The sequence below is a fragment of the Puntigrus tetrazona genome, chromosome 15, assembly GCF_018831695.1.
Source record: "Puntigrus tetrazona isolate hp1 chromosome 15, ASM1883169v1, whole genome shotgun sequence".
In the NCBI taxonomy this organism is placed as follows: domain Eukaryota; kingdom Metazoa; phylum Chordata; class Actinopteri; order Cypriniformes; family Cyprinidae; genus Puntigrus; species Puntigrus tetrazona.
The window spans coordinates 17,107,683-17,225,899 of NC_056713.1; the positions used below are offsets into that span (position 1 = coordinate 17,107,683).

The 118,217-nt window shown below is 37.0% G+C and overlaps 11 protein-coding genes and 13 pseudogenes across 11 annotated transcripts; 9 read left to right on the plus strand and 15 right to left on the minus strand.

The window, feature by feature from the left end:
* Positions 1-2,839: 2,839 nt before the first annotated feature.
* On the minus strand, positions 2,840-4,441 carry LOC122359176 (annotated as a pseudogene).
* Positions 4,442-7,552: 3,111 nt separating this feature from the next.
* Positions 7,553-9,407, plus strand: LOC122358655 (annotated as a pseudogene).
* Positions 9,408-14,731: 5,324 nt separating this feature from the next.
* Positions 14,732-15,635, plus strand: LOC122358656 (annotated as a pseudogene).
* Positions 15,636-17,139: 1,504 nt separating this feature from the next.
* LOC122358375 (olfactory receptor 24-like) lies at positions 17,140-18,120 on the plus strand. Its single transcript, XM_043258168.1, has one exon. The coding sequence runs from the start codon at positions 17,140-17,142 to the stop codon at positions 18,118-18,120; it is 981 nt and encodes a 326-aa protein (XP_043114103.1).
* Positions 18,121-21,756: 3,636 nt separating this feature from the next.
* Positions 21,757-22,458, minus strand: LOC122358657 (annotated as a pseudogene).
* Positions 22,459-24,922: 2,464 nt separating this feature from the next.
* Positions 24,923-25,850, plus strand: LOC122358416 (annotated as a pseudogene).
* A 2,255-nt stretch (positions 25,851-28,105) lies between these two features.
* On the minus strand, positions 28,106-29,048 carry LOC122358658 (annotated as a pseudogene).
* A 1,930-nt stretch (positions 29,049-30,978) lies between these two features.
* LOC122358659 (olfactory receptor 51B5-like) lies at positions 30,979-31,920 on the minus strand. The gene has a single exon (XM_043258525.1). It carries the CDS (start codon positions 31,918-31,920, stop codon positions 30,979-30,981), a length of 942 nt encoding a protein of 313 aa, XP_043114460.1.
* Positions 31,921-35,559: 3,639 nt separating this feature from the next.
* LOC122358426 lies at positions 35,560-36,496 on the minus strand (annotated as a pseudogene).
* Positions 36,497-37,956: 1,460 nt separating this feature from the next.
* On the minus strand, positions 37,957-38,894 carry LOC122358660 (annotated as a pseudogene).
* Positions 38,895-40,077: 1,183 nt separating this feature from the next.
* LOC122358661 lies at positions 40,078-41,015 on the minus strand (annotated as a pseudogene).
* Positions 41,016-44,167: 3,152 nt separating this feature from the next.
* LOC122359345 lies at positions 44,168-45,111 on the plus strand (annotated as a pseudogene).
* A 7,236-nt stretch (positions 45,112-52,347) lies between these two features.
* Positions 52,348-53,334, plus strand: or40a1 (odorant receptor, family 40, subfamily A, member 1). Its single transcript, XM_043259509.1, has one exon. It carries the CDS (start codon positions 52,348-52,350, stop codon positions 53,332-53,334), a length of 987 nt encoding a protein of 328 aa, XP_043115444.1.
* Positions 53,335-56,019: 2,685 nt separating this feature from the next.
* Positions 56,020-57,006, minus strand: LOC122359235 (olfactory receptor 1M1-like). The gene has a single exon (XM_043259543.1). It carries the CDS (start codon positions 57,001-57,003, stop codon positions 56,020-56,022), a length of 984 nt encoding a protein of 327 aa, XP_043115478.1. The 5' UTR covers positions 57,004-57,006.
* A 3,076-nt stretch (positions 57,007-60,082) lies between these two features.
* Positions 60,083-61,033, plus strand: LOC122359375 (olfactory receptor 6F1-like). Its single transcript, XM_043259662.1, has one exon. The coding sequence runs from the start codon at positions 60,083-60,085 to the stop codon at positions 61,031-61,033; it is 951 nt and encodes a 316-aa protein (XP_043115597.1).
* A 1,122-nt stretch (positions 61,034-62,155) lies between these two features.
* On the minus strand, positions 62,156-63,248 carry LOC122358662 (olfactory receptor 1M1-like). Its single transcript, XM_043258527.1, has 2 exons — positions 63,216-63,248; positions 62,156-63,139 (listed from the first exon to the last, which is right to left on the minus strand). The coding sequence occupies exons 1-2, from the start codon at positions 63,246-63,248 to the stop codon at positions 62,156-62,158; spliced, it is 1,017 nt and encodes a 338-aa protein (XP_043114462.1).
* A 3,238-nt stretch (positions 63,249-66,486) lies between these two features.
* LOC122359225 (olfactory receptor 1M1-like) lies at positions 66,487-67,488 on the minus strand. Its single transcript, XM_043259530.1, has one exon. It carries the CDS (start codon positions 67,465-67,467, stop codon positions 66,487-66,489), a length of 981 nt encoding a protein of 326 aa, XP_043115465.1. The 5' UTR covers positions 67,468-67,488.
* A 1,473-nt stretch (positions 67,489-68,961) lies between these two features.
* Positions 68,962-69,945, minus strand: LOC122359228 (olfactory receptor 1M1-like). Its single transcript, XM_043259537.1, has one exon. The coding sequence runs from the start codon at positions 69,940-69,942 to the stop codon at positions 68,962-68,964; it is 981 nt and encodes a 326-aa protein (XP_043115472.1). The 5' UTR covers positions 69,943-69,945.
* A 4,898-nt stretch (positions 69,946-74,843) lies between these two features.
* LOC122359237 lies at positions 74,844-75,831 on the minus strand (annotated as a pseudogene).
* A 1,813-nt stretch (positions 75,832-77,644) lies between these two features.
* LOC122359223 lies at positions 77,645-78,621 on the minus strand (annotated as a pseudogene).
* A 2,803-nt stretch (positions 78,622-81,424) lies between these two features.
* On the minus strand, positions 81,425-82,444 carry LOC122359243 (olfactory receptor 1M1-like). Its single transcript, XM_043259548.1, has one exon. The coding sequence runs from the start codon at positions 82,403-82,405 to the stop codon at positions 81,425-81,427; it is 981 nt and encodes a 326-aa protein (XP_043115483.1). The 5' UTR covers positions 82,406-82,444.
* Positions 82,445-84,481: 2,037 nt separating this feature from the next.
* LOC122359179 (olfactory receptor 52E8-like) lies at positions 84,482-87,907 on the minus strand. Its single transcript, XM_043259437.1, has 2 exons — positions 87,641-87,907; positions 84,482-85,458 (listed from the first exon to the last, which is right to left on the minus strand). Exons 1-2 carry the CDS (start codon positions 87,852-87,854, stop codon positions 84,482-84,484), a joined length of 1,191 nt encoding a protein of 396 aa, XP_043115372.1. The 5' UTR covers positions 87,855-87,907.
* A 5,654-nt stretch (positions 87,908-93,561) lies between these two features.
* LOC122358663 lies at positions 93,562-99,805 on the plus strand (annotated as a pseudogene).
* Positions 99,806-102,857: 3,052 nt separating this feature from the next.
* LOC122358664 (olfactory receptor 52E4-like) lies at positions 102,858-103,847 on the plus strand. Its single transcript, XM_043258528.1, has one exon. It carries the CDS (start codon positions 102,861-102,863, stop codon positions 103,845-103,847), a length of 987 nt encoding a protein of 328 aa, XP_043114463.1. The 5' UTR covers positions 102,858-102,860.
* Positions 103,848-118,217: the final 14,370 nt, after the last annotated feature.

Consider the following 118,217-nt stretch of genomic DNA (forward strand, 5'->3'; position numbering starts at 1 on the left):
TTTCTTTGTTTTCCTGGTGACTAAAACATTGGGGGACTCAACAATTCTGGGCAGCTTTCTTTGAGAGGTTCAGAATCATTCGAAGCAGTCATCCCCGGTAAAAAGATCCTGGCTGAAGCAGTGCTTCTGATCTCGTGCATCCTGCTGGTGACCCCCTTGTTGAGACGCTAGTGTACAGCGACGAGGCAGTCCAAGTTCACCTGCAACCACGCTACAGCCAGGCTGCAACAATGTCTGCTACGACACTTTCGCCCGTCTCACATTTGCGCTTCTGGGTCTTCCAGATTGTGCTGGTCTCAGACTCCTTCCATCTTCTACATCATCTACGTGCTGCACAAAATCACCAAAGACTTATAAGCTGCGGGGGCCAGACAGAGAGGAATCCAGGCAGAGGCCAAGCACCCTGCGGGGAGACTATTCTGGGCAGCTGGAAGGGCGACGAGCGTCAGACTGGGATATGGACACCAGGAGAAGAATGGGTAGTCAGGATGAGGAAAGCGTGGAGCAAGTCTCCTCCAGGATGATTTCGGGGAGGTCAGCAAGGATCAGGCCACTCTCCAGTCAGGTTCTCCTCATCTATATTGTTCTCACGCCCCAGTCCAAGGCCATCCTAGAATCCACGCTTCTTGTCGGGTCAGTACTACCCGTTTGGATTTGAGGTGCCTCTATCGGCTTAGATGCGGCACGCACTTGTCGACCACGGACTGGATTGTTTTGTGTCAGCGAGCCACATGAAAAAGACCATTTTCCTTACCTTTATGTTTAGCATTAGCCTTGGTTGTTTTCTCCGGAATACTTGTGAAGCCTCACCACCTCGGATGGATTCTCATTTTTTCACGCATGTTGTATGCTGCCTGCTTCCCTGCAAGATCAAGCCAGATAGGAGCTTTATTCTCAGCGCAACCCTTTGCTGCGCCTCGAACACTCCAATGCGAAGCAGGCTTGTCCTGCAGTCCTCACGTAACTACCTTGTGTGAAGAAAAGGCAGCCCCAATGACTTTGCTTTCACACGCTCAAGCCATCTGCTTTTCGAGACGAGACTCACCTCTTGAATGCACTCTCAAAGAGGAGCCCAGAAGAGAGGGAACGATAAAGGCTTTCAAGTCAGCCCAACATGGCAGCTAGATTTACGAGCAAAAGTCCTTGGTTGTAATGTGTTTTGAAGGTTTTTATTTTCTCACATAAGCTCTGTTTTGTTACATGGCTTCATTATGAGATTTCCAGTTTGAGGCCTGTTTTCATACATCCTGAAATATATTAACAACATGCTTTCCACAATGCATGCGGCTGCTCTTTCAAGCGCCCAAGAAGGAGCACTGAAGATCAACATTTAGATCACTACTGCGCTGGAAATCATTGGCACGTAATCTTTTAGCTCGAAGCTTCAGGAATCTTCATAGCAATGCAATACTATATAAGTTGCATAAAAACAATATGTTTGTCTAAAATAAGACATTAGATTTTAAAGGAAATACTTAATATAAGCTTACTTAATGTAAGAAATCCTGTAAAATTCTGGGCCCAGTGTGCACCTTGTTAATTTGAGGAATTTTAGGTGTTTCACTTGTATTTTAAATTACGCATTGCATTGTGTTTAAATTTGCTTGCAAACATACTGCACAGTAAAAAGAGCGAAAGTAGTTTCAGCTTCTGTTTCACTCTTTTGTTGAGAACTAACTAAAATATTTTAGTAGTTTTAGATTTGCATTAACATATCGCAGTAACATTTGTTTTTGCAGTGTGGAAACTTCCTCGCTTTTTATTAAAGTCTTTCTCTTACATTCTAGTCACTCACTAAATGTAAGCTCGCTATCAGAATGTGAAACAGGCCTTTCTTGATCTTGCTGGGGCTAAGCTTGTTTTGGAGTTAGATTGTTGTCGTGGTTGTAATGTAATTCCCGTGTTGGATTCGAAGATAGCACAAAGCTTGACCTTAAATGTTTTGTAGCTTTTGAAACTTTTTAGAACCTTTTAGAACTTTATTGCCATAAATCAGACACACCTTTCAAAAAATTTTGAATACAAGTCATAAAAATAGATAATATACATTCATCTAAATGTCCGAATATGATAATTACATTATGTATATTACATCTCCTTAATTGTATTATTACTTGATCGTTTGTGTAATGACATCCATGATATAATGATACTGAGCATATAATACTGCACGTTAGGTTGATCTGGAGTGTTTATTTAGGTTCGGATCACGGTGCACAGTGAGGGTGGCTTGATACTCAGAATCTGAATTTCTCTTAGATTTCATTGTATTGTTTCTTTTGAAAATGGTACATATATATATATAAGAAAATTATACAATATATTGATAATAAACTATTTTTCAGCTTTAGCAGGGAAAATGGTTTAGTAAAATGGATTTCGAGGATCATGTAAAGATGAATACTGGAGCAATGGATGCTGAGAAAATTCACTTTTTCCTATCACAGAAATAAATGACATTTTAAATGTATTGGGAATAGAAAATATATTTTTTAAATTGTAATAATATTTCACAGTATTACAGTTTTACTGCATTTTATGATGATCAAACAATTGCAGAAGAGACTTCTTTTCAAAAACACATAAAAAAAAAAAAAAAAAGTCAGAGCAACCCCTAACTTTTAAAACTGTTGTGTAAAAGTAATAGGTTTGTCCATCACCAAAAAGAGAAAAAAAGCACTTAACATAGAACAATGCAATACTTGATCAGAAAATGATTTATGAAAAGGTAACACCTTCGGCATTAGCTCATTAGAACGTGGAAACATAAATAAAATGAAAAAATAAAAAAGGAAAAAAGCTAAACACAAAATATTAATTTATCTTACCCTTTCTATTATTAACAACAAGAGCTGACCTCCTCAGCCACTGACTTCTCTCCACCAGGCCACAAGGGGCACTGTTTATTTTGATCCCATTTTAACAGCTTCATTCTGAACGCTGTCCGTCCCAATCCTCTTCTGGATTTCAGAGGCCATTGTTAAAAATGCCTTCTCTCTACGTTGTTTGCGTTCTTGGCACTTGTCTCAAGGAATGGGATTTTGAGTGACTCAGCAAATTCCTGCAAACGGTGCAAATTAAAGTGAAAATATTTGCTTATATCTGCCATTTCTGAACAGACTTAGGTTTGGTAGGCTTACCTTTGCTGTGGTAAAATCTACGACCTTTTTTGAGGCAAGGTCACTCTTATTACCCACTAGCAACTTGGAGACGTTTTCAGGCGTAGCGATCAATTTCTTCTAACCATTGCTTCACATTGTTGAAAGACTCTGAAAGACGGCAAAGCACTTCATTAAACATTCTCTATAACCAGAACGTTATAACATTTTTTGTAATGATTAAAAAGCATTACCTGCTCTGTGACATCATAGACAATTATAATCCCATGTGCCCTCGGCCAATAGCTAGATGTTATTTATTAAATCATCACTTGTCCTACTGTATCACACTTGAGACAGAGAAACGTAAAAATGTCACAAAAAGCAAAATGATATATGTTGTATGCAAAAAGACTAAAAAAAGTTGAGTATGTCATTCTTCCTCCCAAGTATTTAGGTGTTTTTGGCAACAATTATTTGAGTGGTAGTCAGTTAACCAGCAAATTATCAGTTTCAGTCACTTTACAAAAAAAAAAAAAGAAAACAAAGATTTTAAATGTCTTTGTTTAAATCAGATCCTATAATGATATGAAATGCCAAAACCTGACACAAACCAGCTAGTCAGAATATGAAATGTATATATAATATCTGTAATATATACGTATATATATATATACTCACAATCTGCAGTTTAACAGTCTGTCCTCTCCATTTCGATAGTTCTGATTTTAAAATCTACTCCAATAGTGCTGATGTAGCTCTCTGTGTAGGTAACTAGCCCTGTTAGAATAATTGTGTGCCATCAACAGAATTAATAACTCGCTTTCTTCCATAACATTCTTTAAAAAATCTATTTTGTTTTACATTGATAAAAACAACTGGCACGCAGATTTGAGACATCATGATAGTGATGTCAATAATAGAAAGAATTGACACTTTTGGGTCAATCACTAAACAGAAAAGTATGGGTAAAATATTCAGCTTACAGCGAACCGAAGAAGTAAACATGACTTTCCTACACCAGAGTCCCCTGCAATCAGCAGCAGCTTGAACAGGTAGTCACTAAGAAAAGAAAACATTAATAATTTTACTAGCGTGCTTTGTACTGACATTTATGCCCAATTCAAGTAGAATTTTTATTTACCTATTATTTTGGTGCAAACTGATAATACACTAATATTAATTGCACAAATTAGAGGCCCTCCTCCATTCATTGCAACTTATTCATTGAAAGTCAGTCAACTGTTAGCAACGCAATGATACTGTAACCTAAAAGCTAGCATCACAATAACATAGACAAGCAATCTTTCGAGAGCCAAAACTACTTACTACTCAGGATTCATCCTTAGGGTTATTAATAGCAGGATGCTGTTTAACGTGTGCCAGCTCGATGATTATCTGTTCAGCTGGTCTCTGTCCTGGAAATGCAAACAGCAACAACTGTGTAATAGTGAACCCAGATACTGCTCCATCATTTATTCAAGAGTCGATCAGGTTACAAAGTGGCCATTACCTGTTTCTTAAAGTTGCAGGCCTGAGGTAGCGACAACACGGCGATAGGCATTGAACTGGCATATAGATATACCGATTGCTGGTAATTTCTGTAGAGACGCAAGCTCTTCATGAATTGTATGACCAACAAGTAACCACCAAACATGATGTTACTGTAGTGTCAGTACAAGCTAATCACTAAAAAAAGCATAACCAAAACAATCAAACAAACAAGCAAAAAATATAAACCTCATGAAATTTATATTAAGAGGCACAAAAAGAGTTAATCCAAACAATCACCAGTAGCTGGGCCAAAAACCAACTTGTAATAGCAAAACTACTGCCGCTAGAGAGGACGTGCTGAAGAATGAGATAATTAACTTACCTCGTTATTGTTGAATATTAGTCAGTGCAAGATATTACATTCCATAATAATATTACATTTCAAAAGGTTTTGGTATATATATATATATTTAATAATATATATATATATATATATATATTTACTAAGAATATTTTTGTCAAAATAATAATCTGAGAATAAATAGGCCTATGTTTTTGTTGAAAAAGGTGGCTGAAAATTAGACATATGGCTACAAATCATCTACAAATGATGAACTGAAGTACAATCCAAAAGTACCTTTTTATATTTTATGATTTACCCTCGAGTATGACTGTCGTGGATTGAACATTTGAAATGATTTTTAAATTTCACACATTTTGTACTGTTGCTTTTACACAGTATTATTGCTATTATGTAACATTATATTTTAATACTTTGTTTTTTACATTACTTATTGTTTATTTCCATTATTAGAAATGCCACTTACAGTCATACAGAGCAGTTATATATATAATCTTGCTGCAAACAGATACAGTGACAACAAAACAGTGCAGGCCAAGAAATCCAAGAGGCCAATTATTGTGTTCCTGAACTCTAATATACTCAAGAGGCCTACTGGAAATACAGCAATAGAAAATCACAGCATGAACTCATACTAAACGAAAATCCTACAATCCATTATTTTTTTCTTTTCTTTAGAAAATTCATAGCAAGACATGCCTACATGCAGCACTCATTGCATAAACGCATATGGTTTTATACTGAGAAACAGTTCAACTCATAGATGTCTAATGTGCTTCGACAGGCAATTTGTTTGCGTTCCTGTTCAACTCTCAAGTTGCAGATGTGGCCTGGTAAAAGCTCTGAATGGCTTTAGCCCCATAATCACTAACATCTTTTGAGTCAGTCGTGTGACTCTGTATGTGTCCCTGCAGCAGAAAGGAAAAAGAGTTTGTTGTACACTGTAACTAAGAGCCACTCCAAAAGCATTTTCATATTAAAGTACATGACTCTTTTTAATCGTTATCAAAGTAAAAAGATGCTTTTTTTGGGCCCTCGGATGTGTACAAGTGTAATTACTGACTCTACCAGCAACTCTACAACATTAAAGTGACCTGAGACTTAATTCACTTACTCAATTCAGGCCTTTGGTCTCAACAGTCTTAATCAACTCTCTGCAGCTTCCATTGACCAATGTTTCAAAGACTTAATTAATACGTTTCTCTCTGGTCTTTAGTCCCAGTAGGGTCAGTGTTTTTCATGGTACATTGACATAATTCTGTATTTTCTAGACCTGTGTTTGACACATTTTATGTATCTAACTAATTTGATACTCCCAAATCAAGATCAGAGAGCTCTATGCTAATGTGCTAAGAAATATATTAATAGATTGTGACCGCTATATATAGGAGATGGCCAGCAAATGTGTAGTCACGACGAGATTATGTGGCATGGAATTAATTGATATAATGTGAGTTCATGCTCTGCATTCTCATTAAAATAAATTATTAACTAAGAGTCAGAGAGTCAGGCAATTGATATATCTTATGTTCATTAGTAAAATTAATTGATGCATTAATAAAGCAAAACTATTTAAAAACTCTCTTATACCAAGTAAGAATGTCTCAGTTTAAAATGTTTTTAGTTGTAGATTATAAAAATGTATAGGCTGTGAGGCATAAACCCCCAAGGTTTAAGTTAGCAACAGTGTTTGTAGTTAAAGCGCTGGATAACTGGTAAATTTTTCGTGAAGCACAAGAGGTTTATTATCAAAGGGTTTATTATACGTGACAAACAAAAACTAGAGGCCATTAATAGACTCTCCCACTGGTTGTATCAACTGTAGACATCACAAGGTGATGAAATGGTCTGAGCGCTTGTAAAAATAACTAAACAAACAAAAAATATTTAATGGCCTAGCAAATATATTTGAAATAGTGTTTTTAAAATTATTTATATTTACAGTACTTCTAAAATTAAATACTGAATCTGACTGTGTTAAAGTAGATAGCATACACTGTGTGCAGAATTATTAGGTTGAAAGTTGAAATTCTGTTTTTTTTCCAAGAATTAATCATATATAAGTGATATATAATTGTCAATGAAGGCTGAAATACTGCTCATAATACTGCTTATATTCAGGTGTGCCAAATTATTAGCAAGTTTTCTTTTTCCAGATAAAATTAGCCAAAATTGACTTATATATGTTTGAATACAAAATCAATAGCAGCCAATAGTAGAGATTGGTAATCTCAACACTTGTGGTATTGTTATGCAAAAATGGACTTTGCTGTGAGTGTGCTATGTGATGGGTAGGATTAAGGTGTGGGGTAGATACGTATCATATTCATGCAAAAACTGTGTATTATATGCACGCTAAACAGGTGCGTAGCATTTGGTGTTCTATTTATTTTCACGAGACTGGGCTCAAACTATTTCTTTCTTAATAACACACCAAAAATCGAGATAACTGTAGGCAGTTTTGGGGATGAGGCGGATTAGATTAGATTTGAAGCGATGACCTCTAAAACAAGCAAAACATCTTATTTGAAGTTTGGCTAGAATCACATATATTTTCGATGCCATATTAAATTTCCATAACTATCCAAAGATGAAGTAAATGCACACTCAGGACATTAAGACTGACTTGGAGTTGGACTGGAGTCCAACCTGCACTCTTAAAAAGGACAACTGCTTCCCCAAAGAACCTTCCAGTGAACAGTTCCTTTACGTGCAGTGTAAAAGAATATTTAAATAATCCAAAGAACCAACTTTTTCATGGATGTTAATGGTTCTTCATGGAAAAAAGCAGATGGCATAAAAATAAACAATATTCTGCTAATAGAACTGTTTTCCTCGCGTCTGTTATATAGGCCTAATTCAAATCTAATCAACATAAGCTTCATAAGTATCAATAAAGTATCACTAGTTTAATATAATAATGTTCTTTTTGACATGCCTAAAAAACACGAGCATCAAACCATGTTTGAGATTCTTCGAAAATTGATAATTAAAAACTGATCCGATCTGGGCTGTATTTTCCAGTTGATAGAGACAATGGTTGGTGACAATGGTTTCTATGATCTACTTTCATGCCTATGATTCTTCTTGAAAATGCTGCCCTGATCAGCATAAATCATTTCAGAAAACTTGTACAAACATGGCTAATATCCACAAAGATTTAGTTTAATTTCTCAGATTGTTGTGGCGCTTATGTCTCCTACTACTCTTCACCTGTAAGTTTCATGATTGATTTCCCACAGATATTCTTGTCTTGAGGGCTTTCTGGCGTGGGTGATGTCAGAAATATGGTTGTCTATATAAGAGTAATGTATTTCACTGTCCTTCATGTCTGACTTCTACTGCATGTAGGTAAGAGACATCAACTGTGTTGTCTGTCAAATTATATTATAAAAAGACATTTTTGGGTGTTTGGAATTAACGTTTCGCTTCCATAGGTTTCACAGGGTCATAATGAGAACTTATCCATTGTAGTCAGTTTTGAGCTGACTCCTGGATCCATTTTCCGTCCCTCCAGGAGCAAAATATCCCATATTTGTCTTTGGCATCTTCATTTACGTGTTTGGTGCTGTTTGTAATCTGATCCTGATGCTCCTCATTATTCTGACACAGAGTCTCCACAAGCCAGTTTACTTCATTTTGTTCAGCCTTCCTTTGAATGATTTTGTGGAATCACTTCCATGCTTCCTGGTTCTCTATGACATTGTGACGGAAACCAGTGTACATACTATCCTCTCTGCGTGCTCCAGGGTTTTCTGCTGCACATGTACGAGGTGGTGTGATGTTCATCCTGTCTGCCATGGCTTTTGATCGCTATGTTGCCATTTGTATGCCTCTGCGATATAATGCTCTAATGACACCCAGAGTTGTAATGATGATTGTGGCTCTTGTGTGGGGGGTTGACTTTTTATTCATTGGTACTCAGTTTTCCATGCAGGAATGCATTCAAGGTGTAGATCCCATATTGTGAGTTTGTTTTGTGATAATCCTTCTCTTGTTAAGCTGGCCTCATGTGTAATACTATAGTTAATAACGTTTTCGGCTTATTTACAACGGCCGTAATGCAGATTATTAGTATTTCCTTTCAGGTATTTTCCTATGTGAAGATTTTGATTACCTGCTTGGTCACAAGTAGGTCTGATGCAAAGAGCAAGGCCATCAACACCTGCGTCGCCCAGCTGGTCATTTTCATCATATTTGAAATTGTTGTGATTTTCTACGTCCTGTCCTACAGGTTCTCAAAATGTTAATGCAAATCTGCAGAAAATTATGGGGATGCTCATTTTATGGTGTCTCCTGTTTTGAATCCAATTGTTTATGGACTGAACAGCCACGAAATCCGGAAGCATTTCCTAAAAGTCTTTAACAGAAAATCACTGCTTAAATGTGTTTATTGCCTCAGTTTGTGCAAGATGTCTTATAAAGCCTTCTGTTTATGTTCAAGGCAATTTTAATTAATTATTTTTAATATGAAGTCAGTAGAGGGCAATTGCACAACAATTTCACATTAGTTTCACATTAATGGCAATAATAATAATATGCAGTGCAGACCGATCTTTCAAATGTTTGAGAAAATTACTAGACGATTAAAAGGACAAAAGGTAATTTTTTATTTCTTTATGTAGTAATATTGTACTCATAATAGAGAATGCAGAAGTGCATGAATTCATTTTCAGTGTTAACTGATATCTAATTGTTTCATTTGGCAAAAGTCAGGCCCTGTCATTTTTTGGTACTTTCTGAATGTACAGTTTTCAGTTGCAATAGGTTTCAAGATATTTCTAACACAGACATATGTAGAGAAGCATGTAAGAAATAAATAAAATAGGTTTATATAATGTAACAATACTGTACATTTTGGTGCCTGTGTATTCATAAAGACAATAAAACATTGTGATTTATTTTTCATTTACAAAGTTCTGTCACTTCAGTGCAAAACAACCAGGGTTTATTGTTCTGGGTTAAAACAAAAAGAATAAACAGTGCAGATAATGGTTGTTCTGCCTGTCTCTGTCCATTGACATTCAAACAAAAAGGTCAGACATCATTTCTAAAGTAAAGTGGCTGTCTCAGGCTCTGCTCTGTTTCATTATCTGGTTCAGACTGGATATCTAAAATGATATTATACTGGAAATATAGCTTAAAAGGGAAGAGACCTCAAGTATAACTTAAAAAAACAAAAATGCACGATACTCTTCTGATAATTAAATGCAAAATAATAAAATGTAATGTTTTCAGTGTTGCTTGGTATGTGTAGTAGTTTGAAAAGGCATTAACTTTTGAAACTCTAAATATTTGTGCAATGTATTGTTAAGTACAATAAATTACCGCTACTACCAGGGCTGACCTGTGGCATAGGCGGAATAAGCAAATGCTAGAGACATTTATTGCTTGCTAATAAATTATAACTTTGTCAAAAGGCTGAAGCCCTCTGGTGCCCATAGAAGAAAAAGAGAAAATCGCAAACAAAAACAATCATTGTGTATCAAACAGTGCCACCTCGAGGGTTGAAGATGCACTGCACTTTATTGAGCAATTAGATACATATAATTCATAGCAAAAATACACTTATACATACATCTCTAGCTGCCTTGTAAATTTTTTACAAAAAAAGAGAAAAGATAACAGTCATTTTTAATATATAGATTTTTTTCTTTCTTGTTATGTTGTTTAAATGAATATATGGAGTTATAGGCGTATTACAAGAAAGTTGAAGGAGGAGAAGAATGATTTACCAGTTCATATATCTTTAAAGGGTTCTAGATGAGGTAAAAAGTCTATAACAAATTGTATGTTGGTCTAGTCTAGAAAGCCTAAAAGTTATAACAATGTCTATGGATCAAAACTTTGTAACATAAGCTATTATATCTATAGTCATTTTTATTTGGGATTTTATGGCATTTTTAATTTGAATTGGCTAACTTATGTTTGTATATAGCTGTGCATCTTAAGCTAGTAAATTTAATATAAATGTTTCTCAGTTGGTGATAACTTTAGAATGCTAGTAAAACATTGCTACCATCTACTGGAAATCAAACACTTTTTTCACGTTTATTTTGAAGATTAAACAGTAGCATACTGTATTCTAGAGAAGTGTTCAAATTAATACAGTTTTGCGCTGAATACCAAAAACAAAGGATAATAAGGTCGTAAAGCCTAAACATAATGCAAAAACAAAACAACACAAATGTGATTATATGAAGCATATACATGCATTATGGACTTATAGTATTATTTCAAAACAAACATCATTTTTAAACAGTGCATAAGCAACTACTTTTCTTGTTAAAGTTATTGTGTGATTCAAACGCTGTGTCTTTTTTTTGATTAAAATAATAGAAAACAATCTTACAATTAAGCTCGGCATCTCAAAGGTATTATTAGTGGCATTGTTCATATTGACCCGATATCAAATCAACACAATTAATGGCTTCAGACACAAGACATGCTAATTATCGAGTTGTTTATTATATGAAAAACCAAGTGGATGCTATTAATGAAATCCTCCAGATCTCATCAATCAGACTGACATAGGCCTACTGAAAGTCCTAACAGACCAATAAACATAACCACGTTCAAGTGTTATTATTAAGGTAATGAACATAAAGTACCGTGAACATTAAAAGTGTTGAATTACAATGTAGACATTTAGTAGCCCAACAACCTCAAAATGTTAAAATGTTGCCCATCAAAATGTGCTCTTTAAAACTACATGCTTACAGACCAGAAGTATGTAGACATATTTTATACTAAAGACTTTCACACACTTTAAAATGCAGTGAGTGATTTTTCTGTGTTCTGCAAATGACAACACGTCTCATTCAAAACAATATTAATATGCTGGGAGATTTGAAAACTGGTGCTTTTGAACTTTAGCATCACACATAATCCAGCTTTATATCTATGGGTTTTTCATAGACCGTATGTTTACTCAGTAGCTGATTACTGAGTAAACTGCATAAAATCTGCATAAAAGGCGCTTGAAATGGCAATGGTTGTATCACTAAATGCCTCTTGATATCAGTTTTATGGTTGTTAACACTATCGGGAAAGTTTAGGGTTGGATTTGGTGTAGGGCATATTTAGATGCATATTGCATTAGGTTTTAGCGGCAACATGTTGAATATTTACGATGTGAAATTATGATGTGGGGAGCCCCTGAGAACAGACGTGTGTATGATCTGGAGATTATCACAAAAAGGATTAGGACAGCAGAGATTCAGGATATGTTTGTCGATTTGTGGCAACGGGGTGTTTAGTGTAACGTGTCCTGGAAAACGATTTATTCTCAAGTCTCGAGAGTTTTTGCGACATTCCCAGTGTTCACAGTCGGGACTGAAAATCTGTTAGTGTGTGGTGTGATGTCTTCATTGCATTGCGGCACACCACACAGTATAGGAGCATAACTGGGAAATCTAGGATGTTTGTGGTCTCTCACATATAAATAAATATCTTATAAGTTTAAAAAAATCTTTTTTATCAGAAAATTCTGAGGATATGTTATCTCTCCTCTGTAAACTACAAAAATGGAATTTGTGAAAATGATGTCATGCATTGTGCATGTCGCATGTTCTGTCTATAGGTATTTGTGAATACTTGAAGAATAGGTATATACTGTATATCAGGTATATCTTTAGAAAATGGCATCTATTGACTTGGCATCCATAATACAGCATTTTTCTAAATGTATTTATTATTTTTAGTTTACATAGATCCGTGTGAATGAGGATCTTTGACATCTGCATGTGAAACTTTTTTAAAAATGTAAAGAAAAACTTTCTGATTTCATTACATCACTGCCATCTAATGTGTAGGCATATATGCCCTGTTCAACCTAGTCTAATAAAAAACATGTATCTCTTTAGACAGTATGTTTGATTAATAGCTTTAAAACTTGACAGTAAAGCCTAATATCATGTTTTGCTCTACAAAATAACTGTATAACATTAGTCATGTTTGAAACAGTTAGCTTCTGTGGTTCAGTGTTGCTACTGTGATACAAGCTATGTTGTAATTGCATCTCTATCTCCATGTTATTCATCTATTGTGATATTGATGCATGTGTCCATGTAATGAATGTCTCACTTGTGAAAACAGACATTCCTGTACATGGGTGTTAGGGTTGAACCTGCTCCCATCACGTCTCATTTTTTGGGTAAAATAGAAAAAATAATACTAAAGTACTTTGTAAGGCAATAACTTGAGTAGTTTTCAAACTACCTTTTTACTCTTACTTGAGTCATATTGTCCACTGTGTTTTGCTGTTTTATTACCTAGCTTCAGGTACGTATTGCTGTTGTTAATGCCCTATAATGCTGGAAATATGCCCTACACCAAATACAACCCAAACCCACCTAACAGTGCAACAAATTCAAATTAAAAGTGCCATTTCCTTTCACACAGATTTGACCTGTTTTGTTTAATACACAGCTACTGATTCTAATTAGTATATGTTGTATGTATGTGTACGTCAAGGCTGTTTGAAAATCTTGTGACAAGTATTATGCATTTTCACATTTCAGGGTTATAATGTGAATAATGTCAGTATGATGACTACCTATATACAGTGTTGGAAATGACCAAAATTCACTGGGGGGGATTTGTTATCTGTGAACATTATTTGTGAATTTGCAATGTTATAATGTAAGCATCATTAATTACCCTGTGTTTAATAAATAAATAAAGATTGATTAAGTGAAATTAAATAATAATTTGATAAGGCACAGAAGAGCACAAATGCAAAAGGCAAAGGCATTATTAAGGAATATTGACGGAATGTTTGACAAGACTCAGGGGCGGCATTAATGCATCTAATAATAATAAGTTTAAGAGACATTTGAATATAATTTTTAAATTATTATACTTTAAAAATGAAACTACAACCACCAGAAAGTAACTGTCTTTGTCACTGAATCATCCATTCAGTTGATTCATTTAAAACGGCTGATTAATTTAGTAATGAAGCAAATTAGTGTCTTTATGAATGGGTCATTGAATCATTGACTCACTAAATTCATTTATAAACGAATCAGCACTGTGTGAAAAACAAGATGTGCAGTGATCAGCTGTGACTTAACATTAGCTTTTTTATAAAATAAAAATGTATAAAACATCATAAAGAAATTCACATTTGTTCATAGTAAATCACTTAGTTCATAGAGATCTCACAAAGTTCCATTTTAATGAATAATGCTTCTCTACACTGTACATTGAATCTATTAGATACATGTCTATGCACTTTATTTATGTTTGTTTGTTACCATGAATGACAAAAACTGCAATCTGCTTTCACAATCTGTCCTGTGAGGTGCAGCAAAACACGCAGCGATAGAAAAGCATTTCCATCGTCTGTAGTCTGCAGGTTTTCTGGCGCAAGTCGGCGCTGTGCAGCAAAACATGTGCAGAAATGTGCATGTTAATGTGCAGTGCTGGCATTGCTTTCATATTTGTTTTGAATGGATAAAATATACAAATCACTTTAATTTCCAAATAAGCCTAACTAGTTGGAAATGAAATTTCCCCTCGAAATTATTCCCAGGACTCCGCCCTGCCTCCCTCCATTTCCAGCCCTGCCTATATAAGAAAGTTTTAATTTGAACTTGTAGATGACATCAACATACTGTAGTCTCTTTTAACTGATGTGCTGTTAGAGGTTTTAAGTGTGATGAAGTAAGTAACATGTTTTATTTTTCAATTCATTACAGGAAATTGGTGTTTTATTGATATGAATGTAAACGCCTGATAATTTTTCCTATTTTCCACAGATTCCAGAATCATAATGGAGAACTTATCCATCGTAGTCAGTTTTGAGCTGACCCTGGATCCATTTTCTGTCCCTCCAGGAGCAAAATATCCCATATTTGTCTTTGCATCTTTATCTATATGTTTGGTGCTGTTTGTAATCTGACCCTGTTGCTCCTTATAATTCTGACAGAAAGTCTCCACAAGCCAGTTTACTTCATTTTGTTCAGCCTTCCTTTGAATGATTTTGTGGGAATCACTTCCATGCTTCCCAAGGTTCTCTCTCTGACATTGTGACGGAAACCAATTACACATACTATCCTCTCTCTGTGTGCTCCAGGTTTTCTGCTCCACATGTATGGGGGTGGTGTTTTGTTCATCCTGGCTGCCATGGCTTTTGATCGCTATGTTGCCATTTGTATGCCTCTGCGATATAATGCTCCTCTCATGACACCAAAGTTTGTGATGGGAATTGTTGCTTCTTGTATGGGGCCTTGACTTTTTTTAATTGTTTTGCTGTTTTCTTTGCAGGAAGAAATTATAGATGCAGATCTGACATTTTGAATGTGTTTGTGATAATCCTTCTCTTGTTAAGCTGGCCTGGGCGGTAATACTATAGTTAACAACATTTTTGGCTTATTTACAACAGCCATAATGCAGATTATTAGTGTTTCTGTTCAAGTGTTTTGTATGTGAAGATTTTGATTACCTTGCTTGGTCACGAGTAGGTCTGATGCAAAGAGCAAGGCCATCAACACTCATGTCGCCCAGCTGGTCATTTTCATCACGTATGAGGTTGTTGGAAGTTTCACCATCCTGTCACACAGGTTCTCAAATGTAAACGCCAATCTGCAGAAGATTATGGGAATGCTCATTTTCTAGTGCCTCCACTTATGAATCCAATAGTTTATGGATTGAACAGTCATGAAATACTTAAATAATATGCTAAGAATTATGCGCAGGAAAATCAATAAGATGTAAAATATTTGTAAGATATATTTTTATATCTTTTATACGGATTATGCCAAGATATTCTACAAAACCATTTACATATTAGTGTTATGATTAATTATAAAGTGTAGCAGGACAAAAATCACATTTACTTCAATTAGCTTACAGTTAATTTTCACACTTATACATCCATGAGCAATGTATTATTTTTTTTTGACAGTCTCAGAGACCTCATCTATGAAACATGAATTATCAGTGAAGACATGGTCCTGTAAACCAACCTGTTTGTTTTTATATGTTGATACCTTTGTGTTTTGTGGGCACTATTGCTATAACATTTTCAAGTCTGAAACATAAAACAATAAAAGTGCATAAATCTGAAAAGTGCATAACTCTAATTAGTAATTAGATGGAATTGTTGCAAAAAGGGTGTTGTTTTATGCTTTGGGCCTAAATGTATATTAAATATATTCTTTTTAGGTATGATAAATGTTAATGTAATTGCAATTATTTTCAAGGCATATGCATAATGTCTTTTATTAAACGACTCAATGCTACAGGGTTTTTTATTTGTAAGAAAAACATACATTTGCATTTTTTGCATTGTGTACAATAGACCTATTGTGTAACACAGTCATACATACATCATAATACAATTTGACTTCGCTAACCCTATAGGGAGAGTGCAGCTTTTTTGGTCTATTTAACTTTGAATTTTTGGTTTTCATTGTGGTCTGCTTTGCTTTTTTACCAAAGGAAATGGCTAAAAAGAAATAAAAAAATGAAAGAAAGAGAGAAAAACAACCACTTTCCTCTTAAATCTGGAACGTGCAAATATAAATGAACATATAATTAAAACAAACTGTATATGTGGACGATTTTGTGAATAGTTAGAAAGAAAAAAGAATTCACTTAAGACTGATCACACTCTTACAAACTTTTAAGTAATGTTAGATGTTAGAAAATGGCATCTAACATTACTTAATGTAATAAAAATACTAAATATCAAAATGTTGATCTCTGATAACAAAATCTATGCTCATCTTACATTATTCAGAATTTTGTGAAATACTGCTCAACTCCTAATGCTTAAAATCTGAGCACATTTAGCAGCTAGAACTGGCTCCAAAAAATGTGTGTGAAAACAATGTATTTCAGCATTTAGTGTTTAAAATAAATAATGGCCTGTCATTATTTTAAATACTACGGAAATGCAGTGAATATCTCATGTCTATTTTAGACATTACATCATCTGGTGTTAAAAGAACGGTGGCTTCAACTCCCATGACTGTTTTTTTTCAGCATAAAAGGTGACAATGTACCATAGTCTATATGGTAGTGCATGCAAGCCTGTATTCAGTTCATACAACATACAACAGAGTATACGTGAACTAAGGTAAGGCTTATTGTAACTGTATGGTTAAGAGTGCCATTTATGCACAATTCTCTATGGTGAAAATCTATATTCATCTTTGTGTTCCATCAAGGTTTTTAATGGCTGGAAACCTTTCAAATCCCGCTTTCACATTTAATCTCAAAATTGGAAAATTTGATATCCATCCCACAGCAATATATCCGGTGTTCTTGGCTGGAGCTCTGATCTACTTGTTCTCTGTGATCTGTAATGGAACCATTCTTGGACTGATAGTCACTCAGAGAAGCCTTCACAAGCCGATGTTCTACATCCTGTTCGGTCTTCCTCTAACCGATTTAATGGGAATCACAGTCTGTCTGCCCAGGGTGCTTTTGGACATTTTAACGGAAACAAATGATGTATATTACCCTACGTGTGTTCTTCAGGGTTTTTTGCTACATTTTTATGGGGGTTCAATACCTTTTCTACTGGCAGCCATGTCAGTAGACCGGTACATAGCGATATGCGACCCGCTCAGGTATAACTCTATCATGACTCCTTGTAAAGTATGTGGAATCATAACGCTGGTGTGGGGCCTTGACTTTACCTTAATACTAGTGTTGTTTTCGCTTCAGTCTAGAATGGTAAAATGCAAATCTTTTATTACCAACGTGTACTGTGACAACCCATCTTTGCTTTTACTTTCATGTGGAGGGGATATGACTGTAAACAACATTTATGGTTTATTTATAACAGCCTTTATTCAGATCAGCAGTATCTCTATCCAGCTGTTCTCTTATACACAGATTCTCATCACGTGCATTAAACAAACACACGCCGATTCGAGAGTTAAGGCTCTAAATACATGTATAGGCCAGATTGCTGCATTTCTGCTCTTTGAAATAGTGACAACCATTGCTATAATGTCATATAGGATCCCCAACATTTCTTCCAATGCACAGAGAATTTGTGGTTTGATGATTTATACAGTCCTTCCGACTGTCAATCCAATCATATACGGAATGAAAACTAAAGATGTTAGAATAGCTTTCGTTTTGCTTTTGAAAAAGCACAAAGTCAGCCCAGGTAAAAATACGCCCGCTATTAAAAACAGAAAATAATCATGACATGTAATAAATGAAAAAGGTTTCTTTTATATTTATATTCATATTCTTTTCTATATTCCGGATGAACATTTACTAAACTATATGTGACTGTGGACCACAAAATCAGTCCCTAGGGTAAATTTCTTCTAAACTGAGATTTCTACATAATCTCATATACATATATATATATATATATATATATATATATATATATATATATATATATATATATATATATATATATATATATATATATATATATATATATATGCCTTCAATGCTGTCCAAATGAAGTTTTTAGCAATGCATATTACTAATCAAAATTACGTTTTGATAAATTGACAAAATATCTTTGTGGAACATGATCTTTAATCTTTATTTAACATCCTAATAATATTTGGCATGAAAGAAAAACAATATTTTGACCCTTACAATGTATTGTTGGCTATTGCTACAAATGTACCTATGTTACTTATGACTGGTTTTGTGATTAAGGGTCACATATTATAAGAGAATAACAAAAACATGATTTTCCCACAATATATCGGTCTAAATAATTCTTTGTAATTGTTGTGAAGGCATTAAAAGCAATTGTTAACAAATATTGGATTACCTTACTTTTTACTAGTCTTTTTCATGTGTTCATACATGAGCAAATAGAGAGAGGAAAACCCTCCTCACACCATAAAGAGTGTTGCTTTTTTGTGATGCAAAAGCTTAATGACTAAAATGAAAAAAATATGTTAATGACTAAAAATACAATTATTGAGATTTGAAATAACAAGGCCTATTTGCACAAATATCACTCTGTATTCATAAGATGTTGCTCAGATGCCTTAAAAGCAGCACAAGTTGTATTTAGTCATCTTAAGTGATTATCCGTCAGCAGTGGTAAAAATCACCTATGGGCAAAAGTTTTATAAACATGGAGTTGGTGGATAAACTTCTATTACTTATTATGAGGTGTTGTTTTGTAGAAAGTTCACAGTAGGTGTCATAACTACATCATCTGCTTTGTCAGTTAAAAGTTGCTAAAAATATAAAACGTAACTGGGCAGTTGACAAATAAAATTTCAGTTAACCCTTTTGGGTTGATGAAAATTGTTTATTTAGATATAAAATAAAAATATGCTTTGAGTTCCCACACAACAGACGATCTTGTGAATATGAACTCTGAAATGCACCGTGTCATCCAAAGGTACACGCCACGCATGGCAACTGCATTGTGTGTGGCGGTCAACAATATAAAGCTTTTCATCTTTTTTCATCATATGCATATTTGTTACATATCGAAAGCATTGCTTTGGGTTGTTGATTTACAATAAGTATGTCATGCCCCCACAATATTCATATTACTTTTATTTTTAGTGCACCATGCGCTTCTTTCAGAGCAGCAGTAGTATTCAAAATTCATATCACTGTTATTTTAAAATGCTTTGCACTGTCCACACGGCAGGAGTATTTAATATTCACATTCCTATTAATTTTATTTAACTATGTACTGCTGTTACTCTTATTTTTAGTGCACTATACGCCCCTCTTATGGCAGTAGTACTCTGTATTTAAATTACTCTTATATTTACTAAACGACGCGCTGCTCTCAGGCAACAACAATATTCATATTAATGATATTTTAGAGCAGGAGTACTCAATATTTGATTGGCCATTCATGGTTTAACCTGAACACAGCTGAAAATACAGCAGCCTACGAAAAAATATTATAATGGATTATTATATTTGCCTGAAAATAATAATAATAATGCTGTGTACCTGTACATTTTTTTCAGCTGTTTCATGTAGTGTTTCTTGTCTTTGTAGAATAGCATTCTTGATTTAGTTTTAATTGAGAACAGTGTTAATATTTATTAATATTCTATTCTATTAGAGAATCCACTCTGCCTGGCGAGGGCGAGGCGTGCAGGATTTCCGTCAGTTTTTGAAAAAAAACAGTTCTATTTGTCAGTGTGACAATGACATAAATTATAAATCATCAAAAAATGTCCAAAGTTTCTATGTTAGTAGTTTTTTCATCAAATTTATATTTGTACCGAGGGCCCAGGGGTGTGGTGAAATTTCCCCTAGTCTGACAAAGCAATTTTCTTTATACATTTACAGCAAAATCAGAGTACAGACAATACATGATCTCTCTCTGTCTCTCCTGCAGTCATTTAGATCATCAGCTCATTTTTCACAAAACCTGGAGAAGTGTTAAACATGGATGTGCTGTGGTAGCGAACAATACTTGCTGGTAAACACTTCTTACTGTTACAAATCATACAATTACTTCTCTATTAAAGCTCTATTAAACTGCTCTATTAAAGCTTGAATAAGTATAAAATTGCATATTAAAAGCTGACATAAGCGGTAGCAATTACAGTGTATTTGTGACAATAACAAACCATTCTGAAACGTCCTGTAAGAGCAATGCTTGCACAGATTCTTCACTAATGATCTTCCTCACTAATGTTCTCTGAATCTCATTCGGGTTCAAACTGATAAGCAAGATTAACAATGCCATTGTTGTCAATATTTCTTTTAGCTATTGGCAACTTGATGCTCATGAGAGAAGGGATAGCACAGTTTAGATTGAATGTAAATAATGTTTTTTTTTTTTTTTTTAAATGAAGCATTGTCATATGTTAGACTGCACCCCATACACACAATCAAGCCTAGAAAATAAGTAGTTTACCACCCCTTTAACAACACACAGTCATTGGACCTGCAGTTAATATTACACCACAGTCAGTAGCCATGAATACAGAATGAAACAGAATGGTCATGAAATAAACAGAATGACGTTAATACATAGTGAAAATAGAAGAAAAATTGTATTCCCCCACAAAGTCTATTGATGTTGCTCTACAAGTATCTTTTGTTTCCACTAAACTGAGAAAACCAATTAAAATTGTATAATGCTAAGCAGTTAAAATTTATAGAGACTAACATATGGATAGTAAAACTTTCTTAAATGATGATGAATATAATGGCAAATACAAATCTTTGTTCATTTGATTTCTGACTGCATTATAAAATATGTTAATGCAAAAACTTGAATGTATCAGAAACATCTGAGGCTTTGATTACCTTTATACCCTAAAAGTTACTAAAAGTTGCTAATTCCAACAGTATAAAACAGCATTACTAAAAGAAATTGAATACATTTGAATACATACATAAAAATGAATAGTACAAATATGAAATAATAAAATAAGTAAAAATAAAATTAAGCACATAAACATCGCTGTTTCATAAGTATATTCTAGACAAAGCATTAGCCAGTTTGTTCCTTCCTCAAGGAATCATCACATGACCAGAGGAATACTACTCATTTTATTTCATTAATCTAATTATTTAATTGCGTAATTTAGACACTTTATATGCTAAACAGATTTAGTCTGACAATGAGCCATATATCAGAAGCTGTATATTTTGTTTTTGAAACAGGTGAAAATTTTCTGTCTGATCTCTTTAGTTTTAAAACCATACACGAGTGGGTTCACGAAAAGGAGGAAAGATAAAATTGGAAATAGAAAACACTCTGCGCAGGAAAGCAGGCACAAACTCGGATCGATGTGAAAGAAGTGGAAAAGAGTATTAAACTCTAACAACAGGAAGATTTACCAAATGAGTACCACACATGTCTGAAGTGCCTTAATCTTCGTGATCAGACTGCTTATTAGTAATACACGTGATTAAAATATGAATATATGTAAATGCCACAACAGAAAGTGAAAGGCCGTGGTAAAAATTATGCAACTCAACCCAAAGATATTGTTCACCTCTATGCATCACATAAGAGTTTCATTAATGGTGTCTTATAGCAGACTAGATCTGTCATGTGTGTCTGGCAAATCCTGTAAGGAAATAGAAGAGAGCAAACTACAAATATAAGAATAAAATTTAAAAGCCACATCCCAGTTATGATTTTCACCAAGTTATTAGTAGTCATAATGGCTCCATATCTCAGCCGGGTGGCAGATGGCGATATACCTGTCATAGGCCATAGCGTAAGACTAAGATAAGATGCTCCGCCATTAAAGTGCACAAAAAGCCTTGAAGCAAACATGCAGGATATGATATCGATCTGTCCTGAGACCATATACTATACAGCAGGTGAGGAAACAGGCTTGTAGCACCTATTACATCATTGATAGGGAGGTTAAGCAACAATATGTACATTGGTTTGTGAAGATTTCTGTTCAAGCAGATTGTAATAATAATTGTGAGATTGCAGAGTAAGATAAACAAGTATGTTATTAATCCAAATATGAATGCAGGATAAATGCTCATCTCTGACAGTTCCAGAGAGTGCAAGGTCAGGACCAGTGAGAGGACAGATTCATTTGGATACATGATTAATTCTACTATTAATGGCCTACACAAACCAGAATAAACAAGCTGTTAATGATATCAATTCAAAGAAAGTGTAATAATCAAAAATAATCAATGAATATCTTGCCAGGACTTATGTGAAGTTGGTGTCCAACACTTGAGTTTCATCCTTTCATTTTGCCATATCCAGCATAATCTTACTTTGGCTACAACCTAAAAAAAGTATAAACATTAAACAACTATCTGATAAAATGGATACACAGTCACTGAGATTTAAAATAATGAAGCCTATTTGCACAAAGATCATGCAAAATCTCATAATAGTATTCAGATCAAATTACTCAGAAGAAGTAGCTCAAACTGCATTGAAATCAGCACAAGTTGTATTTAATCACCTGAAGTGACCATCCTTCAGCACTGCTGAATGTAACCTGTAGGCTAATCATTTATACTCATGGAGTTATTGGATTGGTCATGGGAGCAGGTGTTGTTTTGAGACATGTGCGTGTACTGGTAGATGTCATAACTACACCATTTGGTTAACAAAACCCCCTCCACCAAAAAAAGCGCTGTCAGTCAATGTAGCGACGCAGTATGTTGTGGTTATTGTACTTAAACTACAAATAGCAAAGTAAAATTACAGTTACTGTGGTAAAACCTTGGACAGCATTGTGGTTACTGTGCTTTAATGAAAATACTGCAGTAAAACTAGAGTTATGGTGGGAGAAGCATGGCAAATATGTTTCTTTTAGAGTTGATTTTTTGAGTTTTTAAAGCTCTCAATGACCTTGTCCCAACTTATTTAACTGAGATGCTGACTTTTCATCAAACAAACAGGATTCTTATGTCAATAAATCAACTTTTGCTGGAAGCCCCGAGGTTACGGTACAAAAACTAGGCTTTTTTTCTAGCAGGGCCCAGACTTTGGAATAAGTGTTGTGATATGTTAATGTGGATTATATTTAGTTTTTATTGCTCTCTTTTTATTGGAAATCACAGTGAGTGCAACAAAATGGACCGAGACACAGAGGTAAGTAAAATAGTAATAAGAAACTAACTAACTAAATAAGTAAAGGTCTTTGTTATCCAATTTGCATAAATATAGAGACAGATAGAGTCAGCCAAAGATGTCTCTGCGTGGCCACCAAAGCTGCCATAAACTGCCTGATGGTGCAAGTGGCAACCTATGTGTGTCATCGGGCAAGATGTAACATTTGCACGGATGAGCACACATGGGATAGCATGACTTGCCCTCGCCCCTCACTTTTGACAAACGGAGCGCTTTCACACAGAGCGCTTTCGCTGAATGACAGAAAGCTGAAGCCGACCGCATTCTACGTGCTTTTATGCTTCCTGGCCAGTGACGTCCCACCATTTCATTGGTTTGATTTCACACATGATTCAGAGCCGTCATGCTGGAAGGCATTCCCATAGCTTCACCGACGCGCTCAAGGAACTAATGCTTAGTTAATGATGACTACTGTATTTGAATGTCAGCAGAATTGCTCATGCTAAGTGGTGTGATTGGCCAGTGTTGGGGTCTGTTCATTTACCTGGACGGCTATATGAACATAGCTAATTAAAAAAAAACTAAACAAAAACATTACTTCTCACATTAATTGATTGGCTGTTCCAGCCTGTATGCATGCATAAGTTAATATGGATTTTTGCAAATTCATTAAGTACTTCAAGCAGTTTTACCTCATGCAAATTAATACTATTTTTTAATGCTCAAATTCATGACAATTTATGTCCTATAAGCTTAGATTTATCCAAAATACATAGTAAAGGCCTTTTTTCTTTCTTTCTTGTGAACAAAGAAAACATCATGATCATGTCTAATAAATCACTTAATCACGATGACGTGCCCATCTTAGTTCATGTCTTAATTAATGTGTAGTTCATCCATGAAGTCATGAATGAAAGACTTTAACTCAAGTTAGTTCCTGATCATTCATGAGATATTAATGCATGAAGTAAGGCATAACCCTTACCATAAAGTGTTACCAAGAAGTGAGAATTAACAACTCATCTGTTCTGGGCTGCGTTTCCCAGTTGATAGAGACCATTGACGATAATGGTTTCCATGATGTACATACATGCCTATTATTCTTTTGGTAAACGCATTTGGAAAAACTATAAATAATTTTAGAAAACATGTACAAACATGTGTATCTCCTAACTTTTACAATTAGTCAGTATTGTCATGGTACTAATGCAGTCCCAAGTCTCCTGCTTATGGAAACACTCTTCACCTTTCAGGCCCCCCCTTTTCTTTTCTTGAAGGCTTTAGATGTGGGTGTTGTCAGAAAAAGACTATATAACACTAATGTGTCTTTCATTACATGCCTGTAGTCTGTAGTCTCTTTGGGTGCATGAGGTGAGAAACATTATTTGATTGTTGGTAAAGTTATATTATATAAAAAACATTTTGAAGGCGTCTTGATAATAATAGTTCCTTTTCCACATATTTCACAGGGTCATAATGGAGAACTTATCCATCATAGTCAGTTTTGAGCTGACCCTGGATCCATTTTCTATCTCTTCAGGAACAAAATACCCCATATTTTTCTTTTGGCATCTTAATTTATGTGTTTGGTACTTTTGCAATCTGACCTTTGCTCCTCGTAATTCTGAGACAGAGTCTCCACAAGCCAGTTTACTTCATTTTGTTAAACCTCCTCTAATGATTTATTGGGAATCACATTCATGCTTCCCAAGGCTCTATATGACATTGTGACGGAAACCAATTACACATACTATCCTCTCTGTGTGCTCCAGGGTTTTCTGCTCCACATGTATGGGAATGCTGTTTTGTTCATCCTGTCTGCCATGGCTTTTGATCGCTATATTGCTATTTGTATGCCTCTGCGATATAATGCTCTAATGACACCCAGAGTTGTTATGATGATTTTGGCTCTGTGTGGGGTTGACTTTTTATTAATTTTCACACTGTTTTCCTTGCAGGGAATGCATTCAAGATGTAGATCCCATATTGTGAGTATATTTTGTGATAACCTTTCTCTTGTTAAGCTGGCCTGTGGTAATACTTCAGTTAACACCTTTTTTGGCTTTTTTGTAATAGCCGTAATGCAGATTATTAGTATTTCCATTCAAGTATTTTCCTATGTGAAGATTTTGATTACCTGCTTAGTTACAAGTAAGTCTGACACAAAGAGCAAGGCCATCAACACTTGCGCCGCTCAACTGGTTATTTTCTTCACGCTTGAGGTTGTCGGGACTTTCTACGCCCTGTCCCACAGGTTTGCAGATGTTAATGCAAATCTACAGAAAATTATGGGGATACTCATTTTTTTGTGCCTCCTGTTTTGAATCCAATTGTTTATGGAATGAACAGCCACGAACTACGAAAACACTTCCTTAAAATCTTACACAGAAAAATCTCTGTTTAAATGTGTTTTATTTCCTCGGTTTGTGCCAAGATGTCCTTCAACGCCTTCTCATGCTCAAAGAGATTTCAATGAATTACTTTTAGTATGTTGTTAGTAGAGGGCAATTGCACAGCAAGGATTTTGAATTAATGCCAAGACCTATATATGTTTTAAAAATGATTTATTATAATTTGAAATAAGAGATAAAAATTGCATCATACATTGCAGTCAATCACCTTCCACAATGTAACTCAGTGACTATATAGAAATCAACAAATATCAGGTGATCATAATCAATTAGTAATGTATTATTTAATGCAATAAGGCTAATAGACATTGTGCCCACAACTGATCTCCTTCTTTAAAACCTACACACACACACGCACACACACCAGGCTTTCTAACTTTTCAGAAAATGATCACCCTGGAGACAAAAAGCTATTTTCTCTTTGTTTTCTTCCAAAATGTCAAAATCACTTACATACTTATAACAGATAATGCAGAAGTGCATTATGCCATTTTCAGTGTTAACTGAGGTCTGCTATCATGAATGGCATTTTATGACAAAAGTCAGGCCCTGTCATATTATTGTACTTTCAGAATATACATTTTTCAGTTACAATAGATTTGCGACTGCATAGATATTTCTAACATAGATATATGTAAAAAGCATATGGCAAACAGATGTACGCAATGTAATGATACATTTGATGTTTGAGCATTTATAAAACATTGTGAATATTTTTATACAGTTTTTCTCGATTGCTTTGAAATTATGTCTCTTTTTTTTTATAAACTCTACACTACAACATAGTCTTACACATTGATGAGATAAATTCAGAAAAATACTACAAAGGCCTAATAAGTTACTTGTGTGCCCCCATTGTAATACACCATTGTTGAAATCCCAAAGCCATGCAGTGAACGGTTAAATAAAGGTTAATGTAAAAGTACCAACAAAAGACATTATTACTCTGAGCTGTTTACAAAGCTCTGCTGCTTTTAATTAGTTCCTTCCATGTAAATAAGCACTGGATTGACATCTCTGACCATTGCACCTCGCAGCTTTTTTAGGTTCTTTACTCATCTGGTCTTCAACTCAGCATTTATATATATATATATATATATAGTATTTATAAGAGCAAAACATTCTAATAATAGTTTGATTTATACCATTGGTAAGCAAACTCATGGATTTGACTTGTTTGTTTTTTGTTTTAAATCTTGTATTATTTTTTACTGCAGTCAAACACTGCATGCTGGAGATCCAGCACAGTACCGGAGATCATTAAGCGCTGTATTATGCATGCAATAAGGTAAGCCTTATGGCATCTTCTCCCATAGGTTTATCCCCCTGGCCATGGGTCAGAAATACTTTTGGCTTGGGGCAAAAACGTCACTAAATTTGACAAATGCGCCCCTGTGCAATTAAAATAACTACATTTCATGTGACACAAATAAAGTGGAAACAAAAAATCAAATGCAAAGTGTTTTGATGTGACATATAAATTTAGATAAGCTTGTGACGCATCATATTTCTTTTTTACACATTTTTTCAGCATTGCATAGTATAACCAATTACATGGCTTGTATTTATGAATGCAATGATCATAGGCATGTTCTATGAAAATGTTCTTTGCCATCTTTCTGTAGATAATTTATTTGATGTTCAAATAGCCATGGAAATGAAAGTGTTGTAACAACATTTTATTAAATTGAGATCTGTTAAATACAAATTTAGTCTGTTAAATGCAAATATTAAAATATTTTACAGGCTTAACATTGCACCTATGTCTAGTACTTTCCTATAAAGACATATGTGTGCATTTAATAGATTACAATAGGCAAATTAAATTTTTTTATTGCATACTGCTCTAAACAGTAGGGCAATAAAACATCAACTATAATTATATAATTTTTATCATTTAAAATTTTTACTGTAATCCTTTTGCTGAAGCTCTTTTGCTAAATGTCAAACAACTAGATTTATTATTAGGAAACATATACACATACAACACTTAATAGTAAAAATATGTTTAAGTAGAATTAAGTAGGCTAAACTTCCATAAAGACTTATGCCATCAGTGGCCTAGAAAAAAGGAAGGTCCTCCCTTCATGGTGGCTGTCGTGTAGAGATCACATGACCTGCTGAATACTGTTAAGTTAATTTCCGCCTGCCTATTTTTTGACGCTTTCAGAAAATATGGGTGTCTGTCTCTAACAAATATAAAATTTTACATCAGTTCGTGATTATTTCACACACATTTCTAACTACATCAGAAACTGTGTATCTTTTTGTTTTTGAAATAGGTGAAAATTTTCTGTCTGATCTCTTTGGTTTTAAAACCATACACGAGTGGATTTACAAGAGGTGGAAAGATAAAATTGGAAATAGAAAACACTCTGCGCAGGAAAGCAGGAACAAACTCAAATCGATGTGAAATAAGTGGAAAAAGAGTATTAAACTCTAACAACAGGAAGACGACCAAATGTGTACCACATGTCTGAAGTGCCTTAATCTTCGCATCAGACTGCTTATTAGTAATACAAGTGATTAAAATATGAATATATGTAAATGCCACAACAGAAAGTGAAAGGCCGTGGTAAAAAATGATACAACTCAACCCAACGATATTGTTCACCTCTGCGCCGTCACATAAGAGTTTCATTAATGGTGTCTTATAGCAGACAAGATCTGTCATGTGTGTCTGGCAAATCCTGTAAGGTAATAAAAGAGAGAAAACTACTATTATAAGAAAAAAATTTAAAAGCCACATCCCAGTTATGATTTTCACCCAAGTTATTAGTAGTCATAATGGCTCCATATCTCAGCGGGCAACAGATAGCGATATACCTGTCATAGGCCATAGCGGTAAGAATAAGATAAGATGCTCCGCCATTCAGGTGTGCGAAAAAGCCTTGAAGAAAACATGCAGGATATGATATTGATCTGTCCTGAGACCATATACTATACAGCAGGTGAGGAAACAGGATCGAAGCATTCATTGCATCATTGATTGGCAGGTTGAGTAACAATATGTACATTGGTTTGTGAAGATTTCTGTTCAAGCAGATTGTAATAATAATTGTTAGATTGCAGAGTAAGATAAACAAGTATGTTATTAATCCAAATATGAATGCAGGATAAATGCTTGTATTTGACAGTTCCAGAGAGTGCAGAGTCAGGACCAGTGAGAGGACAGATTCATTTGGATACATGATGAATGTTTCTAATATTAATGGCCTACACAAAACAGAATAAACAGGCTGTTTATTTTCTCAATATAAAAAAGAGTAATTATCAAAAATAATAAAAGAAAATCTTGCTAGAACTTGTGTTCAACATTTATCCATTTCATCCTTTCATTTTGTCGTATCCAGCTTCATCTTACTTACAACCTAAAAAAGGAATAAACGTTAAACAGGCTAAAATTGCCACAGTATGATTCTTTTGTTGTTGTTGTTGAAATCCACATCTCGTTAGTTTAATAAACCAAGTCCTTTACTGTACAGCATGGCCAATAATTGCCAGTCCTCATTTGCTTAAAGTTAAAGTTTTTAAATAATATTGTCTTACACAAATTGTCACGCATAACTGATCATCTTCCAACACTGTTAAATGTCAGCTGTGGGCAAAAGTTTTATACACATGGAGTTGGGTGGATAAACTCCCATTTGTGTTGTATTAGTCATGGGAACGGGTGTTGTTTTGTTGCACTGCACAGGCCTGCTGGTAGATAGCGTAACTACACCGTCTGATTTAAAAGCATCTTTTGCTTGTAGCCATATAAAATTTGCTAAAAATACTTCTATATCAAATTTTACCTGGCTGTTGACAAATAAAATGTCAGTTAACCCTTTTGTTAATGAAAATCTTTCATTTAGACTAACAGATATATGCTCTGTGTGGCCCAGATCAAAGCTGCAAACACATGGCTCAAATCAGGCTTGTGAGCCACCAGTTTTTCCAAATAAATTAAGTATTACTACATCTGATTATGTCTAACTGACATTCAAGTGCAAGACTTTATAATGAGTTTGATTCCCATTATATCCATATTTGTTACATATTGAATGTGTATGCATCTTTGTGTTGTTGTTTTACCATTTGATGTCATGTTTTCCCCTCTCACTCTTCTATGCACGGGCTTTGCGATTGAATAAAAGTGTGAGCAGTACAATCCGGTGCTGAAATTCCACCCATCCATGTCTCGATACAATGTAGCCAGGCAATATTACAATACTATGTTGTATCGATCCCTTCACCTACCCATAATTAAAGAATGGCTTGCCTTCAGTTGTGGTTGAGAAGAAAAGAGTGGCATGACACATCTAACAATGTGTTCCCTGAAACAAGTGGCGCGATGCAACATGACAAATCCTTGACAGTAAACTGATTCCTCATTCTATTTTCTTTCACAAAGTAAACAATTATCTGCATTGGTTGCTTTGTCTTGTCCAGTTTGGACAATCTCAAGCTTTGCAGAGAGAAACACATTCACCTTTTAGGTGGGGAAATAAAATAACTACTGTGATTACATACAATTTGTTTATTTAATCTGTTGTTTTGAACATTGTAAACCAATCATTTTAAGTACATGACATTGCATTGTCCTGTAGCTCTTTTGATAAATATCAAACAACTGAATTTTCCTTATTATGAAGACGAAAAAAGACGAGTTATAAAACTATACAATCAAATAGTACAAATATGTTCAAAATTAAGTACACTAACTTCATTTTAAGACTTGCGCTATCAGTGGCCAAGACAAAAATGTTTCTATAAGGAGGGTTGTTTCTTCATTGTGGCTGTCATATTAAGATCACATAACTATTTTTGAATACTATTTCTTTGCTTTCAGTAGTCTGCTTATTGTCAGACACTTTGAGACAATGTGTCTGTGTAAAGGGAAACTTTATGTCCCATGTCTAGATTACAATACAGTCTCAGAAATAAAAGTTCAAAAGCTGTCACCGGGGCGGTACATTTTCAAAAGGTACACTTTTGTACCTGTTAGGTTCAAATATGCACACGTTAAGTACTAATATGTACATTTATGGTACTAAAATGAGCCCTTTAGGTATAAACATGTACCTTTTGAAAAGGTATTGCCCCAGCTTTTGTTTCTGAGAGTGTACGATAAACAGGTCAAAAACTGCATATCTTCTTGTTTTTGAAACAGGTGAAAATTTTCTGTCTGATCTCTTTGGTTTTAAAACCATACACCAGAGGATTCATAAGAGGAGGAAAGACAAAATTGGTAATAGAAACAACTCTGCGTACAAAAGCAGGAGCAAATTCAGATCGATGAGCAATGCTAGGAAACAATGTATTGAACTCTAACCACAGGAAGACGACCAAATGAGTACCACATGTCTGAAGTGCCTTAATCTTCGCATCAGACTGCTTATTAGTAATACAAGTGATTAAAATATGGAGGTATGTAAATGCCACAGCAGAAAGTGAAAGGCCGTGGTAAAAAATGATACAACTCAGCCCAACAATATTGTTCACCTCTGCGCCATCACATAAGAGTTTCAGTATTGGTGTCTTATAGCAGACAAGATCTGTCATGTGTGTCTGGCAAATCCTGTAAGGTACCAGAATAGAGAAAACTACAGTTATAAGAATAAAATCTAATAGCCACATCCCAGTTATGATTTTCACCAAGTTATTAGTAGTCATAATGGCTCCATATCTCAGCGGGTGGCAGATGGCGATATACCTGTCATAGGCCATAGCTGTAAGAATAAGATAAGATGCTCCGCCATTAAAGTGCACAAAAAAGCCTTGAAGCAAACATGCAGGATATGATATTGATCTGTCCTGAGACCATATACTATACAGCAGGTGAGGAAAAAGGATCGAAGCATTCATTGCATCATTGATTGGCAGGTTGAGTAACAGTATGTACATTGGTTTGTGAAGATTCCTGTTCAAGCAGATTGTAATAATAATTGTTAGATTGCAGAGTAAGATAAACAAGTATGTTATTAATCCAAATATGAATGCAGGATAAATGCTCGTCTCAGGCAGTTCCAGAGAGTGCAGAGTCAGGACCAGTGAGAGGACAGATTCATTTGGATACATGATGGATGTTTCTAATATTAATGGCCTACACAAACCAGAATAAACAAGCTGTTAATGTTACCAATAAAAATAAAGAGTAATTATCAAAAATAATAAAACACAATTTTTCCATAACTTATGAGTAGTTGGTGTCCAACATTTATCCATTTCATCCATTCATTTTGCAGTATCCAGCATCATTTTTCTAATATTACAACCTAAGAAAGAAATAAACATTAAACAGGCTAAAACTGCCAACATATGAGTTTTTTTTAATCTGCAGCTCATCAGGTTTTTAAGGAATATATTTCAATGCATAATTTCAATAAATGTCAGTCCTCATTACGTAAACCCAGTAAATAGTTGTTTTTAAAATAATGTTGTTTATTTCCACAAATTGTCATGCAAAATGTCACCTCAACTGATCATCTTCCAAAACTGTTGAATGTAGCTGTGGGCAAAAGTTTTATGCACATGGAGTTGGGTGGATAAACTCCCATTTGTGTTGTATTAGTCATGGAACGGCTGTTGTTTTGTTGCACTGCACAGGCCTGCTGGTAGATAGCGTAACTACACCATCTGATTTAAAAAAAAAAAACATCTTTCTGCTTAGTCATATAAAGGTTGCTAAAAGTATTAAAGATTGCTAAAGATATAGATTGTACCTGTGCAAATGAAATATCAGTTAATTGTTTTGGTCGATGAATATATGCTATTCTTTGACTTCCTACACGGCTTACAATCTTATATGGTCTCTGAAATGCACCATGTCTGCCAAAGGTGGGCCATGCACCATTTTACAATGTATAGGTCATGTTTTTCCCTTTTGTCATTCTATGCACTAAGCTTTTGGAAATTAGCACAAGTATGTGCAATAAAATCCTGTGCTGAAATTCCACTCATCCATGTCTCAATATAATATCACCAGGGAATGTCTTGCAATACTATACTGTATTGTTCCCTCCACCCACCCACAATAAAGAAATAGCCTGACTTCAGGTGTGGTTGAGGAGGAAAGAGTGGCATGACACTAGGGGTGTGCGTAGTAAAAAAAAAAAAATATATATATATCAGTATTTTCTTGGACATCAATAAAGATGAAACGATGATATTTTGATGAATGTGTTATTATTGTGCTGATATCTTGAGGAGTTTATAGACACCCGACTCCTAAATTCTTCATATTCTGTGTGGAGGTCAGTTGACGTTGATAAAACGTTGATTATTTGCTTTTTGAGCCACATTCTTACATTTAATCAGTGAATTAGAATAACAAGCCATTTGGGTTGTTCCAAGCGAATGAAATCTGTATCAATAAAATTAATCTTTGCAATGCAGAGGAAACACTGAAGCTGCCTCTGAAGTGGCATTTAGATGTGTCATTTAGTGCAGAACATTTATGTTACAGATGCATTTAAATAATGTTTTGATATATTAGGCTAAATATAAAGTGATGAATACTGTTGTTTGAAATTATTGAAATAATAAAAAGAAACTTTAAATTTGAAATTAAAATCGCCAGTAGAAAGTCATTGCAATTAATCCAAATCATCTATACAGTTAATTCATTCAGGAACTAAACACCTTATTCCTCAGAGATGCAAAACAGTGCCGTGGCTGTGTTAGGAATTACTTTTGTTGTCGAAATAGTGCAAAAACAGGCAATATGGTGTTTAAATCTAAATTAACTTTTGAACTGTTATATAAAAATAATATATAAAATATATAATGGCTCCATATCTCAGCGGGCAACAGATAGCGATATACCTGTCATAGGCCATAGCGGTAAGAATAAGATAAGATGCTCCACCATAAAGATGTACAAAAAATCCTTGAAGCAAACATGCAGGATATGATATTGATCTGTCCTGAGACCATATACTATACAGCAGGTGAGGAAACAAGCTTGTAGCACCTATTACATCATTAATATCCAAGTTGAGCAACAGTATGTACATTGGTTTGTGAAGATTTTTGTTCAAGCAAATGGTGATGACAATTATTAAATTGCAGAGCAAGATGAACAAGTATATTTTCAATCCAAATATGAACGCAGGATAAATGCTCGTCTCAGGCAGTTCCAGAGAATGTAATGTCAGAACCAGTGAGAGGACAGATCTAACTTTTTACAGGCACCAAAACGTTCAATACTGACTCATTTAAACATACAAAAACATATGTATTTTTCAACATTTAAATGTACAAAACTGACATATTGACTACACCTACAAATGGATTCTTATGATATATTGAATATCTATATTGAAATCACTGCATTAATTATTTTTTGTTGATTTTAGTTGTCATAAAACTGACCTTGTTTGCAACTGCATTATTAAACTGAATTTATATGAAATGATAACATGTCTTGCTTACCTGACACACTCATTTAAATTCATGGAGCTTTTTCCTAATGAGCTGAATCAGGTGTACAAATTAGGGAGACATTCAAAATGTACAGAGCTGTGGGTCTCCAGGAACAAGTCTGGTTTAGATGACTGACTGATACTGTACAGAAATAGTTATGTTTAGGTTTTTAAATGCTATGTTGTTACGAAAATGAAACGATAATGAAATTACTTTCCTGCATGTTTCGCTCAGATACTCTTTAGAATTATATTGCATATGGGAAATTACACTTCTGAGTTGCACTTAAGGCACTTTATGCTACCGCAATCACCAATGAAAATTCCAGTAGAGCAGAACAAATATCCATGTACCGTAGCATTCTGGTTAGCGCGGTTAGTCAATTAAAAACTCAACAACAACAATACAGAAGTCAACGAAACTTTTTTAAAGGAGATATATCATGTGTAGGACTACATTTGGGCTGCATTTGGGCTAAATGCAACATATCACTGTTCAAATCTATATATTTCGGTATAATGACAATATAATTTTATGTGCATTTTATATGTTGCATTTAATACTCGATATACAACAAAATATGTCTGTTAAAAGCAACAGCTCAAATAAAAAATTGAATTTGCTGAAAATGCACTAATCTTCAGGTTATGCAAGGTTTTATTGTTTTCCTTTAAATACATTTAGAGAAATTTAGAGCGTATTACACAAATATGTCATGGATTTTAATCAACAGGGGCATAGAACGGGGGATAGATTATTATTTTGTTTGGATCATAGACTTTTGTAACAAGACATTAATTGATGTGGATTTTTGTTATGTTTTCATGAGCTCATGTTGATCATGCTCTCTGACTGTACATGCTCTAGACAGAAATCAAGTGCGCAAGTGGATATAAGGAAATATCATGTATGGATACAGTTTGGCTGTATTTTTACAAATACTTATGGATTTTTATTTTAATTAAGATGATAGGTTTTGTTGCTCTCTTTATCATACTATGATTCTGACGTATCCAGAAAATCATTATCAAACATATCTGTCAAAAGCAGGACAGATTCTTCCTGAAAAACAATAGACACTTAATGAAAATTTGTAGTACATTTTAAGTTAAAAAGAATGTGCATCAACTATAGTTTTAAGACATTTAAAAATAAAAATTAATAATATATTTTAAAAAAATGTGAGTATTAAAATTAAGTAAAATTAAGAGTATTAAAAAATTATAACAATAACAGTAATCAAACAAATGTCAAACATGGTTTATTTTGTCATTTTGCTTCAAACACACATATTCAGACACTATTTATCTTACTCTTGAAACAGGTGAAGATTTTCTGTCTGATCTCTTTAGTTTTAAAACCATACACAAGAGGATTGACAAGAGGAGGAAACACAAAAACTGTCATGGAAAATATCCTGCGTATGTAAGCTGGAATACTTTCAGAACGATGTGCAATAAGAGGAAAAAGAGTGTTGAACTCAAAGAAAAAGAAGATCACTAAATGAGTACCACATGTCTGAAGTGCCTTATTCCTTGCATCGGACTGCTTATTGGAAATGCAAGTGATTAATATATGAATGTATGTAAATGCCACAACAGAAAATGAAAGGGTATGGTACAAAACCAGGGTAAACAATCCATAGATATTATTCACTTTTGTGTCTTCACACATGAGTTTCATTATAGATGGATTATAACAGATGAGGTCTGTCATGTGCGTCTGGCAAATCTTGTAATTCAAATAAAGTAAGAAAATAACAATTATGATAGTAAAATTAAAAAGCCACATCCCAGTTATGATTTTCACCAAGTTATTGGTGGTCATAATGGCTCCATATCTCAGCGGGGAGCAGATAGCGATATACCTGTCAAAGGCCATAGCGGTAAGAATAACATAGGATGCGCCCACACAGGTGTACAATAAAGCCTTGAAGCAAACATGCAGGGTAGGATATGGATGATTCCTGAGACCATATACTATATAACAGCTGAGAAAAAAGGTTTGTAGCACCCATTACATCATTGATAGGCAAGTTAAGCAACAGTATGTACATTGGTTTGTGAAGATTCCTGTTCAAGCAAATGGTGACAACAATTGTTACATTGCAGATTAATATGAACAAGTACATTGTTAATCCAAATATGAACGCAGGATAAATGCTTGTATTTGACAGTTCCAGAGAGTGCAGAGTCAGGACCAGTGAGAGGACAGATTCATTTGGATACATGGTCAATATTAATATAATAGCCTGTTTTAAAAAATGTAAACAGGTGTATACAAGTTTAATGTAGAATAATTTACAATTTCAATATAAATAAACAAATAATAATAATTGAGATTCAATCTAAATCTCACCAAACTGCTGAATCTATGTTGCTGTCCAAACATGAGCTGTCATTTTTGTTATTGTGCCACGTTCCATCTCCTACAGTATGGACAACTTAGCAATACTCCTAACTACAGCACGTCTGATTATCCAGCATATTTAATAAGATAAAATGATGGCATTACATCGTCATATCAGAAGATAAGGTGTCATCTTATTTTTACCTCATGGTGTTGGAAAGCATTTTGTTGTTATCATCTGATTTATACTTGTGCTGTTTACTATGGGAATGGATTATGTTATTTAGCATGCGCGCATTAGATTCTAATCGAGTGGTATTCTCTGTAGAGCGATATTTCACATGAGACAGAAATCTAAATTTACTGGTCTCTATATTGCCCCCAGAGATATTTTTTTTTGCTAGATGCATTATTTACACCTATAATGATTAAGCATATTTATATTTATTTCATAATAATCACCATATGCGGTAACTAATTTCAGATTTTATTCATATTTTATTGGTGTCAGGAAATTAAAGTTCTGATAATGTAGATTGGCTGATAAATGAACGCAACGAGAATGTACATTTTCAAGCTTCAAGCTATTGATCGTGCCCTAACTCTCAGGCGATTGAGTGATAGAAATCCCATGTACAGTATGGACACAGTTTGGCCGTATTTATGCAAATGACTAGCCATGGCTCACATCACAAATTCTTTGAAATTCGAATGAAGATCAGTATGAGAAGTAATGTTTTTTGTCAAATACTGTTATTGTCATGAATTCTAGAAATGTTGTTGCAGTTAGTTGTCACCAATATATACATAGCCAAAAATAGTCTATAATCACTGATTTTGTCAATACAAAAATAATGTGCTATATAAACACACAGATGTAAAGTGATTATATTTTGGCCCCTGATAAATTATGCCATCTGGAAAATATAATTCAGAAGACGGGTTTGAGTAGGGATGGCTGAAATAATGGTTTTATGATTGGATGCATGGCATATATATAAAATAACTTGCTGAATTGAACATTTAACATTACTCAAGCAAGAACTGACCTATGTACATTTCAAAGATTAAATAACCATATGCCAAATATGCCTAAGCATATTTTACTCCTTGTGGGTTATTAGAGATAAATGAAATGAATAATAAGCTAACGGTCAACAACAACTCGTACTCTGAGCACTGGATGATCTGAAGATGAAACAAGTCTGATAAATATGTTGCTAATATAAATGTGTGATACAGATAATTATATAGCAAATAACAATGTGAATATATTGTATGGTTAAAGCGTAATCATAATTTTAATACATAATTTCTTACATAAGCATCAGTTTAGGTTTATTATACGCTGTTTATCTTTCTTTTAAAACAACTAACAATTTTCTGTCTAATTTCCTTGGTTTTAAACCCATAAATAAGTGGATTCACAATAGGAGGAAACACAAGAATAGATATAGAAAACACCCTGCGCAGGTGAGCTGGAGCATTTTCAGAACGGTGTGCAATAAGCGGGAAAAAGTATTAAACTCCAAGAACAGGAAGACCACTAAATGAGTACCACATGTCTGAAGTGCCTTAATCTTTGCATCAGACTGCTTATTGGTAACACAAGTGATTAATATATGAATGTATGTAAATGCCACAACAGAAAGTGAAATACAGTGATATAAAGACAAAATAAACAATCCATAGATATTGTTCACTGTTGTGTCTTCACACATGATTTTCATTAAAGATGGGTTGTAGCAGACAAGATCTGCCATGTATTTCTGGCAAATCTTATATGGCATTAGCAGACAGAAAAGTACAAATATAATAAAAAAATGAACCAGCCACATCACAATTATGATTCTGACTAAGTTACTGGTGGTCATAATGGATCCATATCTCAATGGGAAGCAGATAGCGATATACCTGTCAAAGGCCATAGCTGTCAGAATTACATGAGACGCGCCACCATACAGGTGTACAAAAAATCCCTGAAGCAAACATGCAGGATATGATATCGATCTGTCCTGAGACCATACACTATACAGCAGCTGAGGAAAAAGACTTGTGGCACCCATTGCGTCATTGATTGGCAGGTTAAGTAACAGTATGTACATCGGTTTGTGAAGATTCCTGTTTTCACAAATGGTGACAACAATTGTGAGATTGCAGAGTAAGACGGTCAAATATGTGGCTATTCCAAATATGAATGCAGGATAAATGCTTGTCTGAGGCAGTTCCAGAGAGTGCAAAGTCAGTATCACTGAGAGGACAGATTCATTAGGATACATGCTGAATGCCCTTATGACTCAAACGAAATAAACGTATATACAAGCTAATAATGTGAGTTTACATTATTTAAATCTTATTAGAACTTTTGAAGTTTGTTACTTTCCAAAATCGATATACATCATCTTTTTATTCTGACATATCCAGAATCATTGTTCTTACAACCTGGGGAAAAAAAGCAATAATCAAAAGCATGTTAAAACCTCCATAAAGTGTTCAAAACTGCATAAAAGACTATACGAGACCATTGTTGTGGTATGTTAGCAGATCAACGATCTAAATTACATTTTAATAATTAATATTTAGATTTCACATCTATTTTAATGTCTCATACGTTATTCTGATGAACTGCTAATCTCATATGGCTCAGACAAATTCTGTAAATGTAATATTTATCCCCTTAAGCGAAAAAATCCCATCTAAAATTTGCTGTGTTGCTGTCATCCGTAATCATCTGATTTATATTGATGGATAATGCTGGGTGGAAATCTCTTTGTTTACTTGGGGTTAATCATGGGAATGGTGTTATGTGGCATGTGCGCATGACAACAAATGAACATAACAACTAAGATACTCTTTAGAATTATATTTCATATGGGAAATTACACTTCTGAGTTGCCTTGAAAGCATTAAGGCAATTTATTCTACCACAATCACCACTAAAAAATTCCAGTAGACCAGAAAGAATATCCATGTACCGTAGCATTCTGGTTAGCTCGGTTTGCACTTGCAAAAACAGGAAAAAAATAGTTCTGCACAAATATGTCATGGATTTTAATCTCAGAGTACAACAGGGAATATATATATGAGCTGTTTGTACTATAATTTTTTTTTTTTTGAGTTAACTATTCTCAACTAAAATGTAATGAAAGTCTACAAACTGTTATTACAGAGTTTACATTTGTTTACTGGTTTTGAGAATGATACATTTGATCTTGAGTGCTGTACATTATCTTCACAGAAATCAAGTGAGCATGGGGATGTAAGGTAATCTAACGTATGGACACAGTTTGGCTGCATTTATACAAACATTTATGGATTTTTATTTTAATTAAGATGAATTTTGTTCCTCTCCAAAATCGATCTATATCGATATATAACTGTAAAGTATAATAATAATAATACTAATCATAATCAAAAATCAAACATTTTGTAATTATATAATTTTGCTTCAAACACACATATTCAGACACTATTTATCTTACTCTTGAAACCGGAGAGGATTTTCTGTCTGATCTCTTTAGTTTTAAAACCATACACAAGTGGATTGACAAGAGGAGGAAACATAAAAACTGTCATGGAAAATATCCTGCGTATGTAAGCTGGAATACTTTCAGATCGATGTGCAATAAGAGGAAAAAGAGTGTTGAACTCAAAGAAAAAGAAGATCACTAAATGAGTACCACATGTCTGAAGTGCCTTATTCCTTGCATCGGACTGCTTATTGGAAATGCAAGTGATTAATATATGAATGTATGTAAATGCCACAACAGAAAATGAAAGGGTATGGTACAAAACCATTGTAAACAATCCATAGATATTATTCACTTTTGTGTCTTCACACATGAGTTTCATTATAGATGCATTATAACAGATGAGGTCTGTCATGTGCGTCTGGCAAATCTTGTAATTCAGAAAAAGTAAGAAAAGAACAAATACCAAAGTAAAATTAAAAAGCCACATCCCAGTTATGATTTTCACCAAGTTATTAGTAGTCATAATGGCTCCATATCTCAGCGGGAGCAGATAGCGATATACCTGTCAAAGGCCATAGCGGTAAGAATAACATAGGATGCGCTTCCACACAGGTGTACAATAAAGCCTTGAAGCAAACATGCAGGGTAGGATATGGATGATTCCTGAGACCATATACTATATAACAGCTGACAAAAAAAGTTTGTAGCACCCATTACATCATTGATAGGCATGTTAAGCAACAGTATGTACATTGGTTTGTGAAGATTCCTGTTCAAGCAAATGGTGACAACAATTGTTACATTGCAGAGAAATATGAACAAGTACATTGTTAATCCAAATATGAACGCAGGATAAATGCTTGTATTTGACAGTTCCAGAGAGTGCAGAGTCAGGACCAGTGAGAGGACAGATTCATTTGGATACATGGTTAATATTAATAGACTGTTTCAAAAAATGTAAACAGGTGTATACAAGAATAATTTACAATTTCAGTATAAATAAACAAATAACAATTGAGATTTAATCAAAATCTGAAATAATCTGAATCTATGTTGCTGTCCAAACATGAGCTGTCATTTTTTATCTCATACAGCATGGACAACTCAGCAATACTCTTAACTACAGCACGTCTGATTATCCAACATATTTAATATGCTAAAAATGATGGCATTACCTCCACATATCAGAAGACAAGGTCTCATCTTACTTTTAAGACATGGTGTTTGAACACTTTGTTGTTATCATCCGATTTATACTTGTGCCGCTTTGTGTTTGTGTGCATGCGCAAGATTATATTTTTATCGAATGGCATTCTCTACAGAGCAATATTTCACATGAGACAGAAGTCAAAATTTATTGGCCTCTATGTTGCCCCTGAGATATAGTGCCTAAATTATGTATTAAATACATTCAGTATACATTTTTGTACCTACAATGATTAAGCATTTTTATATTTATTTCATATTAATTACTATAGCAGTAACAAATTTCATTTAGCTGTTCAGCTCTTAGTTAACTTTAGTTAACCATATTTAATATTTATAAAGTAAATGATGAACTTTAAGTTGTTATAGTAAAATTACTTTTCAAATAATCAGCCACTTAAAGTCATTGTGTCACTAAAATGTCATCATGGGTGGATTAATTCTCTCGTTGCAAATTTACACTGCAGAGGTGGCGCAGAAACATTTCTGAAGTAATGTTTAGGTGACTGTAGTTTACACAAACTGCATTTACACCACAACTGAATATCTTTTGAACTGTAAGAAAATTTCCTTTTATTCCTTGACTCATGCCAAGTCGACTGGTCACCAAAATATTTAAATCATAAGGTTTTGTTTATTTTTGCTTGATCATAAAACCTACTTTTTTAACTTGTCCTAGGCTGTTGCACCAATTTTTTCTGAAAAATGTTTACCAGATCATCTTCAGACCATGTTGGCAAAAAGGTATGGAAGTCAAAGTGAATAGTGAAAGCGTTTCTAAACAGCTTATAACAAAAAAAGCAAACAAATGTGGATAAGATCTCCTTAAAGGTTTGGGTTACTGAGACCAAACTTGGTTTTCCTCGACATTTTTATTCTTTTGTGTTTTGCTTTGTGTATGAGTCTGTAATGTGTGCAGGGATTGGTTCTTCTGCACTGAACGTGATTGGTGAATCCTCACACTGGATGGCTTTAAAAGGGCGGCGCTGCCAAACCGTATGCGTTCGTGTCTTACCCTATTTAAACGGGCTGTAACAATGGGCTCATAACAAGCACAGCATTGGTTATAACAAGCATGACCTGAGACTACCTGCAGTGTTTTGGCACTGTGTCCCCTAGCGGTCAGGAGATACAAATAACGTCATAATGTCTTAATGCTTTGGTGAAAAATCACAACATTTTTTCTGCTTTTACAATTCAGCCATTTTGGGGCGTTGGCCACACTTTGAATTAGAATTTTGAAATTGCTGAATCTTTAGAATGCATTGTATAATTTAAAAAATAATTACAAAAATGTTTAGCACCATGCCCTGATGGAACTCAAAAAGTTTGTGAGCAAACACTATACTGACATTAGTCTATTGTAATAAGACTAATTTGGCAATATTGGCTGAACTTCTTGACTATCATTATGATTCATGTTGAAATCCTGCTTTTTGTACTTTTTCCCTAGACCGTTGGTCTGATTTTCACCAAATGTGGCTCGGATCTTCTCCAGACCAAGCTGGCAAAAGATTATGGATTTTGTGTTGATACAGTGATTTACAGTCATACAATGGTTGCTATAAATTTTAGGCATGGTGACAAAATGAGTCTGGGGCTATAACTTTGTGTGTGCCATTGTCACTCCAAACTGGCCATGGTATATTAATTTTGTAACAGCGACACCTATTGGTCAAGAGTAATAAGCTATTCATTAACCTTTATGTATGAAATTTCCAAAATTCTAATAACTTTTGACAGCAACAATTTCTTAGCTCCACTATGCCATCCTTAGCTCCCTGTAATTGCTGCTTGCAGCTCTATTTATTAGTATTATTATTTGCTAAACAAAAAAAATTTAATACATTTTTAATGAACTCGATAACATGGTAACTTCAAGTATACTGGATATAGAATCTTCAGGTACTTCAGAACTGGTTCAGAACAATTCTTGATCTACATTTTTTTTCCCAATCTTCTACTGTGCAAATGTCACAACCACCACACAATCGCTGTCTGCACTTAACTAAACGAACGAAGCTAACGCTGCCCCACTGCATAATTTGCCCATTTGGAGACCGCAGAAAGACTCTTCACCCAGGTGTTCCAAAACTTCGGAATCCCTGAAGACATTGTGTCAGATCAAGGACAATTCGGGTTTGGCAAGCCTTTTTCCAGCTCCTGGGATCCTCGGTTAGCCTGTCCTCAGGTTACCATCCTCAAACTAACGGCCAGACCGAGCGAAAAATCCAGGAGATTTCCCAGTACCTTTGGACATACGGCTCACAACATCAAGAGACCTGGAGCCAGTATTTACCGTGAGCTGAGTACGCTCAGAATTGCTATGCGCCAAAACCTCTACTAGACTAACTCCCGTTCAATGTATTCAACCACCTCAGTTTCCATGGTTTGGAGAAGTCTCAGAAGTGCTTGTGGTAAACCACTGGTTCAAGGAGAGTGAGAAGGTGTGGGACTCAGCACATGTCCATCTGCAGAGAGCAGTTCAGAGACACACAGAACCCACACAGGTTACCAAATACAATTGATCTTCAATGAATTGAGCAGATAACTATTTGGCAACAATGAGATAATCATAGCGGGGTTTCCCCTCATGAGGTTTATAATCCACACAGACTAATAACTAAGATGGTATAAAAGGCCCAAGATGTGAGCATACACACTTGTTGGAACAGTTCTGTTTCTGCATGACTGCTCAGTCAATCAGACATTTTATAAGCGTCATGTTATTGAAAGCGAATATCTCTCATCATACCATACATAGAGGAGCAAAGGACTGTTGTAAGTATTTTAAATGTTTCGCATTTATCCATAACATACTTGATCAAGATGTAATATATATTTCCTCTTTTTACTTCGTTTAGGACAATATCATGTCTGCAGCTGGAAACATATACAATGTGTCATCTGATCTGTCTCTTCAGGGCTTTGATCTGTCCCCTGAGAAGGCCATTATTGCGTTCGTCTTTGCTGCTCTGAATTATATAATCATATTGTTCTGCAACTCTTTTCTCCTCTTCACTGTCATAACCAATAAGGGTCTTCATGAACCAATGTACATTCTCCTGTTAAATTTGCCCATTAATGACCTTATAGGTTCTACGTGCCTGTTTCCTCACGTCATGCGGGAGCTTCTGTTTGACACCAGGACAATGCCTTTCTCCATCTGCATCACTCAAGCGTTTTTCATACATGTTTACGCCGTATCAGCGGTCTTCATCTTAACCGCCATGGCATACGACAGATATGTGGCCATCTGCCATCCGATGAGATACACTACCATTATGAGCAAACTTCACCTCACCAAAATCATCTCTTTGGTTTGGCTCTCTAATTTGACACTGATGGCCATTCTTTTCATTCTTCTCCTGCGTTTGCCTCGCTGTAGGTCTTACCTTACCCATCCATACTGTGACAACCCTTCCCTGCTTCAACTGGTCTGTGCAGACACAACCATTAATAACCTTTACGGACTTCTGATAACAGCTCTCTGTCAGGTGTTTACAGTGGGTATGATTTTGTACACTTACCTACGGATCCTCATAGCCTGTTTCCGTAACAAAAGCTCTGACACTAGGAGTAAAGCTCTGCAGACTTGTGGCACACACCTAGTTGTCTTTGTTTTGTTTGAGTGTTTGGGTCTTTTCACCATTATCTCATACAGGATAAAAGATATTTCTCCCCATTAAGAAAATTTATTGCTGTTGGTGCAATGATATTACCACCGACAATGAATCCTGTTGTATATGGATTGAGGACTAAGGAAATCAGGGTCAAAGGGGTAAAATTTTTCCAGCGAAAGGTTTTTACATCATGAACAAATAATACTGTAGTGTTGTGCTTACTGCTGTTTCTACAAAACGTAGTTTATCAGTTATATGCATTAATATCAATCTGTCTTTCTGTCACATTTTCTCTCTCTAACACACAAACATTTCAGTAGTATCAGCAATTTACTTCTTTTTCTGTTCCTTTAACAAAGTCAATCATGAGTTTTTATTATGATGGATCTTAAATATATATTCTTGGTTGTTTTATCTACACTTTTTTAGAGATTTTTCTAAATCTGGTGCACAATGTACTGTACTCATTTTGAGGGAAGTTTCCATTTTGATTATTTATTTTATCATTTTTTATTATCTTGTTTTTTACCTGAATTTTACAGTGCATTAAGTTATGTTATGTTATGTTACAGAAAATGTGTGCAAAATGAATGGATCATGTCCTGGTAATGACCTTGTACTTTTTCTGTTAATCTTACAGTGTACTATTATAGGCCAACATTTAATTTTTTTATTCTCTCACTGACTGCTGGCTTTTCTCAATACATTGTCTGTAAATTCTAAATATTTTAAATACTGATTAGTTTCATTATATGATTCTAATATGACATATGTTGATTTTGCTAACATATGATTCATCTAATAAAATCCTGATTCGGATACAAAATAGTTCATGACTATGCTGTCAGTCAATACTGTAACTGGGAAAACCATAAATATTCATTTGGATAAATACTAATTTAGCGGCATGTAGTAGTTAATTTGCATCATATTTAGGAAGCACTGTGTGCGATTCTAGTTCATGACCATAAGATGGAACCGTGTGTACATATATACAGTTATTTTAGTCTTTATTTTCAGTCTGTTGCTGTGGCGACATTTCCACTGAAACAAAACAAACTAATTGTTTTTTGTAGCGGCTATTCGCATTAAGTGTAAATAGGGATAGAGGCTGTTTACAGCAAGTGCAAATAACAATTCGATGCTATTTACATTTCTGATGTGATTTGAAATTGAAAAAAGTCAGAAGGCGGATTCGAATTTTGAGTTGTTTCCAAGAACAAGAGGCAGAATCACCTCATAATCTAGGATGTGGCTTAGGCAATTTTTTTTAAGATTTATTTCTGGCATTATTATGACAGGACAGCTTAGAATTGACAGGAAGTTAAGTGGGAGAGAGAGGGATCAGGAAAGGTTCTTAAGTCAGGATTCGAACTAGGGACGCCCAAAGCACAATGGCGCTATATGTCAGCACACTGCCTAAGGCTATCTGCACCAGCAGCCGGTCTTTTTAAACACTAGTATCCGTAGTTCTACTTGAGTGAAGGATGTATGTATTCTGCCATCTCTGATGGCATCATTGGGGGAATATGCGCACAGAATGGCCTACTGGCTGAGCATGGGTCAGGGGCATTCATGCTGTGATGCAACGGTGCTGTTAATTCAGACCCAGTGCCACGTTTTATGTTCCCAGACCTTAATTTATTTATTTTTTTCTGGTGAACACATTTTATCTCTTCAAAAAACGTCTAGCTCTTTATACCATTTAGTGACAAATTTACAATATGGCCTTACATTGTCATAAAGAAAGCTAAACCATAGCAGGACCATGCAACACAGACCATAAAAACACAAATTTCTAATGCAGTGTCTTGCAGACAAGTCTTTTCATAGTGATTCATAGTGTTAAAATACATTAAAAAAATTATTTTAGAGGAAATGTAAACTGCCACCTTAGCCAGTTGTGTTATTTTATGACAAATAAAAGTGTCTGTCACTATCAGAAAAAAAGTCACAAAGCTGTCACTATACCCCAATCACATAAAATCACCTAAATGTTCAGGTTTACGTAATATTTAGGTAATATTTGTAACTTATTTAAACATAAAACAAGGTCTGTGCTTGTGATTGTGAAACCTGTCCTTTCTGTCTTTGTTTAAAAGCAGTGAAAAACACATCTAATCTACATGATACACATTTGTTACATGAAGAATGAATTTTCATTTAATCTGTTTTTATTACAAACAGAATTCAGGATGTGTACAAAAACATCTAATAGTATTGACAGTAATACTGACCCACTGTACAGTATAGGCCTATGTGCACATAGATATTTTTGCAATTAATTTATGGTGATACAATTTTAAAATACATTGAATGATTGTTTGTTATTTTGGCTATAATATAGAAATTCATAATGAACATATGGATTAAACAGCTGTTAAGGACATTTGCATGCAATGTTTCAAGATGTTGGTGTGAGTAATGTCGTAATATATTGTATCAAACACTGTCATGCCACAGCAGACTATTCTGCCATTGGCTGCCTAACAAAACTGTGTCATCATGACCTCATTTATTACCTGGAGACCCATTAGTTGTTAGCTGTGCGTGTCAACCTTTTGTATACTGTAGCAACCATAATTAGTCATTAGTTTAATGAATGTACTTAGTTTAAATTAGTCGTGTTTGTTTCTGGTGTCTCAGCAGGGAATCACAGTGGATTTGTAAAAGCAAGATAATGAGCATCTTAGGGATATGAATGATCAATCAAAAGATTCATAACAAAGTTACACTATTAGAATACAATACTTGTATTGCTATGGCATTTTAAATCTGATATAAATCTTTAAATTCTTTTAAAATCTTTTAAAATCTTTAAAAGTAAATTTTAGTTAACATCTTTAAATAAACAATTTGTTTATGATTAAGTTATGTTCATCTTATTTAATACCTTTCTAGTTATAATTTGACATGATATCATTACATAACAGTAACTTTGATATATTTATTTTTGGCAGTTAAATTCTTACCTTAGTTATTGGTTACCTATGGCATTTTTGTAGCTTAAAATGCCAGATTATACAATATACACATGAAGATGCTTTTTTTTTTACTTTCTTCAATAACCTTTGTATATAAATACACACACACACACACACACACACACACACACACACACACACACACACACACATATATATATGCTGCAAAACTGGAAATATTTACCATGTTTTTATAACACATATTTCTTCTTTTTGCCTTGTATGGCGCAATCCTGCCTTTGTTATAGAGAGCAAAACATTTTTGTTTTGAATTTGTATACCTCTATGGGTCAAAGTGTACAGACCAACAAAAGCTTTATTTGTACATAATTAAACTAATTAAATGCTCATGAGAAACATTTTCTTAAATAACAAGACTTCAGTCAAGGTAATTATATTTTTGTTTGTACAACAGTGTTTAATTAGACCCATTAGACCTTGGTCATCAGTTTAGATACCCTTTAAAACCTTTCACAGGGCCCGATTTCAACCCAAAGCAAGATTTCAAGAGAAATCATCAGGTATTTTTTTTTGATCACCTAACTTCCAAAAACACTTCCAATTGTTTTGTTTCTGTTTTCTGTTACAGTGCAATACTGCACATTTTATGATTGTATGAAATATAATCAATGATTACGTGAATTATACTGAACATGGTATTCATGGTATTGATTTTAAACCATTGAAACAGAGTTTCCTAAATACAAAGTGTTTTTAATGGCCGCAAATGTTGTACTTGTGTAATAATCATACCCCAAGTATCTTGCTGTATGTAATCTAGCCATTGTTGATATTTCAGTGAATAGTGTTATTATTCAGATTAGTTCAGAATGTAGATCTTTTCACAGCAATCCTGACTGTTTCTGTTACCCTCCCACCAATGCTGAACCCCATCATCTACAGCTTAAAGACTGATGAAAGTCAAAAGTGGCACAACAGATCATTAAAAATGAGAGCAATGGCTAACAGTGACATCCACTCAGTTCAAAGTACTTATAATTTGTCAACTTGCTAATTATGTCCGGAATCTGTCACAGTGACCCTTTGTTTTGACCCCAGTGCATTATGTATTATTATTGCATTGTAATCATGGTGAGTTACTCATCTTTCAGTGCAAAAAAGAGAAAATAAATGATAGAAAATTAGTTGGTTGATTTAATTTTATTATGTCTCTAGTCCAACGTTGACTGAAAGTATGAAACTCAGAGAAAAGGTAGTGAGGCTTCTGAGAAAGTCAAAAGTGGCACAACAGATCATTAAAAATTCAGTTTTTCCCATAGTAGGAGATATATTTAATATTTAATATTATAACCTATATTAAGCAGAATGCACTTATAACCTATGATTACAAAAAACATTTCTCTTTTAAATGCTTTGGGATAATGTAATGTAATGTAAATTTGCATTATGTCTGATTTTTGCTTTGTATTCATGGTATGCTACCTCCAATTTAGCCATACGTTACACAAAATGTATTTTTAAAATGCATTTTTGGAGTGGATGATAAAAACAAACTAACAACAACAACAACAACAAAAGAGCACCACTGGCCAACAGTAGGCCAATCATAAAGAAACAGTAATATAAAAGATACACTAAAGCTAAAAAGGATACTCCAGAATACAAAGCAATTTGTTGAATATTTTACTGCAAAATCATGAAGATGCAATTCTTTCCCACTAGATGGCACTGAAAGACAAGAAACATTTGATAGACTTCCTACATATGTACTTGTCTCAAACCTCACAGTGTGGGCACATTTAAACACTATATTTATATGTGATTGTCTGTTATGTTGGCAAAAACAATCTACAGATAAATAAAGCCAAACAAAGAAGAACTGAATTGGAAGTGAAGCAGGTCAATAAGCCACGATGACATGACGTGAATTAAACGCAGTAACTGACCACTCAGCACCGCAGTGGACCTTGAATAAAAGATCTCACTGTTAAACATAAAAGGACACCATTTAAGACCATTCCATGCACTGCACTCACTCTCCTCATCTAGGATAAAGCTTTTCTTATGTATGATATAACAATAACAGTGTGATCTTATAATGCTTGCCAGAGCCATGGTTCACATGCTCTTTATAAAGAAAGGCCATGGTGCTTCTGTAATATACCTATCAATTTTCACTGTCCCATATATCAGAATTAATTAATTAATATCTGCATTAAGAACATGCAACTAAACTAATTAGTTTGTGAACGATAGACATATGGTTTATTCAGTGGGTCATAATGAAAGATGAAAAATAATGAAATAATGAAGTGATGAAAAATATATCCTTCCAAAACAATTCTATGTGACACAAACCTATAATAAAGCTATTCTGTGAAATTTTTCAAGCACTTTTTCAAGTAAGAGTTTTATAAGTATGAGCGTTGCCGTGGATTTAAGAGTATGCACACTCCAAGATTAAATCTATGTGTGCGCATGCTTTATAAATGAAACTGTTGATAGCACACTACTCACATACATGGGTAATTCTAGAATTGGAAGCACATTTTGTGTCTCTTAAGACTAATTTTTGTGCGTTTACTCTATTAAGTTACATACAGGTGCATTTCAATAAATAAGAATGTCATGGAAAAGTTCATTTATTTCAGTAATTCAACTCAAATTGTGTATTAAAAAAAAATCAGTGCAGACACACTGAAGTACTTTAAGTCTTTGGTACTTTTAAATGTAATAATTTAGGCTCACATTTAACAAAACCCACCAATTCACGATTTCCAAAAATTAGGTGCCAATGAGCTAATCAACTAAAAACACCTGCAAAGGTTTCCTGAACCTTCAAAATGGTCTCTGGTTTGGTTCACTAGGCTACACAATCATGGGGAAGACAGCTGATCTGACAGTTGTCCAGAAGACAATCATTGACACTTTTCACAAGGAGGGTAAGCCAAAATTAATTTCCTAAGAAGCTGGCTGTTCAGAGAGTGCTGTATCCAAGCATGTTAACAGACAGTTGAGTGGAAGGAAAAAGCGTGGAAGAAAAAGACACAAAACCAAGCCAGAGAACCACAGACTTGTGAGGATTGTCAAGCAAAATCGACTCAAGAATTTGAGTGAACTTGGGTGGAGATGTCCATAGCCCAAGTTGCTTGAAGTCCAGTGTTACGTTTCCACAGTCTGTGATAATTTGGGATGCAATGTCATCTGCTGGTATTGGCCCGTTGTGTTTTTTGAAAACCAACGTCACTGCACCCGTTTACCAAGAAATCTTGGAGCACTTACTGTTTCCTTCTGCTGACCAGCTTTTTAAAGATGCTGATGTCATTTTCCAGCAGGATATGATACCTGCCCACGCTGCCAAAAGCACCAAACGTTGGTTAAATGACCATGGTGCTTGTGTGCTTGACTGGCCAGCAAACTCACCAGACCTGCACCACATAGAGAATCTGTGGGGTATTGTCAAGAGGAAAATGAGAAACAAGAGACCAAAAAATGCAGATGAGCTGAAGGCCACTGTCAAAGACACCAGGGCCTCCACACCACCTCAGCAGTGCCACAAACTGATCACCTCCATGTCATGCTGAAGGCAGTAATTACAGCAAAAGGAGCCCCTAACTAGGTATTGAGTACATACACAGTAAATGAAAATACTTTCCAGAAGGCCAACAACAATTTTGTTAAATTTGAGCCTAAAATCTCCCAATTATATATCTTGGCAAGATGGTTTATTTGATCAAAGCTATAGTTTTAATTTAAATTTCTTTAGAACATATATAAGTGTGGCATATACTGATATAGATATATACATATGTTACACTTATCAAATTGACGAGACATGAAATTTCATTCTATAATGATTTACAAGGTAAAAACAAAATGTAATAAAAGCAAGACCTTTATCGCATTTTGTTTTTACCTCGTTTGCCTCTGTGGGCCCAAAAGTGTAAAAACACACAAAACACTCTGTACACTAACAACTTTATGGACTTAATTATAACAGTAATTAAATACACATGAGAAACATTTGTGATAAATAACAAGACCTTAGTGAAAGTAATTATTTCTTTGTTTGTACACAGTGGATAATTAGACCCATTAGACCCTGGTCATTAGTTTAACAGCCCTTTTATAAACCCCTCTTTCCTGAAAAACTGCAGGATTTCAATCCAAAGCAAGATTTACAGAGCAGTTGGTGGGTATTATTTGTATTTGTTTAATTTTTAGTTCTAAATTAACTTAACACTTACTATGTTATGTTTTTCAGTTACAGTGCATGCATTTAGTTTTACAATTGTGTGAATATAATATAAGGTTGACATAACAAAAATAAAAATATAATCTGCTCATAATTCATACTATATTTCCTGTCCTTTTTTTCGTTACGTTTATTACAGACAATGTCTTTATGTTTTCCCTATCTTACGCTGAATTGTTTAAAGCTGAAAATTATTAATTGTATATTTGTTTCAAAATTGCAGAGTCCAAATGAATTTTTCAGTTGCTTTCAGCAATGGAACAAACTCTTTCAACGACGGATTTTATTTAACTGCCTTTCGCACTCTGGCAAACAAAAACTACCTCATTTTGGCCTTGTCAGTGATCTACATCGTCACCTTGCTGGGTAACCTTGTTCTACTGACTGTTGTCGTAATGAACTCCAGCTTACAGAACCCCAAGTATCTTGCTGTGTGTAATCTAGCCATTGTTGATATTTCAGTGAATAGTGTTATTATTCCTCAAATGGTACCTGTTTTTGTGTTCAATCAGAATTATGTTTCATTTGGAGCGTGTTTTTCCCAAATGTTCTTCATGCATTTTTTTGGCGACATGGAATCTTTTTCTCTTGCTCTTTTGGCGTATGATCGTCTGATCGCGATCTGCTGGCCTCTGCGTTACTCCACCATTAACACCAACCTGAGGATGCTGCTCATAATAGTAGGGATTTGGTCTCTGGTTGTTCTGCTTGAGATTTTCCCAACTATTTTTGCAGCCAGACTCCCTTACTGTGACTCGAGAGAAGTAAACAGCTGTTGTTGTGAACACGGTCCAGTCTATAGGTTGGCTTGTACAGACATTTCTTACAACCGACAACTGGCTACAGCTAAGACTCTGATTTGTTTACTAGGCCCTTTGTCTTTTATTATCTTCACCTATGTAATTGTAGTGGTCGCTGTGACAAAGATTGCATCCATATCACAGCGCTGGAAGGCCTTCAATACCTGTCTTACTCATCTGCTGTTAGTGCTGATCTATTATATGCCTGTAATTCTAGCATATGTACTAGGAAACCTGCGATTAGTTCAGAATGTAGATCTTTTCACAGCAATTCTGACTGTTTCTGTTACCCTCCCACCAATGCTGAACCCCATCATCTACAGCTTAAAGACTGATGAACTCAGAGAAAAGGTAGTGAGGCTTCTGAGAAAGTCAAAAGTGGCACAACAGATCATTAAAAATGAGAACAATGGCTAACAGTGATATTCACTCAGTTCAAAGTACTTATAATTTGTAAACTTGCTAATTATGTTTAACATGTCCGGAATCTGTCACAGTGACCCTTTGTTTTGACCCCAGTGCATTATGTATTATTATTGCATTGTAATCATGGTGAGCTACTCATCTTTCAGTGCAAAAAAGAGAAAATAAATGATAGAAAATTAGTTGGTTGTTTTAATTTTATCATGTCTCTAGTCCAGCGTTGAAGTTCACTTCATATCACATTTTTAGAGGTCTAGTCATTCATAAAAGGTTACATGAAGGCAAAATCATTATTGTTTCATATTGTTCCAGCGTAAATAAAACCCTGTAAATTTAAGAGACTGACTGACTTTAAAACAAACAAAAACATAGAATAAAACACAAGCACACCAATTAGACCTCTCATAAAATCATCAAATATACCTTTAGTGTATAATGCAGTTTAAAAACAGTAGTATATATTTTTCTATAATAATATACAACAAGGCAAAATATTTTACATTAATTCATAATAATACAAATATTTAAGAATATTTAGTCATTGGGTATTTCAATGTGGAAACACAAAGATCATTCTCTCATTTACCCACTAGATGGCAGAGAAAGAAAACAATTTACACCTTGAAGATTATGAAAGGCATAAATGCACTTAAATAATAAAATGATAATAAAATATTAAATATATAAATAATAAACATTTCATAACAAGTACTCAGCACAAATCCTCAAATATAAAGGCACAGATTTAATTGCTTATTAGATTTTTTTTTTTACATTTTAATAGTGTTTCCTCCTTTTTGTATACACTTAAAAGCATATGCACAACAACAATAAGGGTTATAAATAGTGATAGCCTGCATTATGGAAACTTTCTGACTCAGAATCCTGTTCTGTTTATTATAATATATGTTATGCATGTATAAAATATATTAAAACATTTTCTTCTTGTTACGTTTATAGTGATGTTTCAAAGAATGAAAATGTGCTGAACAGCAGGACAAAGCCAGAGCGGATGTCATATTAAACTAACAATTTGGATTCACAAAAGTGGCTCTCGCAAGAGAAGCATAATCACAAAAAAATTACTGAATCGTGGAAGAACAAAAAGAATGGTATCTGGAAAGATGGTCAGGTCAAAATAGCACTGACCATGATCTGCAAAATAGCAATTACAGCAGTACTGGAACATATGCAAAGGATTGCTTCTCTTGAATTGATTACTAATAAGTAAGGTCCAGCATTTCTTTTCAATAACAAACGTGCAAGACTTCTCTAAAGTTTTTCTTTTCGGCTCAGTCTGTCACTTGGCTTGCTTGTCCATATATATATATATATATATATATATATATATATATATATATATATATATATATATATATATATATATATATATATATCTCTCTCTATATCTCTAAGTTGGCCCAGTAGTAGCAAGTTACATCTTTGTGTTTGTCTAAAAGAAACACTATTGTATTTCTCTAACAGAAATACATTGTATTATGCATGCTTGTCTGTAAACAATGAACACAGTTCAAAGTTCACTATTGTAATGATATGTCCTGTCCTTGGAGAATACTGAAAGGTTGTGTTACTGTAAGGTGTTATCCACGAACAGTTTCAGCTTATCAAGAAAACAAAAACAAGCAAACAGATAATTAAGATTGTACCATGTACTAATTCTATGCTATTGAATGTACACTTTTTTTCTAAATGTTACATCAACCTATTATATACAACCCATGCAATAACCCTGGAGGCCTCTAAATACCCTCTATGGAGCATTTTAGAATTTTAGACCTTTTAGCGTAACCATCATTGTATTGCATTGTATTATGTTTTGACCCCACAATTAAAACAATGCATTGAAATATCATCGAACGAGAATGACAACTGAAATTTATATGTTTATTTGAAGTAGTTTCATACATTTAGATCTCACTCATTTACCTTAAAAGCTGTTGCCATTTTATATTACTTTCTGGCCACACCAGCATCTGCACCAAATTGTTTAGTTTTTGCTCATTTTGGGCTTCTGAATAAAGTTTAGGTGTTTTTACTACAACATAATACTGTATGTGCCATAAAGGCCTGATGTATTAAATATGATGCTCACCAAATACCACATGCAAGTTTATTTATCATCGTATATGTTTATTTCTATTTTTATGATATACGCATTATTTATATGTATATAAAGGGTTCAGATGCATCTGAAATTGTTCTTTAAAGTTAGCATTTCCTTCTGTCTTCTATGTATAGGTTTCTATGTAAGTACTGATACTTGTGAATGCTTGATGAACATGTACTACATGTGGAGAGAATTCACTTAGTATTGTTATTTTGAATCTGGATTTTACTCATCAATTACAAAAACCCTTGTTTTAAAAAAAGACTGCATTTCCTGTACTTCTCAGTTTGACAAACAGATAAGTAACAATCACTTTTAAAAACAAGAGAGTTGATTATTGCTAATAGAAGAAGCAGCTTTATATATCTTGATATACACATGCATAGAATATTTGCCTTACAGTTGTAGGTTATCCGTTTGTTTCAGTGTGAAAAATACAGCCTTGACAGTAATATTAATAGTAATAGACAACAAAATCAGAGTTGATAATAAAAATAATGACAGCACAAACCACAGCATGACAAAGACAATACATGGCTTACTTGAAGTCATTATTGTTTGACTGAAATACTCTGGACAATGGATGAAGACTTCTTTTTAATCACAGTTCGAATGAAGTTTCTAACTTCAGCTGTGTTTAAAACATAAATCATGGGATTTAGCATCGGTGGAACAGCATAAGCCAGAGATGTGCTGATGATTCTCACATTGGGAGACAAAGAAAGCATTATTGCAGCAATGTATGTGCCAATTATGGGAAAGAAACACACTCCAACTAGCAACAGGTGAGAAACACAGGTCTTCAAGGCCTTTATACGCCCCTCCCATGTTGTAATTTTACTTAAAGCGAAAAAGATGCAAAGGTAAGACAAAAATATTATCAGCGGAGCAGCGAAATAGACAGCTGTGAGGACTTTTGCCAGAAACGAATTCACGCTGTTGTCATTACACGCCATTCTATACACCGGTCCATGGTCACAAAAATAACTCTGTATCTCACTGGACTTGCAGAATGAAAGACGGGTGACCAAAGATACCGTCAAGCCCACCAGAAACGTGCTAAGCATCCACATTACTGAGAAAACCGAACACATGACAGCGTTATTTACAATGGCATGATATCTCAGAGGCAAGCAAATAGCAACAAAGCGATCAAATGCCAAGACAACAAGGCTGACACACTGTATTGTATTAAAGAAGTAAACAAAAAACATGTTAGCCAAACAAGCATTGTACGAGATGTACTGTGACTCAAAAAGAAAGGTCTTCATCATGTTAGGAATCAGTGCATTAGTTTCACCAATATCAGCCAAGGCCAAGTTAAACACACCGATGTACTTTGGGCTGTGCAGATTCCGATCGCAAGCTATAATAAGAAGGACTATAGAGTTTCCAATTACAGCGACGACATAAATGAAAAACAGAAACATATAGTAATAGCCGCTGCCTGGTATACCTGAAAGTCCACTGATGAAAAAGTATTCAGGACGAACGACAGAGATATTTTGGGAATAATTTGCATTTAAGTTATTCATGGCAGCTTTTTCTTTGGCGCTTTGTCTTGCTGAAATCGCAAATAATAAAGAATGTGGAAAATAATTGCACTTACATAACTAGCGTGCCCGAACTATTTCACCTAAACAATCTGAAGGAAGTCGTTACCCTACCGTTCTTCACTATGTTTGCACTGAAGCCATTTAGTTTAGCTGTAGAGTGGGCACTAAATTAATCCCGTTAGCCTACTATAGTAGCCTAAATTTGAAGTGTTAACACTTAAATAAGTGTTACATTTTAAGATGAACGTATTGTTCATTACACGCAGGCCCTGCATAACGTTCGACACAGCTATTCAGCGAATCAGCGCACTCGCTCATTTTCACACTTTCTACAAATAAAAATATCAAATGAAACGAAACACAAAACGACCGTTCTCACCAATGTGTTAAATTGTTTTAATAATTTATTCGTTGCCACTAAAATTAATCTATTGTTTGCGTACTTATGTACGTATAAATTTAGTCTATAGTCATAAAAAATTGTTGAAATGTGCGTGAAATATAAAATAGTTTGAACACGTAACTAAACTGAAGGTCGAAATTTGTGAAAGTTTTTATATAGGATTTGTGAAAACCTATATAAAATCCCGAGAGACGCGCAACTCTATTTATTCGCCTTAAAAATCGCGGAAAACGACAGCAGGTAAAGTCACCGTCCTTAGTAAAAATAAATAAATAAATAAAAATAGTAATAAAAAAGACAAGCTCATGTCCTCCTTAAGAACAAAACGCATCTGCTGCTGCTGCGCTCAGAGGCTATGTATTTTTCCCGTTTATTATGCGTGCTCTCTTAATGTCTAAAAAAACAGGCCTAAAGTACTATGTGCGCAAAGTAGGCTAAGGATGTAGAGCCAATAAAAAGAAAATCGGTTACTCTGGCGCGCTTCTGCGGTGCGCTCGGACTTATTGAATGAAGAGAGTTGGGCGTGACTTCAAATTTAACGTAATAAGGGGGCGGTGCCTTTACGTAGATCACACCGGGGTCAGGGTCCGAAAAGACAAACAAAAAAGTAAAAAATTTGTAAACATAAGCTGTAACATTGAATGAGATTACATATTTGTTGCTAATTTGATGAAGGGGATTGTGTTTAAATTCCACAGTATCACAGTATTTTTTTTTGTACATTTTTTTATTTTTTATTTTTTTATTGTCCTTCTCTGTGAAATATATGAATAATTTAAATACACATACGCTTTCAGCAAAATAAAATAAATACAAACCCAGATAGCTTGCTTATCCTTCGATTGCTACTTATTCACTGACTCAGTATCACAGTGTATTCCAATTTATATCTGCTGAAACATCTCATGAGATCATAAACACAGTGATGCAATATATTCTGTCCTGCTCTCGTGAAATTATAATTTAAAAATAAGCAAAACATATATAGGATAACAAGCTAAAAGTTATTTTTTATTTTTGCTAAAATAGTTTCATGAGAAGTGTTGATTCAATTTTTGTGAAGCAAATTATGTGAAAAACCCTGTTTTAGTTTAAAATGTACAAATTAAAACCTCTGTTTGGTTGGATTATGGCTGGATTTGGAGTATTTCTGTTTGTTTGTGTGTGTGTGTGTGTATGTGTGTGTTATTGCTATTATCACTATTGGTCCCAAATGGCCATTATAATAATCCCTCTTGAGGGCAAAGTATCCTGAGATAGTGTGAGAGATAATGAAATATTAATTTTAAAATGACCTTCATTCTCATCTGAGAATTTACTTATACTTATGATATAAATATCATATTCTTTTCTTATTAATATTATTATTTTTTGCTTTAGCCAAACTAATTCGTTAACTGATTAATTTCAGTACAAAAGTAAATACAGTAGATATTATTTTATACTGTTTTTAAAGCTTTTACAATTTTTTTGTGATATATTTCACTAATTAGATTGTTGCAACAAAGAAAGACAAAGTAAAATAAAAAATAAAAATATAAAAAAATACATTTCGACTTTGCAATCCGGACATGAGTCATTTCTAAAACAGGAGGAATACATGGTTTTGCAGTTTGTAGGTATATGGTGGTGTTGTTTGTGTAACATCATTATACACACATTATGTAGTATTTTGTCACCAGAGTCTTTGTTAACAAACTGTTCCACCTTAGAGACTTTAGAGGGGGGGTGGGGGGTTTCAAGTTGCAAATGAAGACTATAGGGAATCGGGGAATGCCACATATAATGTTTTTTTATGATACAATATCTGTTCATATTTGTAAACATAAACTGAAGATAGCCTTTTTATGCTCTCGCATAATTTGAAGGACCTTCATGCTGAACTTTGACCTCTTGGAAGTCAAAATTCCAAGTGACTGTTTAGGGTGTGTATCCATATGATATGAGAGCAGTGTGCCATCATGTTAAGACTACAATTCTGCCCATTAAACAACAATAGCCCATAAACCTTATAATTTATTGTTGTTTTCAAGGATTATTTCTTCATTCTTACCTTTTTTGACTGAACTGCCAAAAGATATAAATAATTAATATAAAATTTTATATTAATTAACATTTCATTAATGTTCATAGATTAAAAAGAATCAACATTAATATTTTAGACATTTAATAAACACAGACATTGATCGCTAAGGGGCCTGGGTAATGTATAGGGGGTTCAACCTCAAAAAAGCTTGAGAACGTAAGGTATACTAATATACGAAAAAGTTGCAAAGATGTGTCTTTTGTAAGGGTGCTTTTTTTGTACCTATTTTCTTAGAGTGTAGAAAGAACTGATCATCCCTGGAGCCTGTGCATCAACTGTTTTACGTCATTCCCTTTTATATATATTTAAGATTTATCCCTTTTTAACCCAGCATCTATTACGTGTTTGAAGCAGAGTGCTTTTTATGGTACCTTGTGAGACAGGTATTCAAGCCCTGCGTGCCATTCTTTTAAATGTTTTTCACCAGCTGAAGACAAGCTGATTCCAGCATTCTCTTTCATTACGTGATCTTTTAAATTTATTTTCACTGAAACTGTGTCATGTTAATTGTGAATTATGTATTGTGTACATTCAAAACTCTAAAACTCTTCTAAGTACTGTAACTCATCATGTCAGCGGGAAATGTTAGCTTTGTGAAGGATTTTGTCATTGTCGGCTTTCCTGGACTTCAGCCGCATCACTATGGCCTCGTATCAGCCGTTCTGTTTCTTGTGTACGTGTTTACAATAGTGGGAAATGCTGCTTTTTTTGCATTGTTTGTAATGACTAGGAGCCTTCAGAAACCTGTTTATTATTTCATTATAAATCTAGCGGTGTGTGATGTACTATTCAGCACCACAGCATTACCAAAGATAATCAGCAGGTACTGGTTTCAAGATGGAACCATTTCATTCTTGGGCTGCTTTCTTCAGATGTTTTTTGTGCATTATTTTGGCTCAGTCACTGCGCGTTTGTTGGCGGTAATGGCCATAGATCGCTATGCAGCAATCTGTTTCCCACTTCGGTATCACAGTATCATGACAAACAGAAATGTATTCATTCTGATCCTGGGCTCTTGGTTGTTGGGTTTGATAGGCCCTTTGATGATGATTATCCGAGCTTATCCTCTCCCTTACTGTGCGAGTAACTTCATCGTGCACTGTTACTGTGATCATATTGCCATCACAACACTGGCATGCACTAACAGAGAAGAATATAGTTATCCAGCATTCATTCATGCTATGATAGTACTGCTGGGCTCTCTTACTGTTATTGTTTTCTCTTACTGCGCCATTATTGTGGCAGTTCTCCGTATATCAAGCAGACAAGGAAGGATGAAGACTTTCTCCACCTGCAGTCCTCAGCTTGTCATAATTGCCCTTTTTTTCTTACCCAGATGTTTTAATTATTTGTCAAGCAACATTAATATAAAATTCAGCACTGATTTGCGATTAGTCATTATTATGATGTATAGCCTTTTACCACCCATGATCAACCCCCTTATTTATTGTTTGAGAACAGATGAGGTAAAGAAGGTTTTAATCAAAAAATGTAAAAAGAAAAAAATAGACGTTAAATAAGTGACGACCTAACTGTACCTTTTTGTCTATAGTTTTCTAATATGTATATATATAAATGACATACTTTCTGAAATGCACATACATAACATTGACAAAAGGCAATGCATACAAAATTTGAATGAACTGGTTTGCTATTTAAACAAATAATTTAAAGTTATACATTTTTAAATAAGTCTATATTTTTGTGTATAGAAAGTGTCAAAAAACTAACAATTGAGGTTTTATACATCTGAGTACTTTACAAAAAAGCTGTGTGTGTGTATATTTAAATATAAACATATATGTATATATAATGCAAATTGAAAATAAATAAAAAATTTAAAAATGAAAATAAAAAATGTAAATAAAATAGTCATATGAATACTGAAACCTCTTTTTATTTGGCTATATATACTTAGAATGTGTTATGTTCAGTAATGAATAAACAGTGTTTTAACAGAAACAATATGTACTTTGCTTCATATATTTATTTACTGTCACAGAGAGTTTATTTTGAACATAAAAAATTAAATAAAGTGAAATAAACTTCTAGAGGTTATTTTTAATAGATATTATGCAATACTGGTTTTTAGTAAGTTATATTATCTTTTGATGGTTTTCATCCAGTTAAACGACATATACTAATTTTACCACTAGATGTCAGTAAAAGACCTTTTATTTTCTTCATTTATTACTAAAAACAGAAACAACAAATGTACAGAAACAAGAGCAACATCAGATCAATATGCTCATGCTCTACTAATTACAAACAAGAATACATCATGAAATATTATTTTAATTAGTCAGGTCTTATTATGTATTGCAGAAAATCAAACAAAGGACATTTATAAATGACAGTGGACATGTTTAAGATCAACGTATTACCAACTGCACAAGCAGCACACTTGAAATCAGATGGACTAGTGAATATTGATAAGATTACTAATATTTTAATGCAAATATTAGTCTTTTAAATATATATTTTTTAAATACGCATAGTTGAAAAGAGATTGTCCACTCCTATTTATGCTTGTATTGTAAGTCATAAAGAGCTTGTAAATGTAGTCTGTTTGTGTATATGTTATTTAATATCCAGTTGTTAAATATAAATAAATAGACATTTCAGTCATTTAGAAATGTTCTCTAATTTGACATGTTCTCTAATCTGTTTTTAAACATTTTTCTAATGATGTCTTTTATTTCAGCTGTGTTTAAAACGTAAATGATAGGATTTAGCATCGGTGGAATAGCATATGCCAGAGATGTGCTGATGACCCTTGTATTGGGTGTGAGAAAAAGCAACACTGCAGCAATGTATGAGAAGCATATGGGCAGGAAATAAATTCCTACTAACAACAAGTGAGAAACACAGGTCTTCAGAGCTTTTAAACGTCCTTGCCAAGTTGTAATTTTGATTAAAGCGAGAAAAATGCCCATATATGAAAGAACTATAAGGATCATTGGTACTACATTGTATAAAGCTGAGATGAGAAACGCAAACATCTTATTAATGCTACTGTCATTACATGCCAACCTATACACTGGTCCATGATCACAAAAATAACTCTGTATCACAATAGATTCACAGAAAGAAAGTTGGTTAATAAAAAACACCATCAAGCCCACAACTGAAGAATTAAATGCCCAAACTGCTGACAAAATACAAATCATAGTGGTATTGTTTACAAGAGAATGATATCTTAAGGGCAAACAAATGGCAATCAAACGATCATATGCCAGAACAACAAGAGTGAAACTCTGCATGGAACTGAAGAGAAACACAAAAAACATGTTCACTAAACAAGCATTGTAGGAGATGTACCGTGAGTCAAATAACAAAGTCTTCATCATGTTAGGAATTAGTGCATTAGTTTCACCAAGATCAGACAAGGCCAAGTTAAACACACCAAAGTACTTTGGACTGTGCAGACTTCTTTCAAGAGCAATAATGAGAAGAACTACAGAGTTCCCAATCATAGTAATAAAATAAACAATAAATAAAAATATATAGTAATAACTGCTGTAAGGTATACCTGAAAGTCCAATGATGAAAAAGTATTCAGGATGAACAATGGAGATATTCTGGTGAAAACTCGCATTTAAAGAACTCATTGCAGTTTGGTGTTTTGAACAAGCTGAAAAAAAAGAAATTACCATAACATAAGTAAAATAAGAAAATGCACAAATGTAACTACAATTTGTAGTTCTGAAAAAATACCTTCTTGTAACTTTGCATAATATTTGAATCGCATATATACACTAAAGCTTTAGAATTTGAGCAAACAATGACAATGACGGTCTGAACGCTTTCAAATGAAATTACTCAGCTATAAGTACTGGTCCTTATTCTCTCGAGCTGCGAAGATTAACTAAATGTTTGTGTCATTAAATTTAAATATATCTGCAAAGCATCTCATGAGAGTCTTCAGGCAACAATGTGATGTAATATATGTTGCAAATGTTTTGGCCACTATAGTTCAGATATTTACTGGTCTGCAAACAGTCCTCATTTGATATTTATTGTCACACAACAATATTACAGTTATTTAAGGATGAAGAGCAAGCACAAATAAAATGGAAACTCATTGATCTTGGAGAAAATATTTTATGAATTATTTATATATATGACCAGTTGAAAACAATATCAGCGATCAGTTTAGTGATGGCCAAAAAGATCCCCTGAAGCCAGGCTGTCCATTCCTGCTCCTGAAGAGCCTTTCAGAAGAATTTATCTCTAGGGCTCATTAAATACACCTGCAGCAGGTCTTCAAGGTCAACGAGATCACAAGAAAAACTCGAAACTCTGCAAACTCTTCCCTCTCTGGGGAAGGGATGTCCAATCTTTACAGGCCTAATAAATACATCTGAAACAAGTCATCAGGATCACCAGAAACTACCTGGCAGGTCTGTTGGTCCTAAACTCTGCAGGAAAATGGTTTTGTAGGAGCAAGATTGAACACCTCTGTGCATTTACTGAGGCACTATATGTCCCCCACGTCCATCATCTACCAGGTGAGCTTATGCCTTGAAGAGACGTCTCTTTGGCTGACGAGAAGATTCCCGAAGATTCCCGATCAAAGTTGTGCTTTCTTTCTTGCAAGAAAAGTTTCAGCGCATCATCATACGATATGGCAGTTGTGGCCTAATGGATAGAGAGTTAGGTTGCTAACCTGAAGGTCGCAGGTTTAACTCTCAGGTCTGGCTGAGATTGTAGGTAGGGGGAGTGAATACTTAGCACGCCCTCCAACCTTGAGACCCTTGAGCAAGGCACCGAACCTGAATGGGGAGTCATCGTACTTGGCCGCACATCGTTTCCCTTTTCCCCTTTCTCAATGGACAGCTGGTCTCTGGGGAAGCACAACGTGATAATCAGGTTCACCAGATGGTTAACCCTCTTATCCACCCTTGTACCTTCTTGGGAATTTTTCTGTTGCCCTGAAATCAACACAGTCTCACTTCCAACTTGCCACATATTGCAGATTGGTCAGCACGCTTTGGGGGGTTTTACTCCATGTGTAATTTAATCATAACAATAAAATTCCCAGTATCTCGTGTCGGCATGTTAACACCAAGGGTTTCTTATTTAAAACAATGGAGGACATGCACGTTGAAAAATTATGCTACAGGGTTACCCAGTGGATCAAAAGGTGATGCCAAAGGGTCCTGACCAAGTGGCAATATGTGACAAGTTGGGGTGATAAGTTTGCAATAAGTAAGCATAGATATATCCTTCACAAACTGCTTGATTAAATGTTCTTCATTTTTCTATTAGTTTTGTCTTGGAGTCAGTAAAAATACAATACTATACCCTGGTTTCACAGACAAGGCTTAAGTTTAGTTTTAGACTAAAATACAAATCTGAGATGTTTCAACTAAAAGAAACTTGTACAGAGTGATTTTTAAACATGTGCCTTTGATTTGCCCTTAAGATGCACATTGCTTTTTTCTAAGGCATGTTTATAAAAATTACTTAAATGTTCTAATTAAACTATGGCCTAATGCTGGTTTAGGATAAGCCCTGTCTAAAAAACTAGGTCTATTTGTTCATGCACACAGCTGACATCTTCTGCATTCATATAATGTAAATACATAGCATATCACTGCTGTTCATTAACGCACGCATTTAATCTCAGGGGTTGATGATGATACATCATTTGTACATACACACAGTAGTATTATGACAAACAGAAGTGTATTTATTCTGATCCCGGGCTCTTGGTAGTTGGGATTGATAGACCCTTTGATAATGTTCATCCGAGCTTATCCTCTCCCTTACTGTGCAAGTAATTTCATTGTGCACTGTTACTGTGATTATATATGTATATATACTGTATATATATATATATATATATATATATATATATATATATATATATATATATATATATATATATATATATATATATATAAATATTGCCATCACAACACTGGCATGCACTAAAGAATATAGTAATCATGCATTCATGCTATGATAGTACTGCTCTCTTACTGTTATTGTTTTCTCTTATTGCGCCATTATTGTGCTCAAAGAAGGATGAAGACTCTCCGCCTGCAGTACTAATCATAGCTTACCATAATTGAAGTCTGTAAAGATAACATGACTTCATTGTGTGTATTATGAAGACATAATACTTTATGTACTTTGCTTTATTTATTTAACATCACAGATCATTTTATTTTCCATATTTTCTATATTAAACTATGTAAAATAACGTTATAGTTATGGACAGATCCTTGCCATCCTAAGTAAGTAATTAGATTCATACGGGCCAAAACAAAAAAATAAATGTGCACTTACACCAATAAACTGACATTTGGAAAATTAGGAAAACATTAGGTTATATGACTTGAATTACTCTGTTCAGCTTTTGATCTCAGTGTTTTTTGTATTAAGTGTTACTTAAAGACTAGTTTGTGTTTAAGTGTAAATAATGTTACATTGTCAGTGTTATCTTTAAATTAAATTATTAAGCTTCTGAATAGGGTTTGACACAATAAACTGAAGCATACATTTGTTTACATGTAGATTAATGTTCATTTTCTTTATTCATTACTAAAAACAAGAAATTAACAAATGTACACAAACAAGAGCAACATATGTAAACCACAGACCACAAACACGCTTATATGCAAAATGGACCCCTATACAAATTACAAAAAGAAATACATTATGAAATATTAGGCTATTTATTCAGGTTTCTTAATTAATATTCATAGTTGACAGTGAAATGTGTTCAAGGTCAACATAGTAACAACTGCACAAGCAGTAACAAACACTAGAAATCAACTGAAATATTGAATAAAGGTTAACAATAATTTTGTATATCGGAATACATACAAACATTGCACTTTTAAAAGTTAATTTGTGATATTGTTCACTGGCATTATTTTTTGTACTGTAAGTCAAACAGACCTATGTGAGGCCTGAGAATGTAGTCTTTATATGGATCATTAAATATAAACAAAAATTTCAGTCATTTAGATGTGTTTTCTCTGATTGGCGCAGATCTGTTTTTAAGCGCTTTTTTAATAATGTATTTTATTTCAGCCGTGTTTAAAACATAAATGATAGGATTTAGCATCGGTGGAATAGCATATGCCAGAGATGTGCTGATGACCCTTGCATTGAGTGTAAGAGAAACCAACAATGCAGCAATGTACGAGCTGCATATGGGCAAGAAATAAATTCCTACTAACAACAAGTGAGAAACACAGGTCTTCAGAGCTTTTAAACGTCCTTGCCAAGTTGTAATTTTGGTTAAAGCAAGAAAAATTCCCATATATGAAATAATTATAGTAATTAATGGTGCTACAATGTATAAAGCTGAGATAAGAAACCCAATGATTACATTAATTCTGTTGTCATTACATGCCAACCTATGCACTGGTCCATGATCACAAAAATAACTCTGTATCACAGTGGATTCACAGAAAGAAAGTCGGGTGATAAAAGAAACCATCAAGGCCACAATAGAGCAATTAAATGCCCAGACTGCAGAGAAAACTAAAACCGTACTTGTATTGTTCACAATTGCATGATATCTTAAAGGCAAACAAATGGCAATGAAGCGGTCATATGCAAGAACAACAAGAGTGAAACTCTGCATAGAACTGAAGAGAAACACAAAAAACATGTTAGCTAAACAAGCATTGTAGGAGATGTATCGTGAGTCAAATAACAAAGTCTTCATCATGTTTGGAATCAGTGCATTAGTTTCACCAATATCAGCCAAGGCCAAGTTAAACACACCAATGTATTTTGGACTGTGCAGATTTCTTTCAAGAGCAATAATGAGAAGCACTACAGAGTTCCCAATCATAGTAATAGAATAAACTATAAATAAGAATATATAGTAATAATTGCTGTATGGTATACCTGACAGTCCAATGATGAAAAAGTATTCAGGACGAACAATAGAGATATTCTTGGAAAAGCTTGCATTTAAAGAACTCATTGCAGTTTTGCGTTTGGTGGTTTGCACAAGCTGAAATTCAAAATCACCACAAAAAACAAATTAATGAAAATTAACAAAACTGACCCTTTAAATTCTAAATAGAGAAAATATACCTTCATGTAATTTTGTATAATATTTGAATCACGCATATATATATATATATATATATATATATATATATATATATATGTTAGAATGTTGGATTCTGAACAAACAAGGACAGTGACTGAATACTAGTGAGCTTTAAATGAAATCAGCTGTAAATGCTGATCCTTATTCTTTCATGCTGGAAAGAACACTGGATATATGTTTCATTGAATCCAAATATATCTTCTAATTAATCTCTTGAGAGCTTCCAGACAACGCAATGATGTAATGCTTATCCATGGCAAATGTTTTGGCCACTATAGTTAGGGATCAATGTTTTTTTTAGGCCTAAAATGACACCAAAAATAAAGGCTCCAGGAGTGATAATATATACATCATATATGATATAATAATTTTAATAATCAAACGTGCCTGCTTTTTGTGCATTTTCATTAAAAACTGTTTCATGTTTATTGTGAATTGTGTACATTCAGAAACATCAGTTTTGTAAAGGATTTTGTAAAGGTCTCTCCAGCATATGCTGGTTAGGATTTGGAGCATATCAACTGGTTTGAGCTTGTTTAAACTGGTACTTAGTTGGTGCTCAGCAGAAGCTAGTTACTCAGGACCAGCACATGGCCTGCTTAAATCAGCTCATGACCAACTAGGACCAGCTTAAACTTGCTCAAACCAGCAGCCATGCTCCAAAACCTAACCAGCCTATGCTGGATTTTAAACAGGGCTGGACTCATTACTACAGATTTGTATCAGAATTTCTGTTTTTGTGTGTGTATGTTTACAGTGGTGGGGAATGCTTTATCCTTTGGTATTGTATGTTAAAACAAAGAATCTCTAGAAACCTGTTTATTACATTCAAGATGGAACAATTTTATTCTTGGGCTGCTTTCTTCAAAGCTTATCTATGGATTATTTTGACTATATGCAGCAATCCGTTTCCCACTTCGTTATCATAGTATCATGACAAACTGAAATGTATTCATTCTGATCCTGGCAAAATATATTTATGATCAACTTTAAAAATAGTTACACAAACTGAAATATTCATATTTATTTTTACACATTTATTTATTTATTTTTTATTCATTATTACAAAGCAAAAGAAGAAATAACAGGGAAACAACAAATGCAGAGAAACAAGTGCAACAATAGCAGATCATTAAAAATGGAATGGTATTAACAATTTCAACAGAAATGCATGCTAAAATATTATTTATTATTATTAAACACATTTATAGATGACCATGTACAATGAGTTTAATGTCAACAAAGTAATGACTGCTTACAAATAGTGGAGACAAGTGATACTGCTCACAAATAGTAAACTCTTTATTTTCCTGTCCATTTTTCACTTGTGATGTATAGCAATCAGCAATCATTACATAAGAGTCATTTAGGAGGGTTCTCCCTACTTGGTGCAGATCTGTTATTAAACATTTTTTGAACTATGACTTTTATTTCAGCTGTGTTTAAAACATAAATGATAGGATTTAGCATCGGTGGAATAGCATATGCCAGAGATGTGCTGATGACCCTTGCATTTGGGGCAAGAGAAAGTAAAAGCTGCGCAAAGTATGTACAGAATAAGGGAAGGAAATATATCCCAACTAACAACAGATGAGAAACACATGTCTTCAGAGCTTTTAAACGTCCTTGCCAAGTTGTAATTTTGCTTAAAGCAAAAAAAATGCCTAAATACGACAGGACTATTATTACCAATGGTGCTACAAGGTATAAACCTGTGATGAGAAATGCCATAAACTTATTAATGGTATTATCATTACATGCCAACCTATACACTGGTCCATGGTCACAAAAATAACTCTGTATCATATTAGAGTCACAGAAAGAAAGTCGGGTGATCAAAGATACCATCAAAGCCACAACAGAAGAATTAAATGCCCAAACTGCTGAGAAAACTAAAACCATACTTGTATTGTTCACTATTGCATGATATCTTAGCGGCAAACAAATAGCAATGAAACGATCATATGCCAGAACAACAAGAGTGACACTTTGTATAGAACTGAAAAGAAACACAAAAAACATATTCACTAAACAAGCATTGTAAGAAATGTATTGCGAGCCAAACAGAAAAGTCTTCATCATGTTAGGAATCAGTGCATTAGTTTCACCAATATCAGCCAAGGCCAAGTTAAACACACCAATGTACTTTGGACTGTGCAGACTTCTTTCAAGAGCAATAATGAGAAGCACTACAGAGTTCCCAATTATAGTAATAAAATATGTAATAAATAAGAATATATAGTAATTACTGCTGTAAGGTATACCTGAAAGTCCAATGATGAAAAAATATTCAGGACGAACAATAGAGATATTCTGGTAAACACTTGCATTTAAGGAACTCATTGCAGCTTTGAGGTTTTGAAAAATCTGTCAAAAGAAATTACCACAAAAACATAAGCAAAATCTAGGAAATGTACATAATTTTCATTTCATTTCGTTTTAAATTCTGAAAACATACCTTCATGTAACTTTGCATATTATTTGAGTAACATACCTGCATGCTCTCATGCTGCAGAGATCTGTCTATCTGTGTCACTGCATCCAAATATATCTTCTCATTCAATTCTTGAGGGCTTTCAGACAACAAAGTGATGTAATACTTATCGTCGTCTTTTATCTGCATTCTGAGCAGTTATGAGCTTTAAATAGAAGCTCAATAATTTTTGCATTCCATAGACTTTGATAGAATCCTTTTTGTTTTCTAAAAAAAGGCCAACAATGTACACAGTTTACAAAAGAAACATCACATAATGTAAATAAAATGTCACAGAATAAGAATATGTGAATAACATTTTGACAAAAATGTCAGATGTCAAATTATAATTCCTAGGCGATGATATGTTGTAGTAAATTGTCACTAGTTTGGATCAAAGTTTTGCATGTTTTATTTTTGGAAAGATGCATGTGTGTATTTTGCAGCTGCTTTTATCACTTAATTAGATCATTTAATCTATTATCGACATGATCTTATCCTCAGACGTCAAGCCCATGGAATGTTGGCTTAAAGTCTGATGCATATATAACACACTTATCTGGACACACTACATGAGTTTCAAAGCTTTCATCAGATTGGTTAAATTATACAGGATTTCTAGGAGTCGTGTGTGACACGGCCTTTGTTTCGCCTGTAAAAGTCTCAGTTATGTATGTAACCCTCATTCCCTGAAGAAGGGAACGGAGATGTCATGCCAGATATACCAAATCTACTTCAAGTGTATTAAAACGAGCCAATGAACATTGGCATGCACTGATCGCATCCAGCTAGTCCAGCTAATAAATGAGCAGCAGGTGCAGTGCATATTCAAGTTTTCGCTGAGAAGCCAAGCCAGTGACCCGGCCACTCAGCGGAGGCACCGCGGCAACGTGATGTGACGTTTCTGTTACCGCCTTTAGGGAATGAGAGTTGCATATGCAAAGACATTCCCTTTCAGTCAATCACATCGGATATGATGGACGAATTGGGATCCCTACCAAAACGCTATGGAGGCTGTCCTGTGGGAGCCTCCTAAACCCCATCAGTTTGGTGTAGGCTGGGGCTCCACCACAAGAAGCCATCTACTATTGTTAGTACTACCCATTCAGTAAGACCAGAACACTGGGGGACGCTTTCCGTAGGAGATCTTGGAATGTATCGAGTGAGGGCCTGGCGCCAGATCGTGCCAGACAGGGTTTACTGTATGGACATTCAGGAGCAGTTAACAAGCCAAACCAGGCCTCTCAGTGCCTCTACCCATTTGAAGTGAGAACTCAGGAGGATACCGGTTCCACATGAAGACCTAGCGAACGTATTAGGGGTCACCCAGCCAGCAGCTCTACAGATATCTGCCAGAGAGGTGCCACAAGCCAACTCACAGGATGATGCCACACTTCTTGTTGAGTACGCTTGTAACCTGAGGGGACAGGGCACACCCTGTGCTTGATAGGCCAGGCTGATGGAGTCCACTATCCAGTGTACTATCCTCTGCTTAGAGATGGCATTCCCCTTCTGCCAGTTTCCGTGACAAAGAGCTGGTCCAAGGTTCTGAAGCTTTGTGTCCGGTTAATGTAGCATCTTAGTGCTAGGACAGGACAGAGCAAAGCTAGGGCTGGGTCTGCCCCTCCAGGGAAAAAGCTTGAAGGGTCCCCACCTGATCTCTGGAACCTTGGGCACATAGCCGGGTAGCGGCCTCAGCGTTTCAGTGTTACCTGGGAATCTGCCAGCCCAAACTCGATTCTAGGCACGATTCCTCCAAATAAGCCTGCAGGTCCCGTACCTTCTTGTTGGAGGTCAATGCAAGCAGGAGCAGAGTCTCCATTGACAAAAACTTAAGCTTGACTGCTGGCAAAGGCTCAAATGGGGCCTGCTGTAGCGCTCTCAGCACAACAGACAGGTCTCAAGACAGTATAGTGGAGGGCCATGGGGTTTCAACCTCCTGGCCCCTCAAGAAACTGATGATCAGGTCATGCTTACCCACAGACCTCCCATCTATGGGGCCATGATTTACAGTGACCACAGGAGACAGCCTTCGCTCCAGACCTTGCTGCAAGAAAGTCAGCACAACCCTGATTGGACAATTTCAGGGTCTTCTCCATGAGGAGAACACCACCCCACGAACAGGCTCCACTTCAAAGCATGGAGTTTCCGGAGGTCTGGACGTGCGTGCCAAATGATGCCTCATCTCTAAGTCAGAAGATCCTTCCTTAGAGGAATTGGCCAAGAACGGGGCTGTCTTGAGGAGTGTGAGCTCCGGGTGGGCCAGTAAGGCGCCATCAGCAGTACCTGCTTCTCATGACCACCCTCATACAAGTCCTTTAGTACCAGCCTGTTGACACAGGATCTTCCTGCCAATGGGAAACAGTTGCATCGATACCGACCACTTTACTGGGGGGATTCCCATATATACCCTGGCTATGCCACAGTCAAAGGTGGTGAGGGAGGAAGAACCACGGGGACGGTTTCTGGCAGTGAAAGGTGCCGTCCATGTTCAAAATCATAATTCCGGGAAGAAAGGTACCGGAGTGGGGCCCTGAGAACTAGCGCGAGCCACCCCTAAGTACCTATCGTCCAGCCTTAAGGGCTTGAGATGAGGTGGAGGTTTCCAGTCAAGCCCGATTCTATTGGCGGCCCAGTTCAATCATAGCCACCAATTCTGGATCCATATCTGGAATGATGGAGTGCCCTGTGGACACCGCACCAGCCAGATCTTCATCCCCAGAACCTTCTGACTCACCCTCTGATGCAGTGGCTGACATCCGGTCACTGGGAGCTCCAAAGGATACAGCTGGTATCCCACCAGGGAATTCAGGCTATTCCCTTGGCAGCTCCACTGGATGCGGAGTCCCGGTGGAAGGAGGAGCCCTCAGTGGAGAGTCACTCACGTCATCATAAGACCAGTCCTTCCTCCACCAGAAGCAGTGCTCACCTTGCCTCTGCAGAGAAACAGATACTCTCGATACTCACATGAGCCATCCATGAAAGCCACCTTAGCATGCTTTAGGCCCAGACACGTGAGGCAGCAATCACCCGGCCGGATCGAGAAATGCACGAGTGGAAGGGAATCTTGTAGATGCGTCTTTAAAAAGACATTCACTCTTAAGCTAACACTTTTAGATGCTCTTTTAGTGTGGAGGCAAAACAGGACATGGCCGCTTGCACACAACAAGTCACTCTTGAAGTAGGAAGGAGCAGAACGTGTCACGCTTGACTCCGAAGTGAAAAGTCAAATATACTCTGCACCCACTGCTCATTTATACTCATGCTGTGATCAGCTGCAACTGGATGCGATCAGCGCATGCCAGTGTTCATTGGCTCCTTTTAATACACTCAAAGTAGATTGGCCTCTTGAAGTGAAATTCCAGTTCATCTGTTATATCAGATGTGACTCGGAGTGACTGACTGAAAGGGAACAAAATCTGCCAAATTCCCTCAAAAAAAAAGAAAGCATCATATTTAAAACTGAGAGACGAGTGCTTATCAGAATCAATTAAACGCTGGATTTGTGAAGTATGAAGTATGTGAAGAGTTCAGGGGGGGGAGGTGCTCGAGACAATGTCGGAGGACCGAAGAAATATTCTCACTATATGACATGACTTAAACACCTACTGTGTGTCAACGCATTTAGAAAACAAATAAAAGACTTTTTTCCCTTTTTTCTATACCTTTGGCTTTTGAAATTCACTTTTGCTACAGTAGCAGATAGTATTTTTTGCTTGGACATGTTAAACATATATAATCAGTTTGAGTAATACATTTTCATTTTATTTTTCAACTCATAAAGTGCTGTAATATGTATTTTGTTTGCATATTAAAACTAGTGTAGGAAATGACAAATGGAAATTAAATAGGCATAATTATATTTCCATTTTTATTTTAAATCTAATATTTTATTTACATTTAAATACAAAAATATATGGCCATTTGCACATATTGTGTATTCAATATCAAAATGAATATTGCTAATATGATTCCATACATCTGTGTTTCCAGTACATGCTTAGATTGTGCTTCTGTTTTTCTTTATGAAGAAAAGGAAAGTAATGTTTTTACTTTACAACTGTGGACAAACAAGCTAAATACAGTATCTATGTATTATAAACAGATATATTGTATACTGCACATTTATTATCGGCATACAGAGAAACTATTGAGTGTATAGAATTTATGCACATGAGAGTGTGAGATGAAACCCATTGTGACCTTTTTTTCCTCAAATGTAATTTAAATGACTTTGAAGTAATCTTTATTTCCTCACTTCCTGTTTTCATTCTATATATTTAGGTACATTTCCCTTGTCACTTGCATTAAATTAATTAATATATTAAAGAATTCAATAAATAATTGTGGTTAAATTTACTATGTAATTCCTTTCAGACACCAACAATCCATTTAGTGGTAACTAAAACAAAACTTATGTAAAAATGAACACCTTGATTTACAAGTTCAAATCTGAAAATATTAAAACAACATAATTTTTTTTATTTTTCTAAAAGTTTACCCACTAAAGTAAAATATTGACATTTAGTATCATGAAATAAGTAAACAGTTATTTTTAATTCACAAATTGCTTTATTAAATATTCTTTTTGGTTGTTTTGTTTTGCATGGGGTGAGCAAGAACACAAGCTTTACATTTATTTTGGACATCATTTGTATTCATATACAAGTATCACTGCTGTTCATCAGCTGACACATTCAGTCCCAGTGGTGATGATTGTACTTTATCTAAGATATATTTTAAAAATGAAGAAGCAAAATGATAATCATAGTCATTTTGAAATGTTCTCTCTAATCGGTGCTGATCTGCTGCTAAGCATTTTTCATAAAATGTTTTTTATTTCAGTTGTGTTTAAAACATAAATAATAGGATTTAGCATTGGTGGAACAACATATGCCAGAGATGTGCTGATGACTCTTGCATTGGGTGTGAGAGAAAGCAAGAGCTGAGCGAGGTATGTGAAGCATATAGGAAGAAAATATATCCCTACTAATAACAGATGAGAAACACAAGTCTTCAGAGCTTTTAAACGTCTTTCCCAAGTTGTAATTTTGCTTAAAGCATGAAAAATGCCCAGATATGACAGGAATATAATGATCATTGGTGCAATAAGGAATGAAGATGTTATGACAAATCCCACAGACTTATTAATGTTATAGTCATTACATGCCAACCTATACACTGGTCCATGATCACAAAAATAACTCTGTATCACAGTGGAATCACAGAATGAAATTCGAGTGATCAAAGAAACCATTAAGGCCACCAAAGAAGAATTAAATGCCCATATTGCAGGGAAAGCTAAAATCATACTAGTATTGTTCACTATTGCGTGATATCTTAACGGGTAAACAAATGGCAATGAATCGATCATATGCCAGAACAACAAGAGTGATACTTTGTAAACTACTAAAGAAGAACACAAAAAACATGTTAGATAAACAAGAATTGTAGGAGATGTATTGTGAGTCAAACAGAAAAGTCTTCATCATGTTAGGAATCAGTGCATTAGTTTCACCAATATCAGCCAAGGCCAAGTTAAACACACCAATGTACTTTGGACTGTGCAGACTTCTTTCAAGAGTTATAATGAGAAGGACTATAGAGTTCCCAATCATAGTAATAAAATAAATAAGAAATAAGAAAATATAGAAATAACTGCTGTATGGTATACCTGAAAGTCCAATGATGAAAAAATATTGAGGACGGACAAAGGAGATATTCTGAGACATACTTGCATTTACAGAATTCATGGCAGCCTTTGCATTTGTTGCTTTTCACAGGCTGAAAATAAAAATACAATATCAAAAAGACATTACAAAAATGCAGAGAATACTCAAAACTGTTATTCCACATTTACACCAAATTTTAACTGCAAGAAGATTTACAGTTATATGCATTGCTAGATGACATTAAAAATACAGACCTGTACAAATAAACATAAAACTTTAGAGTTGTAGAGCAAGTCGTGCCCACTTATGCCCTGCTTTCAATTACAGCATTTAAAATCCAGTGCTTATCTTTATTCTCTCATGCTTCAAAGATCATTGCCACTGAATGCAAATATATATTCTGTTTCATCTCTTGAGGGGTTTCAGAAAACATGATGTAATCCTTGTATGAGATCTCATAATAATTTGTATGCACTTTATGAAAAGTCGTAATGTAGTTGGACTCTTTTGTCTTTGTTTTCTTGTCCCATGTGCTCTGTGTGCCCTACTTTCAGTTAATTATCTCATTGTCTTTAGGCTATATAAGTTCCTGTTTGTCCTGTTGTTAAATGATCCGGTCTCATCTTTAATATGTGTGGTTCTAGTATATCTGCCGAACCTTAAAACAGTTAATAGCGGCGTGTTTTCCTTTTAGTTTTTTTTTATCCCAATGTATGATCTCAATTTTCTCATCCTCCTGCTGGAGCAGGGGGAACGCTCCCTCGAGGGCTACACAGTGGTTTGTTACCCTCGTCAATGACTAGCGCTACCTGGCGGTCCTCGAGGTCCTGGGTCGCTTAGAGACCTGTTTGGCCAGAACAGACTCACGACACATCTGGGCTAGTATGCCCTCTTATGTGGGTTCTCGATGGCCGAGGTCTGTGACGCTGCTGGATGGTCTACCCCCATAAGTTTGTCTGTTTGTATGGATTGGACTAGCAAGCCACTTTGAGCTCTTCTTTCTTTCACCGTAGCTTCACACACACACACACACACACACCGACACACACACACACACACTAGACAGAGATTTGCAAGTTTGGGGGTGTGGGCATCTCGTTCCTGAAGAGGAATGTCTCCAGGTTATGTATGTAACCATGGTTCCTCGAAGGAACAAGACACTGCGTCTCATAACCACACTTCCGACATCCCTGCCAGTGCGTGCTTCATGACAGAAGCTGAAGCTGGCTGCAATCCACGGGTTTATTTGTTTCATGGCCACTGACGATATCCGCCCATGTTGTCTCGTCCATCCTTTGGACTGATTGCACATACCATTCAGAGCATGGTCTCGCTGGAGGCATGCAGCGTCTCGTTCCTTCGAGGAACCATGGTTACATATGTAACCTGGAGACGTTTCCTGTCTTTTTTGATTTTTATGTGATTTTATGTTTTTATTTTCTTTTCACTCAGGTTTTATTACTCACTAAACTAATGGCTAGTAGAATACCATTACTTGTGATTACTGTGATTTTTCATTATTTTTTATTACTAAGTGTAAAAACAAAAAACACTTCAGTAAATCTCAGACCAACATGCTATATGAAAAATGAAACCCTGCTTCACAAATTCAAACAGGGATAAATAAATATTATTTGAATCAGACATCAGGGGTGTTATTAAAGAAAATAAACATTCCAACAAAATATATTAAAAGATGACAGTGAAAGCTGTGGGTGCTCAAAAATTACTTCATCATGGGATCAGTAATTGAAAATGCAATCATTACAATAGAGACATTTGAAATGAGCAGGAATTATAAAATAGTGAGTCCATTAACACGGTTATTTTGTGTTGTAAGTGAAAGGCCTGAGCATGCAGTTTTTATTTGGTCAATTTAAAAAAACAAAAGATATTTCAGTCATTTTGAAATACTCACAGTTGGCACAGATCTGTTTTTAAGCACTTTTCGAAATATGTCTTTGATTTCTGCTGTGTTTAAAACATAAATTATGGGATTTAGCGTTGGTGGAATAGCATAAGCCAGAGATGTGCTGATTACTCTGGCATTGGGTGTGAGAGAAAGCAAGAGCTGCAAAAGATATGTGCAGAATAGGGGTAGAAAAAATGTTCCTACTAACAACAAGTGGGAAACACAAGTCTTCAGAGCTTTTAATCGTCCCTCCCAAGTTGTAATTCTGATTAAAGCAAGGAGAATGCCCATGTATGACAGCATTATAAGCAGTAAGGGAGCTATAAGGTATAGAGATGTGATAAGAAATGCCATAATCTTATTAATGCTAATGTCATTACATGCCAACCTATACACTGGTCCATGATCACAAAAATAACTCTGTATCCTATTAGATTCACAGAAAGAAAGTCGGGTGATAAAAGACACCATCAAGGCCACAATAGTAGTATTAAATGCCCATATTGCTGAAAAAAAAGCTAAAACCATACTTGTATTGTTCACAATTGTATGATATCTTAAGGGCAAACAAATTGCAATGAAACGATCATATGCCAGAACAACAAGAGTGAAACTCTGCATAGAACTGAAGAGAAACACAAAAAACATGTTAGCTAAACAAGCATTGTAGGAGATGTACTGTGAGTCAAACAGAAAAGTCTTCATCATGTTAGGAATCAGTGCATTAGTTTCACCAATATCAGCCAAGGCCAAGTTAAACACACCAATGTATTTTGGACTGTGCAGACTTCTTTCAAAAGCTATAATAAGAAGAACTATAGAGTTCCCAATCATAGTAAGAAAATATGTAAAAATAAAAAATATAGTAGTAATTGCTGTAAGGTTCACCTGAAAATCCAATGATGAAAAAGTATTCAGGACGAACAAATGAGATATTACGGAAAACTTGCATTTAAAGAACTCATGGCAGCAAGCTGAAAATAGAAATTACCACAAAGACATAAGCAAAATCTTAGAAATTTACAAAATTATCATATAACGCATTTACCAACTATTTTCACATGTAAAATATATAACATTGTGTACATTTGTTGCATAATATTTGAAATACATACCTGCAAACACAACTTTAGAGTGACTTGACTGTTTGAACTGACTTTTGAACTGCTTTAAATTATTTAAACTCAGATCAGCGGTCGTCCTCTTTATTCTGTAATGCTGCAAATGTTATCGGATGTCTGTCTATATCTTAAATATATCTTCTGATTCATCTCTTGAGAGCTTTCAGACAATGATGTAACAGACAGTGATTTAATACTTTCGGATTTTTGTTTTGTTTCAAGGCACTTCTTTATGGTCAATAATAATCCAGTAACAATAGACTGATGCTAATTTTTTTTCCATAAACCTAAAATAAGTGATTTTTATTTTTATTTATTTTATTATTATTATTATTATTTATTATTATATTATTTATCCCTCTATAATTTAAATTAAACTATATTTGTTCTGTTCTAAAATACATATTATTTTTGTGCCTAACAAAATGTTCGTTCATCTCGTTCTGGGATGTAATTAGAACAATATAACATTTTTAACACAAATAAATTTAACACATACAGTTCCTCAATTTTATGTCTGTCGTATTTACAACAATGGTTGAGAAAAGGGGGGATTCTTTGCTTCAGTAAAATGACATCACTTGAAGCTCACTCCTTGCGGCAATGGCCCGTTGGTCGCAGCAGGCTCAGGCTCTTTGTCAGTGGTGTGCTCAGGCATCCACTCCAAAATAATACCTAGAATATCAAAATCGATTTCAGGCTGGAAGATCTTTTTCCTATCTAGGAAACTCAAACCCAAACTCTGGAACAATCACTCTGTAAGTTTAAATCTAGATTAAAGACACATCTACACATAACACTAATATGCTTCTATTATTCAAATCCGTTAAAGTATTGTTATGCTGCACTAATTAGATCAGTCGGAACTGGGAACTCCTCATAAAACACCATGTACTCATTACATCGTAAAAAAAAGGCATTTACGCTAATATTAGTCTGTTTCTTTCTCATTCTGTTTCTCAGCCTTTACACAAACTGACAAAGCTGCATTTAAAATTGAACTGGAAATTAAGTGCTGACCATCCAGCCAGAGGAGAACTGGCCCCAACTGAGCCTGGTTTCTGCCAAGATTTCTTTTTCTTTTATTCTGTATGGATGGGGTTTTGGTTCCTTGCCACTGTCGCCTCTGGCTTGCTTAGTTGGGGCACTTACTTTCTAGCATTTAGCAATTTGATTACAGAGACCGCACACTGTATCTGCATTTAATAAAAAAATTGTTCAATCTCATTATCATTGTATTCTCCTATTTACTGTTCAGTGCTTTGATATAATCTGTATTGTTAAAAGCGCTATATAAATAAAAGTGATTGATTGCTTGATTGATTGGTCTCTGCTGCATATATTAATTTTTGTAAAGTACACCTGTTCAAGATGAGACAGCAGAAAGAGCATCATGTGTGTTTTCTTTATTTTAAAAAAGCATGTTTTGTTGATATTGTGAGTGCACACAAATATAGGTTTTACATCTATGAGCAAAAATGATAGCTTAGCCACTGAAAAAAATGCAAGTGATCTTCAATGCCCGGCAATGCATGCTTTAGTTTTTTCTCTCCACACAAACTTAGATATAGCACACATCTATCTATATACTTGAACTGTTTTATTTTTATAGATTTTATTTTAGCCAAGTCGTGATGATTTGAGAAGGCTTAAATAATCAAATGCAGGCCATGATCAGCTCACTGTCTACCTCTGGCTGCTTGGTCATTACTGTAAAAAGCTAATATATAACGAACAAAAAAATGCTCCAAACTTTTTTTTTTTAAATGAGCTAACCTATATTAATAGCTGAATCACTAGAGGCTTAATCTGTGGCTTTTGCAGGGCTCTGGCTTTCCCAAACTTGTCCACGTTTAGTGCAGAACCATGCATTATTAATTTATAATGTAACAATATTCATATTATTTAATTGCACCATCCAATAGAGGTTTGGTACTGTGCTAACACAATGCCACAACTAATAGTCCATTAAGCAGCTATTGTGAGACCTTGAATTAATATAATATTTCTGATTAATATTTTTTGCTCTATTTACTTATATGGCAGGTAGCCCCATATATGTCTTTTTTTCATCACAGTATGCTGACTACACTAGCCTTGCTGAACATACATCTTGTAACTCTGTTCCCTACAGCAAACAATAGATAAATATATATATATATATATATATATATATATATATATATATATATATATATATATATATATATATATATATATATATATAAAAGATATTTTGATAAGATATCTGTATAATTTCAAAATGTTAATGAGGTGATCAAATAGAAATCAACACTTATTAATTCTAATGGAGAGGTTTTACCTTAAATGATAAGACAAATTACAGTTAATATTTGTGGAAATAAAGACTTTTTCATTTGCAGACAATTGCAGACAATCTGTTTATCAATAAACAGAATTTGGAATTAATGCAAATAAGAAAAAATAAACTTGGTTCAAACATCAGACATCATTATAGACAGAAAATATCAGCAAATTAGACCAGCATGCATCAGAATAGACTCCTGGATTACAAATTGAAATACATATTATAAAATAATAATACAATAAGATTTTTCGTAATTATTAACTGCTTTTATCAATTGAATTAAACCTTTATTTGTTAAGAAAAAAACTGTTATTACAATCATTTTGAAATGTTGTCTCTAGATGGTGTAGACTTGTTTTTAAACAATTTTCTCATAATATCTTTTATTTCAGCTGTGTTTAAGACATAAATAATAGGATTTAACATTGGTGGAACAGCATATGCCAAAGACGTACAGATGACCCTTGCATTGGGAGGAAGAGAAAGCATGAATGCAGCAATGTATGCACAGGATATGGGGAGGAAATAACTCCCTACTAATAGCAGATGAGAAACACAGGTCTTCAGAGCTTTTAAACGACTTTCCCAAGTTGTAATTTTGTTTAAAGCAAGAAAAATGCCCAGGTATGACAGGATTATAATGATCATTGGTATTACAAGGTATAATGTTGTGATAATGATTCCCATAAACCTATTAATCGTATTGTCATTACATGCCATCCTATACACTGGTCCGTGATCACAAAAATAACTCTGTATCTCATTGGTCTCGCAGAATGAAAGTCGGGTGATCAAAGACACCATCAAGGCTATAACAGAAGAATTAAATGCCCAGTTTGCTGAAAGAATTAAAGTCATATTCGCATTGTTTACAAGAGCATGATATCTTAACGGCAAACAAATTGCAATCAAACGATCATATGCCAGAACAACAAGAGTGAAACTTTGCATAGTACTAAAGAGGAACACAAAAAACATGTTCACTAAACAAGCATTGTAGGAGATGTATCGTGAGTCGAACAGAAAAGTCTTCATCATGTTAGGAATCAGTGCATTAGTTTCACCAATATCAGCCAAGGCCAAGTTAAACACACCAATGTACTTTGGGCTGTGCAGATTTCTTTCAAAAGCAATAATGAGAAGCACTACAGAATTCCCAATTATAGTAATAAAATACGTAATAAATAAGAAAATATAGTAGTAACTACTGTACGGTATACCTGAAAGTCCAATGATGAAAAAGTATTCTGGACGAACAATGGACATATTCTGGGTAAAACTTGCATTTAAAGAATTCATTGCAGCTTTGCGATTGATGTTTTGAGCAAGCTGGAAAGAAATGACCACAAAGACATATGCAAAATATGAAATTTACATTGTCGTTACATGCTTTTAACAAATATTTTCAGATATGTAAAAAATACCTTTAAAAGTTTTAAAGTTTTAGAGTCAGTGCACTAAATGTGTCTGAGCTGATTTAAATTAAATGACCCTATTCTCTCTCTTTATTCTTTGATCATTAGCCATCTGTGTCACTAAAATCCCTATATATCTTCTGTTTCGTCTCTTGAGAACGTTCAGCTTGTGGTAAATGATGAGGTTTCTATAGAAATATACCAGTATGCAACCAATAATTACAACTGCTCTCTGTGTTGTTATTTGTGGACCATCATATTGCAGTAATAATTAATGGGATTAATGTAGTCTATTATGTGATGCACTAGATGATAGTGAAAGACATGGCAGTTATGTCGCTGAGAGTGTGAGGGTAAAAACTGTTATCATTATATCAAAGGTGCGCTGTCATTTTTAGGTGATCAACCAGTCAAGGCAGGCTGGTTTTAGACCGGCCTTAACTGGACAGGCTTTGAAGACCAGCTAAAAGCATCCTGAACAGGCTGGGAGAACAGCTGAAACCAACCTGACCAGCCTAGCTAAAGCCTAAACCAGCTAATACCAGCCAACCAGATGGTTTTGGCTGGGGTTTTTTTTCAGCAGGGCTAATAGTTGTCACCTTACTTACCCAGTTGATTTAGTATATGGATAATTCAAAACATTTTTTGTACTACAAGTTTTCCAAAATGTTAGGTTTAAATATCCAAATGAGGCATTACTTAAATGAAATATGCCCTAATAAAAGTATTTTCAAATTCTTGTTTTTTTATGTTGTAATTTTTTTTGACATATTAGTCAAATGTTTTTACAGAAGTAATTTTGGAATCTAATTTTTCTCATCATAAATAATCAAGAAAATGATATATGAAGAAACAGGGGGGCCACAAGCACTAAACAGCGCTGTGAGATCAGCAGAAAAACATTGTGTGGAACGGTACAGTCAGAAGGCTTTTCAAATAGACATTGTTTACCATGGATTTACCGCAGTAACACAAACTGCATCATGGTATCGTTGCAGAAATGTGGGATATTTATATCAAATTTAGTTTATTAATGTAGACATGCATTAATTGTATTAAAGGAGTAAAGGAATGTAAGTATGTGTACATTTATATTAAATGTAACCTATTGTTTTTCATACAAATTGGGTATCTAGAAACCAAATAGATGCAGTATTTAGATGTTATGTGTGGTTTTAACTCTGGTTACTATTATGTAAATGTACTATGTAAAAACATTTTAGAATATATGTATTGTAGTTGAAATCGGTTGATACAGATAAATAAACACTATAAAAAGAAACACTTAACAGTGTCTTTTGCATGTTTTCTTTTCACTAATCTGAAAAATTTGATTACAAGATTGATTTAATTGAGCAAAAAAAAACAGGAATACAACAAATACATAAACAATTTTAGCAAACAATATTAGCAAACCTCCGTCCAAAATCCTATCATCCGAATACACACCTGAATTACATATTCAAAAAGAAATATTTGGAAAAACTTATTTTTTTTTTTTTTTTTTTTTACATAGTCCTTCATTTTATCAAATGGTTTTGCAAACATAATGCAAAATACTTTTAAGATGAGAGTAAAAATCTAAAAAGTCAAATTGCTAGTGACCTTTTTTTTTTGTTTGTTTTGTGTTGGAGTTTGTAAGAATACAAGCAATACAATACAGACATTTGAAACAACTCGATGAATAATAAAAAAAAGCAAATAGCATACCACTGCTGTACAATTGCATATCATTTATGTCCATATTTTAATCAGAATTTAAATGAAATACAAAGAAAGATAGTTATTGGAATGTTCCTTCAAGAGGTTCTTCAAAATATGCCTTTAAGATATGAAACAATATTGTTTATTGTCATTATTTGTATATGTTTAGACAAATCTTTGTGAGTCCTAAAATTGCAATCTTCAAATGGTTCATTCCTAATCATTAAAAGAAAATAATAATACATATACATTTCAGTCATTTTGAAGTTCTATCAATTTTAGATCTGTTTCTAATCGCTTTTTTAATTATGTCTTTGATTTCAGCTGTATTCAAAACATAAATGATGGGATTTAGCATTGCTGGAACAGCATAAGCCAGAGATGTGCTGATGACCCTTGAATTGGGAGTGCTATAAAGCAATAATGAAGTAAGGTATGTGAAGAATATTGGGAGGAAATATATTGCTACCAACAACAGGTGAGAAACACAGGTCTTTAGAGCTTTTATTCGCCCTTCCCAAGTTCTTATTTTCCTTACAACAAAAAAAATTCCCAGATATGACAGGCCTATGACGAGCATCGGTGCTATAAGGTATAAAGTTGTATACAGAAATCCCATAATCTTATTAATGTAATTATCATTGCATGCCAACCTATACACTGGTCCATGATCACAAAAATAACTCAGTATCACATTGGATTTACAGAATGAAATCTGGGTGATCAAAGATACCATTGATGCCACAATAACAGAATTAAACACCCATATTGCTGACAAAACAAAACACATATTGCTTTTGTTCACAATAACATGATATCTTAAAGGCAAACAAATTGCAATCAAACGATCATATGCCAGAACAACAAGAGTGAGACTCTGCATGGAACTGAAGAGGAACACAAAAAACATGTTCACTAAACAAGCATTGTAGGAGATGTACCGTGAGTCAAATAACAAAGTCTTCATCATGTTAGGAATCAGTGCATTAGTTTCACCAATATCAGCCAAGGCCAAGTTAAACACACCAATGTACTTTGGACTGTGCAGGTTCCGGTCGAGAGCAATAATGAAAAGGACTAAAGAGTTCCCAATTACAGTAATAAAATAAATCATAAATAAGAATATGTAATAATAATTGCTGTCAGGTATACCTGAAAGTCCCAGGATGAAAAAGTATTCAGGATGAATAATAGAGATATTCTGCGAAAGACTTGCATTTAAAGAACTCATGGTTATTTGCACAAAATAGAAATTAATATATAATAAATTACAAGAAATTCACAAAATTGTCATTTCAAACTTTTAACCAGTATTTTCAAGGTCTAAAAATTGTACATAAATAATTTTGCTACATATCATTTGAATCACCTGTATATAAAGCTAAAGCTTTAGTAGCTCTCACCCCTCGTGAACTGCTCATGCAGCAAAGATCACAGTGTATCTCACTGATCTAAATATTTCTCCCGATTCATCTCTTGAGAGCTTTTAGAAAACAGTGATGTAATTTTGCAGTACATATTTCTGACACTAGTTTGTATTGATGCTTTATTAACTGGTCTGTAACAATGTTTACCTTGCTAGTTTCTGTTCAACTCATAGTGCATTTCTGTAACAGACAGAGACGAGTGTATCACAGTGATGTTTATATCGAGGTACTAATATAATACATTTTATAGCATGCCACCATGTAGTGCCAATGTGCTTCAGGCATTCAAGGTTGAGTTATGGTTTGTGGAACTTTCTCAAAGCTCTGTTCATCAGGCTACACTGGCTACCAATAGCTGCTCGTGTCAGATTCAAGGTACTGATGTTTGCCAACAAGCATTGCACCAACCTAAACTCGCTAGTTCAAACATATGTGCCCTCCAGAAGCTTTCATTCTGAAAGTGAACAATGCCTTGTGGTGCCATCCCAAAGAGATGCCAAACTCACTCTCATGCACCTTTTCTTGGACTGTGCCTGAGTCTTTAGATGTTTTTTTGTCAAGACTTTTACGTCAGTACCTGACCAACTAATACTAGCACTTACCTAATCTATCTATTCTAATTTATTAAACAAAAAACCGTAGGTATGTTTACTGTGCTGGACTAACTGCTAAATGAATAAATGTAAATGTAGAACGTACAGGGCTGTGCTGAGGTTTTCCATTGCGATTAGATTGGGATTTTATACACTAGTGCCGTAGTAAAAAAAATTGTGTTTGCATAATGTGTATGTGTTCAGTGTATATTTATTATGTATACATAAAGAAAGGCTAAACGCACAAGATATAGTACTTTCAGTGCCCTGTAGTTGGCAACATCACATCTTTTGTAGCAAAAATAAAGTGGACAGTAAAAAGTGCTAATATATTTGATACTCAGTAAAACTAAGAAGTATCCGTAAAGATACTCAGGTACAGTAATTAGTTACACTTTGTCACAAATCCGGGTTATGAACTTCTGTTCACTCACCACCAGAGAAAATGTATCATTAGATTGCACGTTCGAACAGTAATACATTATAAAAAAAATGATATGAATTCTGTGAACAAACATAAGAGTTAACAGCATTTGGCTGGATGAAACCTTGAAAACATTTCACGAGTTCGCACTTACGTATAATTAATCATAGTAACGGTAAAAAGTAAGCGTGTTTGGCGAGCTGTCAGGGAGAGGGCTCGGAACTAGGTGGACTACCGAGTCCAGAGTTTTTCCTCTTGTCCGTGAAAGCGACAGGACTCGTGTCCGACCCGATCCCTGAGTGCCCCCGAGAGGGGATAGTAGAACTAGGAGGAATGGAGATTGGGGTGGTGGAGGGATGCTCGGAAACGAGATATCGAGGTAAGAAGCTTGTGCGAATTTATAGTAGGCTTCTCTTGCTCTGGTTGGATAATTGCGTGATTAGGAAACGAGAAGCCAGCCGCATAATTATCAGTGCGTGCTCCTCCGAAATTTGTTTATAGCTAAACATCATTTCACGAGTTCGCACTTACGTATAATTAATCATAGTAACGGTAAAAAGTAAGCGTGTTTGGCGAGCTGTCAGGAGAGGGCTCGGAACTAGGTGGACTACCGAGTCCAGAGTTTTTCCTCTTGTCCGTGAAAGCGGACAGGACTCGGTGTCCGACCCGATCCCTGAGTGCCCCCCAAAAAGCCAATTAAGACAGCAGCCGAAAACACGTGTAAGCGGCCCCCCAAAAAAGCTACTGGCTTAGCTAGAAAGGAGGAAGAGCATGGATATGTTAGTTGAAATTGGAATGGTATTAGGATGATATTATGTAGGTGTAGGAGAGTGGGCATGAAAATGTTGTGGCGCTCTCTAGCGGGAGTGGTCCACGGCGTGGGTGCAGTACTCGGCTAGAGCGGTCCACTGTATTAGCAGCATATGTGAACGACCGTCTCCGGCGGGAGCTGTCCACGGCGGTGGGTGCAAAGCTCCGGCTTTTGTGGTCTGCTGCTAAAGGCAGTGGGTGCGAGTGGCGTCTCTTACAGGAGCGGTCCACGGCGGTGGGTGCAGGGCTCCGGCTTCGGAGCGGTCCACTGTAACAGCAGCATATGTGAACGACCGCCTCTGGCAGGAGCTGTCCAAGGCGGTGGGTGCAGAGCTCCGGCTTTTTGCGGTCTGCTGCTAAAAGCAGTGGGTGCATGTGAGCGTCTCTTGCGGGAGCGGTCCACGGCGGTGGGTGCAGTGCTCCGGCTTAGAGCGGTCCACTGTAATGGCAGCATGTGTGAACGACCGTCTCTGGCGGGAGCTGTCCACGGCGGTGGGTGCAGAGCTCCGGCTTTGCGGTCTGCTGCTAAAGCAGTGGGTGCGAATGTGAGCGTCTCTAGCGGGAGCGGTCCACGGCGGTGGGTGCAATGCTCCAGCTTAGAGCGGTCCACTGTAATAGCAGCATGTGTGAACGACCGTCGCTGGCGGGAGCTGTCCACGGCGGTGGGTGCAAAGCTCCGACTTTTGCGGTCTGCTGCTAGAAGCAGTGGGTGCGAGTGAGCGTCTCTAGCGGAGCGGTCCACGGCGGTGGGTGCAATGCTCGGCTTAGAGCAGTCCACTGTAATAGCAGCATGTGTGAACGACCGTCGCTGGCGGAGAGCTGTCCACGGCGGTGGGTGCAAAGCTCTGGCTTTTGCGGTCTGCTGCTAGAAGCAGTGGAGTGCGAGTGTGCGTCTCTGGCGGAGCGGTCCACGGCGGTGGGTGCAATGCTCCTGCCTGTGTTGGCCACTGCGGTGGCAAGTTTTGTATACCATCATCTACGGCGGAGCGGTCCACGGCGGTGGGTGCAATGCTCCTGCCTGTGTTGGCCACTGCGGTGGCGGGTTTTGTATACCATCATCTACGGCGGGAGCGGTCCACGGCGGTGGGTGCAATGCTCCTGCCTGTGTTGGCCACTGCGGTGGCAGGTTTTGTATAATGTCATTTACAGTGGAAGCGGTCCACAGCGGTGGTGCAATGCTCCTGCCTGTGTTGGCCACTGCGGTGGCGGGTTTGTATATTGTCGTGTACAGCGGAGCGGTCCACGGCGGTGGGTGCAATGCTCCTACCTGTGTTGGCCACCGCGTGGCGGGTTTGTATATTGTCGTATACGGCGGGAGAGCGGTCCACGGCGGTGGGTGCAATGCTCCTGCCTGTGTTGGCCACAGCGGTGGCGGGTTTGTATGTTGTCATGTACAGCGGGAGCGGTCCACGGCGGTGGGTGCAATGCTCCTGCTTGCAGTCTGCTGCTGAAGGCAGTGGGTGCGTGTGAGCGTCTCTAGCGGGAGTGGTCCACGGCGGTGGGTGCAGTACTCCGGCTAGAGCAGTCCACTGTAATAACAGCATGTGTGAACGACCGTCGCTGGCGGGGAGCTGTCCACGGCGGTGGGTGCAAAGCTCGGCTTTTGTGGTCTGCTGCTAAAAGCAGTGGGTGCGAGTGTGCGTCTCTAGCGGGAGCGGTCCACGGCGGTGGGTGCAGAGCTCCGGCTTAGAGCAGTCCACTGTAATAGCAGCATGTGTGAACGACCGTCGCTGGCGGAGCTGTCCACGGCGGTGGGTGCAAAGCTCCGACTTTTGCGGTCTGCTGCTAGAAGCAGTGGGTGCGAGTGTGCGTCTCTAGCGGGAGCGGTCCCACGGCGGTGGGTGCAGGGCTCCGGCTTAGAGCAGTCCACTGTAATAGCAGCTTGTGTGAATGACCGTCTCTGGCGGGAGCTGCCCACGGCGGTGGGTGCAGAGCTCCGGCTTTGCGGTCTGCTGCTAGAAGCAGTGGGTGCAAGTGTGCGTCTCTGGCGGGAGTGGACCACGGCGGTGGGTGCAATGCTCCTGCCTGCGTTGGCCACTGCGGTGGCAAGTTTGTATACCGTCATCTACGGCGGAGCGGTCCACGGCGTGGGTGCAATGCTCCTGCCTGTGTTGGCCACTGCGGTGGCGGGTTTGTATACCATCATCTACGGCGGGAGCGGTCCACAGCGGTGGGTGCAATGCTCCTGCCTGTGTTGGCCACTGCGGTGGCGGGTTTTATGCCGCCATCTACGGCGGGGAGCGGTCCACGGCGGTGGGTGCAATGCTCCTGCCTGTGTTGGCCACTGCGGTGGCAGGTTTTGTATACCGTCATCTACAGCGGGAGCGGTCCGCGGCGGTGGGTGCAATGCTCCTGCCTGTGTTGGCCACTGTGGTGGCAGGTTTTGTGTGCTATTGTGTACGGAGGGAGCGGTCCACAGCGGTGGGTGCAATGCTCCTGCCTGTGTTGGCCACTGCGGTGGCAGGTTTGTATACCATGATCTACAGCGGGAGCGGTCCACGACGGTGGGTGCAATGCTCCAGCCTGTGTTGGCCACTGCGGTGGCAGGTTTTGTATACTGTCGTGAACAGCGGGAGCGGTCCATGGCGGTGGGTGCAGTACTCTAGCTAGAGTGGTCCGCTGTTAAGGCGGTGGGAGTGTATTAGCATCTACGGCGGGAGCGGTCCACGGCGGTGGGTGCAGTGCTCCTGCTTGTGTTGGCCACTGCGGTGGCAGGTTTGTATAGGGTCATCTACGGCGGGAGTGGTCCATGGCGGTGGGTGCGATGCTCCTGCTTGAGCTGGCCACTGCAGTGGCGAATTTTGTATATGGTCGTTTGCTGCGGGAGCGGTCCACGGCGGTGGATGCGATGCTCCTGCTTGGCATTGCCACTCCTGTGGCAGATTTTGTATACGAACGTCTATAGCGGGAGTGGTCCATGGCGGTGGGTGCGATGCTCCTGCTTGAGCTGGCCACTGCAGTGGCGAATTTTGTATATGGTCGTTTGCTGCGGGAGCGGTCCACGGCGGTGGATGCGATGCTCCTGCTTGGCATTGCCACTCCTGTGGCAGATTTTGTATACGAACGTCTATAGCGGGAGCTGACCAGGGCGGTGGGTGCAATGTTCCTGCTTGGTATGTCCACTGTGGTGGCAGATTTTGAATATGGCTGTTTATAGCGGGAGCCGTCCCAGGGCGGTGGGTGCGATGTTCCTGCTTGGTGGGCCGCTGCGGTGGCGGATTTTGTATTTGGTCGTATACAGCGAGAGCTGGCCGTTGTAGAAGGAGTGATGCCGTGCCTTGGGTGATCCTGCGGGGTGGTAGGTTTGGAGTTCTGTTGGGACTGGTTAGGGTCTGGAGGGCTTTTTTGATGAGTGATTGGTCTGAACGAATGTAGCTTTTGTATGCGTTAGAAGACCAGCGGCCGAGGGTTTGGATTTGCTGTTGGAAGAGACCTTTCTCTGCTGCAGTGGTGGCTGCCCCTATTCTGAAGGAATGTGTGGAGAAATTTTTTTTTTTTTTTTTTTTTTTTTTTTTTTTTTTTTTTGATGGATTCCGCAGTAAGATAGGACTGATTTGAGGTGCTTTTGGAACCAGAATCGAGATACGGGGTGGTTGGAATCATCTGTGAACAGAGGGTCGAGTGGAGTTTTAGTTTGGGATTTCCTGTATTGGAGGAAAGCTAGAAGTGTTTAAAGGGGAAAAGTAGGAGTTTGGAGGTTAAAAATATATATGAAATGCCCATTTTTGGTCTGGTCCGTTTTACTTTGTTTGATGAAAAAGGATACGGTTTCGTGGTCTACGATAGATAGGTCGGAAATAGTGGGGTGAATATTTGGGTCGAATCTGGAGTTGACTGTAAATTCTGAACATCTGAGGAAACCGAAAAAGGCCAGAATGAACATTGCATCGAGAGTGCGAGCAGTATGGATAGAAGAGTAGCCTCTGCGGAGGGTGGATATGCATTTTGAGAGAATTTCGAGGGTGATGGGCATCCTTGAGTCGGATCGGGAGGGATGCCTTCTTTGGATGCCCTTGATTAAAAAGTGAAGTCTGAGCATTGGTTATTTGAGGTGAGGCGATGCCGTGGATGAGTTCATGGAAAAATTGGATACCACTCAAGTAGCCCTTAATAGAACTGACTTGCAGGGTTTTTTTTTTTTTTTTTTTTTTTTTTTTTTTTTTTTTTTTTTTTTGAGGTGTTAAGAAAGGAGATGAAAGAAGTGATGGATAGCAGGGAAAAATCAGGGAATTGGAGTTATACCTTGCCTGGAAAGATTTAAAGCATTTCCAAGCGGTCAGGTAAGATTGCAGGGTTCTGTGAGAAACTGCTTGTAGGATTGAGTCGAGGGAGGCTTCGAGGAGGGACCTTAAAGGATGGTTCGCTGGAATATTAGTTGTGAAAAGAGAAGCACCTGGGTTGCATAGGGTTCCGCTTCTGGTGCCAGCATCCTGGATTTCTGCAAGGATCTGTGCTTTGATGGAATTGGGGACGGGGTGGGGTCAGGTCGCGGCATTTGAGGGCATAGGAAGAAGGTTAGCAGTGGATACTGAGAAAGGGTGGTGGGCGATGGGAGAGTTGGCGGGGGTAACTCATGGGAGCTACTTGTGGGGTGGGTTGGAGCTCACGGCGGCTATGGCAGGGGATCTAGGGGAAAAGAGTGGAAAAGATAGGGAGGTAAAGAAGAATAGGTGTGTAAAGATGATGGGGTCTTGAATCTGGGTTCAGACTGGTAGCAGAAAATTAGGGAGGGGAGGAGGAATAGGAGGTGGTACGGCTGGGATCGTCAGTGGAGGCATCTGTGTGCCTGTGCTGGCACCTATGGCTGGCTGGGCTGTGGGAACAGAAATGGACGAGTTAAGTCCTGGAGGAATAGGAGAAACTTGAGGCTGGTAAATAACGGACAGTGGATTGGGGGCTGGTTGCCAGGCATGGTCGGGAGAGACTTGGGCAGAGTACTGTTGGTGTGGGTTCAACTGATCCAATGAACAGAGTGGGTACAGGCTAGGCTGATGGCTTGTGGGGCTGGAGCCGTGGTGCCTGCTGCGTGGGTTGTTTGCTGGAAACTGGAGGAAGAGCTGCTGGTGTTTGGGTCCTGGGCTTTGCTAGCAGTAGCTGGGAGCTTCTGCCGCCTCCTGGTGGGCGGAGGCTTAATACGGTGCAGATGCTGACTTCTCGGTCTTCCCCTGGGAGAATTACGGCTTCTTCTAGTTGTTTCCTTTCTTTTGGCTGGAGGAGAAATGTTTGGCGGCTGCGCCTGTTTGATAAGTCGAGTACAGCGAGAGAAGCTCGGCTTTGTTAGCGCGGCGGGAGAACGGAATGTTCGCGTTTGCGAGTGCTTGACGCAAAGCCGGAATTGTCCATTTTGTTGCGGATGGAGCGGAAGAAAAGGCTGCACGGTAGGGAGAAGCCGGGGAAGCTTGAGGACGTCTGGCAGGTGGAGGCGAACGTGATCTTAATCGCGTTGGCGAAAGGATAGTCACTCGCGTTAGTTTTCTGCCTCTGGGCGAAGCCGCGCGCTCGTTTGAAGTTCCGGGCGGGGCGTTAGCGTGCTTGCTCAGCGGAGTCGTGGAGGGCTCGGTGTCCTCGATTTCGTAGGTTTCTGGCGATTGGTCTTGTTCGGACATGCTGGATACCATGCTCGGAAACGAGATATCGAGGTAAGAAGCTTGTGCGAATTTATAGTAGGCTTCTCTTGCTCTGGTTGGATAATTGCGTGATTAGGAAACGAGAAGCCAGCCGCGTTAATTATCAGTGCGTGCTCCTCCCGAAATTTGTTTATAGCTAAACATCATAACATGAAATAAGCACGCATTTCAGCATAATAATGACTGCTTACACAAAGTCATTCAAAATGCTTGTGCATTTTGCTTGTTTTTGTTTCGTCTTTTGGTTAGTAATTAAGAATGCATGCCGAACAGTACAATACAGACACATTAAATAAGATGTAATAGAAAAACACTTACAATAATAAATAAATAAACGCTAATCACTGCATGTCTCATCTTTATGTTTAAACACAATTGAAGAGCAATGGAAAATTTGAGATAACCCAGTATATTTAGTATTTTTTCCCTTTTTTTATTAATCCATAGATTTGCAGTCATTTAAAAAGGTACTTTATGACCATGTCTTTTTTTTTTTTTACAAATCGATTTTACAATAATTAATTAAAACATAGTTAGTTTGATGCACTCTCAGTTCCTGTTGATCACCTTTTAAGGTGTTTTTTAATTAAGTCTTTGATTTCAGAAGTTTTTAAAACATAAATGATGGGATTTAGCATTGGTGGAACAGCATAAGCCAGAGATGTGCTGATGGCCCTAACATTAGGAGAAACCATGAAAGCAGATGTGTATATGCAGATTATGTGTAGAAAAAATGATCCAACTAACAACAGGTGAGAAACACAGGTCTTCAGTGCTTTTAAACGTCCTTTCCAAGTTGTTATTTTACTTAATAACTAGGTACAGCATTGGATTTACAGAATGATAGTTGTGTAATCGAAGACACCACAAAGGCAATCACAACACCATTAAATGCCCATAATCCTACAAACACTACAGACATGACGGTATTATTCAGTATTGCATGATATCATGATATAAACAAATTGCAATGAAGCGAACATATGCCAGAACAACAAGAGTGAGGCTCTTCATAGTACTAAAGAAGTGAACAAAAAACATATGTTCTGTGAGTCAAAAAAAAATCTTCATCATGTAAGGAATCAGTGCATTAGTTTCACCAAAGTCAGCTAAGGCCTGATAAAACACACCAATGTACTTTGGACTGTGCAGGTTCCGGTAGACAACTATAATAAAAATGACTACAGATTTCTCAATTACAGCAATAATATAAATGAAAAATAAGAAAATATAGTAATAAGTGCTGTACGGTATACCTGAAAGTCTAATAATGAAAAAGGATTCAGGATTCAGGACAATGGAGTTATTCTCAGAAAAGCTTTGACTTACAGAATTTATGGCAGCTTTATTTTTGGTGTTTTGTCCAAGCTGAAAATAGAAAATTACCACAAAAACATAAGCAACATATTTGCAAGGCATATATAACCTTGTCTATTAACTACAACATAAATTCATAACTGTGACTTCATTGTCTGTGACCTACTTTGAATTGCTCTGTAAATACAAAGACCAATTATGATGTCCTACTGGACATTTACTCTATACACTGGATATTCAAAGATATATATATATATATTCAAAGATCTCCTGTACAGCTGTAACAGTCACTGATGTAACACTTCAAAGTTACTATTTCTGGACTTTTGATTGTTTATCCACTTTAGCAATAAAGAACATTAAACAAAAAATTTATCAAAGCTGACTTGAGTTCAGTACAATAAAGCTTTTCTGAGAATAACCCTGTAGGTATTAAAGCACATAAGGAAAAATATATTACTTAGCAAAGATTTCCATTTCGGCTTTATATGCTTTTTGGTGTATTTGGACAGGCCCCTTTTCTAAAGCACCCTGTTAGGTCTTCCCAAAGAGTCAATTTCAACACGTTTTAATAATTAATGATCTAGAGTCCAGAGAATTGGACTGCAGTTTTTTCCAGATCGCAAAAGTAAGTTTCGTTTGGTCTGCACAATCAGTTTTACACGGAAAGTCTCACCCGAGCCCATTCTAACAATTCAAATAGGGATTCAGCAAAATGTGCTTGACCCCCGAGTAACATAACTGTATCTAAACTTCCAACTATACTGTAAATGGCAAATTGTTAATATATAAAATATCATAGTTATATAATAAATATGTATATGTATTGCAGCAACACTAAATGAGGATTAGAAAATTACAGTATGCTAATGCTGACTTTTATTATTAAAGAATTTAATCATTGACTTTTTTTTTTTACTACTGTAAGAAGTTATTTTGTATTTGTTGTGAAACCTTTAGCAAGAATTGCATCATCTTTGATTGAAAGATTAGAAGTGTTTATGTCTTCGTCTGCCTGTTAATTAGCAGCACTTATAATAAGAAGACAAATTATGTTGATGCACAGGAGACCATGTACAAACAGCTCTGACACCTGGGAGAATCCTGTCTCCCATCACCTTGAGTGCTGTAGATCAACACATCATTAAAAAGTTTTGTTTAGAAAGGGAATGACTTTGTGACCTTACAAAACGACTTTATTAAAATATTATTTTCCATACAAACATATGAGAGGGTCTGCACAGTAATTATCAACAAAATGTCACTTTTGTAATCTACTTAGCCAACAATAAATATATCACACGATTAGTTTGCCTTTGTTCTTTTTGCATTCGTTTTACAATCTGATGAGAATGGAGTGGGCCTGTTTGGGCCTGTCCGAATACCTACACTTCCAGTCCACATTTGCAGTTTTTAATGCTTTGTTGATTGAATTTTTGAAGTCAATAATTATAAGGGACAGGCCAAAACCTTACCTAGCTTAAATAATTCATCTTAAATACCATATTAAATATTTTAAATAATACGTATTTGACTTTTTAAAAATGTAATATTGATTTAAGAATACATAGTATTATGTTTTAAATCACGTATTTATTTGTTGTTATATTAATGTCATGTATCATCTATTTTTGAAAAGAGTAATGAGTATTAAATGATATTTTTAACAAATGAGCCAAACACTATTGCATATGCATATAAGTGTGATTTACAGTTTTCGTAATAAATCAGTCAAGACATTTTTACCTTTAAACCTTTGCTTTCATCTCCACGTTAATAATATTGATTTCCACAAATGAAAAAAAGGTATCAAGTTTGAATTATGAAAGGAATGTGCAAAGACCAAGAACTACTATGTGATACTTGAATTACAAATTGAATTCTCAGCCTTTGGGAGACAATTAATAACAATTAATATTCATTACCGTATTGTTGTAATAGTATCACAGGATACTGTTACAATCTGGAGGGAATTAGCTTTTCAGACAAAAACAAACACATAGTTAAGTGATAAGAAAATGCCAGTTGCACTTTTCACAAGTTTGACACAAATAAATAATGAATTAATGATGATTCATTTCAGCTACTTATTAGCAGGTCTTCACTGGGGTGATAAGCAATGGTCATTCTTAAGTGTTTTCCAATAAGTGATGTGTCTGTGTCACCCTCTTCTGGTTACACACAGTAGCGTATTGTCTAAGAGGCCTTTTAAATGACCAAGTTAGTGATGGGGCTTTTTTCAGTTCCAAAAATATAACCTAAAACAATTTACACTGATTTACAAAGATTTATATTTTGCGTTACACTACAAAATAAATTGACACTGAAAAAGTGTAATCTGATCAAACAAACAAATATATAAATAAAATTGCTTGTTTTCATTAGTGCACAATGAATCTTATGATATTAGGGGCCACAAGTGACCAGTTTATTGTATTACGAAATTAAAGCTTCGCAACTTTTGAAAATGTCGACATCGGTGGTCAGTGTATGTCATGTTGTATATGTCGTCCTAATTCTGACTTGAAAAAAACCAACATTTTATCTTTAAAACGACGTTCAATTTTGTGCCCAAAGTTTAATTACACCTTTTAAACAGCTTTTGGTAATCAGAGAGCATGTATAAAGAAGGTGTAAATGATGGTAATGAAATTGCGAGCATAAGACGTCATGGTGTCACATAGTTGGACTCTCTGTTTTGTGTTTTCTTGTCCCATGTGCTCTGTGCGCACTTAATTGTCTTCAGGTGTGTCTCATTAATTTAGTAATTTACTTTGTGTATTTAAGTCCAGTTTGTTTCAGTTCAGTTTGTCCGATCGTTGTTCTTATGTGTGGTTTTTGTTTCCTGCCTGCCAGTCTGTGCTAGTATTATTTGCTTTGTGTGTAGAAGATTAAAAACTGTTACGTTATATTCTCGTTGAGTGCTCCTTCCCTAAACCACACCGTGACACATGGTTACGTTGCCAATAAGTCATGAAATTACCAATTAGTAATTAATTAATAAAATATATCTTTAATTTTTTTATTATTACATAATTACAAAATTAAAGGAATATACAAAAAATAGATAAAATAAATCCTAAGGACCCTTAAAAGTTAAGAATGTGCAGTGAAAACACATAACTGATACATATGCATAAAAATGTTTCTTTCCTCAGGGCAAGTTGTGATGCTTGCCACTGTTCATTGTTCAAATACAAAGCAAACACAATGCAAAGATTTAAGGGCCCGATGCTGATGACGCAATCACGATCAGCAGACAGACCTGACATTTCATCAGTGACAGGTTTTTATGGGTGATAACAGATCTGAATGAATCAGAATGTATAACTGTATGAGTGATTGTAATGGTACAAACTCTCAAAACGTAAATTACCTGTTGAGGGGGAGATGACACAAAGCATTTTGTTCAGTATAAACTTCACAAAAGACTAGACTTTAGTTGTGTGAATTTATAGGGCAACAAGAAGGTATCATTATATCATAATATTTTATTTAATTTATTATTAATTAAATTAATGTATTATTATTATATTTTACAGAAGTAGCTCTGAAAACCACTAATAGCCATCAGATAACTTCGTTTAGTGAAAAATTTATCTAAATTATGATTCTTACAAATTTATAAATATGATGTAGTCATGTAAACATACCTTGACCTTTACAAAGAGGCATTTTGAGAATTTGTTTTGGGGAAAAAGTCTGAATTTTGGGGAGAAAAAGACACAATTAGGCCTGTACTGGTTTTGTGGGGTGTGATTGATCACTCCCTGCCAGTAGTACTTTTAAGCAATAATTTTTGAAAAGAGTAATGAGATTTAAATTACATTTTTTTCTAATAGGCCCAAATCAGAGGATCCACCACTGGCTCTAAAGTCCAACGCATGGACAAACTAGTAAGCTGCACTGCAGTTGCTGGTGTCACATTATAGACTTAATATTAACTACATCCGTGAGTAAATGTGATATGATCACAAAGATATGATCACAAAGTTCTCTTTGCAGACCAGTGAACAAAAATTTATCAAAACTAAAGCTGTGGCCAGAATATTTACTTCAGCATAGTATTACATCATTGTGTTTGAAATGTCTCAAGAGATGAATCAGAAGATATATTTGGATTCAATGACACAAATGTCTAATTATCTTTGTAACATAAGAGAATAAAGAGGAGCATTTACAGTTGAGTAATATTCAAAGCAGCTCACAAGTGTTCAGACTTTCACAGTCATTGTATTCTTTGGCTCTGAACTTAATGTATACAGGTTTGTGATTGAAATGTTACGCAGAAACCTTATGTGAAGGTATACATTCGGCATTTGTAAATAGTTGTTTTGTGTTTGTGCCTTCATTGTAATTTATATTTTCAGCTTCAAAGCATCAAGCGCAAAGCTGCCATGAATTCTTTAAATGCAAGCTTTGCCCAGAATATTTCCATTGTTCGTCCAGAATACTTTTTCATCACTGGACTTTCAGGTATACCATACAGCATGTATTACTATATTTTTTTAGGTGTCACATATCTTATTGCTGTAATTGGGAACTCTGTAGTTCTCCTTATTATAGCTCTGGATCGAAGTCTGCACAGTCCAAAGTACATTGGTGTGTTTAACTTGGCCTTGGCTGATCTTGGTGAAACTAATGCATGGATTCCTAACACAATGAAGATTTTTTTTTCTGACTCACAGTACATGTCCTACAATGCTTGCTTGGCTAACATGTTTTTGTGAACCTTTTGTTACTCTGCAAAGTGCCACTCTTGTTGTTCTGGCATTTGATCGCTACGTTGCAATTTGTTTGCCATTAAGGTATCACGCAATAGTGAATAATACTGTCATGTCTTTGGTGTTTGTAGCAATATGGGCCTTTAACACTTCTTTGGTGGCCCTGGGAGCATCTTTGATAACACAACTTTCATTCTGTAAAACTAATGTGGTACAGAGTTATTACTGTGATTATGGAGTAGTGTTTGCCATGGCATGCAATGACAACAGCATTAATATGTTCATAACAAACCTCATTGTAGCTTTGTTCCTTGTTGCACCATTGTTCATTATACTCCTGTCATATCTGGGCATTGTTTTTGCTTTAAGTAAAATTACAACTTGGGAAGCACGTTTAAAAGCACTGAAGACCTGTGTTTCTCACCTTTTGTTGGTTGTATCTTTCTTTCTTCCTGTCATATGCATTTTCATTGCTTCATTAATTACTTCTCTCACTCCCAATGCCAGAGTCATCAGTGGATCTCTTTCATTGTCTCTTCCACCAATGTTAAATCCTATTATTTACGTTTTAAACACAGCTGAAATAAGAGTTTTAATTAGAAAACTGCTTAAAAACAGAACTGTGCCAATTAGAAAGAGCATTTCAAAACGATGGTAATGAATGTTTGTGTTCTTACATAATTAAGAATTAAATTACCTATATGAAAATTAAATATATATTTTTCTTTTTATTGTCTCTTTGTTGTGATGTCTCAACTGTTTGTTATTTCTGCATTTACTGTACAATAAAGAATAAAAGCTAAACATGAACTAAGATCAATTTATTCATGCACGCATAAGGTAATCCTGATAATTAATATAAAAAATATCTAAAATTTTTGTTATAATCTCATTTATTTAGGGGCAACCCATCTAAAAGTAGCACTGCAATGTATTGTTTTTACTAGATAAACTGATACATGAATAAGAGAATAAATCGCAAATAACACAATGACATTGAGCTGGGCCTTTTTCTGGGGGAGAGACTGTTGGAATAAGTGACACTCAAAATGTCATCATTTATCTTTAACAATATTGTATCATGCAATGCTGTCAGCTATTCCCTATAGCTTTAATAAGCATTGGCTTATTACATTTTTGTTTTTTATTGCATCATAAAGAAAACCACAACTAGCACAACATATTAACAAATGGACAGATGACTCTAAAAAGAGCATTAAAGATCACATTGTTGTAGCATCATTTGCAGGCCCCTCTAAGGTCCTATGCACTTTAACCCCGATTGTGATGCCCCTGGTCTCAAACTCTACTGATTAAAACAGATAAACAGAGAAATGCTAATGCCTCTTTCTCAACTACTGGGTAGTGACACTAATACAAATTAAACTTAAGGAACTAACAAAATAAAACAAAAAGAAGCTGACAGGATGGTTAACTCCCGCAACTTCGGCCTGCTGAAGAATAGCCCCAGCTACCACGCATCAACATGAAAGTTTTATCAAAACACAGAACCTGAAGCGCATGTATGGAACACAGCAAGGTCTTAACATTTCTGAAAGCCAGTTGGCAGCTAGATGACCAGAACAATTTTTGTCTTACCTTTTAATAAATCAGTAAGCAGGGCCACTGCTGGCCAAATGGGTGCCCTAAGCAGAATAGTATTGTTGTGCCCCCTCACTCAAAATAAAAAAAATAGGCCTATAACTTTAATAAAATATAAAAGTAAATAAATAAATAAATTGTAATTAAATTGTGTTATCTAGAAATTACAATTGTAGCTCTTGACCAGGGGTTGCGATCTTCAGTCGTGGAGAGTTCAGCTTCAACCCTAATTAAAATTCACCTGTCTGTAAATTCTAAGTAACCGGTCAGGCCTTGATTAGATTGATCAGGTGTGTTTGATTAGGGCTGAAGCAAAACTCTGCATGGCTGTGGCTCTCCAGTAGCCTATAGCTAGGATTTTATTAATACAGCGTGATTGATTTCAAAGTAACTTATCATGATGTAGTAATTTGCAAGAAATTGAGATGCTATGCTCAAATTAATTAGAGGTCAGAGACTAGCCCATATATAAAAGGCACTGAACCAAAACCATCCGGCACTATGTTGAGCGTATTATTTCAATGGTTATTTCAATGATCTGAGTGGACATATAAGTTAAAAAGAAGTAATGTATGAATGCTATCCAGACATACTATATTCACCACTTTGTCATGATCACATGACCCACCAGCATCAGTTGTGTCACTTATTCACTTCCATTTACAAATTCCCTCCCGTGACCTCATGGGATAGTAAATTGTCTGTTTCTGTTATGATGGTATAAGTTTGTGCAAAGAGAGAAAGCTAAAGTGTGCTCTGCAGGCTTATACCTATAGAAAGCTTTACCACTTAATGGAATAAAGGAAACTCAAAAACAAAAACTCTTTCATTATAATCTTAAGCCTTTGACCTTTCTGCATGCTTCTTTTGACCCTTGCTGTATGCTTTTTTGTATTGATACTGTAAGAAGGTATGCTCTGTGGCCACGAAAATATCTTTTCTTAATATTTATATGAACTTACAATGAATGTTTGCTGAACGAACAGATTAGTTGATGGCAATGTAATTCTGCTACAGTGACTACTGGCAGCTGATATAAATAATTGCAATTACTGATAACTGAGCTGTCATCAGTCTTCTAGTGCTGGGGAAGACAAGATGTCTCTGATAAAGCTATTGAAGTGTTTTGTTGTTAGATGTAAATATGAATATAGCAGTTGTCATTTACTCCCGACATCTGAGCCGCTGAAGAACCAGCTGAATAACGTTATTGTAATTTTGAAGTTAACACGCCAATCCCTAATCTGCCTAAATGCATTTATGTTTGCATAAATCTTTTGTGATCCAGCTTCATCTGCAGAAGAAAGGAATATAAGGTTTTTTTTATGAATCTTCGCAATCTCTGATATGAAATCACACAGAGATTTCTAGGACTACCCCCTAAAAGTCAAATAATTGTTAGTCAAACAAAATTTTATTAGTTCTTTAGTAGCAGAAAAAATCTCCAGGCAAAGTGATGCAGTGAATCGACCCCTCAGAGGATCTCAGCCATTTCCACCACTTGGAAATGCTTGGAATTGCTGTAAAACTCAATGCGTGGACAAACTACTAAGTTATACTGCAGTTGCTAGTGTTACATTATACACTTATTATTAACTATATTCTCGAGTTACTGTGATAAAATGTTCATTAATGAGAACACAAAGGGTAATTCTGTTGCCTTTTTGCAGACTAGTAAACATTTTTTTAATAAAATAAAATCTGTGGCAATAAATATACTTCAGCACAGTATTACATCATTGTTCAGCATAGTATTACATCATTGTGTCATCTTAAATCTCTCAAGAGATGAATCGGAAGATATATTTGGATTCAAGCATGCAAATGCCCAATGATCTTTGTAACATAAGAGAATAAGAATGAGCATTTACGGCTGAGTAATATACAAAGCAGCTCACAAGTGTTCAGACTTTCACAGTCATTGTGCTCTGGCTCTAAAACTTCATGTATACAGGTTTGTGTATTCATAAACTTCACATATTTATACTTTCAGCATTAGAAAATTGTTTTTAAAAAAGTAAGATGAAAGCTGTGTGAAATTCTCTAAATTGTGTTTGTGTCTTCATGGTAATTTCTATTTTCAGCTTCAAAACATCAAGCACAAAGCTGCAATGAATTCTTTAAATGCAAGTTTTGTCCAGAATATGTCTATTGTTCGTCCAGAATACTTTTTCATCACTGGACTTTCAGGTATACCATACAGCAGTTATTACTATATTTTTTTAGGTGTCACATATTTTATTGCTGTAATTGGGAACTCTGTAGTTCTCCTTATTATAGCTCTGGATCAAAGTCTGCACAGTCCAAAATATATTGGTATGTTTAACTTGGCCTTGGCTGATCTTGGTGAAACTAATGCATGGGTTCCTAGCACAATGAAGATTTTTTTTTCTGACTCACAGAACATCTCCTACGATTCTTGCTTGGCTAACATGTTTTTTGTGAACCTTTTTGTTACTCTGCAAAGTGCCACTCTTGTTGTTCTGGCATTTGATCGCTACGTTGCAATTTGTTTGCCATTAAGATATCATGCTATACTGAATAATTATGTCATGTCTCTAGTGTTTGTAGCAATATGGGCATTTAACGCTTGTCTGGTGGCCCTGGCAGCATCTTTGATAACACAGCTTTCACTCTGTAAATCTAACGTGATACAGAGTTTTTATTGTGATTATGGAGCAGTGTTGGGGATGGCATGCAACGTCAGCAGCGTTCACATTTTCATAAAAAACCTTATTGTAGCCTTGTACATTGTTGCACCATTGCTTATTATACTCCTGTCATATATGGGCATCGTTTTTGCTTTAAGTAAAATTACAACTTGGGAAGCACGTTTAAAAGCACTGAAGACCTGTATTTCTCACCTTTTGTTGGTTGTATGTTACTTTCTGCCTATCATAAGCATTATCATTGCTACATTAATTAATCCTCTTACTCTCAATGCCAGAATCATCAGTGCATCTCTTTCATTTACTCTTCCACCAATGTTAAATCCTATTATTTATGTTTTAAATACAGCTGAAATCAGAGTCTTAATTAAAAAACTGCTTAAAAACAAAATTGTGCCAATTAAAAAGAACATTTTAAAGAAAAGGTAATGATTGTTAAGTTTTTCCATCATTAATAATTAAATTGCCCATATGAAAAATTCAATATATTTTTTCATAAATGCTTTTAGTTTCATTATGTGGAAAATAAAATTGTATGAGCAGAAAATAGTTCAATTTGTAAATTCATAAAATGCTATATTCCTAACATGTGGGCATTTGAGGCTTAATGTGAAAAGCAGCGTGTGCAGTTTGTACTGTGTTATTAATTATCAACCCGAAGACAAACAAACAACAGATTGAAAAAAAAAGAAAAAATGCTGCAAATTGTACAAGCTATCTGAATACATTTTTGAGAGCAGCCTGCATTATGCTAACTTATTTCATGTTACCCTAAGGTTTCACCCACCCAAATGCTGTTAACTGTTTCTTTATATGTTCATATTATTCATATAATGTAAACCAAAGATCCTTTTTTACAAGATTGAGATCTGTTTATAATGTCCTTTTTGTTGTCGGTTGCCATGTCTCAACTTGCTATTTCTATATTTGCTGTACAATAAAGAATAGGAAAGGATGTGACGTGTGGCCCAGTATGGTGTCCCATATTTGAAATTTGTGCTCTGCATTTAACCCATCCAAGTGCACACATACAGCAGTGCATGTAAACAAACACACCCAGAGCAGTCACACACATACTGTAGCTGCACATGAGAGCATGAAAATCCACAATAAGGATAACTTAATATCAGTGTGATCTAATACTATACAAATCATATGTCTTTTAGGCAATTTTCTTGCATGGCTGTCATAAAATATTTACTGAATTTAAATATTATGGATGAACATTAGGGCCTAGTGATAATAAAAAATGTTGGTCATGTGACAATGACTATAATTAAATGCATAATGCAAAATTGTTGACAAATATCAATCAATCAATCATTTTTATTTATATAGCGCTTTTAACAACACAGGTTGCATCAAAGCACTGTACAGTATAATGACAGGGATGTATAGTGACGAGAGTGACCAATTTCTTATTAAATGCAGAGACGGTCTCTGTAGTCAATTCAACGATAGTCACTAGAAGTTAAGTGTCCCCAACCAAGCAAGCCAGAGGCGACAGCGGCAAGGAAACAAAACCCCATGCATACAGAATGGAGAAAAAAACCTTGGGAGAAACCAGACTCAGTTGGGGTCAGTTCTCCTCTGACCGGACGCCCAGCACTTAACTTCCAGTTCAATTTTAAACGCAGCTGTGTCAGGTAGTGTAAATGACTTAGTGTGTGCGTGTGCGTGTGTGTGTGAGCATCAGGATCTGGTGATCTGTCGACGGGCGCATCTAGGTGTTCTGGTCTCTGATGAACATAATCTCTGGGTGCTGATCCACCATCTAGTCTGGATACAAACTGTGAAAACAGATTGAGAAAGAAACAGGACTAATATTAGCGTAGATGCCATTCTTTTCACGATGTCACAAGTACATCGTATTGTAGGAGTAGTGTTCCCGGTTCCAGCAAATCTAAGTAATGCAGCCTAAAAATCCTTTAACGGATTTGAATAATAAAAGGTGTGTTGATGTGTTATGTGTAGGCTAAGTTAAAAAGATGTGTCTTTAATCTAGATTTAAACTGGCAGAGTGTGTCTGCTTCCCGAACAGAGTTAGGAGATTGTTCCAGAGTTTAGGTGCTAGATAGGAAAATGATCTGCCGCCCGCAGTTGATTTTGATATTCTAGGTATTATCAGATGGCCAGAGTTTTGAGAACGCAGCGGACGTGCAGGACTATAATGTGATAAGAGCTCGCTCAAGTATTGAGGAGCTAAACCATTCAGGGCTTTATAGGTAATTAATAAGATTTTAAAATCTATTCGATGTTTGATAGGGAGCCAGTGCAGTGTTGACAGAACCGGGCTAATATGATCATACTTCCTAGTTCTAGTAAGGACTCTGGCTGCTGCGTTTTGGACTAGCTGAAGTTTGTTTATTAAGCGTGCAGAACAACCACCCAATAAAGCATTGCAATAATCTAACCTTGAGGTCATAAACGCATGAATTAATATTTCTGCATTAGAGGTTGAAAGCATAGGTCGTAATTTAGATATATTTTTAAGATGGAAAAACGCAGTTTTACAGATGCTAGAAACATGATTTTCAAAGGAAAGATTGCGGTCAAACAGCACACCTAGGTTCCTAACTGATGATGAAGAATTAACAGAGCAGCCATCAAGTGATAGGCTGTGTTCTAGATTATTATATGTGGGGTTTTAGGTCCAATTATTAGCACCTCTGTTTTTCAGAATTTAACATTAAGAAGTTACTCATCATCCAGCTTTTATATCGACTATGCATTCTGTTAGATTTTCAATTTGGTGTGTATCACCAGGCTGCGCTGAAATATAGAGCTGAGTATCATCAGCATAGCAGTGAAAGCTAACACCATGACTCCTGATAATATCTCCCAGAGGTAACATGTAAAGGTTGAAAAGTAACGGTCCTAGCACTGAGCCTTGAGGAACTCCATATTTCACTTTTGATCGATATGATACCTCCTCATTTAATGCCACAAACTGATAGCGGTCAGATAGATATGATGTAAACCATGCTAAGGCGCTTCCTCTAATGCCAACATAGTTTTCTAGTCTATCCAAGAGAATGTTGTGATCGATAGTATCGAATGCTGCGCTAAGATCTAATAGCACTAATAACGAGATAAAACCACGATCAGATGATAGAAGCAGGTCATTAGTAACTCTAATGAGAGCAGTCTCAGTACTATGGTACGGTCTAAAACCTGATTGGAAATCCTCACAGACACCATTTTTTTCTAAAAAGGAATACAGTTGTGAGGATACTACCTTTTCTAGTATCTTTGACAGAAAAGGAGATTAGAGATTGGTCTGTAATTTACTAAGTCTTTGGGATCAAGATGTGGTTTCTTAATGAGAGGTTTAACTACAGCCAGTTTAAAGGTTTTGGGAACATAACCTAATGACAATGATGAATTAATAATGTTCAAAATAGGATCTATAACTTCTGGAAGCAGATCTTTTAATAGTTTAGATGGAACAGGGTCTAACATACATGTTGCTGGTTTAGATGATTTAACAAGTTTGTACAAGTCTTCTTCTCCTATAATAGAGAAAGAGTGTAATTTTTCCTTAGGGGATCTAAAGCTCATTATCTGATGTGAAACTGTAGTTGACGGCTGCATATTTACAATTTTATCTCTGATGGTATCAATCTTAGAAGTAAAGAAATTCATAAACTCATTGCAGCTATACTCTTGGGGCATATTAGCACCTGTTAATGCTTTATTTTTTGTTAATTGAGTCACTGTACTAAATAAATACCGGGGGTTGTGTTTGTTTTCTTCTAAAAGGGATGAAAAATAATCAGATCTTGCTATTTTTAATGCTTTTCTGTATGACAGCATACTCTCCCGCCAGGCAATACGAAATACTTCTAATTTGGTTTTTCTCCACCTGCGCTCCATTTTCCGGGCTGCTCTCTTTAGGGTGCGTGTGTTGTCATTATACCATGGAGTCAGATTGTTTTCTTTTATCTTTTTTAAGTGCAAAGGAGCAACTGTATCTAAAGTGCTAGAAAAAAGAGAGTGCATAGTTTCAGTTACATCATCAAGTTTTTGCATCGTATTGGAAATAAAAACAAGACTAAATGTGGTTTATAAAATAAAAACTATGTTAAAATGTCTCTTAATTGTCATTGATGAAAACGAGATGAAATGTTATAATGTTATTTCGTCTCATTTATTAGGGGTTTTTACTTTGCAGTATTTCTGGTGTCTCACTTGATATCTTTTGTCGAGAGCCAGACCCATTGTCCTGGTTGGTAGGGAGGGTGTGGACGATGCCGTCTGTAGGCCTGGATTTTTTGTGTCCGGACGGCCCATTGGAGACGAACATGGGTACTCTCCTACAAGTTTTCTTGAAAAGAAAGGGTGCAGTTTGACTGATTGGTTGGATCGTTGTGAGAGTACAGCTCCGATACCACAGTCTGAAGCGTCCACTTCAATGACAACAGCCAGTGTTTCGATGGCCTGAGGCTCCACAGTAAAAGCACAGATTGTTCTGGTGACATCTCTCTCTTTCATCCTCTGAGAGCAATGAGACATGAAGTTGCATGGGTTCTTGATCCTGGTATACACTGACTGTAGCTAATGTAGGTGATTTTTGGAGACCCTTTCTGTCGGTCTTACAATGAGGTGCTTGGTGCATGAGGTTGTCAATCTTGATTGATAAGGTGATAAAATCAGAGAAGGATCATTCCTCACCTTTACAAGCCAGTTCGGTTTGGAGGTCAGTGTTTAAATTCCGAAGATATAGCCCTTTTAAACCAAGTTTGTATCTGAGTTTGTGCTTTCATTGTACCAAGCTCTCTCCACCATGGCGTGCGCTGTTGCCAGCTCTTGAACCTGGTCTAGGGTAAATCCTTATTTATTCATCTCTTCTTTCAGAAAAGAACAGTAGCCGAGATGAACTAGAAATTCCCATGCTTTAAGCACTCAAGCTGATGTGGGCATTTACATTTCTCACACATCTCACGTGGACAATTGTAATAACAAAAGCAATAATAGCTCTTGGACATGGTCGCATTAAAAATAATTAGATCAGACAAAGAAACTGGACATTGAGTTGGTTTCATAATGATAACTCATTTAACAGCAGACATATCGAGCTTTCTATAGTTATATCTCTCATGTCTGCGAGTCACATTTTCACTAAATTACAGTTCATTTAATTAACACATTTTAAACTGAACATCACAGAATCCAAGACGGTAGAGAAGACACCCTGTTTATTTTCTTTATTTATCAAAAGTAGAATGTTTTGTTGCTTTTGTGAATGTATACAAACAATTCGTGACAGAAGGATCTGACCATATATGGATTCAGCGGAAGCTCGAAATATTCAAGGACTGCTTGAAAGCAACAACGCACGAATGGATCGCCAAGACGAGCAAATGCTCGCGACTGGACGAGCCGTGCACGCTCTAGTGGTGCAGATGTCCGAACTCACTAGTCAACTCCAACATCTGCGGACGCCCACTGCGCCACCCCCACCGCCCGCTCCCCCCGCTTCTCCTATCAGCGTGACTCAGCACGAGCCGCGGCTGCCGACACCGGAAGTATATAATGGTGAGCCTAATTTTTGCAGATCGTTTTTAGTTAAGTGCTCAATGTTTTTTTCACTTCAGCCACAGACTTTTGCTACTGAAGAGTCCAAGGCAGCATTGGTACTCACCCTGTTGTCCGGGAAGGCAGCCTTATGGGGAACGGCGGTGTGGGAGAATCGCCATCCCTGTTGTTCCTCATTCCAAGCACTGTCTGAGGAGATGAAAAGAGTTTTCGATCGTGCAGTAGTTGGGCGTGAGGCGGCACGCAGACTGGCCGATCTCCGTCAGGGTGAAAGATCTGTGTCGGACTTTTCCATCGAGTTCCGAACCCTGTCGGCTGAGTGCAAATGGAACGAGGAGGCGCAGTGGGACATGTTCCTGCATGGGTTGGCTGACCGGATCCAGAGAGAGATTTTTACCTTGGAGTTACCCAACAGCCTGGATGGACTGATTGATCTTGCCCTCCGTGTGGATTCGCGATTACAGCAACGTGACCAGCGAGCATGTCGTCAGCGATTACCACCTGTTATGGATTTTTCTCCTGTGGACTCTAGATGCATGTTCAGTCACTCACCGGACACCGAACCCATGCAGGTTGGTAGAGCTCGGCTTTCCCGGGAGGAGAGAGATCGTCGTAGAGCCAAAGGACTTTGTATGTACTGTGGGGCATCGGGCCATTTTTTGGTGGATTGCCCGGTAAAAGCACAAGCCCGGCGGTAGAATTGAGGTTACTGTCGGGTGGAGTATCACTAAACAAATCCTCAACCACCACCCTCCTCCCGGTAAGACTGCAGTGGGCAGACAGAAGACATGACTGTTCGGCCATACTGGACTCGGGGGCTGAAGGTAACCTTTTGGACCGAACTCTTGCCCTTCAACTCCACATTCCCACTGTCTCCCTACGTCACAAGGTCTCTTTCAGTGCCCTCAATGGACAAGCCCTTCCTGACATCACTCACTCCACTATATTTGTTACACTGGTCACATCTGGAAATCATACAGAGACAATTAAATTTCTATTGACTGATTCACCGTCTATCCCTGTGGTGCTTGGCCATCCCTGGCTGGTTCGGCATAACCCTAGGGTCAATTGGGGCCAGAGTTCAATCACGGCGTGGAGCGAGAACTGTTATGCCTCTTGTCTTGTGTCTGCTTGTTCTCCTGTGTCTTGTGTTTCGTTTCAGGATGAGGCGGTGAATCTGTCAAACGTGCCCAAGGAGTACCTCGACCTGAAGGAAGTGTTCAGTAAGTCCAGGGCTGCTTCTCTTCCTCCACATCGTCCCTATGACTGTGCGATAGATCTAGTTCCAGGTACGTGTCCGCCTAAAGGCAGGTTATACTCACTTTCAGTTCCTGAAAGGGAGGCCATGGAGAAATATATTTCTGATTCTCTAGCAGCCGGGATCATTCGCCCTTCTTCTTCTCCAGCGGGGGCAGGATTTTTTTTTGTCGCGAAGAAGGATGGCTCTCTGCGACCTTGCATTGATTACCGAGGCTTGAATAACATCACGGTAAAGAACACCTATCCTTTGCCGTTGATGTCTTCAGCATTCGAGAGGTTGCAGGGAGCATCCATCTTCACCAAGTTAGATTTGCGTAACGCCTACCATTTGGTCCGCATAAGGGAGGGGGATGAGTGGAAAACTGCCCCCAGGGGGCATTTTGAGTATCTGGTCATGCCGTTTGGGCTGTCTAATTACCCCGCAGTTTTCCAAGCACTCGTCAATGATGTGCTGAGAGACATGGTAGATCAGTTCATATATGTCTACCTGGATGACATATTGATTTTTTCTTCATCTCTCCAGGAACATGTGCAGCACGTCAGGCGAGTGCTCCAAAGGCTGTTGGAGAATGGGCTTTTTGTCAAGGCGGAGAAGTGCGCGTTCCATGCACAGTCAGTTCCCTTTTTGGGGTACATCGTCTCGGCCGAGGGAATTCGCATGGACCCCGACAAGATCAAGGCTGTGGTGAATTGGCCAACCCCTGATTCCCGTAAGGCCCTGCAGAGGTTTCTGGGGTTTGCTAATTTCTACCGACGTTTTATTCGTAATTTCGGCCAACTAGCCGCTCCTCTGACGGCCTTGACCTCCACCAAGACGGCGTTCAGGTGGTCCAATGCAGCTGAAGCTGCATTTGCCAAACTAAAGTGCCACTCTGTTTCGGCTCCCATTCTTACGGCCCCTGATCCCACACGTCAGTTTGTGGTGGAGGTCGACGCCTCAGAGGTGGGGGTAGGTACGGTGCTGTCCCAGCGGGCTTCCTCGGATGATAAGATGCACCCCTGCGCGTTTTTCTCCCATCGATTATCCCCTGCTGAACGCAATTATGACATTGGTAACAGAGAGTTGTTGGCGGTTAAGCTTGCTTTGGAGGAATGGCGTCATTGGTTAGAAGGGTCGGGGGTACCTTTCATCGTCTGGACCAATCATAAAAACTTAGAGTACATCAGATCCGCTAAACGCCTCAACTCCAGGCAGGCTCGGTGGGCACTATTTTTCGGTCGTTTTGATTTCTCGCTGTCATACCGCCCGGGGTCCAAAAACATCAAACCCGATGCGCTGTCCCGTGTCTTTGATTCTTCAGAACGCCCGTCGTCTCCTGAGTGCATACTACCTGAGAAACTCATTGTTTCTACACTCACGTGGGAGATCGAATCGAAGGTTCGCACAGCCTTAGAAGGTAACGCCTCGTCCGGTGCCCACCGAACCGGTTATTCGTGCCTGAGGGGTTAAGGTCCGACGTTATCCGGTGGGGTCATTGTTCCAATGTGGCTTGCCATCCAGGAATTGGACGCACTAGGTTTCTAGTTAACCAACGATTCTGGTGGCCCGCCATGGCTCGGGACATTCGGGATTTTGTTTTGGCCTGTTCAGTCTGCGCTCGTGGTAAGACTTCCAATCGACCCCCAGAGGGATTACTTCAACCGCTGTCTGTCCCTTCGAGACCCTGGTCCCACATCGCGCTAGATTTCGTCACGGCCCTCCCGCCTCCCTGGGCAATACGGTTGTTTTGACCGTAGTGGACCGGTTCTCGAAGGCGGCTCATTTCATCCCCTTACCTAAATTACCATCTGCTAAGGAGACAGCGGTTACTGTTGTTGATCACGTCTTTCGCATTCATGGCCTCCCGATGGACGTGGTTTCCGACAGGGGACCCCAGTTTGTATCCAAATTTTGGAAAGAGTTTTGTCGTTTGCTGGGGGCGAGCGTCAGTCTGTCTTCTGGTTTCCATCCTCAGAGCAACGGTCAGACTGAGCGGGCTAACCAGGATCTGGAAAGGGTGTTGCGATGTTTGGTGGCGCAGAATCCCACTTCCTGGTGTCAACAACTCTTGTGGGTTGAGTACGCACATAACTCGTTACCAGTGTCATCCACGGGCCTCTCACCATTTGAATGTAGTCTAGGGTACCAGCCACTTATCTTTCCTAGCCTGGAATCCGAAGTCGCGGTTCCCTCTGCCCACGCATTCGTCCAGAGGTGCCGTCGCACTTGGAGAAGGGCCCGAGAGACCCTCCTCCAGGTGGGACGGCGCACTAAGGCTCAGGCCGATTGCCACCGGTCAAAGCCTTCCGTATACGTCGTTGGTCAAAAGGTGTGGCTTTCAACTAAGAATATTCCTCTCCGCCCCGTCTGTAATAAACTTGCTCCCAAATTCATTGGCCCGTTTTCTGTCACCAAAGTTCTTAGTCCGGTGACAGTCCGCCTCAAACTTCCTCCAGCGTACAGGAGAATTCATCCCGTGTTTCATGTTTCTAAATTAAAACCTGTTTTTCATTCACCCCTTAATCCGCCGGCCCCGGTCTCGTAGACGGGGAACCAACATATTCGGTCAATCGCATTCTGGACTCAAGGCGGAGGGGACGTGGATTCCAGTACCTGGTGGACTGGGAAGGTTACGGTCCAGAGGAGAGAAGTTGGGTTCCTGCCAGGGACATTCTGGATCACTCTCTTATCGATGATTACAATCAACGGGTAAGGTTGGCTGGGAGCGCCAGGGGGCGCTCTTAGGAGGGGGGGTACTGTCACGGTTCATGGATTCATTGTCTCATCTTGTGTCTGTTTGTTATGTGCTGAGTGTTGGGTGTGTCTAAGTTCATGATTGCGATCTGATCAGCCCCAGCTGTGGCTCATTATTTGGGCTATTTAAGACCTGCTAACACCACTCTCATTGTCAGATCCTCACCGTTGTCCTGAGTTCCTGTTCTGTCCGTTCCTGTTCTGATGTTGCTCTGTTTGTCGGTCTGCTTCGGTCTGCTTCGGAGGATTACGCTTGGATTACGCTTGGATTGGCTGCCCATTGCGTCCCTGCACTGCTTTCCATCCTCGCACTGCACGAGCTCCATTGCCATCAGTGACTTTCTCTCTTGTTTATCTTATAATAAACTGTCGTTCACCGCTATTGAATCCTTCTCTTGATTTTCGTGACAACAATAGTTTACCCTTTACAGATTAGATTGATGTATTGCACAAAACTGAAAGTGTAATTTAAGTTATTTTCAGCATTATCTGGAGAAAATGCCCCAAAACATGTATACACGTTTGCCGACCCTAGAGGGTTAAATAAGGGAGACATGCAAAATGATGAACCACTGATCTAGGCCATAGAACCTTACAAAGGTTAGTGTCGTGGACCATGCCGCAGTGTTGCAGATGTCCTGCATTGAAACACCTGCTAAGAAGGCCTTAAAAGCTGCCACTCTTCGGGTTGTGTGAGCCTTGACCCCCAAGTGCGAAGGAATATCAGAGACTCATAGATGACAGTAATGGCATCCACTATCCACCAACTGAGGATCTGCTTGGTAGCAGGAAGACCTCTCTTGGGGGGGATCATTGCATACTAGGGTCTGCCCTTCGACACAGAATTAATCTTTTGTTGGTCTGGTTCCACTCAAAGGTACAGACAAGTTTTGGCCAGACCAAGTGTAAAGTCAAGATAGGAAGGTACCACTGAAGGTCCACAACTTAAGAGAAGATATAACCAAAGAAAGGTATTCTTGATAGTAAGATGGCAATCAGTGATCAACAGGCTTGAATAGAGGCCTACAGAGAGTTTCTAGTTGTCACGTTTGCGCTTTCGCGAAACTAAGCACGCAAGGCTTTAAATGAACTTCCCAAAAAAATGAAAATCCCAAAATGGCAAAATAAAGATACAAAAGGCAGGCAGGCAGAACAGACAAGCAGGCAGGACAACAACCAGGTAGGGACATTGTCGATCGGACAAACGGAACTCAAAACACAGGATTATACACAGGGTAAATTAATAAGACGCAACTGAAGACAATGATATAATTAACACAGAGGGAAGGAAGGGCACAGGGAGCACATGGCACGAGACGAAAACAATAACAAAAGTGTCCAGAGATGTGACACTAGTATCACAGCCAAGTTCCATGGGGGCACATACGATTGTACTGGAGGCTTCAGCCTCAGTGCACTAGAGAAAAAATGTGTAACTATGGCATGTTTGCACACTAACTGGTGACCGAGAGAGGTGTGGTAGGACACTATAGTCACAACATAGACCTTCTGAGCAGACTGGGTCAACCTTGCTGATAATCTGGCCTGCAGGAACTCTAACACTGTACCAATCAAGCAGATATCTCTGCTGAGCTGGTGGTCTCCACACTATGGAGTGAAAGGCTTACACTTAAAGGTTGTCCACTTGAACTCCTTGTTGAAGGATGTAATGTAGCAGGATCATTTTCAAATATTAAAACCTTGTGTTTTCTTTGCATAAAGACATTGTATGACTTCAGAAGGACTTGGAATGCAACACGACTTGTAATACTGCTTAGGTCAGTTTTTGCAATAAATACCTGTGTCTGCACTCATATTTGCCTGTGTGTGTTTTATATTGTTCAGAATTGGGAGGTTTAGGGTAGGGGTGTGGTTAAGTGCTGCAATGAAAGTATATATGTATATATATATATATATATATATATATATATATATATATATATATATATATATATATATATATATATATATATATAGTCACAGAGTGAAAAATCACACAAGGAGAGCTTGATAATAGTATCCTGGAGGGTGGGTTTTATTACAGTGCGTGAAAAGAGAAAGTTCAAGGTGGGTGCTCTGCTGCAGTGCTTGATGTCTCCTTCATGGTGCAATATGGATCGCCTCCACCTTCCGATCTTGTGGCTGGATGTGACCCCAACCAACCTGGTAACCCAGGTAACTTCGTCTCTGAGAATGCAAGATTCCCTATGAAAGCCAAAGGGAAGGGTCCGGTATTGCCAACGGCCACTAGAGGTAAAAAAAGTAGTTTTAGGCTTTGCATTTGTAGAGAGTGGTACCAGCCAGTAGCCCTTGGTGAGGTCCAGAGTTGAAATGTACTGTATATGGGCCCTGCCAGGTGGCCAAGAACTTGCAGGTCGTGTTGGGGATTAGGACCATAACGCAGTCTCTGGGCTGTAATTCTCTGGGCATAGGCTCATTCTGTGCCGAGGGAGCCGCTGGCTGTTCTTTGGCGCATCGCTTCTGGACCCCCCTCCAGGGGACTTGCTCCCCTGACTTCCGCTATTGGGTTGCATCAGCCAACTCGATGGCCTCAACGAGCTCCTGGATGGTGCCGGAATTTCTCATGCCGAAAGCCTGCCGGTCAATGAAGACCTGTTCCACCAATTGACTGGCCGTTGGGCTCCCCTCCAGCTACCAGTGCTGTGCAAGCCGCAAAAGTTCAGTGGCCTGGGCACGGGCTGGCAAATAGGGTTTATACTTCCAGTTAACAAAGTGTTGAGCAGCAAACTCCTGCTCTGTCTCACCCTGGTAGGGGGCGATGTGCTCAGCTATTTGTTGCTGGCAGATGCTGACCTCGGTGAGCTGTTGAAATAGTTCCTCCATGCTGGCGGGGAGGAGCACTTGCCTGTGAACACCACAAAAAAATTAGGTGAAGGAGATTGCTTGTGTGCGATTGTTCACTCTTATGCCCGCATTCTCCACCAGTGTCATGTAGTGAAAAATCACACGATGAGGAGAGCTCGATAATAGTGTCACGGAAGGTGGGTTTTATTACAGTGCATGAAAAGAGAAAGTTCTAGGTCAGTGTTCCAGTGCAGTGTGTGTTGTCTCCCTCATGGTGCAGTGGGTCCAGGCTATGATTAATTGTGGTTTGCAGTCACCAGCTGCTCTTTAGAGGGGAAACGAGAATAAGTGTTAGTGCTTTCCTTCAGGGAGAGGTTTCTTGGTCTATGGCCAGGCTCGTGTGGCTTATATAGCACAGTCAATGGGCTGCAGCTGGAGCCAATCAGCCTGTGATGATCCTTTCCAGGTGCTCTTTGTCCATTTCCAGGGCGACACTCGTCACAATATATATATATATATATATATATATATATATATATATATATATATATATATATATATATATATATAGTATATTTAAAATGCTAGTAAATCATAAAAAAATTAAAACAACTCTCACCAAGCCAGCAGAGGGAGCTCTTACCTCTGGATGATCTGTGATCACTCCTCTGCTGCTACTTCCTGTTTTAAGACTATAAATTCTGAAGCAGGCCCCTCACCTGCAGGTTACATTGTTTGTTTGTTTGTTTCTAGTTAGCCTAGCCTTGTGTCTCCCTTGTCATAGATTCTTTGTGACTGTGGTGTCAGCCTTCACGCTGGGTATAACGGAGGAAGAGTACACTGCATAATGGCCGCCTTTCCAGAGCCACTGCCCAAGATGGCCGCCTTCCCTGAGCCGCTTCCCAAGATGGCAGCCTTCCCAGAGCCACTGCCCAAGATGGCCGCCTTCCCAGAGCCGCTGCCCAAGATGGCCGCCTTCCCAGAGCCACTTCCCAAAATGGCCGCCTTCCCAGAGCTGCTTCACAAGATGGCCACCTGCCCTGCACCGCTTCCCAAGATGGCCATCTGCCCTGCGCCTCTTCCCAAGATGGCCGCCTGTCCTGCTCCACTTCCCAAGATGGCCGCCTGCCCTGCACCGCTTCCCACGATGGCCGACTGCCCTGCTCCATGTGCGCTCTGTCCAGTGCCCGCTCCACGTGTGCTTCGTCCAGTGCCCGCGCCATGTGCGCTCCCTCCAGTGCCCATGCCTCGTGCGCCGCCTCAAGTTATCCCACCCTTGCCACACGCCGTCAATGGATCTCAGCAGCCCCTGTCTCAGTCTCCTCCACCACCTGCTCCACCGCCGTCGGTTGGTCCCATGGAGTTGATGGCCTCTCCTCCCTCCGTCGGCTCCACCGTGGACCATCATGGCTGGGCTCTGGATCTCCTCTTGCTCTGGATCCCCTTCTGTCTCCTCCCTGGCTTCTCCCTCCGTCTGCACCTCCCTGGACTTCTTCTGCTTACCCCCTCCTGGGGTCTTGTCCTCCACTGGAACCTCCTCCCAAACTCCCGCTCCTAGGAGGGGGCTATGTCACCAAGCCAGCAGAAGGAGCCCGTACATCTGGATGATCTGTGATCACTCCCTCTGCTGCTACTTCCTGTTTTAAGACTATAAATTCTGAAGCAGGCCCCTCACCTTCAGGTTGCATTGTTTGTTTGTTTGTTTCTAGTTAGCCTAGCCTTGTGTTTCCCTTGTCATAGATTCTTTGGTTTTGACCCTGCCTGTCTTTTGATTCTTTGATTGTTTGCTGCCTGACCCGACCTCTGCCAGTTTTTTGGATTCCGTTGTTGGCTTGCCTCTTATACTCCTGTTTGCTGTGTTTCGACGTCTGCCTGCTTTGACCATGCCTTCAGCCAATAAAAGCCTGCGAATGGATCCGCACGCATCAGACCTCTCATTCATTACAACAACAGCCTCCCTTATGTCAAAAAACAAAAAACGCACACAGTTAGGCCTACCTGAAAAATTACATTTAGAAGTACATTTTAATGTGAGTATTAAATTATATTTTTGACTAATGAGCCCAATGCTGTTTGCTTTATAAGGGTATGCATATTTGAATTTACCCCTTAGTGGATCTCATCAATTTCCACCACTTGCTGTAAAGCCCAGTGCATGGACAACTAGTAACTGCAGTTGCCAGTTGCACTGCAGTGGCCAGTGTTACATTATAGACTCAAAATGAACTATATCCTTGAGTTACTGTGACATAATTTTCATTAATGAGAACATTCTGTGGCATGTTTGCAAACTGGTAAAAAAGGAAAATCTACCAAAACTAAAGCTATGGCCAGAACATTTACTTCAGCATAGTATTACATCATTGTGTTTGAAATCTCTCAAGAGATGATCAAGAAGATATATTTGGATTCAATGAGGTAAAGTGGTCTTTATAACATAAGAGAATAGGGATGAGCATTTA

Coding starts and splice junctions, on each gene's coding strand:
- LOC122358375 (XM_043258168.1), top strand. CDS start 17,140: ATGGCTGGAAACCTTTCAAATCCCGCTTTCACATTTAATCTCAAAATT.
- LOC122358659 (XM_043258525.1), bottom strand. CDS start 31,920: ATGTATCCAAATGAATCTGTCCTCTCACTGGTCCTGACTCTGCACTCT.
- or40a1 (XM_043259509.1), top strand. CDS start 52,348: ATGAATTTTTCAGTTGCTTTCAGCAATGGAACAAACTCTTTCAACGAC.
- LOC122359235 (XM_043259543.1), bottom strand. CDS start 57,003: ATGAATAACTTAAATGCAAATTATTCCCAAAATATCTCTGTCGTTCGT.
- LOC122359375 (XM_043259662.1), top strand. CDS start 60,083: ATGTCAGCGGGAAATGTTAGCTTTGTGAAGGATTTTGTCATTGTCGGC.
- LOC122358662 (XM_043258527.1), bottom strand. CDS start 63,248: ATGCAAAGTTACAAGAAGGTATTTTTTCAGAAC. Junction 63,140..63,215: donor AGAAGGTATTTTTTCAGAAC/TACAAATTGTAG, acceptor TCAGCTTGTTCA/AAACACCAAACTGCAATGAG.
- LOC122359225 (XM_043259530.1), bottom strand. CDS start 67,467: ATGAGTTCTTTAAATGCAAGCTTTTCCAAGAATATCTCTATTGTTCGT.
- LOC122359228 (XM_043259537.1), bottom strand. CDS start 69,942: ATGAGTTCCTTAAATGCAAGTGTTTACCAGAATATCTCTATTGTTCGT.
- LOC122359243 (XM_043259548.1), bottom strand. CDS start 82,405: ATGAATTCTTTAAATGCAAGTTTTACCCAGAATATGTCCATTGTTCGT.
- LOC122359179 (XM_043259437.1), bottom strand. CDS start 87,854: ATGCACCCACTGCTTTTAGCAGCAGACCGCAAAAAGCCGGAGCTCTGC. Junction 85,459..87,640: donor AGACCACAAAAGCCGGAGCT/TTGCACCCACCG, acceptor TTGTGCAAATAA/CCATGAGTTCTTTAAATGCA.
- LOC122358664 (XM_043258528.1), top strand. CDS start 102,861: ATGAATTCTTTAAATGCAAGTTTTGTCCAGAATATGTCTATTGTTCGT.